This window comes from Homo sapiens, chromosome 3 (assembly GCF_000001405.40).
Source record: "Homo sapiens chromosome 3, GRCh38.p14 Primary Assembly".
NCBI lineage: Eukaryota > Metazoa > Chordata > Mammalia > Primates > Hominidae > Homo > Homo sapiens.
The window spans coordinates 74820965-74965143 of record NC_000003.12 but is presented as its reverse complement, the minus strand read 5'-3'; the positions used below and the strand labels follow the sequence as shown (position 1 = coordinate 74965143).

The 144179-nt window shown below is 36.6% G+C and overlaps 2 long non-coding RNA genes across 6 annotated transcripts; both read right to left on the bottom strand.

The window, feature by feature from the left end:
* Positions 1–57558: 57558 nt before the first annotated feature.
* LOC105377168 (uncharacterized) lies at positions 57559–64674 on the bottom strand. Of its 2 annotated transcripts, none has more exons than XR_940973.2 (3): positions 64634–64674; positions 58422–58518; positions 57559–57713 (listed from the first exon to the last, which is right to left on the bottom strand). It is a non-coding gene; the product is annotated as an uncharacterized LOC105377168 (long non-coding RNA). The 2 variants fall into 2 exon arrangements; XR_940974.2 differs by lacking the exon at positions 64634–64674 and adding an exon at positions 58660–58777.
* A 14733-nt stretch (positions 64675–79407) lies between these two features.
* LOC105377167 (uncharacterized) lies at positions 79408–139935 on the bottom strand. Of its 4 annotated transcripts, XR_001740758.1 has the most exons (7): positions 139377–139935; positions 106122–106214; positions 93573–93762; positions 93219–93322; positions 84759–84839; positions 81754–81856; positions 81478–81655 (listed from the first exon to the last, which is right to left on the bottom strand). It is a non-coding gene; the product is annotated as an uncharacterized LOC105377167 (long non-coding RNA). The 4 variants fall into 4 exon arrangements; XR_940970.3 differs by having other exon boundaries at positions 79408–81655; positions 93219–93762; XR_940972.2 differs by lacking the exon at positions 81478–81655 and adding an exon at positions 80536–81237 and having other exon boundaries at positions 93219–93762.
* Between the last annotated feature and the right edge of the window lie 4244 nt (positions 139936–144179).

Below are 144179 nucleotides of genomic sequence, written 5' to 3'. Positions count from 1 at the left end.
CCACTGGGCAAAATACTGGAACTATGGAAATAATCATAACAATCTATAGTTTTACATATAATGTTCCAGTTTAAGATGATAATACATTAATATATTATTTATCAAATATGTGTACATATAGAGATGTAAATATAGATATATATTAACATGAATACCACAGAGAGGAACACATAAAAGGATAAAGAATTTTAAATAGATAAAATTGTTTCTTCTCAGGGGAATTACTCAACATTTTGCATAGGAGAAGCCATTCCTTATTAATTTGAAAAATCTTGAATAGGGCCAGGCGCGGTGGCTCACACCTGTGATCCTAGCACTTTGGGAGGCTGAGGCAGGTGGACCGCAAGGTCAGGAGTTCGAGAACAGCCTGACCAACATGGTGAAACCCCATCTCTACTAAAAATACAAAAATTAGCCAGGTGTGGTGGCGTGCGCCTGTAATCCCAGCTACTCAGGAGGCTGAAGCAGAAGAATTGCTTGAACCCAGGAGGTGGAGGTTGCAGTGAGCCGAGATCATGCCAGTGCACCACTCCAGACTGGGCTGCAGAACGAGATTCCGTCTCAAAAAAAAAAAAACCACAAAAATAGAAGAGGGAAATATATAATTAACTACAAAGATGCTGCAGCACACAAAAATTACAAAAATTAAAATTGTAGCCAAAATTTGGGGGGCAGGGAGAGATGAGTAAATGGACCACAGGTAAAACAGTTTCATTTTTCGGACAATGAAACTATGCCATATGCATCATAATGGCAGATAAATAACATGATGTATTTCAGAAAATTCTTAGAACTATACAACTTCGAATCTTAACATAACCTATGAACTTTTCATTATAATAATTTGTCAATATCGGTTCATCAGTTGTAACAAATGTTCCACACTAATGCAAAATATTAAAATAGGGAAAATTGCATGTATGTGAGAGGATAGGGAGTACATGGGAACTCTCTGTACTTTGTATTTGATTTTTCTGTAAACCTAAAACTTCTCTAAGAAATAAAACTTATTTGAATTTAAAAAATGCAATAACTGAAGAATGCGTAAAGACAATAAAACCATAAATAAAAGAATAATTGATGCTTTTGGAGAAAGTGTAAGCAGTGATTATATTATATCTATGATATCTATGACAGAAGTTAATCCATAGACAGCTCTGTCATGCTTGGCACACAAAAGTATTCAATGTTGTTAGTATTGTTGGATCTATCTATCTATTTATCTATCATCTGTCTTTTCTCTGTTTATAGATTTTTATTAAAAAAAGAGGAAATAGAGTTATGTGAGGAAGGCAAAGTGTGGAAAAATATTCTAAACAGAAAGAACAGCTAGCTCGATGACACAGACAGAAGGGAAAAAGCCCTTTCAGGGACTGGACTTGAATGTGGGGTGGCTGGCCTGCAGACACATGTCAAACCTACTGGAGAGGAAACCACAACCCGAAGCTAGGATTGAGCTTCAAGAACCTTGAATCCCTTGCCAAGGTATTTGGATATAGGTTGTGGGAATCATGGTGTTTTGAATGTGACCTACTTACTTCTGTGCTTTAGGGAGCTGGATGGGAATGAGAAGAGATTCAAGAGTGAGAGTGTAACAAGAGTGATGGTTTGGGAATTAAACTGAGTAGGTTCAAATTCTAGTTCTGACACTTCCTAGCTCTCTATGTAAACCCAGGGCACATGTCTTAACTGTTTTCAACCTCAGTTTCCTCATGAATAATAATAAATACAATGATAATAAGCTCTAACAGGTTTGTTGGTGGTATTAAACCAGAAAATATGTACTCAAATGCCTCATACGGAACCTTAGACATAGTAAGTGCTCTAGAAACAAGATTCTTTGTTACAGTGCTTATACAAGTGTTGTGTTAGAGACCTAAGTATACATAAGTGATAATGATAATGATGTTTTTGGGAAAATTAGCAGGACAATAGGGAAAGAGAAGGTATGATCATTGACCCATTCTGAGTTCCTGGAAGAATGGTGATATTAACGACATATATAGGAAGCAAAGGGAGGCAAGACATTTGAGCAAAGAGGAGTTTGACCACAGACATAAAGCTTCAAGATATTCATCCAAAACTCAAATGGAATTACAGAGTAGTAAGCAATGTCAGATAAAAAGACTTTGGAAGTTAGGAACAGGGAGTGATGTGTGAAATTGAGACATGTGAAACTGACTCACATAGAAATGGGTGGCGTAGGTGCAGGGAGAACAGGCAGGGTAATACCTATGAGGGAGGTAGAGGGCTGTGGAGGAGCAAAGTAGAAGCCACTCACAACCCGGAGCCAGCCGGAGCAGGAGGATAAGGAGGGGCTTCATGAAGGCCCTGAAGAGTTCTGTCTGGAGCACAGCATGTTTCCCCTGCCCTATGTCTTCATGCTTCATCTCATACAGGGCCTCTGCACACAAGCCTTAAAGGCACCACATGCAACCTCGCACAAGTAAATCATAATTAGGACTCATAGTTTTCTGAAAAATAATATTCTAACTATTCTTTAAATTTTAGGATTTCCTTTTAGTAAGGTTGAAAGAAAAATGAAAGACCATTGCATTATTTCTGAACTACTGCACCAAATCCATTATACAGAAATTTCCACACACATACACACACAGTACAGTTTCTAAATAAACATTTAAAAGTATTTTGCAGTGGAAATTTACCTTGTTTAAAATCCATTATTCTTATGACTAGGCTGGGTGCTGTTGCTCATGCCTGTAATCCCAGCACTTTGGGAGGCCAAGATAGGAGGATCGCTTGGCACTAGGAATTTGAGACCAGCCTGGTCTACATAGCTGACCCCATCTCTTAAAAAAAAAAAAAAAAAAAAAGAAAGAAAGAGAGAAAAGAAAAAAAATGATTACTTTTACGGCTAAAACTTTGTTTTTTGTGATATATTTTTAAAATAACATTAATCCCCAAAGTCAACACATTAGTTAGAAAATACTTTGTTTATTAGCAAGATGTTACTTTGTATTAGAGATAAAATGCCATATTAGAAAGATTTGGAAGACTTATAAGAAGGTTGGAATGAAATACTAGTCAAAATAATAAAATGATATGATTTTATATTTTGATAATTTCACCCTCTCTTTTTAACAAATTGATCTTTTTATGCTAATTGCTATTTTTTACACCATTCTTTCAATTACTAAATCAATGGACAACTACCTAAAATTATTTTTTCTAATCATTTTAAAACAATCACATAATTTTGCATTACTATTACTGCACCACGACTTTATTCAAAGCATAACATTTTACCACAGTTGTAAAAGGAACAGAATGAATTGCAAAGATAAAAATTCTATCCTGCTACCATCCAATTATCAGATGGCACATTGGTCTACTAATTATAAAAGTGACCCTGTTCATGGCCAGAGTGAGGGTTACCAAGGCACAAATATTAGTCTCTAGGAGCTTTAATATTAAGTGATTCACTTTTTTCACCAAAAACAATCTCACTGTTTCCTCATTAGACTCAAATTGTATCATATGGTTTTATTCAGTGACTAATTAATGCTATTTTCCAGAACAAATCTCCGACAGTGCTGAGAATAAGAGCCTAATTTAGAACACAAAAACAATGAATGAGGTGGTCATGACCAGTGACTTTTACTCAAAAGTCAATGCCAGCTAATTACAATGCCTGGAAAGTTGCACAAGGGATCAATGGCAACTTATTCTGTTCGGGTTCCTCTCATTAATAACCCAAATGTCCACCATATCACTGTTATTTTCCCAAGAAAAGGGTACAGAAATCAGCAAACAGATGAAAGCAATAAGGACCATAAAATGCTTACCAAAGTGCTGGGAAGAAAATAAGTCTTCACTAAATGCTAGCTAATGATAATGAGAGTACTATAGTACCAACTTTGCTAAGCACCCTGGTTAAAAATTCAGAGAATACACAACAGCAAATGTTAAAAGGATTCCAACATGTAATACCTCTGATTTATAAATATCTAAGTTTATCACAGAAAAATACTTAGTTCAATTCCTGGAAAATGATACATGTCTAATAATCATTTATTGAGTGACAGCATGAATGATACTCTTCAGAACATAAAATTCGGTAAGCTAGCCAAGGAAGGGGTAGGGAAAATGACACTGCAGGAACTGTCCCTTTCATAGTCCCTTGAGTAATAACCATTCTAAGGTGCTCTAATTCGGGAAAGATATATCCAAATAACTATCACAGAGATCAAGCAAACTCTGCACCTTACCAGACTTACAGCCTGACAAAATTCAGGGCAGCTTTCTAAAAGTAAAAAATAATAATTATTAAATAAAAACCGAGAGAAATGCAAAATCAGGACTTACTTTCGCTCGGTCTTTCCAGATAGAGAAAAGACACTTTCCCTTACTCTCTGTCCCCCAAGCCAAACTTGGGGAAGGAGGAGTGGGGTATTTTTTAAGTAATATCCAGACCTTCTGTATTAAATTCCTCTAACATATTAAATATTATTTAAATTCATAGAGCTATCCACAATTATATAATTTTAGAGTCTGTCTTGAAATAATTAAGGGTAAAACAAGATTCAAAATTACATCTTTAAAAAGATTATGTTTTTTGTCTTTCCTTCACTAGATTTGCAATGACTATTTAAAGTCATTTTAGGCTTCTCTCTATATAACTGTTTTAACTTTCTGTTTTTCAAGCATCGTTAACATTGAGTTTCCACAATATCCTAAGGGTAATTTTGTTCTAATTGCATTTTAAAAATATTACACATGTGCATGCTGAGTGGGACTTGTCGATAATGTCTCTGCCTATTAGGTAATTTTACCTTGAAGTTTGAAATAATTTGTTATTATATGTTGTTTAAATAATACCATGACAACATTATAGCCATTAATATGTCCAGCTATGTTTATTTATTCATGCATAATGTCTATCACGTATCACTTAATGTTACAATAAGCCAGTCACTAACTCAATGTAAAATCGTAGATCCAATTCTGCAGCTGCTGACCACCTTCACTTGAAAATGTCTTTGAAATTTCTACTCATTCAGCATTGTATGAGTAAAACCAACTTGAGATTATTTTCTCAGTTATATACAAAGTGATGTTAAATTTATTCAGAAATTATAGGACTTCAGCCTTAATGTATGTTATTAAGTTACATATACAAAACTTCATAGTTACCAAGGCCAACAATTTTTTAAAAACACTTTAGCAGTAGAACCTTCTCCTCCCTCTATTTATTTTAATTTTAAATCTTCCAGTTTTTTTAAATTAACAAATAAAAATTTTTATGTACTACTTCTGGTGTCAGACATGATGTTTTGACATATGTGTATGCTGTGGAATAGCTAAATCAAGCTAATTAACATATGCATCCACACATTTATGGTCAATTGATTTTTGACAAATATGCCAAGAACACACAATGGGGAAAGAAGAGTCTCCTCAATAAATAGTGTTGGTACAACTTGTTATCCACATGCAGAAGAATTAAATTAGAACCTTTTCTCACACCATTATACAAAAGTCAACTCAAAAGACATTAAAGACTTCATCATAAGACCAGAAACTGTAAAACTACTAGAACAAAACATGGGGAAAGCTTTTCGACATGGGTCTGGGCAATGATTTTTTTTTGGCTATGACCCCAGAAGCACAGCCAACAAATGCAAAAATAGACAAATGAAGATTACTTCAAACTAAAAAGCTCCTATGCAGTACAGGGAAAGAAAATCAACAAAATAGAGAAACAACTCACCGAATGGGAGAAAATATTTGCAAACCATATATCTGATAAAAAGTTAATATCCGAAATACACAAGGAAATCACACAACTCAATAGCAAGAAAACAAATAACACAATTAAGAAGTTAAACAGTTTTAAGATATAAAACAGATAAGACTGGTATTCTCGTTGGTTGTAGCCAATGAACAGAGCCCCCCTGCTATTCCTTCCTCTCTCTCTCCATTTTTTTGTTTTTGTTTTGGTTTTTTTGTTTTTTTTTTAGACACAATCTTCCTATGTTGCTCAGGCTTGTCTCTAATTCCCAGCCTCAAGTGATCCTCCTGCCTTGGCCTCATAAGTAGTTGAGATTAAAGGCATGAGCCACTGCACTCAGCTCTATCCATTTCTTTTGATTTCTACATCGGGCGCCCTAATAATCCTCTATGTGGAACTCAGGACCGCACAGAAAACAGCTAAAAGAACACATCTCTGACATTTCATTTGAACATATACCCACTAGTGGAATTGCTGGATCATACGGTAGTTCAATTTTCAATTTTTTGAGGAACAACCATGCTGTTTTCCATAATGGTTGTACTAACTTATATTCCCACCAACAGTGTATAAGAGTTTCCTTTTCTTTGCATCCTTGCCAGCATTTATTATTTTTTGTTTATTTGATAATAGCCATTCTATTTGTGGTGAGACGATGTCTCATTGTGGTTTTGATCTGCATTTCCTTGATGATTACTGATGTTGCACATTTTTTCATCTACCTGTTGGCCATTTATATGTCTTCTTTTGAGAAATACTAATTCAGATTTTTTTTTGCATTTTTTTATTAGGATGATTTTTTTTTTGCTATTCAGTTGTTTGAGTTTCTTATATATTCTGAATATTAACCCCTCGTGAAATGCATAGTTTGCATATATATATTCTCTCATTCTTTAGGTTGTATTTTTACACCATTGATTGTTGAAGAGATATCTGTGCGAAATGTATATCTTTGTGGAAGAGATATCTTAGTATGTCAAAGAGATAACTGCATTCCTATGTTTATTGCAGTAGTATTCACAATAACCAAGACATGAAATCAGCGTAAGTATCCATTAACAGATGAATGAACAAAGAAAATGTGGTATTTATACACAATAGAATACTATTCAACCATTAAAAAAGAATGAAATTCTGTCATTTGTGGCAACATGGATGAACCGCAGGGCATTATGTTAAGTGAAATAAACCAGACATAGAAGGACTAATACCACATAATCTCACTCATATGTGGAATCTAAGAAAGTTGATCTCACAGAAGTAGAGGAAGGAATAGTGGTTATCAGAGGTTAACCAGTGGGCTGGAAGTGGGGATTGGGAGAGATTCATCAACAGGTACAAAGTTACAGTTAGGAGAAATAACTTCTGGCTTTCTATTGCACAGGGGGTTAAAAATATTGTAGTGTATTTTCAAAATATTAACGCCTGGTGTGGTGGCTCACACCTGTAATCCCAGCACTTTGGTAGGCTAAGTTGGGTGGATCACCTGAGGTCAGGAGTTTGAGACCAGCCTGGCCAACGCGGTGAAACCCTGTCTCTACTAAAAATACAAAAATTAACAGGGAGTGGTGGTGGGTTTCTGTAATCCCAGATACTTGGGAGGCTGAGGTGGGAGAATCACTTGAACCAAGGAGGTGGAGGTTGCAGTGAGCCAAGATGACACCAATGCACTCCAGCCTGGGCAACAGAGTGAGACTCCGTCTCAAAAAAAAAATCCATCCATATCTATATCTATATTTTTATCTATATCTATATCTATCCGTAGCTAGAAGAGAAAATTTTTAAGGTTCTCACCACAAAGAAATCATAAATATATGTGATAGATATGCTAAATACCCTGATTTTTTATTTTTTATTATTTATTTTTTGAGACAGTCTTGCTCTGTCATCCAGTCTAGAGTTCAGTGGCGCCATCCCAGCTAACTGTAGCCTTGACCTCTCAGGCTCAAGTAATCTTCCATGCCTGACTAAATGTTAAATTTTTTTGTAGCAACAGGGTCTCACTGTGATGCCTAAGCTGGTCTCAGACTCCTGGCCTCAAGCGATCCTCCCACTTGGCCTCCCAATGTGCTGGAATTACGGGAATGAGCCTCTGTGCCCAAACAAATTTTTAATTTTTACACAATGTATACATGTATTCAAACGTTTCACTACATCCCATAAATATGCACAATTATTGTGTGTTATTTAAAAAACAAAAGTAAGAAAAAAAAAGAACACACCTTGTTCTAGCTTCTAATATCGTCGTTAACTACAAACTGCCAAGTGTTCTTTAATAGCCTTTATCGGAAATGACAGTAAAATGGACTCCTATATAAGTTGATTTATCAGAGCTTCTTTTCCAGAATACAACTGTAATTAATACAAGAGGGTATGTTTATGAAATAGGATCTAATTGTACTAATAAGAGTTTCCAAGAAATGATGCAGAATATAAGTTATATCCATGTGATACTGATTTCATCAATTCAGCTGATCATTTAAATATTTTCTCATTGTAGATTCACGCCACTTTTGAAAGTTTTTGAAAATCAAATGTATCAGGGTATTATTTTATATTTCTTAGTATCCTTCTGCCTTTTAAAAATAATATGATATTAGTATTGAGGAGGAAGGAAAGGCAGAAAACTGCATTATTTTCTGATCAATTTCTCTGTGGTAAGGAATTCCTCTCTCTCTCTCCTTTCCTCCCTACCTGTCTGCCCTCCTCCCCACATCCCTTGCTTTGGAAGAAGCACTGAGGTTAGGGGGAGTGTACATCTATTAACTACTCCTACCTCAGATTTTTCAAAAACAGTTCTCCCTACATATCGGTGCAATAAAACATACCCATCTAAAGCCTTTCCCACTTGTGCACACAGTATTCTATGTGTCTCTGGAACTTTATAAGTAATTCTATTTAAGATACTGGATATTTTCCATGGAAGCTCTTATTACACAAATTAATTATTTTTTCTAATGAGATTCAACTTTCATAAATTCTTTATTCTTCTATTTCAGATTATGAAAGACAAAAGCTTTCTTAAAATACCCTGGATCCAGGTCAATAATTCAAAAACAAATATTCTCTGAATTTCAGATAAATTCGGTATATTTTGAAGTTTTTTCAGTTTATTTTTTTGCTAAAATATGCTTATTTTCCTTTCAATTTCATTGTACCTTTGTCAAAAATCAAATGACTCTATTTGTATAAATTTATTACTGGGATTTGTGTTCTTTTCCATTGATTTATGTGTCCACCTTTTCAGCAATACCACAGTCATGATTACTGTAGTTTTACATTAAGTTCTAAAATTCATTTTACAACATACTTGGACTAAAGTCCTATCAATTCCAATTAGAGTTAAAATAATCCTTTGTATAACTGATGAAACATGTTAGACTTGGTTTTACTCACATAATTTTCTTTTTTTTTTTTATTATTTTTTTTTTTTTTATTATACTCTAAGTTTTAGGGTACATGTGCACATTGTGCAGGTTAGTTACATATGTATACATGTGCCATGCTGGTGCGCTGCACCCACTAACGTGTCATCTAGCATTAGGTATATCTCCCAATGCTATCCCTCCCCCCTCCCCCGACCCCACCACAGTCCCCAGAGTGTGATATTCCCCTTCCTGTGTCCATGTGATCTCATTGTTCAATTCCCACCTATGAGTGAGAATATGCAGTGTTTGGTTTTTTGTTCTTGCGATAGTTTACTGAGAATGATGGTTTCCAATTTCATCCATGTCCCTACAAAGGACATGAACTCATCATTTTTTATGGCTGCATAGTATTCCATGGTGTATATGTGCCACATTTTCTTAATCCAGTCTATCATTGTTGGACATTTGGGTTGGTTCCAAGTCTTTGCTATTGTGAATAGTGCCGCAATAAACATACGTGTGCATGTGTCTTTATAGCAGCTATGAAACCACTATGAGATATCATCTCACACCAGTTAGAATGGCAATCATTAAAAAGTCAGGAAACAACAGGTGCTGGAGAGGATGTGGAGAAATAGGAACACTTTTACACTGTTGGTGGGACTGTAAACTAGTTCAACCATTGTGGAAGTCAGTGTGGCGATTCCTCAGGGATCTAGAACTAGAAATACCATTTGACCCAGCCATCCCATTACTGGGTATATACCCAAAGGACTATAAATCATGCTACTCATATAATTTTCAAAATCATCTTGGCTATTCCAGTCTGGTAAATATCTGTGACAACAAAAATGTCTGCTGAGATTTTATTAGAATTGTATTGTATTTATAGATTGAACTGGGGAGAAATGACTTTAATGCTATTGAATTATCCAGTCCATGAACATGGTATACCTCCGCATTTATTTAGGCCTTTTTTGATTTATTTTATTAGTGTTTTGTGGTTTAACTGTACAGATATGGCACATATTATGTTAGAGGCATGCTTAACTATTTCATTTTTTGGTGCTCTTTTAGATGTTATTGATTTTTAAAGTTTATATTTTAGTAGTTCATTACTAATATATAGAAATACAATTGATATGAATATGTTGATTTGTTATCCACAAACTTGCTAAACTCATTGGTTGTGGGAGCTTTTTTGTAGATCTTTGGGATGCCTGACAAAGGCAATCACTTTATTTGTGATCAAGGACGATTTTATTTCTTCTTTTCTAAGTTGTATGTATGCCTTTCATTTGTTTATCTTGTAATGGCTACAGTGCAAATAAATGATTTTGCCACAGGCCCAGAAGGCATAGGCCCAGGGACCAGTGCCATCTCCTCCTCCTTGGTTCCAGGCAGACTGCTTCCCAGGGCCAAAACAAATACAGGAGGCCATGTTGCTCTAAAATGGCAGACTAGTCTCTGTCAGCAGGAAATTTGGGCAAGAAGTTTCCCCTAGGGTTGTGAGCATGGAAAATACTGGGTACAATAGCTTTACATATTTGATATAATTTAATCCTCACAGAAACTAAAAGAGGAAAAAAATTGAATAGAAATCATGAGACGAGGTAGCCTTGCCTTTGTCAGATCTTGGGGGAAAAATTCAGTCATTGATTACTATGTATGATTTTAGCTTTGGTCTTCTGACATGGTAAATTTATTCTGATAAGTTGATAATGTTTTCTTCTATTTTTAGTTTCCCCAGTTTTTACTATGAATGAATATCATTTTTTTCCATGTTTTTGGTATCTATTGGCATTATCATTTTTTTCTTAAGTTTGTTAATATGAGTTACACTGATTTTTTACTGTAGAGCTAGGTTACATTCCTGGGATAAAACCCACTTGGATGTGATGCATTATCCTTTTGATGTTTTGCTGGATTTGATTTGTTAATATTTTGTTAACAATCTTTACAGTTATATTCATGAGGGATATGGTCTCTAGTTTTCTTATAATAACGTTTTTTCCTAATTTTGATATTACGTAAATGCTAGTCTTATGAAAATGAACTGGGAAGTTTTTCCTTCCTCTGTTTTTTGAAAGGATTTTGAGGAATCAATAGCATTTATTCATGAAATGGTAGAATTGGCCATAAAAATTACCTGAGCTTTCATTACCTGTTTTGGAGCTTTATAATTAAAAATTCAATTTCAATCACATATAAACCACTATTAATACAATCTGTTCTTCTTAAGTGAGTTTTCACAGGTAGTGTCTTTTGAAAATTTGTTCATTTCATCTAAGTGGTCAAATTTATGGGCACAGAGTTTTTCATAGTATTCCCTTATTTTTCTTTTCATGTTTGTGGGGTCTTATAGTAATATGTCCTCGTTCTTTCATAACATTGATAATTGTTGTCTTCTGTCTGTGTTTTCCACATCAGTCTGACAAGACGCTTATCAATTTTATTCATCATTACAAAAATCAGTTTTTAGTTTTCGTTTTCATTGATTTTCTCTATTGTATTTTTTGTGTTTAATTTTACTGATTTTTGCTTTATTTTCTTCCTTCTGATTACTTTAGCTTTAACTTTCTCTTCCTTTTCTAATTTCTTGTGGTGGAACAGATTATTATTTTTTAATCTTTATTTTCTAAATTAAACTTTAAATGAGAGAAATCCCTCTCAATCCACTGCTTTAGCTACATCCTACACATATTGCTATATCTTTAAAATTTTTCATTGATCTCAAGTATTTTTAAATTTTCCTTTAGAATTTCTCTTTGAAATATGCTTCCTTCTTCATATTTTACCAGATATCTTTCTCTTATCAATTTCTGGTTTAATTCCACTATGGTACAAGACCATACTTGGTATGGTTTCTATTATTTTAATTTTTTTTTTATTTTTTATTTTTTATTTTTTTTGAGACGGAGTCTCTCTCTTTCGCACAGGCCGGACTGCAGTGGCCCTATCTCGGCTCACTGCAAGCTCCTCCCCCCGGGTTCACGCAATTCTCCTACCTCCGCTTCCGAGTAGCTGGGACTACAGGCCCCCGCCACCGCGCCCGGCTAATTTTTTGTATTTTTAGTAGAGACGGGGTTTCACTGTGTTAGCCAGGATGGTCTCGATCTCCTGACCTAGTGATCCGCCCGCCTCGGCCTCCCAAAGTGCTGGGATTAGAGGCGTGAGCCACCGCGCCTGGCCTATTTTAAATATTTTTGTAGTTAATTTTGTGGTTTAGTGTCTATCTTGGTTATATTTTCATATGCACTTCAGAAGACAGTGTATTCTGTTCCCTCTGCCCCACAATGACATCTCCGCGGACTCTTTTCAGTCTTTCCTATGTGAACCTGATGGGATTTCTTACAAGAAGGTTTGGATTCTGCCAATGTCTACAGCCCACGATGGTTCCCATAGTCCCCTGTCCTGCATTCTCATATTCAGCTTTCACCCATCTGTCAACTATTCTTCCTGACCTCTTCTTGTCAGTATCAGGTGGTGTTTACCTCCAGTGAGCAAGTGCACAAATCGATTTCCCTTATTTGTCCTTAAACTTTTGGGTCATTTGGGTGCTCTGCCAACTGACTTTTTAAAAGTCATGCATTTAAAGTTAGTCTGACTCTTTTTGTTTTGTTTTAAATGTGGGGAGTGATGCTCCTTCCAATACTTTGCATCCCATGACACAAAGTCTTGTAATTAAGTTGTCTGAAATAAAAAGTAAGTCCCTTACTGCCTACCCTTATAATGTAATTGGCTATTGAGTCTCTTTACAAAACAAATTCCACATGATTCCCAGTGATAATGAAGACATGAGATACTACCCATCTGTGTATAGCTGAAAATTTTATATTTGTGGATAGTGTTTACAAAATAAAACAAAATTATAATCCCAAGGGATGCAAAAATAATGGAATGTAGAAATTATATACTTCATTAATAACTAAAACCAGTCTATAATTTCTTATGTTTTTGGTAATTGCATAGCCAAAATTCTATTAAATGGATCAAAGAAACAATAAAATAAATGAACACAGCTTGTAATAAAATGTCATTGTTGAACCATAAAGAAATAAAGCTATGGATGCTGAATCTAAATAGAAAACAGAACAAAGAATTGCCTGCTTTCATCTACCATATGACATCTGGGAGCAGCAAGCCTCTTGGGAGAATCTCAAGTCACAGTTTAACAATAGTAACCCACAAAATTTGGCTTCATATTTCACATATTTAACTGTAAGGCATTATAACATGGTTATTAGAAGAGAACAGATTTTTGGAATCAGACAGATTGAACTCCAATTACTACTTTCTACTCCATCAGTTAACCAAAGGTGACTTCAAGGATACTAAGAGTTAGACTTCTCAAGAAAATTGACTTACAGTATTTCCTGATTGTGCATAGTTAGCATGAAAATTAACAGTCTAATTAGCTAAAACTACTAATGTACCCAGAGCAGAGAAACATCCATTGTAATCATGTGCTTGTAATTTATTTTGGTTAAATTTGGAGGTCCAACAGCATCTTTATTTGGCATGACATCCTTACTTAGTGAAAAAAAAACAAAAAAACAAAAAAACAGTGGCTTTATAAACCAGACACAATTGGGTTCTAATCTCAGCCATGCACTTATTAGAAGAGCAAACTTTTATAAATCACTGAACCACTATGACGTACAGTTTCTGTACTCACAAAATGAAAATTTAAAATATCTATCTCTCAGGACTATCACAAATAATGCATATAAATACCTAAATTTTTATTACATCTATCTTTGTCATTATTTTCTTCACTTCTAATATCATAGATCTTGCGGATATCAGGTTCAAGATTTAATTCCAAATCTAGTTGCAAATCCTTGCCTTTCCCAAGATAAGAAGTATTAGCACTCCATAATGAATTTCCATATTTAAACTCCATAATTAAGAGTAAGAGTACTCAAGAAAAAAGCTTTACAATTGTGATAACACAATAGTGCCCTGATAGTTTTTTAAAAGTGATTTCTAAACTCAATTTTACATAACAATTTTAGTTTCACAAAATGAGGTAAACAGGAATAAATTTGATTTCAGGTATATTGATGTTGCTATTATCAAATATGAAATGATTATATAGCCAACTAAATATTAATATTATGTGATATCCCATATTTAGCTCTTCTTTGTATTCTTTATACTACTTGAAACCTTTGATGATATTAATGATTATCTACTTATCTTTTATTGATTTTCTCTGATAATATCCTCATGAAAAGCTTAGGGATTTATTTCAAAAACTATATAGTGCATTTCTATAAGAACTGAAAAACAATTCATTTGAGTCTAAATTTGTACTAAGTTTAATAGTGAATCCCACATGAATCAATTACTCCTACTTTCATAAACAACGTAATGATTGTAAGGAATACTTATTAGAAAGACATTTTACTTGGATTGGTATGTTATTTTCTGCCATGACACTTTCTAATATAAGGCCAACTGACCAAAGCAAACCAAACCAAACAACTGTTGATGAATGACAAGGGCAAAAAAAACTTTAAATGTCTATTTTTTCGAAATCTCTGGCATCACATGGGAAAATTATAAAATACTACATGTTGATTTTATTACAAATACAGGAATCTGTAGAAAAATATCCTTGACTTATTACAGTTCCACATATCACCAAAACAAGTTGGCAACAAATACGCTCAGTAGATACTTCTTTGCCTTTGGTTTTCAGCATAGGCTTGAGCCAGTTCAATTTTATGTTTCCCATTCTGTTTTATAATAATCACAAAATATCTCCATTTCTAATTCCATCTGCCACTGGCCATTGGATGAGCTCCCGTTTCAGGCCTCTTGGTTCCCACAGGCAGGCTTTCTGTGTAGCCTACAGTTTAAATGTCAAAGGACTGTGGAGTAAGTGTTGGGGGAAAACTGACTGTGAATTACATGTGAATTCTGATCTCCAGCATTTATACAATGTTTCACTCTCCAGAGTATCTCTTGTTTTCCACCTTTACTGTATCTCAACTTCTCTATGTTTAGTTAGGTTTGTTTTTTCCATGCAGAATACTGTTACAACATAAACTCAATGAGTTGCAGATCTCTTAACTTTTTAGAAACAATTCTTTTATTTTAACAATGAGTAGAAGCATTTTCCATATTGTCACTCTAATTTTAGGATACCTACAGCATCTCACATAGGTTTCCTAAAGTAATTTACCTCGCGTATACTATAACATAACCATGAGAGATGATAGGTTAAGAAAAAAATATTAGTTTAAGCCAAACACATAGTTCTGATTCCAGTTCTAATCAACTTCACTTCAGCCAAGAAACTGGTCAATTACACATCTCAATACAAAAATTTGCAATCAGAAGCTTCCTTTCCATTGTTATTTAATAATTATTAGAGCAATGGCAAAGTTAGATTTTTTTAAACCAACATTTTTATGTGACAATATATGAAAATTAATATTTCATGAACATTTACTTAAATTTTTACATCAAAAAGGATTTCATCTGACTCTTGGCTGAACTATATATAGAAAACCAAGAAAAATGTCACAAAAAAGAAACAACAAAGAGTTAGGTAAAATTTGGAATTATATGCTATAATCTTAAATTATTAAATACTATCTTACAAAAAATCTCTTTATTAGTGACTTTTAGAGTTTAAGGTGTCACTCCTCCTATTGTTTCCACCAGCTAAACACAGTCTTGACCATTGCACCTAGACAATTGACAGTGTATTCATCTGTCCATCCTTCCACTCATCAATCTAACCATTCCCCTTTACCAATGATCAGCTTGCACAGTTCCTTAGCTAAAGCTGAGGGGGATTCAGATGTGACTAACACAGCACTGATAGATTTACCATCAAAATTTCTAAAGGGCTCTTCTTTACTGCCTAAGGGTATGGGCTTTGAGTTACAAAGATCTAAATCCAAATCCTATTTCTGCTGTGCACAAGCTATGTGTTATCTCTGCTTTGCTTAACCTCCCCTTGCCTAAGTTACCTTTTTGTAAAATGGAGATTATGAAATCTACATTTGAAGGTTGTAGGATGCATAAATGAGATTATCATGCAGCCTGTATGTTGCCCTTAGAAATAGTAACTATCATTACTATTCAGGAGGTGTGAAGAACAATCACAAGCAAGTGCTAAGGAAAACATTAAATATTATTGAAAGAAAGAAGTATTCAATAGAGTACAGTGACCTAAAAAGTAAGCAAGAGGCTTATTTTTTCTTAAAGGTAGTATCAAGTGCTTAAAAAAAAACAGAAAGATTAATATTTTTGTCCATTGGTTCTTCCAAACTATGAATCTGAGAAGGTATGACTAGATTGAGTTCTTTTATTTAATGCCACTCATACCTACAAGCAATGACATAAATAAGCCACACAAGTAGGAGATACCTATATAATATAAAGATATTCACCTGTGCTTTGCCACACACAGTGATATGGTTTGGATCTGTGTCCCCATCTGTATTAGTCAGGGTTCTCTAGAGGGACATAACTAATAAAGATATATATATATATATATATATATACACACACATATATATATATACACATATATATATACACACACATATATATATATATACATATATATATATATATGAAGGAGAGTTTATTAAGTATTAACTCACACAATCACAAGGTCCCACAATAGGCCATCTGCAAACTGAGGGGCAAGGAGACCCAGTCCAAGTCCTAAAACTGAAGAACATGGAGTCCAATGTTTAAGGTCAGGAAGGATCCAACACGGGAGAAAGATGTAATCTGGGAGGCTAGGCCAGTCTAGCCTTTTCACGTTTTTCTATCTGCTTTATATCCTAGCTGTGCTGGCAACTAATTAGATGGTGGCCACCCAGATTAAGGGTAGGTCTGCTTTTCCCCGCCCACTGACTCAAATGTTAATCTCCTTTGGCAACACCCTCACAGACACACCCAGGATCAATACTTTGCATCCTTTGATGCAATCAAGTTGACACTCAATATTAATCACCACAGCATCCAAACCTCCTGTGAAATTATAATCCCCGGTGTTGGAGATGGAGCCTGGCGGGAGGTGATTGGATGATGAGGATGGTTTCTCATGGTTTAACACCATCCACCTTGGTGCTGTCCTCACAATACTGAGTTCTCCTGTGAGATTTGGTTGTTAAAAAATGTGTTGCACTTCCCTGCCCTCTCTTTTGCTCCTACTCCCACCATGTGATCCAGTTCACTCCCCCTTTGTCTTCTGCCATGATTGGGAGCCTTCTGGAGACCTCCTCAGAAGCAGATGCTGCCATGCTTCCTGTACAGCTTGCAGAACCATGATGCAATTGAACCTCTTTCCTTGACAACTTATCCAGTCTCAGGTATTTCTTTATAGCAGTGCAAGAACAGACACACACAAACACACACACATACACAAACACACACACAATTTGGAAAATTGCAATATATTTTAATGTTAATTTAGAAAAGTTTGAGAACCTTCAAGTGAAGAACTGCTTTAAACCTTTAGCTAGTGTTCTTGTACCTGATGGAAATGAAATGTTCAATTACTTCCTTTACTTTCTGGGTAGCAAATAATGGCATTTATTTGTATAGGATCCTCATATTATATATAAAGGAACTACAAAATAACAGAACAAAACTGTAAAGGAAGTAGAGAAATCAGTTAGAATGAAATCTTAGAAGGCAACCAGCATGTCTCCTACCACAATGCATTCTATTAAAGTTGTACATTAAAACAAATGAAGATCAGTGGAGATATAGCCTTAAAGTTTATTATGTAATTTTCTTAAGCCATTGTTTAAAAGTGCAAAATCTCAGACTAAGGAAGACTTTTGGTTCAAGTGGTTTCTATTTGTAATGGAAAGTGTTTGTAGAATCTAGAGTCAAAGAAATCTGGGGATTCAAAGTACAGCTGGCCTGAGACAATGTGGATAAACGACTTTATCACTTTCAGTCCATGAGAGGTAAGATAGTGGGTTTGAGAAAAGCACAGGTTGATTGGGCTTGTATCCGACTCTACTATTTATTAGGTGCCTGGCCTGGGACACATAATTTAACCCTTCTGACTTAGAGTTTCCTAATACAATGTGAATAACTGCTAAATTTGTCAATATGTTAGCAACTGTAACAAATAAACCTCAATATTTCAACATCTTAATGCAATAGTTTATATTTCTTTCTCATGTAACCATCCAGCAGGTGATCCTGTGGACAGGCAGGCTCCTTGGATCTTGTGGTTCCACTAACACCCAGAGTCTCTGCATCCAGCCAGTGGGAGGAAAAAGAAGGAATGATGACAGTAGCCTCAATTCTTAAGAGCTTTGGCCCCGATGTGGTGCATGCCACTTCTCTAATTCTGTTTGTGACACACTGTCACATTGTCACATATCACACCTAGAAGCAAGGAGGCCAGGAAAAGGAGTCCTTGTCTGTGCATTCACTTCCCAGCCACAGTTTTCTACTATGGACTTGGGCACATGAACAGTGGCAGATGGCTAGCCATTTTTCAATTCTTGCATTTTATGGTTAATGAGAAGGTTGCAGAGCACACGTGTAGGGAACCCAGCACAACATTTGCCACACCGTGAGCAATCAACAAATGACACTTGCTAATTAGGGAGACTAACTCCTCCAAGTTTGCTTGAGATTTTCTTTTGCATTAGCATGGAAGATCCTATGTCCCAGTAATTCCTAGAATTCCAGGCAAACTAGGATGGTTTGTCTAGAACTGTCCTTGCCTTAAAACCGAAAGTCCATTATCCTGAGAACCTCCTCAGTTCCATACAAACTAGAGCACTTGGTCATCCTGCTACTAATGTTAATATTATTATCATCATCTTGAATAAAAGGGAACATTTTTACTTGTGTCCTCAGCAAGTGTGTGTGTGTGTGTGTGTGTGTGTGTGTGTGTGTGTATAAAGTAAAAATTGCTTTGCTGATTTGAATGAAATGCAATACAGAAAAAAATATGCTACAAAATTTTCTAACATTTTGAAAATGATTTACTGCAGATGACCCAAGGAGACATTTGAGATGTTTGTGAGAATGATAACTGTCTTGAAATGCACAAATGCAGGCATGTGCAGGTGTTTTAGATATATTTTGAGTGATTCTAGAAGGCTGAAATGAGACCTACGGGCGGAAGATATGACAGGTAGATGACAGCTCAATATAAAGGATTTTTTTTAAAAAAGGGTCTGTTTAGAAGACAGACTAATTCAGCAATCCCCAAGGCAGAATTGGAAAGCAAAACACATGCAGTATCCGCATCCCAAAAGACCTACAATATTATTTAATGTGCTTTACATGCAACATCATTCTGGCCCCTTATCCTTGTTCTCAGGCAAAATAGATACTGAGGAGACATTTTAGCAAAAGATATAGAGTGGACACACATTTTCCCCTTATATTTCCTGATCTCTGTGAGCTTTATATTTTAATCTAAAATCCCTGTTATTATCTATTTTTCTGTTTCTAATGTCACACAATGTTACTCTCTGGGAGCAGAGCCAATCCGAGAACTCCCTGCTGCTTAAACCAATCAATTGGTGTTTTTTTTTCATCTCTGTGCTTGCTCCAAGTTGGAAGAGCAACAGAATTATATGCTTGGGCTGAAAAATTAATACAAGTCAGAGCCCTTAGAATGGTAATCTTCTAAATCTATGGAATCTATAAAACTGACTTCCCAAAAGAGGCTGGTTAGAATATCATTTTACCAACAGACTCCTTTGATCTTTCCTTCCTAAAGACATTTTTCCCCATGTATTCCAAGGGAGAACATGATACAACTAAAGTAGATGTTCTCTTAAGACCCTGATTATGTGTCAAGCTCTGTGCAACTAGAATTCTCTCTTTCCTCTATACGTTTGGTACATGATTAACAAATACTAATGATCATTTTAAGTGGCCAGAGGGAGAGATGACCACAAGATTTGGAAAAGAGGGAATTAATCATATACTGAAAATGGATCTATTAGTAATCCTGTGTAATTGGGATGTAGAGGTCGTGCTTTTGAAATGATACTTTGTCTAAGCTTGGGCTGCTGTAATGAAATACCATAGCCTGGGTGGCTTAAAAAGCTGACTTTTATTTCTCACAGTTCTGAAGATGGGGAAGTTTGTGATCAAGGTACCAGGGAGAGCCCTTCTCTGGCTTGCAGACAGCTGCCCTGTGTCCTCACATGGCGGAGAGGCAGCACCAGCTCTAGTTTATCTTCCTCTTCTTATAAAATCAAGAATCCCATCATGGGGGCCTCACCTGCAGGACTGCATGTAAACCTAATTACCTTCCAAAGGTCCTATCTCCAAATATTATCGCATCGGACTTACAGCTCTAACATATGAATTTGGGGGGACACAAACATTCAGTCTATAATAGAACCCCTTACACAGGCCAACAGGGATGCATCTAACTTGACGCCATTGGTGAATTTTCATCAATTATCCAACATATCCATTTGGTGCATCTACTATGGGAAGGGCAATGTGCTTTCTATGCTAGGCTCACTCAAGCAGAAATCATGGAGAACTCTGTGTCAGAAGATAGTCCAGAGGCTTTTTTATTGAGAAAGACATCCTCCACATGTAGGATCTTATTATCCTCTATAAAAGTGTGTGATTTTTTTTTCCTTCTTGCTATTGCTATCTCATTGTGGTATTTTCCCATCAATGCATGAAATGCCCTCTCGTGTTCCCAAGAAGACAGTACTCAATACATTTTCTGATAAATGAATGAATGTTGGTTGGATAAATGATATAACCTATAAGGAAGAAAGATAAATTATTAGCATTCAAATTGAGCAAATGTGGGTAATTGTTCAAAAAATTATAGAGCCATTAAATTCTACTTGGCTCACAAAATATGAATTCCTCTTATGAGAGCAGAGTTTGTATTTTCTAATTTTCTCTTCGTCCTCTCTACTTTTCAGAGCACGAAGGCAGCACAGTATCATTTCTTCAGTACGTTCAATTTGCATATTGGTGAAAATTGGGAAAGACTGGATTGTACTAAATATTTGTAGGATAGAAATGAGGAATTCTTGCTGGGAAGGTACATGTTTTATTGGGGAAATAGGGTAGAACCCATGGAAACGTATGAAAGTTCTAACCCTTGCCATGGCACCTTAAACTCCCTGAGCCTCAAAATCTTTAACCATAAATGGAGTGATTATTACACCCAAATCATTTATATCCTTTTATATTTTGGTACTTTATTTTTATGTTTCCCCTTACCTTCAGGTAAACTCAGAGTCATATATTATTCATCTAGTCATACTCATATTAACAAAAGCTAAAAGAGCATTTACTTGTGTAGAATGAAAAGTCTAGTGAAGCACTGGCTTCAGGCACAGCTGTGTCCAGGAGCTCAAACAATGTTACGAAGATTACCTCTCTCTCATGACTCAATTTTTGGCTATATTTTTAGAGTGTACAACCAACAGATTTAGGCTCATCTTATCTTTCCAACCATCAGTTTTTTTTCTGACACACCACTTTTTTTTTACTCTAGTAACATCAAAACTTCTTGAATGTGTCACATTGGCTTGGTTTGAGGCACTTAAACAATCCCTATAGCTGATTGGCCAGACATGGTTTATTTGCTCAACTCTAGGGATTAAGAGTCAGGACAGGATAGATTTAGACACATTGGGACTAAGTGTGGCAAGAAATATTTTCGTAAAAATGAATAGAGAAGAAGTAATGAATTCTGGGCAGATATTCACTACACACACACACACACACACACACACACACACAATCTATGTGCTATTATAATCTGGCTGGCATATTTGAACGTAACTATATTTTAGAGGCAATTTTCAAAATTAACATCAGACAATCCCTTTGGATTATTACAGATCCATAGAGTTTCATTTTTAAACTACTATCATTAGTAACATAATGGTAAGGGCACTTGTCATAAAATATTTGGTCTACATAAACATAATATAAGATAACTAGACAAATTTAAAAAATGAAAGCAATGATAGCCAACATCCTGTGTAATTATGTTTCTCTTGCTGACTTTCACATTCTATTGAATTTTTCCTCTTGAAGATCTTTATGCTTCAAATATTAGATTAACACAGGTTTAATGCAATTTATTTTTATCCCAAGATTCTATGCATTTTCTCTTTTCAAATAAGAGCGTTTTAAAATACTGGATTTCTGCTAAATTATAAATTACAAATTCTAATAAATTATCAATTTAAAATTAGGTTTTACTAAATCTAAGTATGAATACTTTTTTAATCTTATGAAAAGTATGCTGAAAATATGATTATCAAAGAAATGCAATGAAGATTAAAAAGTATTAAATAATAAATCACTCCACAAAAGTTAAAATATGGGTTGATTTGTTTTATGACCCTCTACCTGGGGTCCCGCTACTTATTACATTCCCCTTATACTTACATGAACTTGAAGAAAATAATAATATATTTACAACTGACAGTGTTTTAAAATATGTTATTTCAAATAATAGTTTAAAGAAAATTAAACTTTAGTTAGAACCATGTGAAATCGCCTTCACTATAGACAAAATGCCACCAAATGTCAGGCATATGTTAATAGATATATAGTTACAACTATAGTTTGGTAACGTGATTGCCATATATATTTTAATGTTATGGTCAGTGATATGGAGACCTTCAGAGGATAATTATACACATTGAATTCACTATTCATCACAAGATACTTTGCTGCAGCCTAAACATCACTGTGAGAAAGTATATTTTCTGCTACATCTTTGAGGTATTTATTGTCAGTCATTGGTACTATTAGAAAATTGTCCGGGAGCTGTAGCTCATGCCTGTAATCCCAGCACTTTGGGAGGCCGAGGTGGGCGGATTACTTGAGGTCAGGAGTTTTGAGACCATCCTGGCCAACATGGGTGAAACCCTGTCTCTACTAAAAGGACAAAAATTAGCCGGGCATGATGGCTGAAGCCTGTAATCCCAGCTACTCGGGAGGCTGAGGCAGGAGAATCACTTGGACCCAGGAGGCCCAGGTTGCAGTGAGCGGAGATCGTGCCACTGCACTCCAGTCTGGGCGATAGAGCGAGACTCTGTCTCAAAAAAGAAAATGTAATAATTTGAGTTTTCTTTAAAGTATTCAAGAAAGGAAAGATAAGAAGCAGATGTCAAGTTATGCTTACCCTGTCTATTTCACTTCATTTTCATTTTACCCCTAAGTCAGGCCTTTCTTATTGGAAGAACTGAGACATTCATAATTGCAAGTATCCCGTTGTAATTCAACAGAGATATCCTCATTCCTTTTCTTTCTCTTACTCTTTCATTCTTTGTGCCTTATCACAATATCCAGATATCTCAGAACACAGTGCTTTGAATACTTTAACCCTGTTATTGACGTAGTGACATCACAATATAATGCCTGTGCATCCCAGAAAACAGAAATGGCCATCTTTTTCATCATTTGTACACAGTATCTGAAACACATGCATGTTAAATTAAATTACACACCTTAAAGAAAACTTTAACACAAAGGCAAGACAGAAACATTGCAAGCGTTTTAAAACATATTAAATTTAGTCACAAATGGAAAGTTTTGGATGCCTATGTTTCTGCTACCAGAAACATTTTTATAGGAATATGACTATATTTACCCACAAATAAAGGAAAACTTTATAAAATGTCGCTTACTAAAATTAGTTTGCTGTGAATCATCTTTCAGATAAATTCAGTCACAATTTAAATATCCTTGGTTTGAAATATATATAAAAAAGATATTACCTTTGTTTTTGAACTACTGGTATTTTGTTGTTGTTGTTGTTGTTACTTCTAACAGTAGTGAATGTATATGGTTAAAAATGTTCAACACTGCAGAGGGCTTATAATGAAAACAAATAGTCTCTCGTCATAGTTCTCCCCACCTACCATATTCTCCTTCAAATAAAATACAAACATTTTGGCTGTTTGGTTTTAGATTCTTCCTGCGGTTGCCTGCAAAACTCTAAACTGTATGCTTATATTGCTGTGTCTACATGTGCACGCAAGGTGTCATATAAAGTTTTCTGCTATGGTAGTTGAAAGTTTAGTTCACATATTCCAACACTATCTCTATCTCCCTTCTCAATTTATTTACACATCACTTTTTAGTTCCTGCCTGGAACTTTAAACAACATACTTAAAACTCAAATTTTGTGCTCCATCAGCCTACACAGAGTATGCCTTCACTTCAACATTTTGAAATATAACATAAGCATTCTCAGCCCAGTACCTAACCCGCCTCTGCTTACCACCTATGTTTCAGCTTTTATCTGTGTCTTTAGGTTTATGTTGTCTGGATTTAAATTTTATATTCCTTTCTGAGATGTGGTTATGTGTTCTGAATTTGGCCATAATTATTGATTCCAGAAGATGAAAACCATTAAAACTACTCATATCACTCTGTTTAGGAAAACATTTTTTATAGGAATATGACTATATTTACCCACAAATAAAGGAAAACTTCATAAAGTATCACTTCCTAAAATTAGTTTGCTGTGATTCATGTTTCAGATAAATTCAGTCACGATTTAAATTTCCTTAGTTTGAAACACATATGAAAAAAGAGATTACCTATGTTATCCATAACATAACCAGTTAGGACCCTGGGACTGCATTTCCTTCTCTGTTGCCATAATGTCCTATTTTTTGTTGGTGGTTACATTTTTATTATTGTTCTTGTTTAATAAACTCTTTTTTAGAGCAGGTTTACATTCAAAGAAAAATTGAGCAGATGGTACAGAGATTTCTCTTATACTCCCTACCCCCACAGATACATAGCCTTCCTTATTATCAACATCCCACATCAGAGTGGTACATTTGTGACAATTAATGAACATTTACACATCATTATCATCCAGGGACTACAACACACATTAGTGTTCATGCTTGCTGCTGTAGATTTTATGGGTTTGAAAAAATGTATAATGACACATGTATACCATTCTAATATCATACAAAATAGTTTCACTGCTCTAAAAATCCTCTGTGCTTCACCTATTTATCTCTGCCTCCCTCTGGCCCATGGCAACCACTGATCTTTTAGCTGCCTCCATAGTTTTGCCTCTTGCACAATGTCATGCATTTGGAATCCTATAGTATGTAGCCTTTTAATATGGGCTTCTTTTACTTAGTATATGTATTTATTTTCCTCCGTGTTTTTTTCCTGGCTTGGTAGTTCATTTCCACTTAGTGCTGAGTAATATTCCACTATCTGGATATACCACAGTTTAGTTACTCATACACCTATCGAAGGACATCTTGATTGCTATGTCCTAATTTTTAAATGTCTTAATGTCCTAAAGTTTAAATGACTTAAATAGAGTGAAGTTCAAAGTTATTCAACATTTTTTACACTCCACCAAATCCTGATCGTGTTCTCAAAGTTCACCAAGTTCTCCGTCTTACTATTTATTCTCCTTTTTCGCAGGGGCCTTTGTCTTGGAAGCCTTTATGCTTCTACTATAATCTTGATTACTTTTGAGCAGGGTTACAGCTTTCTTCATGAAAATCCCCCTTGTTGCTTTTCTGTGCTTTCTGGATTTCAAAGCTTCCTGGTTCTTGAGTTAACCTTTCATCTTACTGAAACACATCTACCAAAACTTCCACGAAAAAAAGTGTCTGTAATGTACTTTGAGTCCTTGCATACTGGAAATATCTTTTTTTGTCTTCACATTTGAATGACAGTTGGTTAGGTATAGAATTTAAGTTTGATAATAATATCCTCTTGATATTTTGAAGTAGTGGACCTAGTAACTTTTACAAGCACATAGTGCTGTTGATGGGAATCTCATCTTATTTGAAAGTTCACAATAACAGTGTGTTCAAGCAAAAGTCTTTATTCATTCACTATGTTTGTTTGTTTATAGAGGCAGAGTGCACCCAGGCTGGAGTGCAGTGGCATGATCATAGCGGTCACAGCTCCTGCAGCCTTGACTTCCTGGGCACAAGGGAACCTCCTGCCTCAGCCTTGCAAGTAGCTGGGACTATAGCTTCCCCATGGTCAACATCCTGCACCACCACATCCAGCTAATTTTTTTTTTTATTATTTCTAGAGACAAGGACTCACTATGTTGCCCAGGGTGGTCATGAACTTCTGGCAATCTTTCCCTCTTGGCCACGCAGAGTGCTGAGATTACAGGTGTGAGCCACCTTGCCTGCCCTTTCTTCAGTGTTATTAGGCATACCAATTTGTAATATCTTCTTGTTGAACACTTCTATTGTTTTCCTTACTTCTGCCTCCTCTGCTTATTCCATTCTCCCTCTGGAAACCTAAGTAATCAGATATGGTATTTCATTTTCTGGTCCAATCCTCTATTTTTCATTTTTCATTTTACATTTGTCTTTTGTTCTACTTCTTAGGAAATTTCTTCAATCTATATTATTTTTACATTCCAATCTATATTTTTTAATCATATTTTTAAATTCCAAGACTTTTCTTGTTAGCTGTTTCTATTTTATTCTTCTTGGCATTTTTTGGGTGAAATCTATATATTAATCTATCCCAGTAATAACCAGAGATGATTTTAATTCTTTGTTCATTTTATAGTCATTATGTGCCGTTTATTATCTCTGTTTAGCTCTTGGTTAGTTTTTTGTTGATTTCTTTGATTTTTTTTTTTTTTTGGTTGTTGGAATTGTGTGCTTCCTTAAAACCAAGGAAACTTAAATTATCTGTTTGTACATATCTGAGAATGAAGCAAAAAAAGAATGAAGGGGGAAAAAAAGGACAAGCTGGTTATTTAGTTAATAAGTGACCCTGTAGGGATAACAGAAACCATACAGGGAGTTGTATTACCTAGTAATTGAGACTAAGCTCTTGATTCAGAATGCTAGGGTTCAAATAGGAGATCCAGTAATTAACAGTTGTGTGATTTTGGACAATGTGTTTTCCCTCTCTGAGCCTTAGTTTCTTGATTTGCAAAATATAAGTAAAAATGATAATATTTATGCCATTATTGTGAATATTAATTTATATAAGATATGTAAGTGATATTAGTGACAAAAGACATGTAACTAAGACAGTGTCAGACCCGGTGAGAAAATATTCCGAATAAAATCCAAAGGTAGCCAGTCGCCTCTTAAAAGGAAAAAAATTAATTATTGCAATAAAAGTGACATTGACTTTCCAATATAATATTTTTCTAATCAACTGCTTATATATAAAATATTAAGCAAAAAGAAATAAATGTTATGGGTGTAAATTACTAAAATTATAATATTGACTTTTTTCTCAATTGGACCTTGGCATCACACCCATTAATTAAATCCAGAAACCCCTTTTTATTTTGTTTTTCTATTTTGATATTGTTATGAGATTAAAGTGTCAATACACATGCAAACAGTATTCTTTCCAAAATTTTAAGTCAGAAATAAACCAAGATGAAGAATATTCAGTAAGTGAGATCATACAATTAAAACAAAACAAAAACAGAAAACCTTGGGAAAATTGGATGCTTTTTTTGTTTGTTTTTTTTAGACAGAATCTCACTCTGTCACCCAGGCTGGAGCAGCGGCTTGATCTCGGCTCAACGCAACCTCCACCACCCGGGTTCAAGCAATTCTTCTGCCTCAGCCTCCCAAGTAGCTGGGATTACAGGCACCCGCCACCAAGTTTTGTATTTGTTTTTTGCTAATTTCTGTGTTTTTCAGTAGAGACAAGGTTTCACCATGTTGGCCAGGCTGGTCTCGAACTCCTGACCTCAGGTGATCCACCCGCCTCAGCCTCCCAAAGTGCTGGGATTACAGGCGTGAGCCACTGCACCCGGTCTGGATGCTCATTTTCTATACAATCACAAGCATCACTTGGTGATTATGAGAAACATGGTGTGGTGCAAAGAAGCTGGGAGCGCATACTCAGAGAACTTGGGCTTGTTTCCTTTCTCACTCCTGTTTCCAGTATCTATGTCACACTCAAAACCTGAGCTTCGCCTCATTTATAAATTATGTTCAAATGCTCCAACAACTTGACTATTCTAGAATCATTTATCCATAAATTAAAAGCTTGCTCTTGTAGCATCTTTAATTGAATATGCAAATTGAAAATCTATTTAAATATCTTAAAAATCTCATCCTGTGTGATTCTAAGTGAGATTTCTTAATATAACTTTATATTTTTAAAACCCATCCAATACTCTCTTCTTCGTCAAGTTCTCTAATATGAACTTTTAAAATCAGCCTTAGAGAGAAGTGGTAGATGCCTTTCTATATATCCTTCTAGGAAAGATTGGGAAGTTGCTCCTACAGTTTTTCTAATTAGTGTAGAAACAGTTTTATTAACCGAACAAAGCTACAGTAAGTTTAAGAGTATCCTTTTATTATCTTCACAGAAAAAGTGGCTTCCAGAGTTCTGTTCAATTCAGTCTCTTTAGAGTTAAATATGTTTTAAGGAATATTAACTACAATGATAGTCAAGTAAATAATGAATAACTAAACAGATTTGTCTTCCTGTCAGTCTCAGCCAGTTGAATATATTGAGCATGGTAAATTTAAGGAGTTTAAAAATAGTAAACTATGCTAATCAAAAAAACTAGTTTTAAGTGTTTATACATGGATAGAAACTTGTGTTTGACACGCCATTATTGAAAAAGGCAATTGTGCCACGTTACAGACAAAGGATTATTAATGAAGTTTTTGGATTTAGTCAGGGGCCAGTTAGATGAATGGATTGGAGCTGTTTCCTACAATGGAATGTTGACTTCGTGATTTTACATTTCTAGAAAGCCTCCTGTTCTGGTTCTATTGTTTGTTTCTTTCTATCCTCAGTTTCAATATCACTTTCTCCAGAATCTTCCTTGACCAGCTGTCACTTCCTTACCACTTTTATTTTCTTTGAAGCATTATAGTAATCAACTCTTATGTTATTTGTTTCCTCATTTATTTACTGTCTATCTCTTACCACACCACACCTATCCCAAAATTGACCACATAGTTGGAAGTAAAGCTCTCCTCAGCAAATGTAAAAAATCAGAAATTATAACAAACTGTCTCTCAGACCACAGTGCAATCAAACTAGAACTCAGGATTAAGAATCTCACTCAAAACCGCTCAACTACATGGAAACTGAACAACCTGCTCCTGAATGACTACTGGGTACATAACGAAATGAAGGCAGAAATAAAGATGTTCTTTGAAACCAACAAGAACAAAGACACAACATACCAGAGTCTCTGGGACACATTCAAAGCAGTGTGTAGAGGGAAATTTATAGCACTAAATGCCCACAAGAGAAAGCAGGAAAGATCCAAAATTGACACCCTAACATCACAATTAAAAGAACTAGAAAAGCAAGAGCAAACACATTCAAAAGCTAGCAGAAGGCAAGAAATAACTAAAATCAGAGCAGAACTGAAGGAAATAGAGACACAAAAAACCCTTCAAAAAATTAATAAATCCAGGAGCTGGTTTTTTGAAAGGATCAGCAAAATTGATAGACTTCTAGCAAGACTAATAAAGAAGAAAAGGGAGAAGAATCAAATAGACGCAATAAAAAATGATAAAGGAGATATCACCACCGATCCCACAGAAATACAAATTACTATCAGAGAATACTACAAACACCTCTATGCAAATAAACTAGAAAATCTAGAAGAAATGGATAAATTTCTCGACACATACACCCTCCCAAGACTAAACCAGGAAGAAGTTGAATCTCTGAATAGACCAATAACAGACTCTGAAATTGTGGCAATAATCAATAGCTTACCAACAAAAAAGAGTCCAGGACCAGATGGATTCACAGCCGAATTCCACTAGAGCTACAAGGAGGAACTGGTACCATTCCTTCTGAAACTATTCCAATCAACAGAAAAAGAGGGAATCCTCCCTAACTCATTTTATGAGGCCAGCATCATCCTGATACCAAAGCTGGGCAGAGACACAACCAAAAAAGAGAATTTTAGACCAATATCCTTGATGAACATTGATGCAAAAATCCTCAATAAAATACTGGCAAACTGAATCCAGCAGCACATGAAAAAGCTTATCCACCATGATCAAGTGGGCTTCACCCCTGGGATGCAAGGCTGGTTCAATATATGCAAATCAATAAATGTAATCCAGCATATAAACAGAACCAAAGACAAAAACCACATGATTATCTCAATAGATGCAGAAAAGGCCTTTGACAAATTCAACAACGCTTCATGCTAAAAACTCTCAATAAATTAGGTATTGATGGGACGTATCTCAAAATAATAAGAGCTATCTATGACAAACCCACAGCCAATATCATACTGAGTGGGCAAAAACTGGAAGCACTCCCTTTGAAAATTGGCACAAGACAGGGATGCCCTCCCTCACCACTCCTATTCAACATAGTGTTGGAAGTTCTGGCCAGGGCAATTAGGCAGGAGAAGGAAATAGAGGGTATTCAATTAGGAAAAGAGGAAGTCAAATTGTCCCTGTTTGCAGATGACATGATTGTATATTTAGAAAACCCCATCGTCTCAGCCCAAAATCTCCTTAAGCTAATAGGCAACTTCAGCAAAGTCTCAGGATACAAAATCAATGTGCAAAAATCACAAGCATTCTTATACACCAATAACAGACAAACAGAGAGCCAAATCATGAGTGAACTCCCATTCACAATTGCTTCAAAGAGAATAAAATACCTAGGAATCCAACTTATGAGGGACGTGAAGGACCTCTTCAAGGAGAACTACAAACCACTGCTCAATGATATAAAAGAGGATACAAACAAATGGAAGAACACTCCATGCCCATGGGTAGGAAGAATCAATATCGTGAAAATGGCCATACTGCCCAAGGTAATTTATAGATTCAATGTCATCCCCATCAAGCTACCAATGACTTTCTTCACAGAATTGGAAAAAACTACTTTAAAGTTCATATGGAACCAAAAAAGAGCCCACATCGCCAAGTCAATCCTAAGCCAAAAGAACAAAGCTGGAGGCATCACACTACCTGACTTCAAACTATACTACAAGGCTACAGTAACCAAAACAGAGATATAGATCAATGGAACAGAACAGAGCCCTCAGAAATAACGCCACATATCTACAATTATCTGATCTTTGACAAACCTGAGAAAAACAAGCAATGGGGAAAGGATTCCCTTTTTAATAAATGGTGCTGGGAAAACTGGCTAGCCATATGTAGAAAGCTGAAACTGGATCCCTTCCTTACACCTTATACAAAAATTAATTCAAGATGGATTAAAGACTTAAATGTTAGACCTAAAACCATAAAAACGCTAAAAGAAAACCTAGGCATTACCATTCAGGACATAGGCATGGGCAAGGACTTCATGTCTAAAACACCAAAAGCAATGGCAACAAAAGACAAAATTGACAAATGGGATCTAATTAAACTAAAGAGCTTCTGCACAGCAAAAGAAACTACCAGCAGAGTGAACAGGCAACCTACAAAATGGGAGAAAATTTTCGCAACCTACTCATCTGACAAAGGCCTAATATCCAGAATCTACAATGAACTCAAACAGATTTACAAGAAAAAAACAAACAACCCCATCAAAAAGTGGGCAAAGGATATGAACAGACACTTCTCAAAAGAAGACATTTATGCAGCCAAAAAACACATGAAAAAATGCTCACCATCACTGGCCATCAGAGAAATGCAAATCAAAACCACAATGAGATACCATCTCACACCAGTTAGAATGGCAATCATTCAAAAGTCAGGAAACAACAGGTGCTGGAGAGGATGTGGAGAAATAGGAACACTTTGACACTGTTGGTGGGACTGTAAACTAGTTCAACCCTTGTGGAAGTCAGTGTGGCGATTCCTCAGGGATCTAGAACTAGAAATAGAATTTGACCCAGCCATCCCATTACTGGGTATATACCCAGAGGACTATAAATCATGCTGCTATAAAGACACATGCACACATGTTTATTGCGGCACTATTCACAAGAGCAAAGACTTGGAACCACCCCAAATGTCCAACAAGGATAGACTGGATTAAGAAAATGTGGCACATATACACCATGGAATACTATGCAGCCATAAAAATGATGAGTTCATGTCCTTTGTAGGCACATGGATGAAACTGGAAATCATCATTCTCAGTAAACTGTCGAAAGAATAAAAAACCAAACACCGCATATTCTCACTCATATGTGGGAACTGAAAAATGAGAACACATGGACACAGGAAGGGGAACATCACACTCTGGGTACTGTTGTGGGGTGGGGGCATGGGGGAGGGATAGCTTTAGGAGATATACCTAATGCTAAATGATGAGTTAATGGGTGCAGCACACCAGCATGGCACATGTATACATATGTAAATAACCTGCATATTGTGCACATGTATCCTAAAAGTATAATAATAATAAAAAATAAAATAAATCTAATGCAAAAAAAAAGAATGCAAGTTCCATGAGTTAAGGGATTTAAGGGATTTTATCAATATTATTATTGTTATTATTATTATTATTATTTTCATGGAGTTTTGCTCTTGTTGCCCAGGCTGGAGTGCAATGGCGCAACCTCAGCTCACTGCAACCTATGCCTCCCGGCTTCAAGCAATTCTTCTGCTTCAGCCTCCCAAGTAGCTGGGATTACAGGCACCTGCCACCACGCCTGGCTTTTTTTTTTTTTTTTTTAGTAGAGACAGGATTTCACCATGTTGGCCAGGCTGGTCTCGAACTCCTGACCTCAGGTGATCCACCTGCCTTGGCCTCCGAAAGTGTTGGGATTACAGGCTTGAGCTGCTGTGCCTGACCCCAGTATTATTCTTAAGGTTATCCCCAGCATACAGCACAATGTCTAGCATTTTTATGAGCTTAATATATATTGTTACATAAAGAAAGCGCATGTCACAAATTTAACCTATTTAGGAAACTTTTTCCTTATCTTTTCAGATCTAAAGGAGTTTAGAAAATTCTATCAGCTTCTATATACAACTTCTGCTTTAATAGAGATTCTATTAATTCAGGAAAAGCTAACCCAGAATTTCAATAGCTTACTAGATAGAAGTTTATTTCTTGCTCATATAAAGTCCATAAGGATCTCCTGATTCATGGGCCGCTCTAGACCAAGCAGAGTTTTAGGAACTCAGGATTTTTCCATTTTGTGACTCTGCCATCTTCAAAACTTGGCCTCCAAGATCATCCCCGGGAAAGTGAAGAGCAAGAAGAGTAGGGGGTGCACAGTGCTGTCAAGAACTTCCTACTGGCCAGAATTCAGTCACATGTCTGGCAATAACTGTGAGAGAGACTGGGAAATGTAGCCTAGTTGTGTATCTGGGACAAAGAGGAAACTGATTGGGTGAAAGGTAACCAGTCTCTGCCACAGCGATTAAAAGGGCATGTATCTATTATCATTATTTTAAAACTTGGCTTTACTCATGTATGTCTATCACAGTGCCTGAAATACAGTTGGTCTGTAATAAATATTTATTGAGTAAATCATTTTGAGATAGATACATTACATTTACATTTTAAGGATGGCTTATTAACACATAATTGCATATCAAATATACCATGTTTCAGCTTATTTTTGTCTTACAGCATCAAGTAAAAATGTAATACTTTTCTTCAGATTAAAGAAAATGCAAACGTAGATCACAGTCTCTGATACCAATAATTCATCAATTCCACATATACTTGAAATCCAGTGAGTGTTACTTGGTTACGAATATTTGACAAAATTGGACCTTGCATAAGTAATATACTTTTACATGTTTGCTTAGATTTTGTAATTTAGCAGATTTTGACAGATGAGAAAGTAGACAATATCAAAGTCACATGATAAGAAAAATGATTTTTCTAGCTCCCTAAACTCTTATAATCTGTTAGCTTTCCCTGGTCTACTGTGTGAATTTTCAAAATTAGTTTACCCAGCTGTGTGATGCTGAAAAGTCACATAACCTTTCTGAGTTTTAGTTTCCTCACCTGTAAAACGGTGCTCATACCACCTCCTCAAATAAGCCACATTGCATGGAATCACTATGGAAATATTAACTCATACTGAAACTGAGGATAGAAAGAATCACTATGGAAATATGAGTTAATATTTCCATACTGGGAAATGGAGGTAGCTATTATCATTCTTGGTATGTTTGCTGGTGTCTCACCTCTTTTTAAATAGCATTACTCTCTCAATAAAGTCATATGGGAAAAACTTTAATTAGCCCAATCTCATTGTTCATATATGGAAAATGGAGACCATTAGGAAATCAAATGTTTTGAGTTCCAAGAAGCATATCTTATTGGGCTTATTTGCATAAAACCTTAAAAATCTCACCAAGGACAAGTAAACATTCTTAAACATGAAGATGTGAAAATAAAAAATGATTAGACTATTATGGAATCATCGTTATAAAAGATGTTATGCTAAGAGGTTCAAGAGGCAATAATGGACTAGAATCAAATTGAAATCAAGACTAATTCACTATGAAATCAGTTACAGTGACTATTATATATTTATTGAGATATTCGCAACAGGGAGAAACCATGAGATTTTCTAAATAGGACAGATTTTGAGGCAAGATCTTATTAGGTTTGAATCCTTACTATGCCACAAGTATTTATTAGTTATGAGCATATACCTGGTCTATTTGGACTTCAACTTTCTCATCTACCAATGTTGAGTAATAATCCTTACCATATACAGCTTAACATCTCGGAAAGATGATGTGCTTAAAGTAGGTATCACAATGCCCAGTATACGACAGATCTTACAAAACAGCAACATGGACATATGGCATCAGTAAAGTAAATCTTCAAATCTCACTCCACCAACACCACATTTCAGTCTCATCATTCACACTTGTTTCTTTTTGGCACTTGTTACTATTCAGTCTGGACTTCATGTGATCAGTTTTGTCTTGGTAGAAGAATTTAGCACCCTAATTTAACATTGTAACATTTTGTCAATTTCAATCCCAGGCTGTTATTAAATTTATCCAATCTCATCATGGAAACTGTCACCTAAAAACATGACATCAATTCTCAAACCTACTAATATCAAGGTGTTTTCACTAATAGTCAAGAATCCCCTCCCACCCCCAATAAACATACTGTTGTTGTTATTGGTTTAGGTTTATGTAACCATCTTTTGATTCTCAATGATTGTTTTTCCAAATCCAAACACTACTCTCCCAAGTACATCTTCTATACTGTAACAGTGTGACACAAGGTACTTCTTCAATGTCCCTGACCCTCTCAAAGAGAAATGATTTCAATTTATTTCTCTCCTTTTTTTGTTTGTTTTTGTTTGTGTGTGCACATGTGTCCACACATATGTTTCATGTTGATATTCTCGTGTGTGTATGTTACTGGGTATGCATTTGCCTATAAGTTTGTGTGGTAATTTTCCTGTGTGTTTATATGTGTTCTTACGTGTGTGTATGTGTGTATCCTTTTATCTTTCCTTCTTTCTCAACCAGCCCCTAAAGACAGCGTATTTGCTTTTCTCATCTTTCTGAGTATGTAGCATCATCATAGGGCAAATTTTATGGATGTTCAATAAATATTTGAATAAATGGTGATTTTTATATCCCTGAAACACATTCTTCTATGTGTTTTCTTATCACATAAGTCCCAATTCCTAATCACATTGGCAGAAAGCATGATCATACTGAAGTGAATATTTTAATATGCCTTATTTTAGATGGAATCAGTATAACTGGGTTTGGAATTCAATATGTCATTTACATATTTTGAACCTCATTAATCCAGGCCTGAAACAATGAAATGAATTTTTTCTAACTTGTGAATTAGAGCATGAATACAAGATCGAAATGTAGTTTTCAAAATAATGAAATGGGTTCATGATACACATTGTCAGCTTTTCTAAGGCAATAATACTTCATTCTTCATATACAAATGTGCTATACAACAATTTCTAAAAAAAAGTTCTTGCTTTATGACAATACCACTTTCTAATAGCATAATTAAGCATTCAGCATAGTATCGCCAACAAGATCCTTTAGTGCAAATAGAAATATTTGCAAATTGATCCAGTGGTAATTATCTGGATTCCATTTCTTACAAATGGTTGATCATTTTTTAAAAAAATTACTTTTAAAATCTTATTTTTAAAAAGTAACAGCTTTACTGAGATATAAATCACATACCATATAATTTTCTCATTTAAAATATACGCTTATTGGTTTTTAGTATATTTGTAAAGTGGTACAAACATCACTACAATTGAATTTTAAACACTCTCATTATCCCAAAAAGAAATTCTGTACCCATTACCTTGATCCATTCCTTGTCACTTCCACCCTCCAGTCCTAGGAAACTTCTATCTATCTTTATCTTAATAAACTTGCCTATTTTGGACCTTACATATTAATGAATAATAGAATATATGGTTTTTGTAACTGGCCTCTCTCACTTAACATACTGTTCTCAAGGTTCAACCGTGTTGTAGTATGCATCGATACTTCATTTCTTTTTTTTTTTTAATTTTACTTTAAGTTCTGGGATACATGTGCTGAACGTGCAGGTTTGTTACATAGGTATACATGTGCCATGGTGGTTTGCTGCACCTATCAACCTATCATCTAGGTTTTAAGCTCCATATGCATTAGGTATTTGTCCTAATGCTCTCCCTCCCCTTTCCCCCGACCCCCTGACAGGCCCTGGTGTGTGATGTTCCCCTCCCTGTGTCCATGTGTTCTCATTGTTCAGCTTCCACTTATGAGTGAGAACATGCGGTGTTTGGTTTTCCGTTCCTGTATTAGTTTACTGAGGATGATGGTTTCCAGCTTTATCCATGTCCCTGCGAAGGACATAAACTCATTCATTCATTTTTTTTTTGTGACTGCATAGTATTCCATGGTGTATATGTGCCACATTTTCTTTATCCAGTCTATTACTGATGGGCTTTTTATTTCTAAACAACATTCCATTGTATGACATACCATATTTTGGTTATCCATTGATTAGTCAGTGGACATTTGAGTTGTTTTTATGTTGTGGCTACTGTGCTTCTATGAACATTTATGTGCAATTTTTTGTGTTGATATGCTTTTAGTTCTCCTGTGTATATTCCTAGAAATGGAATTTCTGAGTCATATATAAAACCTGGATTCTCTATGTCTTTTCTCAGCAATTATATGAAGAATATTTTGGCTGGGCATGGTGACTCACGCCTGTAATCCCAGCACTTTGGGAGGCAGAGGTGCGTGGATCACCTGAGGTCAGGAGTTCCAGACCAGCCTGACCAACATGATGAAAACCCCATCTCTACAAAAAATACAAAATTAGCTGGGCATGGTGGTGCACGCCTAATCCCAGCTACTTGGGAGGCTGAGGCAGGAGGATCGTGTGAGCTACTGTGCCCAGCTAAAATTTTTTTAACTTGATGAACAATGATTGTACATATTAATGGGGTATGTAGTGATGTTTTCATCATGTAATTTATAGCAATCAGATCAGGGTAATTAACACATCCATCATCTCAAACATTTATCATTTCTTTTTCTTGGAAAGATTCAATATCTTCCTTCTCGATATGTGAAACTACATAATACATTATTGTTTATTACAGTCATCCTACAGTGATATAGACCACTAGAATTTATTCCTTCTACACAGCAGTAATTTCGTATCCTTTAACAAATTTCTCCCCATCAACCCTCTTCCCCCTACCCCTCCCAGCTTCTAGTATACTCTGTTCTATTTCTTAATTGGGTGTTTTGGGGTTGCTTCCTTTCAAGGAACTCAAATGTAATCACATTTCTTTCAGCAGGGTAAGGGTGGATAATTCAGAAGAGTTAGCCAAGTCATTGCTTAGAAGAGAAGTATTATTAATAAAATTTGAATTTCCACTAATGTGTAACATTTGATTTAAAAATTCTACATATCTGTTATAAATTATTCAATTAAACATTCCGAAGTAATGAATGCAATTGGAATATAAATCATATTGAATCCCAATTTCCCCAGGCTTATATTACAGAATGCTGTGATGTCAAAATTAACCAGTTTGCCATGGATAAGGCACAAATGGATCCTAGTTTAAGGATCAAAATTCGTATCTTCTGCCACTGCAGTGAAATTGACAGTGGTATCTCCAACCAACCCACTAACCACGGTGGCTGTGTAGTATCATCTTCATTATTACTTCCTATATTCCCCATCTGGAAAACCCCATAGTAAAGATGGAAGTTAAGAGAGGGATAAGGGTGCATGTGTTTCATTTTTTCCCTAGAATTTAAGGAATTCTGGAAAATATGCAATTCCTCGGCATAGCTATGAAATAACAGAAGAAAGAGAACCAAAATAAACCTTGACAGCCAGAGCGGCTCTCAGATTCCAGAAAGCACCACCTGAAAAGCTAAAGAAAGTTGGAACATTTAAATACAACTAAATTACTTTCTACTTTTCTAAGTTTTCACAGTGCAGTGGCCTCATTTCATCTGATTCTAGAGTTCTTATTTTTAGTGTACTCTGCATCATACTGGCTGCTTATTGGGCACAGGAAAAGATGCTGGCATCCAAGGGCAAATGGGGTTGTTCCAAGAAGGCTCGTTCAAAATGGTCAAGCTAATCTATCTCCTGTGAGCAGAATAGAGCACAGTTTACTTCTTGCTCAATCGTTTTATAATATGGGGTTGTATATTTAGAGTGGACTTATTTGTAATAATTTATCTCCTCGAATTTTATAATTGCGCTGGAGATAAGAGAGACAACACCATAAAATTGATAAAATATATAGTCAAAGAAAGGAGGGTAAGCTTTATTTCTTTCATAGACATATGCCAGTTCCTTTCTAATTAGGAAAGGAGATTGTAAGAGGCTTCATTCCTGCCTCTAATATTTAATTGAGGAAAACTCACAGGGAAGAAGTTAGCTTCTCGTCAGTGTGAACAGCCAACGTATACAGAGAGGAAGAACAGCACTGATATTTGACATCCTCCTCAAAGGACTTCAATACTAGCTCAGAGAATCCAGAGCTGAGCTAGATTGCCCTGAATGGTTCTATGAGTTCAAACTGCAAAATGGAAAGCATGTGGGCTTTACCCAGCCCCATAGCATGGTAAAGTCTTAATAGCTGGTAAGAGGAATATAGGGGAAGGTATACAGGAACATACTTAAATATCAAAGACTAAAAATAAGTTCATGTAGTTTTGCTAAAGATAAGTTTGTATCTCATCTATACTAATATTATTAAGAGAATATAACCAACAATTATTCTAGTGATTTTTAAAGAGCTTATTTGAAAACTGGTTCTTTGTCAAAAGGGTTATAAAAACGTTATTAGCAATAGTTCTAAAGCAAAATAGGTAATATAACACCAGCTTAAAACTTTCATATACTAGAAGGGTATCAAATGTATACTTTGGCCAAATTCCTTAGGGGTAAATATTAAAATCAATATTCAGATAAAGTAAGGCCAATTAACTCCTAGAATAGACTCCAAGAATAGAATGAACTAGAATAAACATGACTTCAAAAAAAAATCTGTTACTATTACTATTTTGTTATTTAAACTCTTCAGCATTTGGCTTTATATTGGAAAGGCCCTTTCATGTCATTATTTGGTGCTAGATTACTCTACAATTACCATAATGCGTAGTTGCAGTGCTAAGTAGTTGCCAGTTTACAAATTAGGACCATGCAGAAATAAGGCATTTTTGGTTGCTCTGCCACTAGGGATCTTGGTAATGCACCAATACTGATTATCTTCCTCAATACTAGCAATCTATTGTGGCAGAACCATCCTCAGGGCATCTTCTACACATCAACGTCATTGGGAAAGATGTAATCCCAGCTACTCTGAAGGCTGAGGCACGAAAATTGCTTGAACCAGAGAGGCGGAGGTTGCAGTGAGCTGAGATTGCGCCACTGCACTCCAGCCTCGGCGACAGAGTAAGACTCTGTCTCAAAAAAATAATAATACTGAATATAAATAAATAAATAAATAAAATATTATGGTGACAATTAAGTATTAAACTCTATAGAACAGGTGTTCTCAAAGCCTATCAGGATTTGAGATTTTTTAAAATATAAAAATTTCAGAGACCCCATTTCTTTATAATTATTCACAAACAGAAAAACCAGGTCAAGCATTAACTTTGCTCACCTGAGACTCACTGAGACACCCACAGTTAGTTTTTCAACCACTGCTAAGAAAGACACGCCTCCATCCAAAACTTAATACCTGAAATATTCATCTAAAAAGATTGATTGATCACTACAATGGGCCAGGCGCTATTCTAAGCACTGGGGATACCACAGGAAATAAAGAAAACACAATCCCTGCCCTTAGAAGCTTGCATTTTAGTATGGAGGGAGATACAACACACCAGTCATAGTGCTGTGGAGACAACAAAGTGGTGAGGATGGATGGGATGTTGACAAGCAAAACTCTTTCCCTAAATCAAATAACTATCAGCATTTCTCTATGGTTCTGGTGGAAGATTCCTTTCTAAGCTGTGATTATGTCTTGACTGTTATTCAAAGTGCCAAGCACATCTATTTTGGTCATTTTCTTGCCATAAAAATTGTGCAGGGCAAATCAAAATCTAATGTCTCTAATGCTTGAGACAATATTTTATTTTGAAAACATCACAACTCAGGACATAAGAACTATATGTTTTAACTAGATAACATGCTAATAATATTTGGGATGTATTAGTGTACAATATCTTTGGGAACATTCATTAAAATCTGGTTATCTACTTTACATAACTGTAATAATGCCTCCTAAGAACATTAAATTTTTTGAAATTACTTTACATATAACCTAAAATTTATGATCATTTAATTAAAGAATTATTTTATGTCACCAAATTAGTTATAATATATGGCAACATATGTGTAAAATCAAGAACAAGAAACATCTGGAATTTTATCCAATTATAGATAACAATAATAGCACATTTCTAAACAAAGATTTTGTATAATATTTCTACCAATCTGTGTCAAGGTCAAAACATCATTCACATAAGTGACTATGGACCACGGACTTCTCCAGAGTCCACTGCTTTCCATATATTAAGCAGCACAATTTAACTCAATTGTAACCATTAAAAACCTTCATTTTTTTTTAAAAAAAACAGTCTTTATTTATTTCAAATCCCTTTCAAGCCACAGATCAAAATACTTTGCTTTAGATGGAACTCCTACTTCAGAAATTTTCTACTTGTTCAATTTTTAGGTTAAAAATATTGCAAGTAATCATAATGATAATGTTTACCTTTTAAAGGTTATCTTTAAGTTCTATATTTTCAAATCACAGCCACTATTTTAAAATTATCTTAGAGTTGTTAGGAATGTATTGTGAAATGGCATATTTTAAGGTGGTACCAGAAAAGAACCTCAAATGAAATCATTATTCTAGGAATTGTATCTAACAGCAGATAGATGTTTTAGAACATGACTCTTCTCTTTCTTAACCCCATCTTTTGCTAAATTCTTTTTTACGTAGATAGTTTATTTTTATTTTATTTTTTTTTTTAGAGACTGGGTCTTGCTATATTGCCCAGGCTGGTCTCAAACTCCTGGTCTCAAGCAATCCTCCCACCTCAGCCTCCCAAAGTGCTGGGATTCAGGTGTGAACCACCCCACCAAGCCTGCTAAATTCTTTTATATTGCCATGCCAAGGCTTAAAGAAAGAATCCTAAAATATAAGAAGAAATCTGAATGGTAAACAGACAGAAATCACTATATCATTTAAAGCAAGCTTGTCCAGCCCATGGCCCTCGAGCCGCATGTGGCCCAGAACAGCTTTGAATGCAGCCCAAAACAAATTCATAAACTTTCTGAGAACATATGAGATTTATTTTGCGATTTTTTTAGCTTATCAGCTATCGTTAGTGTTACTGTATTTTATGTGTGGCCCAATACCATTCTTCTTTCAATCTGGCCCTGGGAAGCCAAAAGATTAGACACCCCAGAAAAGCAACCTCAGATGAAATTCATATCACATACAATGTAAAAGACAGCATAAAAACTCAGGGTTTGACTACAAAAGCTTGTTTATAAGCATCATTATAACTGCTGAATAACTTGCTGGTCTGTTCATACACTATGTGTCTGCGTTGCAAACATATGAATGCAAACCAATATATTACTTCTGCATGTGCTGGGTGCATAAATGAATATTACCTTTTGAGCAAGAATTGGACTGGTCATTAATGAATTATTGTGCAAACTAGAATTGAATTGGTTGATGCTATTATAATGATTATAATGATAATTATCATAAAAGAGCAGTTACAATTCACCGAATGCTAACTCTGGGTCAAGAACCTTGCTAAGCACTTGATGTGCATTGTCTCATGGTTTTAAAGCTCAAATAATAATATGGCAGTAGTTCAATTAGTTCTCACAATTTTATGAAATAAATTCTATTATCTCCATTTTACAGATAAGGATATTGAGGCTTAGAAATATTAAGTAACTTGTAGAAGTCATGGACTTTAGATTATATAGATAATGAAGCTAGTGACTGAATCCAAGTATATCTAAAACTAAAGTTTGCATTCTCACATCTGTGTATACTGCTTCCCACTAATTATTTTCCCCTTTACTGTTGAGTGACTTCTATCTGAAACTTGTGTCATTTTAGACCTTGATTTCCACCTTGTATCTGAAACATAATTATGGGTTACTTTCATTGCTTGCCAATTTGATTGTGTTACATTTGATCCTGCACTACATCCCAGCTTTGATGTGCTATGACCTAACAGTTTAATAAGACACTTGGGCATTCCTCTTCATGAAGTGCTGTTCCCATGATATTTTAGGCATGAAACTAAGGTTTGAAATTGTATGATCATTTGACTTTTCAAAGGGATGCATATCAGCTCCAACTCACACTGATTTTGGACATTTTTATATATTTTAAATAGTTGGATAGAAATTTAATCATCATATCCATATTTTTAAAATGAAAAATACAATAAGAGCCATGAAATGACCCTCATTTTTCATTTTTACTTATCTATATAGATTCTGATATCTGAAGATTAATGATTTTAAATAAGGCTATATAAAGCAATTAATATATATTGAACGTCATATTCCCCTTCAAGCTTAAAGAATCAAAGGATTTCATTTAGGTATTTTCTTTCCATTTAGAATTGCACTGCATTTCTACTTGGAAAGGAAAATCCACTGATTTTTTCCAAGACAGGTTTTTTGCCAAGACAAAGAAGTTGGATTTATTCCCCTGCTATATAATTACACTTCTACCTCAGTAGCTGAGTCCCTTGTTCAGAACTCATGTTTGTAAGGGGCAGAAATCCAAATCAAATTGGCTTAAGCACACAAAGGGAACTTGGCTCCCATTAATGAAAAGTTGTAAGTGATGCCTTGTTCTAGGCACTGTGGATTTAGAGACTCAAATGATGACTTTCTCTCAGTTTCTCTCTTTCCTCTTCCTGGATTTGTCCTTGGTTTTCTCTCCAGTCTTAACCCTAGACTCTGCATAGCAGTTGCCAGCATGACCAAACATATTTTATACACACTACTAATGGATCAAAACATTTTTTAAAACCTTTTCCCTGAAGCTCCCCCAAATTCTCCAGGGGCTCATTTACATGGCTTCAGTCACATGACTATATCTAACCTCAACATGTGGCCAACACTGTGGATTTAGGGACTCAAATGATGACTTTCTCTCAGTTTCTCTCTTTCCTCTTCCTGGATTTGTCCTTAATTTTCTCTCTTGTCTTAATCCTAGACTCTGCATAGCAGTTGCCAGCATGACCAAACATATTTTATACACACTACTAACGGATCAAAACATTTTTTAAAACCTTTTCCCTGAAGCTCCCCCAAATTCTCCAGGGGCTCATTTACATGGCTTCAGTCACATGACTATACCTAACCTCAACATGTGGCCAACATGTCCAAGCCTGAGTCATGTGGCCACCCAGACAGAGCAAGAGATTGGATCAGTCCCTCCCAAAGTTCAAGGAGTGAGAATAAAGAAAATGTGATCCTGCAGAGGACAACACGAAAGCTATTTCCAAAAAAGGTTAAAGTAAATTATGTCTATAATTACCAACAGTGTTATGGCTAACTCAGAGGCAGGGGCATCTATGACTAGGTCTCTGGTATGATAGAAACATTTGCAAAGTTTTCTTTTATGTGCATATGCATATATTCTTGGGGAGGTGATTCATAGAGTTCATCAGATCCGCAACTGAAGCATCAGTCCTAAAATGTGTCTGGATTTATATTTGGCAGAGTCTGTAGAAGCTCCTGTTAGATACAAGGCTGAGGAGGAGGATCACTAAGGATGGGTTCCAGAGATCTCTCTGAAAGCTGTTTCACTTTGTTTCGTTCCCATGAAACACTCTGGGAGATAAAGGGATTCACTCTAAGGGTTATAGCATGAAGCACAAGTTTACTGTTATCTGCTTAGTTACTCCACTTTATCTCATGCGTCCCAGAGAAGAAATGGGTTAGTTTCTATATTTTTTATCTCTCTATTATTAAAAAGCATTCTGCCACCTTAAAATTTTGACACTGTTAGGAACTATGAAAAGTTAGTTCAAATGACAGTCTCTCCAGGAATTTGCATGCTAAACAGACATTTCTTCACCCATAGCTGTTGCTACAAAGAGAAAGAAAACAAAAAATCCAGAACTACATGCTCATAAATAAATATAGACATCAAAATGGTTGCTTTGTATTGCAAGTGCTGATTTGGAGAGCTCGACCAGGTTAAGTGGAAATCTTGCCTTTCTTCTAGTTGTTTGTAGAAGTCTGAATAATCTTAATCATTATCTGTTCATATTAGCACCAAAGTAAGAAAAAAAAGTGACAGATAAGAAAGATAATTTTAGAATAACAACCACGGGGTCACATTGTTATCTTATGACCATATGTTTCACAAAGTTAACAAACATTATTGAAGCTATAGAATTTATAATATGCATAATGTAGTGTATTTCAGTATATAATCCAATCATTAAAACATGTTAAATATGCCATTGTGAGCATAAATCAGGTTCATGCAAAATACAGTTGATACCCATGTCATCTAAATGAAAGGTAACTGAAAGCATAACCACTTATGGGTGTCTTTAAGCAGAAAATAAAATCTTGCATTTATTTTTTATACCTTATTTGGCATCAAACTGATATCTCATTTCCATAAGAGAAAGTAGAATTCTTTTCTATTTTTTTTAGATGATGCTAGTATTTCTAGAGTATCACAATCTTATATTCAAGCTGACTTAAACGTATTCACAGATAAGTCAAGTTTGCAGCCTTAACTTTAGAGTCTATGAGGACAATGATACCCTTTACTTAGGGTAAAACTAAGTGCAAGAAGGAAAACTTGCCCAAGCAATGAGATATCAAAGAGGCAGCCAGAGGAAAGTTCCAAGTCTACAGTAAATTAAATTTACTGCAGTCTCAAATACCCGTAACATCTATTCAAAGATACCTTTAAAAAGTTTTTTGGTTAAAATAATTCAAGATGGTTTTAAGACTCAGATGTTGAAACCCAAAACTATAAAACCTTAGAAGAAAATATAGACAATACCATTCAGGACATAGGCATGGGCAAATATTTCATGATGAAAACACAAAAAGCAACTGCAACAAGAGCAACAATTGACAAATGGGATCTAATTAAAGTAACTAGCTTCTGCACAGCAAAAGAAACTATCATCAGCATTAACAGACAACCTACAGAATGGGAGAGAATTTGTGCAGTTGATCCATCTGGCAAAGGCCTAATATCCAGAGTCCACAAGGATCTTAAAGAAATTTACAAGAAGCAAACAAAACAACCCTATCAAAAAGTGGGCAAAGGACTTCAACAGACATTTCTCAAAAGAAGACATTCATGCAGCCAACAAACACGAAAAAAGCTCAACATCACTGATCATTAGAGAAACGCAAATCAAAACCACAATAAGATACCATCTCACGTCAGTCAGCATGGCGATTATTAAAAAGTCAAGAAACAACAGATGCTGGCGAGGTTGTGGAGAAAAAGGAAAGCTTTTACACTGTTGGTGAGAGTGTAAATTAGTTCAACCGTTGTAGAAGACAGTGTAGCGAATCCTCAAAGATCTAGAAGCAGAAACACCATTTGACACAGGAATCCCTCACTGAGTATATACTCAAAGGAATATAAATCATTCTATTAAAAAGATACATGCATACGTATGTTCACTGCAGCACTATAACAATAACAAAACATGGAATCAACCTAAATGCCCATAATAATAGACTGGATAAAGAAAATGTGGTACATGTACACCATGGACTACTATCCAGTCATAAAAACGAATGAGATCATGTCCTTTGCAGGGACAGGGATGGATCTAGAAGCTGTTATCCTCAGCAAACTAACACACAAACAGAAAACCAAATACTGCATGTTCTCACTTATGAGGGCGAGCTGAACAATGACAACACATGGACACGTGGCAGAAACAACACACACTGGACCCTGTCATGGGGCAGGAGGAGGGAGAGCATCAGGAAGAATAGCTAATGGATGTTGGACTTAATACCTAGGTGATGGATTGATCTGTGCAGCAAATCACCATGACACACATTTACCTAGGCAACAAACCTTCACCTTCTGCATGTGTACCCTGGAACTTAAAATAAAAGTTAATAGGGAGAAAAAGAATGTTTTTTTGTTTATTTTTACTTTTTATATAACACTCTCTACCAATAACAAGCATTATGTATATAATTAAATATAAGATAGGAGAAAGCCCTGGAAATCTTCTCTGAAACAGAATACTTTGTTTTCTGCACTGATGATACTTGTTGGCAGCAAAGCCTCGTGAGTCCTTGAGAGAACTTGCTCTCCCCCTTAGAAGGGCAGAGAAAACTTACCAAGTATCTGAAATAGAGCCAGATGGCAAGGAAGAAGGTCACTGGCAACAGCTGCTGTGCTTCTGGGTTGGGGTCTGAGGATACAGATAAACACATGACCCAAAGATAGGTGACTGAAATGTAACCGTAGTGGATGAGGCTTCCAATAATAATTGTGAGAGGGAAAAAAAAACTGGAATCATATGTCTCTGCCCAATGGCTATTTGAGGGTGCACGGAGGAGTAAGTGCAAATCACTAAGGGGTGTTTGTTTCTTTATTCGTTCTAAAACAGAAGGCTAATTTTTAGGTGAAGAATATCCAGAAAATACAGCATAAAAGAAAAAATATATGATTGATATATTTAATGCTACTGCATTAAAACAACACTACGAGCTATAGTATCTTTTCTTTCACTTTTCTGATATGTGGTTTGTCTTTAGCTCTTACAATAAAATGAATACAATTGTGTGAAAGTTTCCTACTTATTATAAAGATTTCTTCTGTCGTAGAAATACCTTGAAATCTTACTGCATGAGAAGGGAATACCCAACCATGCCTCGGAAGAGACATAGCTCTGCCCCAGTGAACAGGGCTGTGGATAAAGATGGGAAAGAGGCAGAAATATAGATACAGGTTGCTTAAGGAAAGGAAAAGAGATCGAAGGATAAATTTTAGGAATTTCTCTCATTCCTAAAATTGGAGCTTCAACTGTATTGGAGCTCCTTCCTGCAGCATGCTTCTGTAAAGGTATGCTGCTTTCCTTATTTTTAAATTAAAATTTATTCATCAAATATATGCAAAGTGTTTAAATATAAATAAGGAATAATATTTTCAGTTGTTTCCTCTGAAATTTATGTTCACATTCTTAATATACTTCTAATTCATGATTTATCAGTTTCTAACATATTTACTGATAATAATTATCATTCCTCATGTGATTTTATTATAAATTTGTATTACTATGACTAATTGTGTTCTGTGCAGAGACAAATACTATAATGTTCATCCTTTGTATTGATTTTAGTAGCTTCTCAGGTTAATAATTTTCTACTGGATCTTTCAAATGCCTATAAATAGTATTTTTTTTAAAGAGCTGTTGGAAATGCTAAAAATACATAACTTCAAATTATTTTTCTCCCTCCACAGGTCCATTTTTCTTCTGCTTAAATTTGAGGAATTTATTTCCCACTAAAATCTAAATTTTCAGGAAAAAATATACAAATATAATTGGAAATCCATATGCAATTGAGTGAATTTCGGAATATTTGAATCTTACCTGCGAAAATATATTCTATTCTCCCTCAATCCTACACACCCACCAACCCCAGCAATGAACATATAGATACCATCATATTCGTAGTTGAAATTGAGTTGTGGATCACAGTTTTTAAATACTTTTGCTGTGATTCATGTTTAATTATATTAAATCATCGTTTACAACATATTTTCTCTGACAGTTACCATGTTTTCAAACCACTTATCAATTTTTAATCACACATTTATTTGTCTAGGGCTAATGTCTGAGTTCTCAGCTGCTGAGGCTCCCTGCTTTTAATCGTTTGAACACATATGACAGATTCTCACTTATAATTTGCAGATCTTACCTATAGACTTTGATGACTTTTACAAAAACACATGTGCACACACCACACACACACACACAAATGCACACATATACATATAAGCTATATATACCCATGTAATCACAATCAAGATGTAGAAGGTTCCTTTTACCCCTGAAAATTCCTTCTCACTCCTTTGCAGTCAATCTTCATGAGCAAAATGGGGAGTTACATATTTAGAAACATTTATACATTATTTTAATTTATATACACAGATGCTAAACACATCACTGAACACTTTCTGCAGTATTTCAGCAAAAGCTAATTGAAATGATCACTCTTTTCTGAATGCATCTTTTCAAGGAAAAAATATTAATAACATTGGGCATTCGTATGCAATTGAGCAAATTTTGGTAGAATTTAATATAAAATGAAATTGGCTTTAAAAAACTTTTCCATTTTTGTTGAGAGTGAGAGTAGGTGAGAGGACAGTGGGAGCTCAGAAAACATTCATTATTGTTCAATATGCAAAGCAGCAGGGAAGGGAAATTAAAGCAGAGGAGTGGAGAAGAACAGCACCAATATCGTTAAAATCAGCAATACTCCTTCATGGGAGTGGAGGCACCCAAGGGGAATAGAATCTTAGAGTGTCCCATCTTCTTGATCTTACTGCAGTCTGTGAGTAAATATAAAGTGGCAATCCAAATATGCTGCCAGAAACTGGAGGAAAAATAGGCCAGTAACTGATGGAAATAGAGCCACCCTCCTGCATTGATAAAGGGGGCTGCTCTCAACATCACTGTGGCTTTAAGCCTATTTTACATAATAGTTTCTTCACTTACAGTGATAAATATCTTTAGTCCAAAGACAATGAGATTTTCCAAAGAGTGCCAAATAGTTTAATAAGCAAAAAAGAATAGAAATTGAATGAAAGAAGTAGCAATTTCTTGTCACCCAATACTAGGTAGGCGTCGCACACAATCCCACTTCTTCAGCAATGAATGTTTAAAATTGGCAACCACATCACAGGAAAACAACAAAGCAATCTGACAATTTGGCAAGCTCCTTCACCTAAAGATTTAGGAAAACACAGAACAAGTAGAGTAGGATATTTGGCCATTGCAGTTTCTGAGCAGAACTGTTATTATCTCCAAAGCTAGTAATTTCTCAGAAAACAAAAGAAGCAAACAAACAAAAAACCTATAGTGATGAACCTGTAAACACAAGATGGTTTTTGAACTGAAATACAAGGACCACCCTGCTTGACAGAAGGCAAATATGGGCTTCATAATACAACAACCAGTTCAAGCCCTTATTCCAAATCAATCTGAGGCAAAGGAGACTTAAAAATTCATTATTCATTTGTGAACAAACATGAAGTTATCATTTCCAGCTGGGACCAGAAGTTGAACAGTCAAATCAGAGAACCAGAGGAAGACAGATTTTGTGATTTGTACACCTTGTTTTGAAAGTGGGAAATAGGACTCTATTATGGAAGCATATTCAGTAAACATTGCAGTGTAGCCTCATCAGATTCCAGGTATTTAAAACTGATGATTAGAAAACAAAAAATACTATCTGTAACCAAAGTTATACCCAGGATCAATTATGTATGATTCTATACAAGTGTGACACCAAGAAGTAATACAGCTTTTCTGTTCAGTGGAACTAGATGGTTTTCTCTGCATCACTGTATTCCAAGCAGATGGTTTTCTCTGCATCATTGTATTCCCAATGTCTAGTACCAAGCCTGGTACAGAGTAGGTGATCAATTAGTTCTTTCTGAATAAATTGGTATTATGTAAATACATTTTGCCATATTGTTTTCCCTTATGTCCCAGACATGTTTTAAGGATTCAAAGGGAGAAAAAAGAAAAGCATGTTCTCCTTAGAAAAAGTCTGCTATAATAACAGAAGTAGAAAAAGAATGAGAAAATGTGTCCTAAAACATAACAGTCATACACTATGCATGGCTTCTATTTATTCTAGAGAGGGAACATGAATTCTTGTATTGTCTTCACAAATATTCACTGAATAATCTACATTGTGATAGTTTATTAAATTCCACTATATAAAAATGTGCAAGATATGGCCCCTGTTCTTGAGAAACCTACAGTCCAGCAGAAAAAAAATCAAATGTATAATTATAATTCAATTTAATATATTTTAAAATATATATCTAGACAAATATTTTTCTGGACTAGATACTCAGAAGTTAAATGCTGTATTAGAACCACCCAAAATATTGTGACAGCGTAGAGGACTGAGAATCTTAAATAGAAAATAGAAGGAAACCTTACATCTATACATATATACACATACACATATATACATCTATATATATACATCTATATACCTTAAATACATATATATACACCTTACATCTATATATATATACACACATATATACATATATAAACCTTACATCTAAGGAAACCTTACATCTATAGGTAGATAGATAGATAGATAGATAGATAGATAGATAGATAGATAGATACACACACACACATATACATATTATGTGTGTATACATACCTAATATTTACGTTTTTTAGTTTGAAATATAAAGAAAAAGAATAGAAAAAAATTGTTTGAATGTCACAAGTCTAAAATAGGTTCCTTTATGTTGATTATAAATAGTGAAAGAGACTTTACATCATCTTAGAGATACATCTTATTTCTGAAGACACATTTAGGGAAGCAAAGACTATAGTTACTCCAAATTAGCTGCAATAATATCATTAGCTGAGAAAGTAGATGTAATCAAGTTTTGTATACCAAACTAATATTTAAAATGTTCAAAGTTATGAGTGTGTCCAATGCAAAAAGAAAGCATAAATCAAGAATTGAATTAATTTTTTCTCACTCATTTGATTTCCTAGAAAAGGCCTCAATCTATAATGCAGGCATTTAGATTTCTTTCATCGTGCTCCAAAACAAATATTATTTTAAGTTTAATATGCAAATATAGATGTTCAGTAAAATTTGTTTTTTGTTTGTTTTTTTTTTTTCTTTTTGGAGACGGAGTCTCGCTCTGTCACCCAGGCTGGAGTGCAGTGGCACAAACTCGGCTCACTGCAACCTCCACCTCCCGGGTTCAAGCAATTCTCCTGCCTCAGCCTCCCGAGTAGCTGGGATTACAGGCGTACGCCACCATGCCCGGCTATTTTAGTAGAGGTGGGGTTTCACCATATTGGCCAGGCTGGTCTCGAGCTCCTGACCTCATGTGATCTGCCCACATCAGCCTCCCAAAGTGCTGGAATTACAGGCATGAGCCACTGCACTGGGCCCAAAATTTGTTTTTATATACTTAATTCTGTTTTTATTTTGAGTATGCTAGCCAGAGATCTGCCTAAGATTTTAAAAATATAGGGAAGATATTTTCACTTTAAAATAAATTTAAACACATGATAGTTCTTACTGGTCTGTTTTGCTTGTCAGACCACAGTTTTATTCACCACTACTTTATTGTTTCTGAATCAGTTTCTCACCAACATCTTCAATGAAAAAAAATACATATCATGAAATATTAAGAAATTTTATTTGGAAAAAATATATATATTTAACAAGTCTTTAAAACACTAGTTAGAATTTGTGTCACAATTTTTATGTCAAGAATTTCAAAAGTCTTCTATTTCCAGCCAGAAGATACTGAAAGATGCAATAACTATATTCTGAATATACTTCAAAGAATTAGTAGGGGCCGGGCGCGGTGGCTCACGCCTGTAATCCCAGCACTTTGGGAGGCCAAGGCGGGCGGATCACGAGGTCAGGAGATCGAGACCATCCCGGCTAAAACGGTGAAACCCCGTTTCTACTAAAAATACAAAAAAATTAGCCGGGCGTAGTGGCGGGCGCCTGTAGTCCCAGCTACTTGGGAGGCTGAGGCAGGAGAATGGCGTGAACCCGGGAGGCGGAGCTTGCAGTGAGCCGAGATCCCGCCACTGCACTCCAGCCCGGGCAACAGAGCGAGAATCCGTCTCAAAAAAAAAAAAAAAAAAAAAAAAAGAATTAGTAGGAATTTCATTTTATTTATAACGTAGTGAAAGAAATACTATGATATAGGAGAATCTGCTTTAAGCTACTGTCATCAACATAAATTCAAAAATTTGAATCTTTAGAGAATATATCTATAATATATTCCATTTTAAAATGCTTAAATATTTGGCCATATTTTGGAAAGAATGAGTATCCTACTAAAAATTGTGACTGTTTTATCTTTCTTGATCACTTTTTCTAAATTAAAAAATATTTCAAACATATGAAAGTGACATAGAATTTAAGGGAAACTTTGCCATAATTGCTGCAATTCTCTTTTTTATAAAATAAAACATTAAATATTGCATGAAAAGTTAAAGCCCAAGAAATCTAACTCACCAAAAATGACCACTTTTCTGAATCTGGTGTGTATACATCCAGATTGCTTTTTTTGTTATTATTTTGTATATTAGAATTCATTATAACAAGTTTACATTTTGTGATTCAGAACTTTAAATAGATAAAATCAAGTCATGCATGTCCTTTTGCAACTTTTAAGAATTCAGTATTGGGCTTTGAGATTTAAACGTTGTCACATGTTGACTTAGCTCATTTATTTTAACTACAGGTTTGCTCTTTCTCATATAAATGTGCGTAATGTGTTCATTCCTTTAGTGAGGGATACTTGGGTTGTTTGGTGGGGGGGGCTATTATTATTATTACAAGCAATTCTGTAATGAACATCTTTGTAAATAACTTAGTACCAAGAGTGCTATTTGATATATTTATCATTCAGAATGATTTGGACATTGCCCAGTTGGAAGAGATTCTCTACAACTCAGAATTAGCTAGCTATAGAAAAATGGCATTATAACAGGCTCAATATCAGTTCTGCATCATAGCCATAGACAAATATTTTTCTAGAGTAGACACCCAGAAGTAAAGTTGCATAATGAAAATATGTTTAAATTTCTAATTTTGAAATACTGCCAAGTTGTTATTTTAATTTCTATGTCCTTGGTAATTAGTGAGGTTAAGCATTTTTTCAACATGCTTATGGTCTAATTATATTGTTTCTTTAATGTGGTAATTCATAAGTTTCTTCCATTTTGTTCTTTATTGGTATTTCTTTATTGGTAAGATCTCTTCATATATTTTCAACATCAGTCTTCTACAGATAATTTTCTCCTAGATCACTATTTATTTTTAACTATGTAATGAGGCCTTTTGTTCTATAGAGATGGTGTTACATCTTTCTGTACCTTTTATTAAAATTAACTGACTTTTCCTGTTTAATTTGTTGTTTATTAATGCTCTTATCATGTAGCTTTTCCTACTATACATGTTGACTTTTTAACATATATAAACAAATTTTTTCTATTTCTTACAAACTTCTCTATTCATACCATCAAATATTATTTCCTCTCATAATCTTTGATTTATATTTTCCATAAAACTTGTCAATTTAGTCTTATCTAATTTTTTTCCTTGACAAATTCCTCTGTCTGTCTCTCTCTTTTTTTTTAATGCAGAATTGTTCCTGTATTTGTTCTATTTCCTCTGAATTTTAAATTTGTGTCTGGGGTTAGGTAATTCTGTGCTCAGTTGGCCATCTTGGCCAAATTTCCATAAGTTAAAAAAAATTTGAATATAAAAAGGCTAAATGCCAGAAATATTAACTATCTACATCTGTGACCTATCTGAATAGACTGACTTTAAGGATTAGAATAAACAAATGCAATTTTATTAGTCCAGGTCCTCAGTGAGGTAGATGCAAAGACAATTGTTATTAGTTCGTTTTCATGCTGCTGATAAAGACACACCCGAAACTGGGAACAAAAAGAGGTTTAATTGGACTTATAGCTCCACAAGGCTTGGGAGGCCTGAGAGTTATGGTGGGAGGCAAAAGGCACTTCTTACATGGTGGCGACAAGAGAAAAATGAGGAAGAAGCAAAAGTGGAAACCCCTGATAAACCCATCAGATGTCGTGAGACTTATTCACTATCACGAGAATAGCATGGGAAAGACTGGCCCCCATGATTCAATTACCTCCCCCTGGGTCCCTCCCACAACACGTGAGAATTCTAGGAGATAAAATTCAGATTGAGATTTGGGTGGGGACACAGCCAAACCATATCAACAATTAAATTTGCAAGGATTAAGGGAAACACCTAAGACAGAAAATATAGAAAGAGCAGAGAAAGGCTGAGAAAGCCAACAAACATGCAAGTCTGACTGTAAATTTTTAAAAAAGAAGGAAAGAAGTTCAATTGGATGCAGTCTCAAAAAAGATTTAGCAGGACTCTTGGCGAGTCCTTGAGTCAAGCCATCAGAGGATTCCTGCATCTCCCAAGAACAAGTTTGCCTTAGTGTCCTGTAATGTCAGCCATTCACTAGGAGCAGTTCATGTGACCTGAAGCCTCAGCAAAAACATAGGGATGGATTTTCCAGGTACTCAAGCCCCTAGTCAGTTAAAATCCCTGTAGTTGGAGATCCGAGTGGCATTTTCTTATAGCCACCAGGTTTATGTATATGTTTTCATCATTTCATTGAGAGTTATGTTATTCAAACTTCATGGAGTGCTGTTAACTATGTTTTCACTTAATTAGTATGTTACCTTCAGAATGGCAGGCATTGTATTTTTTACATATTTTGAACAGTACCTGCAGGAAACTGGTCACTCATTTTATTTTAAAAATATTTCTTATTATTAATTAATTAATTTATTTATTTTTTGAGACGGAGTCTCACTCTGTCGCCCAGGCTGGAGTGCAGTGGTGCAATCTCGGCTCACGGCAACCTCTGGCCTCCCGGGTTCAAGTGATTCTCCTGCCTCAGCCTCCTGAGTAGCTGGGACTACAGGCACATGCCACCACGCCTGGCTAATTTTTTGTATTTTTAGTAGAGGTAGGGTTTCACCATGCTAGCCAGGATGGTCTCAATCTCCTGACCTTGTGATCCACCCACCTTGGCCTCCCAAAGTGCTGGGATTACAGGCAGGAGCCACCGCACCTGTCCTAATTATTTTTTTTTAAAGACAGAGTCTTGCTTTGTCACCCTTGCTGGAGTTCAGTGGCACAATCATAGCTCACTGTAACCTCAAACTTCTGGGCTCAAGTGATCCTCTAACCTAAGCTTCCAGAGTATCTGGGACTACATATGTGCATCACCACACCTGGCTAATTTTTATTTTGTTTTTTTGTAGAGATGGGGTCTATGTTGCCCAGGCTGGTATTGAACTCCTGGCCTCAAGTGATTTTCCTGCCTCAGCCTCCAAAAGTATTGGGATTACAGACTTGAGCCACTGTGCCTGGCCTATAAATACTGATGATTATGAACTTAACGTAACAATCTCTTTATTTCTACCATTGAATATTGATAGTATAAAAGCACCAATTTTATTTGTTATTTATAAGTATTGGGAGGGCCAAAGGGTATTTTAAATTATCTCCATTACTGTGCTGAACAGATATAGCCTTTTCACCCAATTTAGTTCAATGGTAAGTGTATTAAAGACCAATAAATAAACACATTACGGATGGAAAACTGCATATTGGCCAATAAAACTCATGATCAGTAGCTTTTCTAACATTTCTAAACACTACTTTTATAATTGACATAGACGGTTCTGTGAACTTTTTCTTTAGATTTTTTTGGCAACCAAAATGTTTTTTTCTTTCTCTGCTTCATCATTTGTAGTTCTGTTTCTTTCCTCAGTACTCATATCACTAATTTATTCATGCACACTTAATTCATTTAGTTTTTCATTCTCAGCCAAGGGTACATTTTCTCTTACTTTTTTTGTTCTTTTCTGAAACTGCTATAATTTTAGGTTTTTAGTATTCTTATTTTCTGAAATAAATATGATATTCTAGATACAGTCTGCTCAGCAGTGGAATGAGGCAGACAATTACCTCTCCCCTTGCTTCATAACATGATGCCTTTTCAACCCCAAATAGCACGGCAATTTTTTGCTGGCAGCACAGACTGCAAATCCACATTTAATTTTCCATGCACAATCACTCTTCTCTTCACCCCCTCTCCTTTGGATGTCTAGACAATGGAGAGAAATCTAACATATTTTTATTGTTTTTCATTGAGTATATCCCACTTAACAAATGCCATTCTTCATACAGTTAGCAACATGTGTGTTGATTTTGTATTTGTTTTCTTTCCCTTAACTCTTGTTTATAATTTAAAATATCAATGTACTTAGGAAAATATTGTGGCTGAGTACATAGGAGGCTCTGCTATTATTTGATAAATGCATCTTGAATTAAAAATGTTAACAGGCCAGGCACAGTGGCTCATGCCTGTAATCCCAGCACTTTGGGAGGCCAAGGTGGGTGGATCACCTGAGGACACGAGTTCGAGACCAGCCTGGCCAACATGGTGAAACCCCATCTCTACTAAAAGTACAAAAAATTTAGCCAGGCGGGGCGGTAGACACCTATAATCCCAGCTACTCGGGAGGCTAAAGCAGGAGAATTGCTTGAACCTGGGAGGCAGGAGAATCAATTGAACCAGGGAGGTGGAGGTTGCAGTGAGCCGAGATTGCGCCATTGCACTCCAGCCTGGGCAACAAAAGCGAAACTCCATCTAAAAAAATAAAATTAACAAAAAGTGGATTTATTTTCATCTTGATCTTTCATAAAAATACCGAAATACAGTTTATGTGGCATACGCTATTCTGATTACTTAAGTATATTAATAGTTTTTAAAGTAATGTACACTCATTTAAAAATCAGAAAATATAAAAATACAGACATACAAACAAGAGAAAAACTAAAATGACTAGATGCTAAATATATAGGTGTATATATTGTGGACATATAGTATGCATAGATATAACAGCAGTCAAGTTAAAACACACACACACACATATATATAGGAATTATGCATACAGTTGACCCTTGAGCAATGGGGGGGTTAGGGGAACCAACCCCCTGCATAGTCAAAAATTCACTTATAACTTTTGACTCTACAAAACATTAACTACTAATAGCCTACTGTTGACTAGAAGCCTTACTGATAACATAAACAGTTGACTAACATATTTTGTATGATATATATATTGTATTCCATATTCTTATAATAAAGTAAGCTAGAGAAAAGAAAATATTAAGAAAATCATAAGGAAGATAAAATATATTTACTGTTCATCAAGTGGAAGTGGATCATCATAAACGTCTTCATTCTTGTCATCTTCACATTGGCTAGGCTAGGGAGGAGGAGGGCAGGAGGGGTTGGTCTTCCTGTCTCCAGGTGGCAGAGGCAGAAGAAAATCCATGCCTAAATGGCCCCAAGCAGCTGAAACCTGTGTTGTTCAAGGTCAACTGTAATTGCAATCATACTTTTAAGCATTATATATATTTTATATATATTTAAGCATTATATAAACAAACGTGTATATACACACACTTACATAAACATAATTGCAAAACTGCTAGTAATATTATTTCCTATAGATTTAACTGTATGGATCTCTGAGATGTGAACTCATATAACCTGAGCGTTCATGTCTATCTCCTGAATGGCCCTGTGAAAGGCTCACTAGCATTGCATTACACTGTTGTTTCATTTCAGACTATTAGTGTTAAGAATATTAACTTGATATAATTAAGGGTTTACACTTTTTGCCCAAGATCCTGAATATTTCTGCTTGATGTTCAAAAGGAGTGACACGTACAAAAAACTACAAAAGTACACCATCTTATGGCTGTCCTGGAAGTGTTAAGACAATGATCTTCTCACCAAGCTGAAGGGGAGCTTGACAGAGACCCCTTAAAATATCACTTAAAATGTGAGCCAAAAAGTTGAAAGAAAGCATTATGCTTCCAGAAAGCCTCAACCTAGAACACTGGGCATCTCAGCATTATTATATTCAAGTACTAAGTGGGACTTCAAATATCAACTAGCTAAACCATTCATTTGAACATGGAGGAAAGCAGGGATGGATTAGAGAGAGTTAAAGGCCTTAATCAAAATACATAACTGGTGTGGAGTTGAGAGTGTCAACACAAACCTCAATGAGTATTCTTTCTTCTTTCATTAGAGGTCAAAAACTGGAGCCTTCATTCCACAGGCAGACTGGCTAATTTGGCTGCTAATGTTTTCTTTTTCTGAAAAAAATTGAATTTTTGGTAAGATTTAAATATTAAAGGTAAATACCTGAAGAAAAATGAGATCTAGCAATTATAGATCCAAAATTCTAAAAATTGCTTTAAAATGAGTAGTGGCTACCAATTTTAGAAGAAACATACCCTTCGAGTGCTGTCCCCACCTGACCCACATGACTCAACGAGCAGTAGTGTTACCGGTCCAGTCATTGCAGACATTAGTGTTTGTCACCAAGTGGCTTCCCTGCTGTAGTACATTAAAGTGGAGATTTATCCTAAGAAGAAAAACAAGTTTCCTATTGCATGACTCAGAGCTTTCCTGGGACACTAGACTATCAAGTCATTCCTCAACTCTTTTCATGGTAGTAGGAGTCTTGTTCACTTCTGAAGTGTTTCAAGAGTGAAAACTATTACGGTGTTCTTTGGCTTCATGTTTCTTTAATACAACGTGGTTTTAATGAATGAAATCCAAATTATTCCTACTAAAGGACCTTTGGTGCTCTCCTAAATGATGTCCCCAATCATGGTCCCGAATATTCTAGAGTAGTCATGGAGGAACTTTCCTGCTCTGGCCCTATGGACATTTAACCTTTCCTTTCTGATTCCCAGTTTCCATTCTTTTTTGCTTTCCATTTGATTAAAAGTAAGAATCTAGCATCTTTGTATATGATTCCTTGTGCTTTTAGGTACTTAGTGCTTAAGCTACTAGTTTCTCAAAATTCCTTTACATAGCAGAGATCCAAATGTTCTCTCACCAGATGTGAGCAAGAAATAAAATGAATCATACTATGTTTCACTCCAGTGGAGACGCTGTAGTCCATTTCTTGGATTCTTCCCCCTTGAGAGTCTCTAAGGATTACCTACCAGAAGTCATTGATATTCTCCTCCATATTCTCCCATCTTGGAGGCAGAAATGCTAATCTCTTCCTGCTATGGTTTACTCTATGACATCATCCTGGCCAATGATTTGTAAACAGAATTTTCTGGGTAGGGCCTCTAAGAGACAAATGTCACAACTGCCACAATATCTAAAATGAAAAAGACTAGTCATAGCAAGTGTTGGCAAAGGTGTGGAGCAATGGGAACTCTCAGACACTATTAGTGGGATTTCAATTGGTAAAGTTTCTCTGGAAAGCATCTACTAATGTTTACCACATCCTCTGAGTTATGCAGGCACTGCTAGATATATTCCCCACAGAAATGAATACATGTGTTCACCTAAAAAGAACACAAACTCACTAGAATACTTATAGCAAAGTTCATAGTCTAATATAAGAAATAGCCCAAATGTTCATCAGCAGTGAAATGGGCAAATTAGGAATAACCGTAAAATGAAATACTTTATTACAATGAGAATGAACAAGCTACAATTACACCCAAGGATGACTATTACAACTGTAATCCTTAGTATAAGTCACCGACCAAAGAATACTCAGCGTATAATTCCATTTCTATAAAGCTCAAAACTAGGAAAAACTAATCTTTAGTGTTAGAAGTCAAGATAGTGGTAATCATTGTCTGGAGTGGCATGGGAAGCTTCTTGGAGGCCAGTATTGTTTTAATTCTTAATTGTTAACCTGGATGTTGATTACATGGGTGTGTTCAAACTGCTGACATTCACCTATCTGTGCACTTGTGATTGGACTGTGTAATACTTCAAATAAGTTATTTGAAAGAGAGGCAGAGAACTTGCCGGGCACAGCCCCCTTTGCCCTCTGGTCCTCATACCTTATTTCCAGCTGAAACACAGATATGGGTTATGCATGTGAAGCAGTCTTATTGAGACCCTGAGGGTAAAACCTGTAAATCTAAGATACCATAGTGAAAAGACAGAAAATGTCGCTCTTCATGATGACTTCACTGAATAGCTATGCCAACTCTCAATGCTTATTTCCAAACTTCTTGTTGCCTGAGACCAACTAACTGTTTACACATTCAGGACAACACTATGCTTTAAATATTACTTACATGCTGTTATATTTTTTCTTACCTGCTATCAAATGCAATTCCTAACTAATACATATTTTTGAGCCACTTCCCCTCAGTTTAGCAGTTCCAACATATGTAAGGTCAATCCAAACCACTAAATTTTACCATTTTTGGTAGCCCAAGAAATCTTCATGGTGGAACATGTTTACACTCAAATTTAAAATAGTACAGGATTTTTTTAGTTCATTATTATCAATGCTCTATTCACTGACAAAGATGTCTAATATCTTTGGTAAAAACACAATGTGCTCATGTTTGCTAAAAGAATATATATTTTATTTTGCATTTTCCTCACATATTTTATGTGTCTTTTTTTATTCTTTTCCACTTACCTCAAATGGCATTAATTACAATCAGTTGTTTCCTGCTGTTCCTCACACTAGTTCGTGGAGTCTTTGAGTGCAGGGATCTGGTTATAACCTCAGCATTTAGTATTGAGTTTTGTAAAGAAAAGATACATTCAATATATATATTCTAAATGTTACATGAGTACATTAAGAACAAATTTTAAAGTCACTGTGTATATATGGTGAACAGCAGACATATTGTCATTGTAGATATCATGTGTTAACCGTCCCTGTTTCTCTAGAGTTGACAACACTTTTCTCTAAAAGGACAGATTTTTTTGGCTTTGCAGGCCAAATGGCCTCAGCCACAGCTATCAACTCTGCTACTAAAGCAAAAAAGCAGTCATAGATAGATAATGTATGCACAGATAGATTTTAACTGTGTTCCAATAAAGGGTACTTAGAAAAACAAGCAATGATCCAGATTTGGCCAAGGGCCATAGTTCACCAATGCTGATGTGTGTAAGCTTATTGTAAGTAAAATCCCAAATTTCCACTCCTACCAATGAAGACAAAGGGATCAGAAACTTCTCTCCATTCTCTAAAATATATTGAAAAAGCAGAGGTTAGAGAATGTGGCCAATTCAGTCTATTTGGCTGCTCCCTTCTTTCCAGGACTTTGAATCTGGAGCAAGTAACACAAGGCAGGAAAGAAAGTCAGAAGCCATTCACTGTATCCACAGGGTGGTGTTGACAAGATTTTTCCTGATATTTTTGGCTTCTAACATTTCTGGAGCTCTGTTTTGTTTTTAATGATTGTAAACATTAAAGTGCAGATTTTATATGAAATGTAAATTATTAGATTCTTTTAAAACACTAGAAAAATCATACAGACCTTATACTAGCATTTAGACCTTATACGTGCATTTAGACTAGGCACGAATCTGCCACAGTCCCCATCACTCCCAGTTGTTTTCCCTGCTATGAGGCTAAGCATTAGTCATCGTTTTGTGTCACACATATGCTGTTGTTTTTCTTAACCTGGCCTTCACTCAGTTAGTTTCCCTGCCTAGTACATGTAAACATCTGAACGTTCAACTATGGATATAGGTCATCATAATATACTTTAATTTTTAGGATGAACCCCGTGTCTAAAACACTCTCCTCTAGAGTATTCAATAAGCATCATTATTAAACAATAATCCAGAAGCAAAGGTGAATTATTATTCTATACTCTGAGTATATGGAATCCATCCTCATTTTATATACTCTGAGTAGAAAAATAATGGCTTTCTTTAACTATAAAAAAATAGGCTGTCTTCTTAGTTTGGGGGTAAATGACTATACCCCCCCACCCACTTTGTACTTTCAAAAAAATTATGATGTCCAATCATATTCTCTAGTTTTTATTTGGATCCATGATTTCTAGACAAAAAGATTGGCAATTATACCTTTCTTCCTACAGAAGTATGAAAATATGTAAGTTGAGCTCATTATTAAGTAGACTGCTTCTTTCCTGTTTTTCATGTGTCTTTCATGAGGAGGGAGTTCCCTTCATGTATCATGAGTGGCCCTTCTCCTCCCTTTCAGGCACTCAGTCCTACAGAGGCTCATTTAATTTTCTGTGGATGTGTGCACCCAGACCCATCTGGTCTAGCAGCAGAATTTCCCTCTTAAGGTATGTTGTCTTTTCTGCTCTGAGAGTCCACAGGTTTACAAGTAAAAGCTTAGGGTGGTTAATTTAGGGTGGTCTGCTTCTTGGCAGATAATTCAGCTCAAATGAAAGGGCTGTATTTCTGTGTTGGAAATTTCATTTCTTGCAAATTTAATAACCATTTTCCCATATCAGTTTCATCAATAGTAAATGAGCCATTTGACCCCCATGTGTGTAATTCCTTTGTCTTATTTTTAAATATATTCAGAAGCCAGGCAGAGAAGGAGATGTTGCTGGGCAAGCTCCAGAACACCAACACGTATGAATAACAAACTATTATTCAAATTGTTACTTAGAGGCCAAGTTTTTAAAATGTTAGTCAATTTAATCAATACAACATCTAATACTAACCAAGTGATCAATACAAGTATCTGTCCGGGAAAGGTTATCTCCATGCATATCTAAGGATCTGTGTTTGTAGCTCCCTGATGATAGTGATTTATTGAGGGGAATCAGTTTTCTACTTAAAGGACCATTAGTCGTCTCAGAAAGCTTACAAAAACTGAACCATACTGTTTCATGCGTAAGTACCACTGCATCTACCATTTAAGGAGCTACATGTGATTTTAGGTCATTCAAGCAGGTACTAAAAGCCCTCAGTTTGAGAACGGCACAAATGTATCACTATGCTTCTTTAAATGGGGACAAGGGACAATCTGACAAAATGTCTTCTCAAAGCTGTTTTTAGCTGGCAGACCTCAAAGAGTTCTGGGACCCCCATCAGAAATTCATCCCTGCTTAGCTAACAGGCCTTTGATACTGCTTTTCTTGCTAGGGAAAATATTCTTTGCTCATTCATGGATTATATTTGTAAAAATTGATTTTTCACACTTCACCCTCTGGAACAAGATTTTGGTGATTTAATATGGGGACACTAAGAATTAGTAGTCACTATACAATTCATTCGTGGTCTCTAAAAATTGTAATTATCTGATACATTATATAGAATACATTTCAGCAACTACCAGACTATTATTAATAAGGGGAGTGGGTTGCCACAGATTGCAGTATATCTTTTTTTTTTTTTTTTGAGATGGAATCTCACTCTGTCACCCAGGTTGGAGTGCAGTGGCATGATTTTGACTCACTGCAACCTCCACCTCCTGGATTCAAGCGATTCTTCTGCCTCAGCCTCCCGAGTAGCTGGGACTACAGAAACGCACCACCACGCCTGGGTGATTTTTGTATTTTAAGTAGAGTTGGGGTTTCACCATATTGGCCAGACTGGTCTCAAACTCCTGATCTCGTGATCTGCCCATCTCAGCCTCCCAAAGTGCTGGGATTACAGGCGTGAGCCACCGCGCCCTGCCCTGTACAATTATATGTTTATTCTAGAAGCACAAGCCTATGTTTTAAGTATTACTTAAGAAAAAAAAAGAATGAGAAATAAAGTTACTTAACAGAAAAAGTAGCATGTATTTTTTACTTTATTGTTTAAAAGAAACTATTGAGAAAGTCATTCTGTTGCATACACTCTAAAAATACATACGATAAAATAGACTATAGTGGAACGGAGGAGGAACATGTAGCTCAATGGGCACTTTAAGATAATATCCATTTCTTTCTTTATATTCAAGTTGTATACTCAACATGTGAAAAATAATATAAATAAGTGATTTCTAGGAATTCTAGATGTATTAGCAATTTAAAAATTCAATTTGAAATAATGTCCTTAAATATATTTTTCAGCATTCTTTGAAACACACAATTGATGTTTGAGCAAAAATATAGTGCCCTATGAAGGCTATTGAATCTTGTCCTTTTCAATTTTTAAAATAGTCTAAGAATAGCTAATTCTCAATATCTTATTTTTCCCTATCCATAGGAAATCTCTCAGGTATATCTTATTTCAAAAAGGTGAATGCAGAACTCTAATGATACATTAAAATTGTTTGAGAGCATAAACTGGAAGCATGACACACCGTGAGTAGATTCTTATCTAGACTAATAGACGACTAATAGAAATCATTGCTACAGGTCTCTCAACCAAAATTATTCATTAATTCATTATTTTTCCAGAATTCCTTGCATGCAGATTTTTGTTAGTGGTTTAATGGAGAGGGAACATTGCGCAGGGAAAAAAAAATGGCCGCCTTGGAACTGCCACCCAGTGTAAATATTTACAAACCTGCCAACCTGGTGAGAGGTGACAGCCTGCTGGCAGTCCTCACAGCCTTCGCTCGCTCTCGGCGCCTCCTCTGCCTGGGCTCCCACTTTGGCGGCACTTGAGGAGCCCTTCAGCCCGCCGCTGCACTGTGGGATCCCTTTTCTGGGCTGGCCAAGGCCGAAGCCGGCTCCCTCAGCTTGCGGGGAGTTGTGGAGGGAGAGGCGCCAGCGAGAACCGGGGCTGCGCGCGGTGCTTACGGGCCAGCGCGAGTTCCGGGTGGGCGTGGGCTCGGCGGACCCCGCACTCGGAGCCGCCGGCGGGCCCCACCGGCCCAGGGCAGTGAGGGGCTTAGCACCTGGGCCAGCAGCTGCTGTGCTCAATCTCTCGCAGGGCCTTAGCTGCCTTCCCGCGGGGCAGGGCTCGGCACCTGCAGCCTGCCATGCCTGAGCCTCCCCCCACCTCCGTGGGCTCCTGTGCGGCCCTAGCCTCCCCAACGAGCGCCGCCCCCTGCTCCAGGGCGCCCAGTCCCATCGACCACCCAAGGGCTGAGGAGTGCGGGGCGCACGGCTCCTGACTGGCAGGCAGCTCCACCTGCAGCCCCCATGCAGGATCCACTGAGTGAAGCCAGCTGAGCTCCTGAGTCTGGTGGAGACGTGGAGAACCTTTATGTCTAGCTAAGGGATTGTAAATACACCAATCGGCACTCTGTATCTAGCTCAAGGTTTGTAAACACACCAATCAGCACCCTGTGTCTAGCTCAGGGTTTGTGAATGCACCAATGGACACTCTGTATCTAGCTACTGTGGTGAGGACTTGGAGAACCTTTGTGTCCAGACTCTGTATCTGCCTACTGTTGTGTGGAGGTGGAGAACCTCTTTGTCTAGCTCAGGGATTGTAAAGGCACCAATCAGTGCCCTGTCAAAACCAACCACTGGGATCTACCAATCAGCAGGATGTGGGTGGGGCCAGATAAGAGAATAAAAGCAGGCTGCCCCAACCAGCAGTGGCAACCCGCTCGGGTCCCCTTCTGCGCTGTGGACGCTTTGTTCTTTTGTTCTTTGCAATAAATCTTGCTGCTGCTCACTCTTTGGGTCCACACTGCCTTTATGAGCTGTAACACTCACCGCGAAGGTCTGCAGCTTCACTCCTGAAGCCAACGAGACCACGAACCCACCGGGAGGAACGAACAACTCCAGACGCGCCGCCTTAAGAGTTGTAACACTCACTGGGAAGGTCCGCAGCTTCACACTTAAGCCAGCGAGACCACGAACCCACCAGAAGGAAGAAACTCCGAACACATCCGAACATCAGAAGGAACAAACTCCGGACACGCCACCTTTAAGAACTGTAATACTCACCACGAGGGTCCGCGGCTTCATTTTTGAAGTCAGTGAGACCAAGAACCCACCAATTCTGGACACACTGGCATTGATTTTTATAGAGTGAATGCAAACAGGAAACCCAAAGCCTATCTTCTTCCTTTGTACAAAAATATTTGCAATAGAGACTTTCAGCAAGAAGCTGGCTAGTATATCCAAGTAAAATGAGATGTAAGCACAGTGTTTTACTGCGTTATATGGTAATCCTTCCACAAAAGTAAAAAGATCTACAATAGAAAAAATCGCAGTTTTTGAAAGTTTTCTTTAATTGTATGCCTTATGTCATTTTTATGTTTCCCACATTATAAACCAGTCTATATATATATTACAAAAATGTATACTTCATACTTATGAGTAAATACAGTCAGTTCTACAAATTCCATTTTACAGCAGCAATAAATGCCTGCATGATTTATGGAGTGTATATGAAGTAAGTAAACCCCAAAGAAGTCACTTAAAATCCCCTATTCAAACCTGTATTTTTAAAAGACTGCAGTTGCCTATTAATATTCTTATCTTAATTTTATTTATTTATTTATTTTTTTTTGCTGTAGGAAATTGAATCAGAAAGTAGATGGTCTTACGAGCTTTTTCTCCTTGGCCAAAACCAACATCATATACAACATACATACAAAAGTCAACTCGCGGTACCATCTGTAAGAAAAGAGCTTAGGGAGAAGTAAAAAGTTTTGATTTCCCAATGCCGTTATTGAGCTGCAGCTGTAGAAGTAACCCTGAGCCTTTGTAAAGCTACCCATCTTGCTTTTGTTTCCAGGTATTGGCATAGCCTACTATTCAAGGGAGGTGAACTTAGTATCATGAATGCAAAGTTGTATTTTATGGCTCTCTCTTGCCTTTCAGCAAGATTAAGAATCAACAAACTTCCATATATGCTAAGAGATATAGTAGACTGGCATAGCCACATGGTGCTTCATCACAGATTTTGCATACTTACTCTAAGAATTATCAACCAAACAATATGTGGGAGTTTGTTTTGTAATTTAATTTTAAAAGATATTGAACAGAGGGTTGCTCTACTTCTCCCTTATCCCTAGCCTTCAATCTGTTGCCATGTCTGGTATATTTTACCTCTAAAATAACTTCTCCCTGCTTCCACTGCTGCTATACTCGAAATGTTGAAATCACTCCCTATACTAGTTTGCTAGGGCTGCCATAACAAAGTACCATAGACGGGTCACTTCAACAATGAAAATTTATTTTCTAAGTTCTGGAGGCTAGAACTCCAACATCAAAGTGTCAGCAGATTTGGTTTCTTCTTCCTTCCTTGTCTTGCACCTGGCTGCCTTCTTGCTATGTCCTCACATGATCTTTCCTCTATGCCCGTGTGCCTTGGTGTACATTTTTGTGTGTCCAAATTTCCTCATCTTATAAAGACACTGATCAAATTGTATTAAGACCCACCCTAACAGCTTCATTTTAACTTAGTCACCTCTTTAAAGACCCTCTATCCAAATACAGTCACATCCTGAAGGACTGGAAATTAGGACTTCAATATGGGAACTGGGGAAACACAATTCAGCCCATAACACTCCCTACTTTTCTCTTTACTTCAAACCAGTTTTCCAATCACAGTTTTCTACTTTTGTCAAGTATGTCCTTAACCACATCATATGGTTTCCATCAATCAATCACTATTTCTGAAGAGACGTCCAAATTTATAGCCTGATTTTTGCCCTCTTATTTTCCAGCATATCTTTTCAGCCACAATACTGTTTTTACATTCTGATCTGCCAGACAACTAAAAGTATGGGTCGTCCCTCTGTCCAGGCAGAAACACCCTATCTCCTCTTTTTACCACTGTTCCAAACTCAAATGCAAAACTCTAATTTTTTAATCTTGGATAGTAGATATCTATTGACTTGAGAAACATCCATACCCCCATTTTTTTGTTAACAGTCTCCTGCTGTAATTCCACTCAAAATCCCTAGAGGGTGTTTGTGGAACTTCCCCACCCTCTTGTCTTAATCTATGCAGCTAAGGTGGGTTAACACCAACCATCTGATCTCACATGTACACATATAACCCAGAGCTGGCCAATGACTATATTTGAACTCCCAGGTAGGTATTGTTGAAAGAACACGCATTATCTAATGATTTCTGGGATTTCTTCTGGGACTCCAGGGAATAAGAAGCTTTTTAAGTTAGGGTTGTTAAATAAGTAAAAATAAACCTGAGGCTACTAGCACTTTGCCACCCAGCAGGATAAATAAAAACAAATTAAACTCCAGGAATAGCTTATTTAAACTTCAAAATCTCAGTGATTCAGAGCAATTTTAAGTGCTGCCAAAGGGAATATATTCTTTATAAAATTATGACTAACGGCAGACTTCTTATCAGAACCAGAGAGACAATAGAGTTATTTTATTAAGGAAAAATAACTGTCAGTTTAGGATTTTATATTGAGATAAAGCAGAAGTAGGGAATAAAGTTAAAAATTTGTCGTACATATGATAGCCAAGATAATTTACTACCTTTAAATCTAAAAGAAAGAGCTACTAAAGGATATGTTTTATCCAGAGGAAGTTAAAGGAAAGAATAGAAGACAAAATAGTGAGGAAAAAAAGACTCCAGTAAAATGTGTTCATAAATCTAATGAATGTAGAATTAAAATTATATATATTTATAAAGGTATGGTTGTGATGAGAAGGTCACTCTGAATTAAAGTGTGTTGGAGTGTTATTTTATGCAGAAAGATGACAGAGATAATATAACAATAATCATCATGTTTCTGAAAATGTGTTATTAACTATATATAGAAAAAATCATATATTGCTGATGTGACTGTAAACTGATACATCCACTTGGGAACATCATTTGGCGATATCTGCTAATGCTGAACATAGGCATATCCTATGATCTAGAAATTTCTCAGTATATACCTGACATAAATGCACACATTTTTCAAATCAAAGAAATGCATACTAATATTCATAGCAGAATTTTTAATATCCAGCAACTGGAAATAAGCCTAATCTTCATCCATAGTCAAACAGATACATGAATTGTGGCATATTTATACAATGGAATAATATATATCAATGATAATAAACTCAAAAACTTGCATGAATCTCACAGACATTACGTTAAGCAAACAAAGACAGACACTCAAGAGCACGTGCTAAAAGATTCTATGTATATGAAGTTCAAGGTTAGGTAAGCCTAATATATGGGGTTAGAAGTCAGGAAAATGTATCCTCGTGGGGATAGGTAGAAACTAGAAGGGAGCACAAAATAGCTTCTGGGGTTCTAGGAATGTTACACAGATATGCTTACTTTGTGAAATTTAACAGCTATTTTAATTATTGTAAATGTATGATACGAATCAGTGTGCTTTACATTAAAATAGCAAAAAAGTTATAAAAATAATTATTGAAATATGATAAAATCTGAAACTTCCAAGTCAGGTGAAGAATAAAAGGGTTTAGAAAACTTGATCAGTTCAATAGAAATCAGATAAATAAGCAAAGCAAAGAAAATATTTTGTAAAAGTTGATAATTGATTCACTTATAGAGAAAATATTTAGAGAACACTTCTTAGGTTCCTGGCACTGTTCTAAACTCTGAGATTATGGAATTGAATAAAACAGACAAAACTCCCTGCCATGGTGGAGTTTACATCCCAGTGAAGGGAAGACAAAGTAAGTAAATGAAAGATATAGTAAATTACATAGAGAAATTGCTATAAAGAAAAATATCAGAGGAAGGGGATAGAAAGTGCCAGCAGGAAGGAAAATCTATAATAGAGTGGCTAGGGAAAAGTTCACTGAGAAGATGGCATTATAAAAATACTTGAAGGGGCGAAGTTTGGAATTCTCTCCAAAAAATAGCTGGTAAAATAAACAGCAAATATTCTGAATTGGTACGTGGTGATCTGGGCAAGAAAAAAAGACAGAGAAGTCTATGTGGCTGAGCAGTGAGGAGGGAGAAAGTGAGGGAGAGTGAGAATGAAAACTGGATCATGCAGGGCCTTGTGAAGGGACTGGCTGAGAGAATTCATGCAGGCAGTAAGGTGGAAGATGACTCTAAGGCTTTTTTGTCTAAGGAAATGAGAAGTGGAGTTACCATGAACTGAGTATATAAGTAATAACAACAAATCTAAATGCGTTAAACTCATTTGTTAAAAGAAAGAGTTGATGGATTTACTCATTGAACACATAGCAATACAATATTATATGAATGTGTATATATTTCTTTTCCTTTTTTGTTTTGTTTTGTTTTGTTTGTTTCTTTTTTGTTTGTTTTTGAGTCGGGGTCTCACTGTATCACTCAGGCTGGATGGAGCGCAGTGGCGCAATCATGACTCACTCACTACAGCCTTTACTTCCCAGGCTCAAGTGATCCACTCACTACAGCCTTCCCAAGCAGCTGGGACCACAGGTGCTCGCCGTCATGCCCAGCAGATTTTTAAACATTTTTTGTACAGATGGAGTCTCGCCATGTTTCCTGGGCTGGTCTCAAAGCCCTGGGCTCAAGCAGTGCACCCACCTCAGACTCCCAAAGTGCTGGGATTACAGGTGTAAGCCATCATACCCAGCTTGAATGTGTTTACCTGTCTTCATTAAGATAATGTGTATTTAAGTACTTCGAGGTCTCGCCATGTTGCCTAGGCTGGTCTCAAAGCCCTGGGCTCAAGCAATGCACCCACCTCAGACTCCCAAAGTGCTGGGATTACAGGCGTAAGCCATCATGCCCAGCTTGAATGTGTATACCTGTCTTCAATGAGATAATGTGTGTTTAAGTACTTCTTTCCTTTAAATATCAAGTTTCTTGCGATTTTCTAGGAAGATCTCTTCAGGTAAAGAGATACTTTATGATGCTTTAATATGTGCAAAAATGTGGTATGTCAATTAGGAAAGAAGAAGAATCTAAAGGAAATTTTGGGGGCAAACTTAATTTTCTGCTCACTTTATATGATTTTTATATGCTTACAAGTCACACGGTACATAAATTCCAAGTTAGTAAGTCCTCAGTAAATGTTTAATAACAGTATTATTATTATTATGATGATTACTTGTAGGTATAGATGCTTAGTCTCCTTACATATGCTAAAATGGCAAGTTTTTGCCTTTATTATATATTGTACTGAAACCCAGTACTAGATTTCAAGTAGGCATCTCCAGATGTATACCAAGAGAAGACCCAATCACTTTAGATCGACTGAGTTGACGTGTAGAAAAAGATTTTGAAACAACGGAATTAAAAACCCTGAACTTATTCTTTTTCCTTTTTCAGGACTCAAGAGAAGATATTTTGCTCATTGCATTTTTCAGTTCACTGCCTTGAAACGGCCTTTCTTTTATGCCCCATTCGCCTCTCTCATTACCTTTCCCTTTCCCTAGGTAACCATTTTATTTGTGATTTGTGTCTCACATTTGCATGTTTTCTTATGAAGTCTGTACTATTGTTTTTTTTTCCCTCTGCATGTATATTTACATGAATGGGATTGTGCCATAGATTTCATTCTGTTTTGCATTTTCTCATTCACAACTCTTTATGAGGTCTTTCCATGTTTATGTGGCTATATACCCCATTTCTTTTAACTGTTGCTTAGGATATGTTGTAAATACAGTCAGGGTCCTAAAAGTGTCCTCTGTCCTTCCCATGTCTGTGCACACCTGTGAACTTCCAAATGTTTACACCCACATTTCATTGCCAGAGGACCTCCAGAGACCATAATGCTGCCCATATCATGCCCCAAAAGCTAAGGACTTTATGCCTCCTGAGAGAAGTCCTCAACCTATGATTGGCCATTGTATAACTTCAGCTCCATCTCCTCTCAACTGTATAGTGTGCTAAGCCAGCCTCCAGATGTTCCCCAGAGAAGGGAGCTCCAGTAGCTCGTTGTTGAATTGAGAATACGTTCTTCTTTTTTTTTTTTTTTTTTTTTTTGAGATGGAGTCTCACTCTGTTGCCCAGGCTGGAGTGCAGTGGCGTGATCTCGGCTCACTGCAACCTCCGCTCCTCCAGGTTTAAGCAGTGCTCTGCCTCAGCCTCCAGAGTAGCTCGGATTACAGGTGCGTGCCACCAAGCCCGGTTAATTTTTTGTATTTTTAGTAGAGATGGGGTTTCACCATCTTGGGCAGGCTGGTCTTGAACTCCTGACCTCGTGATCCACCTGCCTCGGTCTCCCAAAGTGCTGGGATTACAGGCGTGAGCCACTGCGCCAGACCGATAATACATTCTTAATTAGCTGCTGTCTTCCCTTTCGTTTGGCACTTCCCACCCTCCTACCTGTTACCTGTACATCCCAAATACAGTATCTTTGTCACATGGTCTGTTTCTAGGTTATCCCAAACTAAAAGAGTATTCCATTCACTTTATTATACTAACCAATTACCCTAGTGAGGGTCTGCAGCTTACTTTCTACTCACTACACTATAATAACCATCCTCCTACAAATCCCCTTATGGACCTATAAGGAAATGTCTCTGGGTTACTTACATAGTGCTAGAATTGTTGGGTCATATGGTTCGTATGGAATTTGACTACAGACTACCAGATTTCTCTCCAAAATTATGTATATGGTTTTCTAGATCCTTCCATCTTGGTCAGCCCTATCTCACCCATTTCATAAGTGTTAGAGGTTTATAGTTTCTTTTGTTTGAATTTCTCTACTTACTAATGAATTCATGATCTCTGCATAAGCTTTGGGCCTCCTGTTCTGTGCATTTCCTGCACAGCTTGTTTGCCTATTTTTCTAATTACATTCCATTTAGGATTTTCTTACATTTTAGAAATCCATTCCTTGTCAAATGTAGACATGGCAAGTATTGTCTCCCTATCTGCCATCTGTCAGCTTTGTGGATGGTAACGTGTTTTGAACAGAAATCTTTAATTTGGATTAATTTAATGAATCTATTATTCTTTCTGTAATATATATATTATATATATATAATATATAATATATATTATATATATACACATAATATATATAATATATATAATATATATATACATAATATATATATAATATATATAATATATATATACATAATATATATATATAATATATATATACATAATATATATATATATAATATATATATTGAATATGTTGTTTGAGTATACCCTTGCCACTCCTAGGTCATAAAGATACTCTCCCACATTGCCCTCTATAATCTTTAGAGTTTTACTCTTAACATTTATATATTTTCTTCTGAATGTTCCCTTTGCTTGTGACTTAAAAAAATTCCCAGTATTTGTCAACTTATATCTTCACAGATTATTAGTCAACTCCATGTTATTAAAGGATAAATGCAAAAACAAAATAAATGGGAATTAATAGAAGCAGTACAATTAGTTCTCAAAACTTGAATGAGAGAAATTTTTGAATTACTCTATTCTCTGAAGGCCACAGTTTTGAGCTTTAGTTATGCTGAAACTACTAACCAGTATTATGGTTTTCCTGGTTTTGATCACCGATGCTGGGTGAATTATTCCCTTGAGGAGTAATTTTTTCTTTGGCAAATTTCGGGATCCTGGATTGCGCATTCTAACTATTTTATCTCTATTGCCTCAAATGCAAATCAGATCTCCTTCCAATATTCCTCTGAGCCAAAGGAAACTATGTCGAAACGTAAAATTGAGCTTTGTTTGCTATTGCTGTCATTGGATCAGTCCATCAGACCGGCTGGACTATGGAACTGCCTCAGAGAGCACAGGATTCCCAACTGTGCCTACACTGCTGCATTTTGCTGGGACTCTTGAGTGTCCTCCATTCCTGAACCCATAGTTCCAATGACAGGAAAAACAGACACAGCTCACTTTGTCGTAAGTCCAAGAGAAATATTAAGAGGGGAAGGCCATGTACAATTCAGCTCAGCAAGTTTCCACCGAGTGCCTCTTCCCAAATTGTACTATCTCTTAGAATTCTTGTATTCTAGGTCTAGTTTATCACTTATAAACACGAGTTTCCAAACATTAAGAATAATCATCAATAGATGCATCAGAAATTCTAGACCCTAAGCTTCAGAAGAGAAATTCTCTGTCTTATCTTCTCTTAATATACTTTCCAATGTGATGATCTCATAGACTTCCAAGATGACTCAGGGTTAAGAGGTCAGTATAAGACTAAAATACTGTGTTAAAATTGCATATGTGTGTGTATGTGCATTCGTTTGTATCCAAATGTAGTAAAATATGTGTCAATGGATATATGCTTGTATGTGTATGTATAAAGTGTGTGATAGTACATATACGTAAGTATATATGTATTATACATATATATATACACAGACACACACACATATATACACACACATATACCACTCTATCCCTAAGACCTAAGACAGACTCTGAAAAACAGTAGAAAGTGAATAAATATTTAATGAGTGAATGAACAAATGAATGAAAGAGACTGAAGCTGAATGCCTTTGAGTGATCTCTACAAGTCATGTAGGTGATAAAAGTACATAAGAAACAATTGTAAAGTTTACTTTGGCAGGCTGTAGAGCTCTGTATTCCTAACTCAAGCCCTGACTCAGCTGGCAAGATATTGTAAATAAATCAACTTAAAATTTTCTCTTTTTTCCCACTTAGGGAACACAGTAGTAAACAAAAACATTTATCAAATACAGAGTCATAAATATCTAGGTGGCTATATTTTGCATTAATGAGTCAATCCAACCTTATCATTATAATGCCTGAATAAGTTCAATAGAAGGGTAGAATTTATAAAAAGGCAAAAAATAGAGAAAAAAGGTATTGTAAATATAGATGAACAGTGTGTCCTTTTATAATTATATTTCTCACCAGGGCCATGTGAAAGACAAAAATATACAGGAAATACAAATCTCCAAAGTGTTCCAAAGGATAGTACATTACTATCACTTCCAATTCATCCTTCCAGCAAGGAATTACAGTGGCACAACTGGCTTCCTTCTATGATGTTAATTACTTAATTTAATACTTTCTGTGAAATCTTCTTATTTCTTCTTCTTTGTAGATCATTTTGATTATACATAAATTGAAATTTAGAATTATTAAGGTGGGCATAGGCATTAATATGGTATTTAAGAAATGTAAAGAATTATTCATTCTTTTCTATCCCTATCATGATATGGTGATCATTAACTCAAAGTTTATCTCAATTAATTAAATTTATTAATACTACTGGCTTAAACTACTTTTGCATGTGGAATTTCAGAAGACTATAAAATTTGAAATATCAGAATACTCTAGAATAAAGTATTAAGGTTAGTAATGAGGTAGAATTTCAAATTTATGAAAAGATAAGAAAAAAATGTGTGTGTGCATGTGTGCGTGTGTGTGTGTATGCACGCATGTGTAGGTGTATAAGAAAATAAAAAAACTGAGTACAAATATAATTTCTGAAAAGAAATATAGAAGACTGATTACTTCTAGGTCTTGAAATTGTACCAAAAAATAAAAATCACATAACCTTTCTTTTAATTTTCTGGGGTTTTTTTCTATTTTTTATAATAAATATTTACCATGGAATTAAGATAATATTTCTAAAATAATATGTGTAATCTTTAGTTCCAATATCTTTTGAAACTCTCAACTATCTCATTACAAAAATCACTTCGCTGATTTTGGTTTTTTGTTCTGTGATCACTTAAAAGTGAAATGACCCAAAGACAAAACATGGTGATAGAACATAATGAAGAAGAAAATAAACTGGAAAATAACCTTTGGTATAATGACAATAGATCCAATGTTCCTATTATTGGAATACCAGAAACAGAGAAGAAAGAGATTGGGGCTGAAAGAGTGTTGGAAGAAATAATGACTGAAAACTTTCCAAATTTGGTGAATGACAAACCTACAGACCTAAGAAACTGTGAACCCAATAAGAATAAATCTAAAAAAAAATCTATGCCATGAAACACTTAATTAAACTTTTAAAAATTAAAGATAAAAAAAGGGTCTCAAAAGCAGCCTGAGAGAAATTACACATTACTTTTAAGGGGGCACTAAATTGAATAGACATTAGATTTCTCATCTGAAACCATGAAGGCCAGAAGTGGCACAATATTTTTGAAGTGTAGAAAGAAAATAATTGTCAACAGTGAATTCTATATCTGTTGAACCTTATCAAATCTAAAATATTAAGAGAATTTTTGGCTGGCATACCTATCTTTAAAGACTAGTTGTTAGAGAAAGTTTTTCAAGCAGGAAGAATTTTTTTTTAAAGGAATCTTGGAATGTCAGGAAGGAAGAAGGAACAACAGAATGGAATTATGAGTACATACAATACACCATTTTTTCTTATGAGTTTTATAAATCATATTTTAGATTAAAAACATTATAATGCCCTCTGATATCTAAGACAATGATATTTAGAAACTAGGAGAGTAAAAGAGCTAAATGGAACTGCAACAGAATAAAACTTTATTAGACACAGTTAAAGCAGTGTGAGAGGAAAATTTATAGCACTAAGTCCTTATATTGGAAATGAGTCAGAATCAAAGTTTCAAATCAACAACCTAAGTTCCAACCTCAGGAAATTAGGAAAAGTAGATTAAATAAACCTAAAGCAAGGAGAAGAAAGGTATAATAAAGATAAGAGCAGCAGAAATCAATGGAAGAAAAAATAAGAAACCAATAAAGAACATCAATGAAGCAAAAAGCTGGTTCTTCAAAAACGTGATAAAATTGAGAAACTTCTAGTGTGAGTTATTAAAATAAAAAAAGACAACCAACATCAGAAATGAAGTAGGGACTATCGCTATGGCACATGCAGACATTAAACAGATAGTAATGGATTGCTACAAATAACTTTGTGCTTATGTATTTGACAACTTAGGAGAAATGGGAGACAATTTCTCAAAACCACAAACTACCAAAACTCAAACAAATTTAAAATAAACAATTTGAATATCCCCATAAGTTTCAGTCAAATTGAATTATTAATTTAAGAGCTTCTCCCAAAAGAAATATCCAAGACCAGATTGTGTCACTGGAGAGTTCTACCAAATATTTAAAGAATCAACATGAATTTTACACAATGTCTTCCAGAAAACAGAAGAAGAGAGCATTTTCCAGCTTATTGTATAAGACCAACATTGTCCTAATATTACCCTTTTGCCAGATCAGACAGTGGCATGCCAAAAATCAAAAACCAAAACCAACCAACCAAACAAAAAAACCCCTACAGACCAATATCCAATACCTCCACTGAAGTTAGGCTCCAAAATTTTCAACAGTACATAAGAAAACTAAATCCAACAATATGTAAAATGAATTACGCAGGTTGACCAAATAGGATTTATTCCAGGTAGGCAGGCTATTCAATATTCAAAAATTACTCAATTAAGTCTACTATATCAACAAACTGAAGAAGAAAACATATTTTCATATAAATTGACTCAAAAATTCAATACCTGTTCATGATAACAACTCTCAGAGAAATAGGACTAAAAGGAAACCTACTCAAGTTTCTAAGTGGCATCCATGAAAAACCTATACCTAACATTATGATTAATTGTGAAAGACTGAATGTTTCTTCCCTAAGATTGAGGGAAAGATGTCTGCTCTTATCATTATTATTCAACATAATGCTGGAAGTTCCAGCAAGAGCAATAGGCAAGATAAATAAATGAAAGCATATAAATTGTAAACAAAAAATCTATCTCTGTTTACAAAAGACATAAAAATCCTGAGTAATCTACCAAAAAGGTAAAATAACAACAAAAACCCTTATGAAACTAAGTGAGTTCAGCAAGGTCACAAGACACAAGATTAATGCACAAACTTAATCTCATTTCTATATACCAACAATGACATGCAGAAAATAAAATTGAAACAATATCAGTTGCATCACTTCCAAAAAATAAAATACTTAGTTATAAGCTCAGAAAACATATATTGGATCTGTATGCCAAAAATTAAAAAATGCTAATGAAAGAAATTGAAGAAGATCTAAAAAAATAAAGAGACATACTATGTTCATGGATTGGCAGACTCAACATAATAATGATGTTAGGCCAGGTGTGGTGGCTCACACCTGTAATCCCAGCACTTTGGGAGGCTGAGGCAGGTAGATCACAAGGTCAAGAGATTGAGACCATCCTGGCCAATACGGTGAAACCCCATCTGTACTAAAAATACAAAAATTAGTTGGGTGTGGTGGCACATGCCTGTAATCCCAGTTACTCAGGAGGCTGAGATAGGAGAATCACTTGAACCTGGGAGGTGGAGGTTCCAGTGAGCCGAGATCGTCCCATTGCACTCCTGCCTGGGCCACAAAAGTGAAACTCCATCTAAAAAAAAAAAAAGATGTTAGTTTACCCCAGATTGATCTATTAATTTAATCCAACTTTGATCAAAATCCCAGCAAGGTTTTTGTACACATAAACAAGCTTATTCTAAAATTTTTATGGATGTCATTGGTCCTAGAATAGCTAAAACCATCTAGACAAAGAATATAGATTAATGCTTACTATATAGCCACAGTAATCAAAACAGTGTAGTATTAGCCAAAGGATAGGCACATAGGGAGCCGGGCTAGGTAGCTCATGCCTGTAAACCCAGCACTTTGGGAGGCTGAAGTGGGCAGATCATGAGGCCAAGAGATCAAGACCATCCTGGCCAACATGGTGAAACCCTGTCTCTACTAAAAATACAAAAATTAGCAAGGCATGGTGGTGCATGCCTGTAGTCTCAGCTACTCAGGGGGCTGAGGCAGAAGAATCGCTTGAACCTGGGAGGCAGAGGTTGCAGTTAGCCGAGATAGTGCCACTGCACTCCATCCTGGCAAAGGAGCGAGACTCCGTTACCCCCTGCGAAATAAAAAAAATTAAAAAATTTAAAAAAAAAGACAGGCACATAGGCAATGGTACAGCATAGAGGATGAGAAATAGACACCCCCAAAAAAAAGGCTTGGCTGATTTTTTACAAAGTGCAAAAATCAACACAGAGAAAGGTTAGCCACTTTAACAAATGGTGGTAGAACATAGAACAGTAAGACAAACAAGCAAAACACAAACACAAAAGAAATCCATACCAAAAAAACCCTTTGAGTTCAGTGACACAATTTATACAAAAATGAACTCAAAATGGGTCATAGACTTAAATGTGAAACAAAATCTGAAAACTTTTAGAAATAAAAACACAGGAGCAAACTTTGGGATCTGGAGCTAGGCAGACAGTTATTGGACTTGACAACAAAATCATGATCCACAGAAGGAAAACTTGACAAATCTGATTTTATCAAAAATAAAAACACTTGCTTTGTGAAAGTCCACGTGAGGAAAATGAAATTACAAGCTACAAGATAGAAATAAATATTTTAAAACCACATAGCTGACAAAGGAATAATATCTAGAATATATAAAGAACTCTGAAAACTCAACAATACATAAATATTTAATTAGAAAATGGACAAAAGGCATTATAGACCAAAGAGGATATAAAATGGCAAAAAAGCAGGCACATGGAAATATGTTAAATATTTATTGGTCATTAGAGAAATACAAATGAACACCATAATGAGATATCACCACACATCTATAAGCATTATTAAAATGAGAATTACAACACCAAATGCTGATGAGGAAATGGTGAAACTGGATCATTCATACATCGCTTTTAGGACTGTGAAATGGTACAGACACTCTGGAAAGCAGTTTAGCAGTTTCTTAAATATTTAAACATGCAACTACCATATGACCCAGAATTTTATTCCTGTACATCTATCCTAGAGAAATGAAAACGTATGTTCCCACAAAAATTTGTGCGTGAATGTTCATAGAAGTTTTATTGTAACAGCCCAAAACTGGTATCAACCCAGATGTGCTTCAGAGTTGAATGGCTAGGGTGGGCGCTGTGGCTCACGCCTGTAATCTCAGCTACTCAGGAGGCTGAGGCTGGAGAATAGCTTGAACACAGGAGGCAGAGGTTGCTGTGAGCAGAGATCGCGCTGCTGCATTCCAGCCTGGGCAACAGACTCCATCTCAAAAACAAAAAGAAACTAACAAAAAAGAGTTGAATGGTTAAACAAAATTGTAATACTACTCAGCAATAAAAAGAAATACACTATCGATATACAGAACTACTTGAATGAATCTTTAGGAAATCATGTTGAGCAAAAACAAAACTCCAAATTGTTGTATACTACATAATTCCACTTATATTAAATTTTTGAAATGACAAAATTTTAGAAATGGAGGACAGACTAGTGGCAGATAGTTAGAAAGGGAGGTGGAGAAATTGGGGAAGAAGGGGAATGGGTGTGGCTCAAAAAGAATAGGAGGGATCCTTGTGGCACTGGAACCCCTCAGTATTTTAACCAGGGTGATGATACACGAACTTATACGAGTAATAAAATTGTGTAGAACTTCACACACACATTAAAGAGTAAACTTAGGAAAACTGAATAAGATCAGTGGATTGACTGATGTCAATATCCTGGTTGTGATATCATACTATAGCTCTAAAAAAGTTACCACTGGGGAAATTAGGCAAAGTGTACAAGCCTTCTCTTTACATTACTAACTTTTACAACTGCATGTAAATCTATAATTATCTTGAGTTTTTTTCCTTCTTTTTTTAATGGAGAGAACATCCTCAAAGATTTTCCTTCATGAAAATGTTAGCTAAAACGAAAATCCACACTTAATGCCATGAAATTGTCCTAAAATAATACTGGGTGTTTGTGTCTTCTTTCTTCTTTCATCCATTTTTATGACATGATGTGACACAATGATTAAGATGAGGGGATTTGAAGTTAGGCACACTTAGGACAAACTCCTCGGACTTCCACCAACTAGCAGTGTGATCTTTGGCTAGTCATTTAATGTCTCTTAGATTCTGATTCTTCCTTAATCTATACAAATCTCAGGCTTTTGGTGCCTCCAGACTATAAAGACCAAGCCCAAACAATTTTAGAAGGTCTTGAAGCTTCTGGGAGAATTAAGCTGAGGGAATTCTGGGATGGCATTGAAAGAAGGGTTCCTTATCTGAATGTATCCCATTTATAGCACTTTATTTTTTGTAAGTGTTTATTTTCACATATATGATCCAGTGATGGTTTTGAAATATGTCCACAAATTCTTTGACATTCTTGCCTCCAAAAGGTGGAGTCTAACTCTCTCCTTTTGAGGATTAGGTGAAAGTGAGGTATGTGACTTACAAGGGTAGGTCATTGAAGACATTCTTGCTTCTGTCTCTTCGATCACTCCCACTGGGGAGACCAGCTGACGTGTCATGAGGATGCTTAAGCAGCCATATGGAGAGACCCACATGGCAAGGTTCTGAAAATTCCTGCCAACAGCCAACACAGAAGTGAACATGTGACTAGCCATGAGAGTGAATTCTCAAGCCCCAGTCAAACCTTCAAATGACTGCAGCCTTGGCTGACCTCTAGATGGCAACCTCATGGAAGACTCCAAGCCAGAACCATCTAGCTAAACTCCTGAATTCCTGAGCTGCAGAAACTAAGTTTATTTATGTTTGTTGTTTGAAGCTGCTAAGATTGGAGGTAATTGATTATGCAGCAACAGATTGAATTCATAATCTAATTTTATTCTTTACACAGTTCAGAAATATTAAATAATTTTTTCATGGTACAGAGTTAGTAAAAGATAGACCCAACCAAATTCTGATGTTCCAATTTCAAATAAAGTGTCATGGGACGTCTTCCAGCTTGTATGATCAATCTTCAATTTAAAATCCTGAATCACTGTTTTAAAGAGAGACAAGTTGCTGTCAGCCTTGGGTGTGGTGGCACCCAAGAATAACAGCAACAGCCCTTCAGAGCCAGACAGAAATAGCCCTTACCCTGGATCCTGTGTTTTAAATGGTTCTTTTTTGTTCCAGTCTCATTCTGCATGCAGAAGCAACCCATGGATGCACACAAAGCCCTTCATGGTGCAGGACAGAGCTTGAGAGAAAAAGAGATATTTTAAATTATCTTAATATCATACAATCCTTGCCACTCTTACCATTGGAAAGCCATGAAATAATTTGAATAGAATGTGTGAACAGCTAAAATGAGGATGATTTTATTATTCATGAAACTTTAATATAAATACTTTATAATATGAATCTAAACATGGCCTGCAGCCACCCATGTTTCATCATGGGACTTCAAGGAGTTTTCAAGGAATTCAAGGAGCATTTAAAATTTGAATGTGGCATTCTAAGTCATTATGAAGGAATATTTATTAAGCTAAGAGCACAGAACATTACACAGGAAATTTTATTAGCTTTACTTTATAACTTTTAAATATTTAGAACTATGGTATGTGGCCTTCTTATTAGTATATGGTATAAGGGGCTCTTGCTTTTAGCCCCTCAAGTGACAAGATTAGGAAGCAGGCAACTACTGTTTTTCCCTCCATACAGGGACCAAGGAACCAACCTGAAATACTATAACTATGATAACCCTTCAGAAAACCCTTCTAGGGTTCTAGTCTATAATTCTAGGTCCAACAGAGGAAAGAAGGATGTGATCTTTTGAGTTCAAGAGCCTGCAGATCCAGTTACAATAAAAATCTTAAGATTACTGTGTATTGGGGACCATGTTAGGTGCTTTTCATGAATGACATTATGTAGTCCTCACAACAACTGTGTTGGTGAGGTGCAATTAGCCTCATTATGCAGATGAGAAAGCCAAGACTCAGAGGTATGTTCCAGATCCTTTAGCGAGAAAGAGACAGATTACAATTCTGTCTCATCCCAAGGCCAGTGCACATGACTACCATTCTTCACAGCAGCAGATCTACTTTGGAGGAATTTAGGTGTCACATTTCCCTGAGTTCTGGAATAGAGGAAAATCTCCTTTGAAAAGACCACAAGTAGAGTAGTCTTGGGAGACATTTGCACAAGGGTTTATCCCAAAAATCTATTCTAACTCTTAAGGGTTTATCAACTTAGCATATTAGTCACTACTGAATTTTTATGTTGTTATAAAAAATGTTATTTCTAAAATAACATCAAACCGAAAAGAAAGGAAAAAGTCAGTGAATAAGGCTTTGGGATATCAGAAGAAAGACATGAACCAAAAGTTGAATTTATAGGTATTAGAGGAAGGAAATCTTAAAGGAAAACATAAGGAAACTCCATGGGGACTATGAGTCTACAACCTAGTCTGACAGTTTTATGTTGCACCATAATTTAATATAATGGAGAAATTCAGGCTCTAAACTATTCATGTTAAAGTTTCATGAATAATAAAATCATCTTCATTTTAGTTGGTCACATATTCTATTCAAATTATTTTATGGCCTTCCAATGGTAAGAGTGGCAAAGATTGTATAATGTTAAGATAATTTAAAAGCAACTGCGTACGTTGCTTAATCTTTAAATAATTCTTATTTAGTGAGAATTGAAAAGCACTGATGAGTAAATGAAGGATGAAAGACATTTATAAAGGTATGAAACATCACTCAGAAATGATCATATTCTAGTTAACAATTCACATAACAATTTCAGCTTTAAAAGGAGTTCGCTGTATTGTTTAGTGCAATATTTTGTCTATTTAGGCAGAAAATGATAGATTTAGCACTACAATATTAGCAGTGTTTAAAAGTCCCAGCATTTCCATCTTAGAAGTACTTGCCCCAATCTTCCAAGAAAAAGGCTTATATTAATTTGCCATTGAACAAATGACACAGTCCTATAAAAGAAAGCCAAAACTTTTCCTTCCTAGCTTTGCTTTTCAAGTAGAATAATATTGTGTCATATCACCTAGTATTATTACTTACATAAAATTTTCTTCCAGGATGAAAATACAAGAGTGAATGATAAGTTTCCTTCTGAGCTGGCATCCTTACCATGGAAGGTAAACCTCTAAAACACTGTAAAATCACAAACTGCCTAATATAATAAATTTCTTTTCCAGATAGCATTATCTTTCACTACTTATTTCTTCCATCTTTCATCCATAGAGTTTTACATTATTCTCACGTTGTATATAGTGAGACAGTCACAGGGCAAAACCTAAACAATCTTTGCCCTTGACAAATCCATTAACAAAAAAAAAAAAAGAAAGAAAGAAAGAAAGAAAGAAAGAAAGAAAGAGAAAGAAAGAAAGAAAGAAAGACCCTGGCTTTAAGCTGGTCGTTATTTGTTTTCTTGGATATAATGCACTTTTGAGTTTCAACCCACAACCAGGCTTACTTGACTTTACATTTTTTGTCCATTTTATACAGTATTGCTTTTAGACAGAAAGTATGTAAAAGAAACTCACAAGCTTAAAATTATATATACAAATCCTTCTGACTGTGCCAAACTATTCTGAGAAAATCTTTTTCTCTCAAAATCCCAAAGTACATTTTAAAAATTCTCATTTGCCCTTCATAACCTCCTCATCTGTCTGTCTAAAATGCCTTCTCTTTAAATAACTTAACAACACCTGCCTCCAACATTAATATACATATTACCAAACATAAATATATACATACTTACGCATATTCATATGCAACACATACACATGTACATTTGCAATTTATAAATGGCAAACTCACCTTCTCATTTACAAGTGCAACTCATTCTAAATTTATTTTCAGTTTATATCAACAAAGTTTTTTTAAATATAAACTCTTTTCAGTATGCCAAACTATCCTGAGAAAGTATTTTTCTCTCAAAATCCCAAAGTAAATTTAAAAATTCTCATTTGTCCTTAATAATTCCCTTGTCTGTCCAAAACCCTTCTATTTAAATAATTTAACATGTACTTCCAACATATACATACTACCAAACATAAATACTTACATATTATGCATATCCATATACTACACACACACATATATACATATGCAATTCATAACTGGCAAACTCACCTTCTCATTTCCAAGTGCACACAGCTCATTCCAAATTTATTTTCAGTTTACATCAACAAACGTTTGGGTTTTTTTTTTAATCTAAAGCCAAACAAAGCACAAGACAATAAATTTAGAATCTCCTGCTTATATTCCAAAAAATTATCCTGTGAAAGATGGCAATGAGGTTTTACTCCCCCAGAGAAAGAAACCAATCTCCAAAATAATGTCCTAGGAAAGAGCTTTTCCCTGAGATTTTCTTCTTTATTTTTTATAAAGGAAAAAATACAAATACAGAAGGCATTTGAGCAAATCAAATGGTAAGAGGCTTCTACATTAGCCACACTTTTTCTGTTCAGAAAAGAAAAACAGTTTTATCATATGCTGTAAATTCTGCAGAGTATTAAAAAGGGATTTAGTCACTCTCATTTTTTTTTCTAAATCTCTTTCCCACAACTAAGATTATTTTTAGTGAACATGAAAAGGGGAAAATAATTCTTGAAATCAAAATAACTGAATTTGTATGTTTAAGATAAATTCAAAGCCCTAACAATTTCCTCTAATATTAATTTACATTAGGAAACATCAGCCAATTAATCTCAAGTGAAATTTCAAACATCAGTTGTGGACAATGTTTTTCATGTTTGTGGATAGGTAATATGATGCAGATCTTCCAACAAATAGCTACCTTTAAGTCTTCCCTAAGATCATGAGAGAAAGAGATGATATTTCATTTCATTATCATAAAATCCTGAAAATATTCAGAAATGCTCTTTTTCTAACTCTCCACTACTACGGCTCTAGGATTAACAAGTTCTGGGCTTTGGAGTAAGACAATCTGAGTTCAAGATCCAGTTCTTGGCTGAGTGACAGAGAGCAAATTATTTAACACTCTAGACTTGCTTCCTTCTCTAGCAGACAGTCATTACAGGGTGTACAGCAGACTAAATGATATATGTAAAACACTTCATACCATTCATTTCTAGCTCACAGTACCTGTCAATAAATATCACTCAGGACTAGTGTTGCTGAGGTACTGACACTTCTTCCTATCAGATACACAAAGATTCCATTAAATGCCACCTAAAGGATGTACTTCTGGATAGGTCAAACAAGGACATTAATTGAAAAGGAAAAGGAAACATGTACACTTCCACCATGTTCGACTTGGGATTATTCTTGGCATTCACAACAACTGTGCAAAGTAGGCAATAATGCAACATTATTTTATACAAGAAAATAAAAGCAAAAATGGTCGCCCAGCTTAGTGAAAGGCAGAGCTTGGCCTCCATCTCCAAATCTCACGGGCTTTCATTTCCGTCAGGCTACAAACATATACATTTAACTTGAGAAGAAGGAAGAAAGAGCTATCAGTCCCTTCTTTTCACCTGATTCATAGGTGTGAAATAATTCTGTTCCAGGGTTTGTCTTCATAAATTTTGTGATGTGAGTGGCGCTTGACAAATCCCTCTGACAAACTCACAGGAAATTAGTGTCTTGAAGGGTCTCTTAGGTTCCTGTTAAATGTAAGTACTCCTTGAAGAAATTTTATTACACAACCTTCAGGGAGAGTTAAGTTTGACTGCTATCTGAGTGTGAGTGGCTGGCAGAACGGAAGGCAGAATTGGAAAATCAGGGATTAGAGATCAAACTGGAAATGGAAGAGAGGTCCCAGATGGAGGCAGTGAAGTATCACATGAGAAGACAATTCCTTCTGTTTCCAAAGGTTTTGCATCTGAGAGTTCAACCAACCATGGATCAAAAATATTTGAAATAAAACAATAAAAAATGACAGTTGACAATAAAAGTACAATTTAAAAAACAATACAGTATGACATCTATTTACATAGCATTCACATTGTATTAGACATTATAAGTAATCTAGCGATGATTTAAAGTAAAAGGGAGAATATGTATAGGTTATATGCAAATACTGTGCCATTTTTATATCAGGAACTTGAGCATCTGAGGATTTTGATATCCACAGGGATTTTGGAACCAATACCCATAAATACCAACGGATGATTGTATTGAGTATTTATTAGGCACAGATAAATAATATGTACTTGATAATCCATCTTTAACATGGCCATAGTAGCTTATTAGCTACTGCTTATTATTACTAACATCATGCTCTGTGGGAAAATTAGTAAAGACATTACACTGGCTTAGAGAGTAAGAATTCTGCCTTCTAGTCACAGTTCTGCCATTTAGTACCAATGTGGCATGGGGAAAATTACTTTACAGCTCTGCCTCAGTTTCCTCATTTGTAATAATTGTCTTTTTTCCTCACATGGTTGTTATGAAAAAAAGTGAGCTGGGCTACCCTCTTTGGGTCCCCTCCCTTTGTATGGGAGCTCTGTTTTCACTCTATTAAATCTTGCAACTGCACTCTGTTCTGGTCCGTGTTTGCTATGGCTCAAGCTGAGCTTTTCCTCACCATCCACCACTGCTGTTTGCTGCCCTTGCAGACCCGCTGCTGACTTCCATCCCTCCGGATCCGGCAGGGTGTCCGCTGTGCTCCTGATCCAGCGAAGGCACCCATTGCCACTACCGATTGGGCTACAGGCTTGCCATTGTTCCTGCATGGCTAAGTGCCCAGGTTGGTCCCAGTCGAGCCAAACACTAGTCACTGGGTTCCACGGTTCTCTTCCATGACCCACGGCTTCTAATAGAGCTGTAACACTCACCACATTGCCCAAGATTCCATTCATTGGAATCCGTGAGGCCAAGAACCCCAGGTCAGAGAATACGAGGCTTGCCGCCATCTTGGAAGCTGACTGCCACCATCTTGGGAGCTCTGGGAGCAAGGACCCCCTGGTAACATTTGGCGACCATGAAGGGACCTCCAAAGTGATGGGAAATGTTCCCCCCAAGGCAAAAATGCCCCTAAGATCTATTCTGGAGAATTGGGTCAAATCTGACCCTCAGATGTTACAAAACAAACAACTTATATTCTTCTGCAGCACTGCCTGGTCATGATATCCTCGTGGGGGATCTCCTTCCAAGGGGGAGAAACCTGGCCTCCTGAGGGAAGTATAAATTATAACACCATCTTACAGCTAGACCTCTTTTGTAGAAAAGAAGGCAAATAGAGTGAAGTGCCATATGTACAAATTTTCCTTTCATTAAGAGACAACTCACAGTTATGTAAAAAGTGTGATTTATGCCCTACAGGAAGCCCTCAGAGTTTACCTCCCTACCCGGGCATCCCCCCGACTCCTTCCCCAATTAATAAGGATGCCCCTTCAACCAAAATGGTCCAAAAGGAGATAGACAAAGGGGTAAACAATGAACCAAAGAGTGCCAATATTCCCTGATTATGCCACCTCCAAGTGGTGGGAGGAGGAGAATTCGGCCCAGCCAGAGTGCATGTACCTTTTTCTCTCTCAGACTTGAAGCAAATTAAAATAGACCTAGGTAAATTCTCATATAACCCTGATGGCTATATTGATGTTTTACAAGGGTTAGGGCAATCCTTTGATCTGACATGGAGAGATATAATGTTACTGCTAAATCAGACACTAACCCCAAATGAGAGAAGTGCCGCCATAACTGCAGCCCGAGAGTTTGGTGATCTCTAGTATCTCAGTCAGGTCAATTATAGGATAAAAACAGAGGAAAGAGAATGATTCCCCACAGGCAGCAGGCAGTTCTCAGTGTAGACTCTCACTGGGACACAGAATCAGAACATGGAGACTGGTGCCAAAGACATTTGCTAACTTGCGTGCTAGAAGTACTAAGGAAAACTAGGAAGAAGCCTATGAATTATTCAATGATGTCCACTATAACACAGGGAAAGGAAGAAAATACTACCGCCTTTCTGGAGAGACTAAGGGAGGCATTGAGAAAGCATACCTCTCTGTCACCTGACTCTATTGAAGGCCAACTAAACTTAAAGGATAAGTTTATCACTCAGTCAGCTGCAGACATTAGAAAAAAACTTCAAAAGTCTGCCTTAGGCCCAGAGCAAAACTTAGAAACCCCATTGAACTTGGCAACCTCGGTTTTTTTAATAGAGATAGGGAGGAGCAGGCAGAACAAGACAAATGGGATAAAAAAACAGAAGGCCACTGCTTTAGTCATGGCCCTCAGACAAGTGGACTTCGGAGGCTCTGGGAAAGGTAAAAGCTGGGCAAATCGAATGCCTAATAGGTCTTGCTTCCAGTGTGGTCTAAAAGGACACTTTAAAAAAGATTGTCCAAGTAGAAATGAGCCGCCCCCTCGTCCATGCCCCTTATGTCAAGGGAATTACTGGAAGGCCCACTGCCCAAGGGGATGAAGTTCCTCTGAGTCAGAAGCCACTAACCAGATGATCCAGCAGCAGGACTGAGGGTGCCTGGGGCAAGTGCCAGCCCATGCCATCACCCTCACAGAGCCCCAAGTATGCTTGACCATTGAGGGCCAGGAGGTTAACTGTCTCCTGGACCCTGGTGCAGCCTTCTCAATCTTACTCTCCTGTCCTGGACAACTGTCCTCCTGATCTGTCACTATCTAAGGGGTCCTAGGACAGCCAGTCACTAGTTGCTTCTCTTGTCTACTAAATTGTGACTGGGGAACTTTACTCTTTTCACATGCTTTTCTAATTATGCCTGAAAGCCCCACTCCCTTGTTAGGGAGAGATATTCTAGCAAAAACAGGGGCCATTATACACCTGAACATAGGAGAAGAAACACCCGTTTGTTGTCCCCTGCTTGAGGAAGGAATTAATCCTGAAGTCTGGACAACAGAAGGACAATATGGAAGAGCAAAGAATGCCTGTCTTCTTCCAATTAAACTAAAGGATTCTGCCTCCTTTCCCTACCAAAGGCAGTACCCGCTTAGACCTGAGGCCCAACAAGGACTCCAAAAGATTGCTAAGGACCTAAATGCCCAAGGCCTAGTAAGACCATGCAGTAGCCCCTGCAATACTCCAATTTTAGGAGTACAGAAACCCAATGGGCAGTGGAGGTTAGGCAAGATCTCAAGATTATCAATGAGGCTGTTGTTCCTCTATACCCAGCTGTACCTAACCCTTATACTCTGATTTCCCAAAAACCTGAGGAAGCAAAGTGGTTTATACTCCTGGACCTTAAGGATGCCTTTTTCTGCATCCCTGTACATCCTAACTCTCAATTCTTGTTTGCCTTTGAAGATCCTTCAAACCCAACATCTCAACTCACCTGGACTGTTTTACCCCAAGGGTTCAGGGATAGCCCCCATCTATTTGGCCAGGCATTAGCCCAAGACTTGAGCCAGTTCTTGTACCTGGACACTCTTGTCCTTTGGTACGTGGATGATTTACTTTTAGCCACCCATTCAGAAACCTTGTGCCATCAAGCCACCCAAGCGCTCTTAAATTTCCTTGCCACCTGTGGCTACAAGGTTTCCAAACCAAAAGCTCAGCTCTGCTCACAGTAGGTTAAATACTTAGGGCTAAAATTATCCAAAGGCATCAGGGCCCTCAGTGAGGAATGTATCCAGCCCATACTGGCTTATCCTCATCCCAAAACCCTAAAGCAACTAAGAGTGTTCCTTGGCATAACAGGCTTCTGCCAAATATGGATTCCCAGGTATGGCGAAATAGCCAAGCCATTATATACACTAATTAAGGAAACTCAGAAAGCCAATACCCATTTAGTAAGATGGACACCAGAAGCAGAAGCAGCTTTCCAGGCCCTAAAGAAATCCCTAACCCAAGCCCCAGTGTTAAGCTTGCCAACGGGGCAAGACTTTTCTTTATATGTCACAGAAAAACAGGAATAGCTCTAGGAGTCCTTACACAGGTCCAAGGGACAAGCTTGCAACCTGTGGCATACCTGAGTAAGGAAACTGATGTAGTGGCAAAGGGTTGGCCTCATTGTTTACAGGTAGGGGCAGCAGTAGCAGTCTTAGTTTCTGAAACAGTTAAAATAATACAGGGAAGAGATCTTACTGTGTGGACATCTCATGATGTGAACGGCATACTCACTGCTAAAGAAGACTTGTGGCTGTCAGACAACCATTTACTTAAATAGCAGGTTCTATTACTTGAAGTGCCAGTGCTGCGACTGCACATTTGTGCAACTCTTAACCCAGCCACATTTCTTCCAGACAATGAAGAAAAGATAGAACATAACTGTCAACAAGTAATTGCTCAAACCTATGCTGCTCGAGGGGACCTTCTAGAGGTTCCCTTGACTGATCCCGACCTCAACTTGTATACTGATGGAAGTTCCTTGGCAGAAAAAGGACTTTGAAAAGCGGGGTATGCAGTGATCAGTGATAATGGAATACTTGAAAGTAATCGCCTCACTCCAGGAACTAGTGCTCACCTGGCAGAACTAATAGCCCTCACTTGGGCACTAGAATTAGGAGAAGGAAAAAGGGTAAATATATATTCAGACTCTAAGTATGCTTACCTAGTCCTCCATGCCCATGCAGCAATATGGAGAGAGAGGGAATTCCTAACTTCTGAGGGAACACCTATCAACCATCAGGAAGCCATTAGGAGATTATTATTGGCTGTACAGAAACCTAAAGAGGTGGCAGTCTTACACTGCCAGGGTCATCAGAAAGAAGAGGAAAGGGAAATAGAAGGCAATCGCCAAGCGGATATTGAAGCAAAAAAAGCCGCAAGGCAGGACTCTCCATTAGAAATGCTTATAGAAGGACCCCTAGTATGGGGTAATCCCCTCTGGGAAACCAAGCCCCAATACTCAGCAGAAGAAATAGAATGGGAACCTCATGAAGACATAGTTTCCTCCCCTCAGGATGGCTAGCCACCAAAGAAGGAAAAATACTTTTGCTTGCAGCTAACCAATGGAAATTACTTAAAACCCTTCACCAAACCTTTCACTTAGGCATTGACAGCACCCATCAGATGACCAAACTATTATTTACTGGACCAGACCTTTTCAAAACTATCAAGCAGATAGTCAGGGCCTGTGAAGTGTGCCAAAGAAATAATCCCCTGCACTGTAGGCCATACATTTCAATCCCTCTATTTTTAATCTCCTTGATAACTTTGTCTCTTCCAGAATCAAAGCTGTAAAACTACAAATCGTTCTTCAAATGGAGCCCCAGATGCAGTCCATGACTAAGATCTACCGCAGACCCCTGGACCAGCCTGCTAGCCCATGCTCTGATGTTAATGACATCGAAGGCACCCCTCCCGAGGAAATCTGAACTGCACAACCCCTACTATGCCCCAATTCAGCAGGAAGCAGTTAGTGCAGACATCAGTCGACTTCCCCAACAGCACTTGGGTTTTCCTGTTGAGAGAGGGTACTGAGAGACAGGACTAGCTGGATTTCCTAGGCCAACTAAGAATCCCTAAGCCTAGCTGGGAAGGTGACCGCATCCACCTTTAAACACGGGGCTTGCAACTTAGAGCACGCCAACAAATCAGGTAGTAAAGACAGCTCGCTAAAATGCTAATTAGGCAAAAACAGGAGGTAAAGAAATAGCCAATCATCTATCACCTGACAGCACAGCGAGAGGGAAAATGATCAGAATATAAACCCAGGCATTTGAACCATCAACGGCTACCCTCTTTGGATCCCCTCCCTTTGTATGGGAGCTCTGTTTTCACACTATTAAATCTTGCAACTGCAAAAAAAAAAAAGAAAAAAAAACTGAGCTAGTATGTTAAAGCTTATGATAAAATAAAAATAATTCTGGATAGATGCAAATTATTATTATGTAATACTTGCCAAAACAAATATTTAGTGAACAAACCTTCATGCAGGGTATTGCTTTACCATAGAGCAACTAAGTTAAACCAAATATTAATCTTAGCAGGAATATCATGTAACAAAATCATTATTATTACCACTTATGCTGAATTCTTATGTAGAAATAAAATGTAGTGCTACTAAAATGGAATTCTGACTATTTTCACCAAAGTCACAAATTATTCAGCTTCTGAGCCTAACACACTTGTTAAGATGTATGTACCCCTAGTTTCCACTTCAGATCATGCTATCATCTGTGGATAAAAATTCACATTCATCTCACTTGATCTCTAAATTGATCTGAACTGGAATCCAGACCTCTGGCTAATGGAAACTTTGAAGGGATCCAGTTGGCAATCTCAGTATTTGCACACCCTTTCATATCCACAAAGGTTTTATCATTGCTGCTTGAGTTCTAACCTAAAAGAATAATTGGAAAGATACCTATTTTTAAATTCCCAAGGAAAAGTATAATTAACTGCTGCCCAATTGTGGCTGCCATAGCAGTCTGCAGGGCAGATATTTTACTGAGAGAGAGAGACTCCAGTGAATCCCTTGGCTCACACCAGTATATCTCATCTATCAAGAAAGTGAATACTTCTTCAAAGTATCTTAATCATGAAATCATAAAGTAATTTCCATCCAAGTCTTCCCTCTAGGCTCTCATCAGTCTATCATTTCTCCTATCCATTATATTGCCAAACTATATGACATACCTTCATTTTCCAAAGCCCTTTCCCTCACAAGTGAAATAAATAAAAGCATTCTAAAATTTGAACTTACTCACATTTATTTCCTTCTCATAATTTCTTTTATTTGTGTTGCCATTGTCTTTGTCCTTTGCAACCACTGCATTTCTTCATATCTGTCACCTTTCTTGGACTCTGCAGCCTTCTTTCCATAAACAATATCAAGGTTAAAAAAAAAAAAGTAAAGCTGAATTTCATGGTGTGTCAATGAGGATTTGAATCTTTTATTTACTACCATAATCACAAAACAGAATTGCTTCCTTCAAATTACACTCATAAATTATCAGCTATTATGCCTTAGTGTGTTGGTGCAAAGGTTGATGCTGAATAAACTTTTAGAGGGGCAGGAGAACTTGTAATTTATATGTCACATGTGGTCTCAACATACTTACTTGTCACTTGCTTGAGTAGCTACAGAGAAATGGAGTAAAGGAGTGCTAATATACCCACAGGGACACCAAAACTTCCCTCTTGCAAATGTGATGCATCCAGAAACATAGCCTGTGAGTTCCAAACCCATCTCGCTTCTTCCACCAGCTACTCAGTTTTTCATTTTCAGCTCCAAAGGACTCAGTTATTTCCCTTTAGGAAACAGAAAAATAAGACCAAATAATGAAGCATACATGTTTTTAGGCACAATAGATTATTTCTGTCCTCCAAAGGTAAGCCAGTAACATAAAACCCACACACACATGCACAGCATTTCATAAGCAATTGCATATTTATTCCTTTCCAGAGAAGCAATGTGAAATTAAATCACGGACAAAAGATCGTTTCAATCTATTTTCCTCACTAATCTCATCATTCAGCGTTTATGAAGACTATTAAGCCAAGGACTCATTATTCATCCTGCAGGTAAGCTGACCCTTAGGTGTGCAATTCTTTCAAAATAAGAATAATGTCTGCATTGTAAGTGAGAAAAAAATTAATACATACAGTCATTGATGCTAGCTCTGGCATTAAGTATTTCAGCAAAAAGTTAACCAAAGTCACGAGTAAAAAGACATGCCACAGAGTGGGAGAATGTATTTGCAACTCATAAATAAGGAAGTCCTCCAAGTAAATAAGAAAATTACAGACTGCCTAATTTTTAAAATGTACAGCATAATTAAATGGACCCTTCATGAAAAAAGAAAGCCAAATGGCCAATAAACAAACTAAAATCTGCTCACCTCACTGGCAACTTGGAAGATAAATATGAAAATTACAGTGTGATCATCAATATATAACCACTGGATCAACAAAAATTACACTGTCTGACAATGCCATATGTTCGTGAGCACATGGAACTGAGAACTCTCATATATTGTTGGTAGGGATGCAAACTACATTTTGAAAATGATTTAACATGATCCATTAAAGTTGAAGATATGTAAACCCTAAGACAGCACTAGATATATACCCTAGAGAAATTCCTATACATTTGTACCACAATACAGTACAAGGAAGTCGGTAGCAGCATTGTGCATGATGCCTCCAAACAAGAATAACCAAAATGTCCATCACAATACAGGAAACATATAAATTGTGCTGTGCTCATAGAATGGAACACTAAATAACAATGAAAAGAGATGAGCTATAGCTACACAAAACTATATGGATGAGTCCAGGAGTCTATATTACAAATATTTAATCATTGGTATGGCATTGGCTTGGAACAAACAGAAAATATGCCAGATATTGACAACTCGTATAGGTCTGCTGGAAGAATATCAACAAGCACTGGATAAATCTCTGAAATATTATGTTGCTAAACAATGGATTTCAAGAACAAACATAATTAAAGTTTATTTGCTTAGGGAAGCATAATGACTAGTAAAATTAAAAAGAAAAGCAAGGAAATAATTTCCATAAAAGGCAGGGCAGGTTTACTTAGAGTTGGGGGAGCGGGTTATTGGCAGGAGATAAGACGTAAGTACCACATTATGTACATGGTACAAGGGCTTCTAAGGAGCTCATCATCTTTTGTGTCTTTACTTAGTAAGTGGTGCTATAGTCATTCACTATTTAGCTATTGTCACACCTGTATGCGTATGTTTTACGTCATTTTTTATGTATATAAAATATTTTACAATAAAAACAAACAAATAAGCAAAGTGAAAGGGAAAAAAACAATGTTATATATACATGGGTGGATATTTTAGTCTAGCATTGGACAGAGACATTTATTGAACTTGTTATTGTCTTAGGTCGTCATTTGTTTTTTCAAGATTTCCAAAACTGCTACTCAATTCTTACAACTGTGATTGCTTCCACACTATTTAAGTATCATGACTACTTCAGAACTCATTGCTGATTCTTTCACGTGCACCTCTTTCTGATCCACTCAGGAGATTCTTAGTAACCAGTGTCCTAGCACAGGCCACAGTAATTCCTTCACTAATTCTTACCACACTCACCATATGCCCACAGGTGATCCAGCTGCAAAATCCATTTGGAAGGTCTACTTTCTTGGGCCAATTCTGGTACCTGCTGTCATAGCTTGGGTTTCTCCAGGGAGATACTAAGGTAGTTGCTTGCATGCAAATACAATATGGAGAGAATGATTCAGGTACCAGGAAAGAGAGACAGGAAGGAAGACCAGTACAATAATTCAATACTAGGGGTGGTTAATACTCAATACAGCAGGTCCCTTGTGGACAAAAAGCAGAGGTATTTAATCCACTAGCTCATGTCACCTGTTAATCAAGTGTAACCCAAAGAGATTAACTACTTCCCTTCTCCAGTTTGCACATGCTTGAGTGCTGGATAGCTTCCTGTGGGTACCTGGTACCACAGAGTCAGAGAAGCCCCAGGGCAGGAACTAAGAGTGTGGGATATGGATCTGAGTTGAGGCTCTCTTAGTTGCACTTTCACAAAGCTGATTGAAATTTGCAAGAAACTTGTTACCACAAAAGTGGCTGGGATAATTGACAGTGGTAAAGAAATGGTGTCTAGTATGCTGGTGTAAATCTGCTTATGAACTTCCTAGCATCTATTCATCCCGTTTTGTAACAGAATCTCCATTCTCTTGAGAATCCACCCATCCTCCACTTTCTCACCCTATGATTATTCTGGGGCTGAATCTATACCAAATTCCAGGGGTGAGCTTGTGAATCTGACTGGGCCATTCATAGCCGATGAGTCTTTATGGTGTACTTTTGTTGAATCTCTCTAGAAAGATGAGATTTTCTGTTATTAAAGCTAAGAAGATATATGCCTGGAGATACTGGGGATTACCAATGGAACTAGACTGCCTATGAGTAGAGGGGAAAAAACTGGAAAGCCAGGTACAGAGAACAAATCGGAAAGATTTTTAACAATATTACTTAAGTATCTGCATACACCTGAGCCTGAAGCCAATACACCTTAATTTTTTTAAAACATGAACCCCTAAATTCCTTCTTGAATTAAGCCTATTTGAGTATGTCGCTGAAAGCTGAAAGACACCTAACTTTTTAAGCATTTGGTGAAAGACGTTGATAATATCTATACCTTTACTCACATAGTGCTGTGTAAGAACCTTCAGTAGACTGTAACCTAGTAAGAAAGACATGGCCCTGATAACTTGAGTCCTAAGCGGGGCTCCTTTAGGGTCACTGAGACAATCAGGAGGAAAAAATCAGTTACAAACACATTTTTGCTAGAAAATTACATATTATGGAGTCCAAAATGAATAAAACAATGAAAGCTGTCTTGATTGCAGTTGATATTGTAATTGTCCAGATTTCATTCTGGTGTGCAACTAGATTGACAGAAGATACGATTTTTTGTAGGAACAAAAAGCAGAGGTGGAAAAATTGGCATTCTAGGTCTAAAAAAGTAACATAAAATCACAGAGCAGAATTGCAGGTATATAGAAATGAAAGTGGGTTTAAGTAAAGCTTCAATTTCAGAAGACAATGTGTAATATCCTATAGAAATTCAAAGCCTGTATGAAAGGAAATGTCTAATAGGTTGATGCCTAGAAGAGACATAACCATACAGTCAAGTCCTCCCAACTTAGTATTTGCTTTGGTAAAGTTGCCACTATAAAAAGTAAGATTGTATCTTGGGTCATTGCCTTGGGATTGAGTTGCTGATTGATTGATAAAGTCAGAAGTCCAATAATGGTACATAACTATGAGGTGGGTGGATCACCTGAGATCTGCCGTTCAAGACCAGCTAACCAACATGGTGAAATTCCATCTCTACTAAAAACACAAAAAGTTAGCTGGGCGTGGTAGTGCATGCGTAATCCCAACTACTTGGGAGGCTGAGGTAGGAGAATCACTTGAACCCGGGAGGCAGAGGCTGCAGTGAGCCGAGATCGTGCCATTGCATTCCAGCCTGGGCCAAAAAAGCAAAACTCCGTAAAAAAATAAAAATAAAAATATTAAAAAACCAGCAATATAGTTGAATGATTTGAATGTAAGATGGCAACAAAATCTGATAATCTACCACATCCATCTGGTGGTTAATTTTCCTGCCAGGGTTCTACTAGTCCAATTTTTGGGGTGAAGATTACCACTGTTTGGCTCTGTGGTCTCAATTTTATGAACTTCTAAGAATGAGCATCCCATCACCACAAAATCCTATAATTCATACTGTCTTTGAATGTGTTAATGCATCCCATCCTATGGCTTTAGTGGGTATTTATATATCTATTCTCTGATTGCTTTCTTTTCTAAAGAAAAATTTATTTCCCACTTCCAAGTTCCCAGCTACCCGGGATGACTAAGAGGGACTCATTTCCCAGTAATCTTCAAGGGCTACAACACAACTGAAGATATCTGGATTTCATTCAATAAGATTAGGTACCTTTTGAAAGACTAATCTAATATCTAAGATAATACATGGGCATGAAAATTGCATATCCTTCAAATTCAGCTTCCTCCTTTTTTTTCCTGTGTCAGTTCTTAGACATCCCCAAGAAAAGCCTACTGTGCCCAAGATTTTAAAAAAGAAAACTTTTCTGGTAAGAATGTGATTTGAAAGTTAACAAGCTGTGGATGATTTTTTGATGTTGTTTTTGTACAGTTATTATAGGCAACCAGTTTACATGTGTAAATTCTTGGTCTCTTTAACAATTCTTATCAGATTACATTGGGGGAATAAGACCATCTCAATAGGCAACTTTGGCTCATCAGGGAAAGAAGATATGTTAAAAAAAAAAGGTATTTTGAGGACTTGGATGACTGAAAACATAACATATGGCCTCATGTCGCTCCACAAGAATTTCCTTGACTAGCATTTATTATATGAACAGGAAAGTCAGTGCCTGCTAGAAAAAAAAATCCCCACACTTTAAGATTGCACTGGGAAGGCAAAGACAAGTGCATAATTACCTGAAAAGTGCCTTCTTATTTCTTTCTAAAGCACCATAATGCAGCAGAGATTCACATTCCTGTCTGTGGAACATGGAGCTGTTAATATACAATTTAGATGTCATAGCCCTATCTGGCTGAAAAGTCACTTTGATTTTGTATTCTCTTGATAGTTTTGATGTTCTGAAAATTATGATGGAATTGGCTGTAGGTAGCACTGTGAATTTAGTACATGGCATTAGTTAACAAGAGGATATTGTAAAAATAGATGTGACATTGACTGACTATGTTGATGAGATAAAAAGATGGATGGGCAGAGAGAGAGGTGTGATATATACATGCATGAATACATATTATATTTGTATGGGAACTTAAAAATTCACAACTTACATTTATACATTTATCCCATTTAAGTTTCATAATACACTCATGAGAAATTTTAACCAGATTTTAGAGATTGTTACATGACATTAACCACTGATATGGACTCAGAGATAGAACAAAGCAAAAAACCCTGTTTCTTCTTTTCTCTTTCCCTAATGTTTTTTCATTCCACTGGAAAAGAGGTTTTTGTTAATAAAGAAATTATGCTTTGACAAGAATTGGCCAGGATTTTAGATTTTTTTCATCCTTCTGTGAATTCTTCTTGCACTTATAGTCATAACTAATCAACTTAGAAATAAAAAATTTTTCATTCTTAGATTATTTTATAAAACTTTATAGATCTTGTACATATATCTTTTACAGCATTACTCATCTTGAATTACAATTTTCTACATGTAGTAGACTTCCAGTTGGCTACACAAACCCAATCCATACTTTCTTCTTCATTCATATTTGTTCAAGAATCATGTAGTCATGCACTTCAGTTGATGTTGGCTCCCTTTTCAACACCAGAAGGTAGATTTTGACTATTGAAAAACAAGTCAGTATCTCCATTGTCCTTGTTAATAATTGGTTTAGAAATGGTCATTGGGCACAATTCTGACTAAAGAAAAATGAAGTAGGCCTGTCATAAGATGTCTGAGCAATTTTTCTTAATTTAAAATAATTAAATTTAAAAACTTGAGAAAGTGATGACCCATGACTCTCCCTCTCTTTTCTGGCTTTTGAAGACTATTGTGTGAGGATGATATGCATGGAGGTGCTGCAGGCGTCTTGATGCTATGGAACACAGAAGCCTATGAAAAAAGATAGCACATTAAGTATGACAGAAAGAAAAGATAAAAAGCAATCTGAAGCATTGCTCTCACTTTTGATCTGTTGAATTTTCTTTTACTATGCATGAAGTGGAATCCAATTTTCTGTTTCTTGTCACCAAATGCATCGTATTGAATACATCATGTATATTTCTTTCTACCAAATTAAACTTTGACATACTTGATGACATAGACTTTATCTGAGTTATCTTCATAACTGCAGTGTCTGGTATGATGCCAGATATAGAGTGGGTTTCCAAATACTGCTTGCAGAATTAATGAATGAATGACTTTCAAAATTGTGGAAGAAAGAATAAACAATCATGCAAACACTGTCACTCTTTAACCAATTTTAGGCAAATAACTAACAATCAGAACTTTTGTTGTAGAAGATTTTCAGGGGGCAGAAATTCTGAGAGTATTCGTTCCATAAGATCAACAATACACTTTTTCTAGTGCACAGTAATTAAGGTATATTGAATTCATCTAGAAGTCACCGGAGGCCTTTGTCCTTAAGACAGGGTACCATTCATTTAAACAGCAATTTCTGTTGTGCTATTCTTTTCAAATGCCTATTAATATGGATCATCAGCTAACATTAGGGCATCACTTTGTTCTCTGGACTCTCACTTCTATAGGGAAGCTCCCAAAATGGGAATGACATCTAGAGCAGAGACTAAGATAAAATAAGTGAGTATACAGATGTTTTTTTTTTCAAAGCCCAAAAATGATGGATAAGTAAATGGAATTATTTGGAAGTTTCATCCTTAAGTTGAAAAGAGAATTTAAAACAAAAAGGAATTCAATTTTCCACATGGTCAGGGGGCACTGTCTCAGCTTGAGGGGACACCCCGCCAGAACTTCTTCTCTTTCTGTGACACTGAACATCATAATGGGGGCTGATTTTTCCCTTTAAACTTTTATTCCTTTGAGTTGTCAAAGCAGTTTTGTCAATCTGCTTGAATATATCCTTCATTATAATTTCATTTAAAATATATATAAAAATAAAATGTGTGTACTTGCCAGAAAAATTTAATTTGTTATAGTTTTTTTAATGAAAGAAATTTGTCTCCCACAGAAGGCATATTTTGCATGTATTTTATCCCTCAAATTATGCTTTTAATATTTCATTTATATTTTTCTTCCCAGCTTATCTTTTTCAGTTATTTTAAACTGGGATGTTAATCAAAAATGTGAATCAATTTCCTGCAATCCATTCACAGACTAAATCCTACAGTGACTTTAATGTGCATATTACTATAAGCAACAGAAACTAGCATTAACTATCTCAAGCCTAGATAGTTGATTGATAGATAGATGATAGATAAAAGATAGATGATAGATAGATAGATAGATAGATAGATAGATAGATAGATAGATACATACATACATACATACATAGCTGATAAATAAAACAGATAAATAGGTAAAAGCATTTATTGGAAGAATATGGGAATCAAGGGAAACCTAAATAGCCTGTCTCAGAAAGAACAAGAACCAAGGCACTCTAGTATTTAGGTAAGCAGAATTAATGCTCCATGACTTCAGGACATAATGCAAAGAATGAATTAATTCCAAATATGTTTTGTACGTGGGTCATGTCATTCAGGATTAAAAATTCAAGAGAGACAGTTTGGCCTTAAACTAGGGAGAGTCTGGCTGTTTCTGGTCCATTACCCTTCCAAGGCAGCCTGAAATATAGAAGGAGTAGTTCTCCAAAGCAAAAACTATGAAGCTATTACCAAAAAGCCTCAAAAAGGAACAAAGCATTGGTTGACCAGGCCTAATGATAATGAGATTTTTAATCTCATCACCAGACGTCCTGGGTTTGAATCTCAGCCTAGTTTATAACCTCATCTTGCCCTCATTTGTTAATACCTGCTTACTAGTCTTCTGACTTTTGACTTTTGCTTCCTACAGGATTACACTTCACTCTCTCTCTAATATTCTATACTCACTACTTGGGATAAATATTTTACTGAACCTGGCCCAACAATAGGAGTCCTCTCTTCCTGCATTGGAACATGGATTTCCTCAGCTAAATGACAAGGCCCAGGGAAAATGGTATTCATATACTCATCCTTTCATCAAATGTGACTTGGTTGCTTGGTTAGGGGTGATAGTAGATGGAGAGGAGGTGTAAAGGTGAGCCAAGCAAGAGAAACAACATTTCAGCTTTCATGGAAATCACACTTGAGAGGTGCAGATAGGCATTCAATGATTCGTGGAAATGATTGATAATTATAACTGTGAATAGTGGGTACAAGGTTCAAGGTACAGGTCCACAGACCTATTAGAGGGAGGATATGACCACATCTGCAAGGTCTCGGAGACTCCCTTGAAGAAGGGACAATTATACTGGGATCCAAGAAAAAATAATAGAAATTAAACAGGTAAAAGTTAGTGGCAAAGGAGAATATGCCAAGCAGAAGTGCAGGGTTTGCTAAAATCCTGAGGTGCAATGGAAACTAACCTGCTCAAGGTAAAGAAGAAAGCCAGGGAGGATGATGGGCAGTTACCATTGTGGGAGGTAGCCTGGGAATTGTGGGTTTCTTTTGGATTGATATAAAGTGATGTTGGAAAATTAGGCAGGTGCCAAACAATTCAAGGTTTTATAAGCCATGTTAAGGATTTGATCTTGGATATATCTAAAGAGTAATGAAAAGCCAGTGGAGTGTTTTTAGTATGATCAAATTTGCATTAAAAAAAAAAGCCTTCCATCCAGAGAGTGGAAAATGTTTTGGAGAAAGGCCAGAATGGGTGTGGGAGTTCCAAATATGAAGCTATGGCAGGAGTCCAGGCCGTGATGATGATCATCTGGTTTAGGATGATCAAAATGGAGATGTGGAAAGAGTACAGACTTGAAAAAAATTAGGAGTGAAAATTGTCAGGATTTGCATGATATGTTGGCTACGGTGAGGGAAGAAGAGAAGGAGGGAGAGGGATATGTCAATGTTTCCTCCTTGTTTCTAGCGTTTATAGCAATGTACATGATGTGATGTGATATTCACTGAGAGGGGATGCACTCAAGATTTGGTGGGATTTGGAAGGGGGTTGATAGTTTGGGATATGATAATTTTGAGATATCTTTGAGACATACACAGGAAGATATCAAGTGGGCAATTGGGTATGTGGTTCTGTAGCTTCGAAGAAAGATCTCAATGGGAGATATAAATGTGAGAGTCATCTGAAGACAGAGATGTAAATTCAACACAATCTAATCCATTTCCATAGTCAATCTCATTTGAAGATGTCTAAAGAATTTTCAGAGCCCTATTCTGTAACCTGAACATGACTTCTATAAAAGAGGCAGGGTAGTGTAATGGAAATATGGCAGTTTTTCCTGTTAGATGATTTGGGTTTAAGTCTCAAGGATATCTCTTAAATAATTTTGTAATTTTTAGCCAATAATTTTCTCACTCAGACATTCAGTTTCCTTCTCTGTAATATAGCAGTAGTAAAATCTCCCCCTGATTGCTGTTGCAAAGAATAATGTGATGATATCAATGATAAGGGTATATAAAAGTGCTTTGTAAATTGCTACAAACACCTGTCTTATTTTATTCCCAGACCCCTACAGCTATGCATATATGTTCAGTCTACTCAGTCCTTAACAAATGTCAATAAACAAGCACTGGTTTTTGAGGAGTCTCAGACTGAAGAGACATGCTAGACTATTACTGGTTAGCTGTTTGAGAGCTGTGTAAAAAAAAAAAATCCAACCTCAATTCACTTTAATCAGATTGGCTTCTGCATCATAACTTCATTCTTTCTAATTAATTATTATGGAAGATACAGAAAGAACTTTGCCAATGTGGAAATTCAGTGGTTATAACAAAATGTTTTATTTAGTTCTTGTCTTGAAAGGCCAAGCATTAAAATGGGCTATCAATGCTTTCTTTTAAAGACAAACTTCTGTTTTACTGTTTTTATCTCTAAATATAATAAGCACCATCTCTCCAACTGCAAGATGAGGAGATACTCTCCCTGGGGAAATGGGACATAGCCCTCATGAGTCTATGAAGCAGCTGCAAATTAAAACCATAGGAAACACCTTCAGGGGGCGTTGTATCAATGCCCTGAAAATGTCTGAAAGCCTGCTTTATGATTTGGGGAATATCATCAGAGATGCTAGGAGGATCAAAGAAGATAGAAGAAAACGTTACTGAACTTTTATTGATTTGTTACAGAACACCTAAGAAATTACTAGTCGTAAGTCACATTTTAATAGTGAAATGGATATCACAGCTCTGAAACCATCTTAATAAGCAGAATTAACAAAGAAAATTTCTATGCAAATACTTCTCATATGTCACGATATTCTTTTACTAAAGCCATATTAAACCTTATAAATTAAATTTAAATTTCTCCATAATGTAGCTAAGGTTATATTTCATTTCCATATAAACAATAACAACAAATCAAAGTATAGGAAGAATTAATGTTTTTATTTTATACTATTATTAACTTTTAATAAGCATACCAAAATGTACAATGATACTTTATTAGAATCCACTATCTAGTGAGGGTGAATTATTATAATTTATGTTAGGCTCAATTTCAGGTGGCATCTAATTAAGAGATATATGTACTGCTAAATTTTTTTTAAAGAAAACCGAAATGTTGATAATTTTCATTTACTTAGATGGTTAAAAATAAAGGTTACCTTAACCAAGAGATCAAAGTTAAAGTAAACAGAAATGAGGCATGTTGACTTCATGTACCTCCTAATATGATGAACCAGAAAGGACACAACAATCACTTCTAGGGTGCTCTGGCCAGTAATACCTCAACCAAATCATAACAATTCTCAAACAAGGCCAAATAGAGAAAAATTCTAAAAAATAATTGTCCAGTACTCTTGAAAGATAAAGTGACACAAAGACAAAGAAAAATTAAGAAATTCTTTTCATTGGAGGTGCCTAAGGAGACATGAAACTTATAGCAATATAAGATCCTTGATGGGATACAGGCCTAGAAAGAGGATATTAGTGGAACAACTGGAAAATTTTGAATAGAATGTGAAAATCAGTTAATAGTATGGCTAAATCATAATTATCTGATTTTGTTAAATTGTACTATGTCTATGTAAGACATTTGGAGAAGTAAAGTATACATGGGAAATCTACATATTACGTTTGCAACTTCTTTGTTTTCCTTTTGTACATCTAAATTTATTTCAAATTTAGAATTTTTTTTAAGTTATGCTTTTTGTAAGAAGTACAGCTTATATTTTATGGATATACAGTATAAAATTGTTAAAGAATATTAACTATTTTAGAAGTTGCTTTGTTTCATTAAATCGCTTTAGTAATTTATGGTCTGGCATAGTATTATATGATTTATTTATTGTAGTCTGATTTTTATTGTGAGTTCATTTCTCTGCTAGATTTTTATATGTTCCTATAAATTTTTTAAAATATCTGAAACATGGCATTGTTCTTTGTGGCAGTCATTCTAATATAATAGTTCAGATTAGATAATGAAGTTATCTTTTCTTAATAATAGGCATAGTTTTATTTTCACAGAAGAAAAAAGATATTTCAGAAACAATCACAAAAAACTCATGACCTATGCGTCTGAAGATATATAGTTATCATAAAAGAGCACAAGAAGCTATATGACTTGCTCTGTGTCACCCAGTTGTTAAAAAAATGACAGAGCTTCAAGGCAAATTTATGACCACAAAATCCAAATTTATCACATTTTCTAATATGTTACTGAGGCTACTTTAAAATATTTTCTTTAACAAAGCCCTCACTCCTGACCTTAAGAAATTTAGTGAAGCTCAATCATATGGCTGAATTAGTCCCACTCTAACAATTCACATTCTATTAATATTTTGTCAGATATCTCCATGTACTCCCTTGACTGACCTTTAGAGTAAAGGGAGGGTAGGCTTCAAAGGTTGGGATTCCACAGATCTTTTTTCATAACTCTGTTATGAAGTGATATATCAGGCTGGTTTTATACAAATCAGAGGAGATGGAAGAGCAAAAAAAAGAGGTAGTAGTGGCAGATGCCACCTCTACCCAGGGCCAGCATAGGGACTTCTGGAACTGTGCCACATGTGGTGTTCCCTCCACTCTCTCTCTTCGCTTTTCCTTCCTTCTTGTCCCCTATACCCAGTGGCCACCACAAACTCTAGCCTGGCATTTCCAAGACTTCTTATTGCAAAACTGTTGCTTTTTGAAGTGACTTACTTAATAAAGCCGTGGGACCATGATAATTCCAATGCATAACATAGAATCTAAGGTAACAACGGTGTTACTGGACATTCTCTGTCCTGTCTCTCTACATAGCCTCTGCCACCAAAGTTCCCTTGCATAATTCAATCGGCTACCCACATAGCTCAAGTCCAAAGTATTTCGTTATTCCTCAATGATTACCCAACCCCTGAGGCCCTCGTTCATCTCAACATACAATTTCAGTCACTAGATAGAAGATCATATTTCACCTTCAAAATAGCAAGAAGGGATCCTTTCTTTTAAGGCTGCTTCTGATTCATGATGTGAGTGGCAGCTGATCAGTTAAATATTGCTTTCTGCATCTGTAAAACAAGAATGTAAACGCCAGTATTTTCCAGTTGGATCAAGTGGCAACAACATCTTAGGATTTTCTGTTTCCAAGACTGAAGCTGCCCCTTGAGGTAAGTAGGATATGCAGAATGACAGCTGGTGATCCAGATGAAAACTGCAGATGATTCTGACCCTTCCTGGTGTATTTTTCAAAAATTCGATTGCTTTGGTTTCCTAGATTTATATGCAAACAGATTTTATGTCAACATTCAAAATTCTGACTTCTCTTAAAAATCAGGAAAAGTTTGGATGCACATTGCATACATCAGTACTCATGGGAGTTCAAGGTGGAGCTGCCACCTTTCTCCTGGGCATCTGATTTCCAGACCACATTCCTCGTTGTCGTCTTCCATCTGGACCATTTCACTGATTTTCATTGCCTGGCTGATTCATATAGCTAGTTAATTTTGTGACCCTGTTTTAGAAATATAGATTAACATCAGCTTATCAAAAACATTAAAAACCTCATTTAACATTAATTGATGAATACTGGGAGTAGTTTTTGTGAGAGAAAACTACACATTAACACAGAAATAGAGACATATGCACATGCAAATTTAAGCTGAATAATACATGATATAAAAATAAAATATGTTAATATATTCTGGAGCCATGTTACACTTGCCACCTTAAGTTGAACGTCATTTTCATTTTAAGTAAATGCATAATGTAAAAGTAATAAAAGACTCACATATTTAAAATTTGTTTGGGTGGAACGTTAATGAACTCCATAAAATGTAAAATAATACAAAAGGACCCTGAATATTTTGGAAGCTTTTTTTTTTCACAGAAAATATGTTTATTTATTCTCAAATTTGAAACAATTCTACTAATTAACATTTTTAATCTGAAAAGATTATTTAGACAGTTGCAGTAAAAAAAATGATAAAAATTATTAGGACTACAGATCTGTTATTGCATTCTGTGGACGTTCTCATAGTAAAATAGGTTAAAAAAAGATTAATTGCGTGCCTCCACTTCAAGAAAAATAGACTTGTGTGCGTTACTATGGCAACTACATACAATTCCAACTATTAACTTTCTTACTACTGGAAAAAAAATCAATAATGACATAAATTACTTAATATAACATATAGCTTTGGAAAATATTTATTTACCCAATATTATTACAAAAACTGCTTTACTATGAAAAATCAAAGGCAAATACTTTTTAAAAATGAATATGCCAAAGCTGAAGCAAGTGCTAGCAAACTAGCCACACTCTCCTCTACTAAGTGGCACCAACACATGTCTAGACTAATTATGTGTAAAATATAATCCACTCTGGCCAATCACGCCTGCCGTAATTGTGCATGTTATGCCCATAAAAACATACCACTAACCTTTGCAATATCCTTTAAAATTAAAACAGCAGTTACCTTTCTTTCAGTTCAACTAATAATATACTTATGGCCTGAATTCTCCAGAATTGTGTTAGCATACTAAAACCTAAATCAATGAGGTTGTTTTCCTGGAAAAGCTGTCAAATTAAATGTTATATATCTTTTGGGGTTTATCTAAACAATTTCTTGATCCACATTATACTGTAACAGATTTGGCTCTTGTGGCTTTTGGTTTTGTCTTGAAAATTTTTCTCTCATGGGCTCAAATGCTTTGTTTACAATTGTTTAAAATTCAGCTTTATTGTGACAGTTGTGGAAGAGAAGCAGGAAAGAAACACCCATTTCTAAGGAGTAAGGACATTCTCCTCTCTTAATCTATTCAGTTGTTATGACCTGATCACATAGGCTAAGGCCTCAGTGTCCCATATAGGGTTGTCGTTGTTTTAAAAGAAAATGGTATGATTGAAAAATACTTCCTACTTTTCATTCTAACCTTATTCACTTTATCAATCAGAAAGGTGTTGGGATATTTTTTGTATATATGTTTAAGAGAAAAAAAAAACTACAGTCTAAACACTGACTAATACTCTCTTCCCCTCTTCCCCCAAAGCAGAGAATTGAAAATGAAATACAGTTATATTATTTGGCTTTTCCCTTTTTTTCCCTCACTCTCTTTTTTCCCCTGTAGCTGAAGGACTGGAGTAAAAATAAAGCTGCATGATATCTAGTAGCCAGAAGGGTTCCTGGCTTTATCTTTCACACTGAAAATGGGTCTAATGTTTTAGAAGTAAAAAGAATGTGTTATACTTTCATCTCAATATTCTTGTCCCACTCATTAAATCATAGGATCAGAAATTTGGCTCGAGGTATCAAAAATTTTACTCTTATTGCAGCCTAAAACAAAGTACAAGACATAAAAGTAAAGCAGCAGAATGTTTTATAATTCTCTGAGTAATCAGGTCTGGAAGAGCCATGGTTATTTGTATTATTTTTTGATATAGATGTTGGTAACGTACAAAAACAATTCTTATTGGATTCCATTGTAGCCAGTTTGTTGGATAATCACATTTACTCGAATGCATCTGGCTTCCCTTCAAATATAAACGCTGCTAGAGTGGGCTATTAGAGATTGAAGAAACTGAACTCTGATGAATCGCGTTCAAAGCGTATCCTAGTTTTTCCATTCATCTCCATTGACTTCACAATCACCTGAATTTCTACCTTGCCCTTGTAATCCCCTAATCCCTTCATTATTCATCATCCTTTGTCTTACTATATCTTCAAAGGAAAAAATCAAAGTAATTCTGAACCAACCTGGACATATTTCAGAAATGGCTTCTGCTACATTAAATATCATTCCACAAACGAATAAGTCAACAATAACTGTATGTAATTTGGAGATTGAATTCTGAGTGGGTATGTACTTGTTTCCACGTCTTCATATTGGACTTTCACTTTATTGAATTTGTCCTCGTTAAATCAAGTCAGGCAGTGTTCAGCTGGACCTTTTTCTCACCATGCAATCCTGATCCACTAAGGGCAGCTTATAACAGACAACAATACTCAAAACAACAACAGCATCTTGCATTTATACCCTTTTTCAAGATATTCAAAACATTTTCTTAAACATAGTGTTTCTCCATTTCCCGACAGGATTTTGAATGCTTATGAGTGTACAGTCACTCTTGCAAACAGTGTAATATTGTGGGGTGTTGTTGTTGTTGTTGTTGTTGTTTGAGACGGAGTCTCGCTCTGTTGCCCAGGCTGGAGTGCAGTGGTGCGATCTTGGCTCACTGCAAGCTCCGCCTCCTGGGTTCACGCCATTCTCCTGCCACAGCCTCCCGAGTAGCTCGGACTTCAGGTGTCTGCCGCCAGGCCCGGCTAATTTTTTTGTATTTTTAGTAGAGACGGAGTTTCACCATGTTAGCCAGGACGGTCTCGATCTCCTGACCAGGTGATCCTCCCGCCTCGGTCTCCCAAAGTGCTGGGATTACAGGCGTGAGCCACCGCGACCGGCCGCAAGCAGCCTAATATTGTTTAGTGCATTCTTGCTGAAGTAGCACACCTCACTGCACGTGTTTTCCCACAGTGAGGAGTAGAGAATCTGATCATGCTTATTCAACAGGGTAACCTTATGTTAAATTTAGTTAGCATAGCATTTTCCACATGGGAATACTCTTTCTCTGAGTAGTTGGCTGATTTGCCTTGGGTAACATAGCTATTGCAAGACAAAGCTCACCCTTCATCTAAGCATTCTAAGTGATCTTCCTTTTAGGTCACTAGAATTCCCAGCATGCATTTAAAGAGTGGTTTTTCAAATGGGGCAAATCTTTCCATTTGTTTTGATCTATCTATTCTAGATAGATACAACCATCCTGATTTTTAAGGTAGCCTTCCAGAGATAATAAACTGCATTAAGATGGCCAAAGCCTATAAACTGACCTTATCTAGTGATATGTAAATATAAAATTCTTTTTAGTGTGATTTGTCTTTTAATTATCATTTTGTGCTCCAAAAGGGAATTAGGGTCCCATGATGTGTTCCATTCATGAACTGTGCATCTCTAAATTGGATATATAATCACTCTCAATGCAAATCACTTTATATTACAGTTTATCTAAAGCTGTGAATATGACAATCATCTTCCTGTTTTGGGTGGACTTGGAGAAAAGCCCGCCCAATATAGCTCTGAATGCTTAACCCTGTTATTCAGAATCATAAAAATTGAGACATCATGCCCAAATTATAATATGTAGAGGGTTTGGGTATTGTTTTGTTTTTGTTTTTTTCTTGGTCTCTGAGAATACTGGTTTTTTATTCCCCTTCTAGATGGAGATGGAAATCTCAACATTTTAAAAATATTAAACTCTTTTGTTCTAATAAACAAAATAAATGACAACAAAATATGTACATGTAATAGCTATTCTCTTAATTTACACTGAATATCTTTTCATTTAATCTCAATTAGTAAATGAGGGCCTTATTCAATGTTATTTAATAGCACTTGGATGATATTGGATACAATCTCTTCACTTTACAGCTAAGAGATAACATCTTCCATAGGAAAAAATTAACATGTTAAATTAACTCATAAAAATACATCCCTTAAAATTCATTTTTTTTTTTTTTTTGAAATGGAGTTTTGCTCTTGTTGCCCAGGCTGGAGTGCAATGGCGCGATCCTGGCTCACCACAACCTCTGCCTCCCAGGGGTTCAAGCAATTCTGCTGCCTCAGCCTCCGGAGTAGCTGGGGTTAAAGGCATGCACCACCACACCCGGCTAATTTTGTATTTTTAGTAGAGACAGAGTTTCTCCATGTTGGTCAGGCTGGTCTCGAACTCCTGACCTCAGGTGATCAGCCTGCCTTGGCCTCCCAAAGTACTGGAATTACAGGTATGAGCCACTGCACGCAGCACCCTTAAAACTGTTTCTAATTAGATACCCCTAACCACCTCTCTTATCCGTCATCTCTCTCTGTCCCTGCTTTCAATCTCTTACTCTCTCATTTTCTGTTACACACACACACACACACACACACACACACATTAGTTTAATATATTCTTTCTAGAAAAATCATCTTTCATAATAATCTTTCAAAACCTTCCAAAAATAATCTATGGTTTTAAAAGTAGTTATTGTTTTATGACTAGATTTTATAGGCAAGAATTTGACCAAATCAAGTATTATGACATAAAATGCCCTATTTCCCTCTGCAGCCCAATGTCAATAAGACGTTTTCTTTGTAAAATAGTTGCAAGAGAAACTCATCTGTAGCTAATTACCAGTTTTATTTCAGGCTTTGCCATGTAAAAGGAGAAAAACGAAGCTGAATTTTAGACCTTCAATAACTTGATATCAGATTTCTGAGAAATAATGGTATTAAAAATCATTCAAACCTAAAATCTTGAAAGTTGAACTTCTGACAACAATCCACTATGAAGTTCAAAAATTAAGGTGACCAACCTATATTTTTTTTGAAAAATTACTATTATAGAGAAATATTTAAATTGAGTTTCTTCTCTTACTCTTCCCACATTTTCTTTCCTTTTTCAAACCAGCAACCCATAAGCTAGTTTGGTTATCTGAAATACTTGTATTTTAAAAAGAAGCACTTGATACTATGCAGATTCTTTTTTCTTCAATTATCTTTTATTACACATTTATCAAGATTAATTTTCTTGCATCGATATTTGAACATTTTTGATAGCATTCAACATTTCAAAACATTACACTGAGAAAAATGCCGTAGTATGTTAGGTATCCAGAAACCTGTTTGAATCATGCAATATTAACAGATGAGAAAATGTAAAGGCAGCTATCTGAATATAACAACTTCCAGTTGTATAATGGCAATTCAATCTTATGTCAAAAATTAATTCGGTATTTCTTTAGAACAAGTCTGATGATCTGTTGCAAACTGAATATTTGCTTTTGGAAACCTCTTTTTTTTTTCTTTTAAGGAATTCAAAAGTCTTATGGAAATAAATCTAGGAATACTCCAATTCACAGGATAAGAAAGAAAAAATACCATGACATGAATATGCTTACTATTTTTGAAGCAGATGAATGGCCACAATTTATCAGTCTCTGAACTTGAACCTCAAGCTTCTAATTTCAGAGAGGACACTTGCATACTTCTGAGAATGCATCTTCATTGGAACTTTTAGTTTCTTCTTTTATTCCTTGGACCTCAGTTTCTCAATCTTAGCACTAATGAAATTCAGAACCAGATAAGTCTTTGTCATAGGGGCTGTCCTTTGCTTTGTAGGATGTTTAGTAGCCTCATTAGCTTCTAGATGCCATCAGCACCTCCCAGTCACACTTGTGACAACTAACAATATCTCCAGACTGCGAATGTTCCATGGCAAAGGAGTCAAATTTGTTTCTGGTTAAAAAAAAAAAAAAAAAAAAACCCTGAGCTAGAGGGTTTAAAATTAACAGCTTTTTAAAAAATTAAAAATAGTCCAGGTGTGGTGGCTCACGCCTGTAATCCCAGCACTTTGGGAGGCCAAGGCAGGCAAATCATGAGGTCAGGAGTTCGAGAACAGCCTGGCCAACATGGAAAAACCTCATCTCTACTAAAAATACAAAAAATTACCTGGGCATGGTGGCAGGAGCCTATAATCCCAGCTACTCGTGAAGCTGAGGCAGGAGAATCGATTGAACCTGAGAGGCAGAGGTTGCAGTGAGTCGAGATCACACTACTGCACTCCAGCCTGGACAACAGTGTGAGACTCCATCTCAAAATAAATAAATAATAAAACAAAACCTAGGACAGGTACAGTGGCTCACACCTATAGTCCCAACACTACTATGGAGGCTGAAGTGGTAGGATCACTTGAGGCCAGGAGTTTAAGACCAATCTGGGGAACATAACGAGACCCCATCTCTACAAAAATAAAAATGAAAATAAAAAAATAAAACCTAGTGTATGTGTCCCTCTCACACTGCTATAAAGAGACTACTTGAGACTGGATAATTTGTAAAGGAAAGAGGTTTAATTGACTCACAATTCCTCATGGCTGGGGAGGCCTCAGGAAACTCACAATCATGGCAGAAGGCAAGGGGAAGCAAGGCATGTTTTAGATGGTGGCAGGAGAGAGAGAGAGCGAAAGAGCAAGGAAGTGCCATACTTAAAACCATCAGCTCTCATGTGAATTCTCTCACTGTATTGAGAACAGCATGGGGAAAATTGCCCCCATGATCCAATCACCAGGTCCCTCCCTGGAGACGTGGGATTACAATTCGTGATGAGATTTGGGTGGGGATGCAGAGCCAAACCATATCATCTAGAAATTATATTTATAAAACATGCTTTAATTTGGCTTCTCCCAGCAGGAGATAATGATTTGAATGCAGATAGTTCATTTTGGAGGTGGACCCAAGAAGCACCAGTAGAGTACAGAGAAAATGAGACAGAGCAGGAAAGAAGCCAGCAGAGGTTAGTTAATGGATGATTGCTGGGGCTTGATCTTGTCAGGAACCTTGTGGGGGCTATGAAGAATGTGCCTCACTTTTGTCTCACCTGAGAGGTGAGGGATATGATGTAATCATTCACCAAATCCCTTCCCTCATTGCTGGCAATTTCTCTGGATGGATTTATTCCTTGGCGTTATATTCCTGGTTGATGAGGGAGTCATACATGTGACCGGAGAAAACCCTCAAGGAAAGTGACCGATGTTTGCCACAGGAAGCTTTTGGTGTCTGCAGCAGTGGTTCTTGAAGTATGGTTCCTAGACCAGCAGCATAAGCATCACTTGATAATTTATTAGAAATGCAATTCTCAAGCAGCACCTTTGACTTATAATGGGGACTTCAATGCTGAAGCCCAGCAATCCGTGTTTTAACAAGACCTCCAGGTGATTCTGATACACATTTGTGTGTGGATCATTGGCCTAGCATGCTGTTCTCCACCAGGGCCAATTTTGTTCTCAGGGAACCTTTGGCAATATCTGGAGACCTTGCTGGTTTCTTTAAATGGAGGGTGGTTGGGGGAAGGCTACCGTGCTACTAGTATCTAGTGGGTAGAGACCAGGGATGATGCTAAATATCCTGCAATATACAGGACAGTGCCCCCACAACAAATATCTATCCTGCCCAGTATGTCAACAGTGCCAAGGCTGAGAAACCCAGGTCTAGTGGAATGGGGCATGATGAAGGGATGTGGACAGGGCATCAACAGCATCACCCATATTATTACTTTCCTTTTTTCTGTTTTTGTTTAACTTTCTTCCAAGCACTGTTGTGTTTTTAACATTGCAAACATTACTAAACATCCAATTAATCAGTCTGGATTCCATGCACACACTACTCTTAACCCTTGCTTCTTTTCATTCTGGATAAAGCATCCATTTTCACTTCTCTTTGACAAGCGTCCTGGGAATGTTCTTTTCTCTTAAGTGAGACTACTGTGCTCTTCCAGAAATCCCCTATCTTTCTTTGCTGTATCCAGTTAAAATTGCTGTCACCAATGTCACCAATGTCTTCTGTCACATTTATTCATTCATGTGGAACCCTTTAGAAACGCAGGTTCCCTTAACCGTGAGCAGGAAGCTGTCTAATCATCAAGCCCCTGTAATGCTCAGAAGAGGTGTAAGGATTAACAGCTCTTCTCTGATTTTTGTTCCTCAGTTTCAGGTGAATAAAATTGTCATTGAAATACTCTGATATCACCCCACTTCATGATAAAACATCTAAAATACAATCTGAGTGATACACCTTGCAATTTCCATCAGAGTATCACATTCATTTAGAATGTACAGACCCACACATCATGGCAGTATTGCTGCTGTAAACAACTAATATTCAGCATTTATTCTGTTGCAAGCAGTGTGTGCTAATTACTTTGCAAATTAAGGTAAACAGAATCTTGGTCCATGACCTTTGCCCCTGGTGTTACCATCATATATTTGCTAAATATAATGATGGATACTAATTAGTCGACTTTAAAATAGTGATGGCATCCTGGATTATCCAGATGAGTCCAATATAATCACATGCGCTCTAACAAGTACAAATAAAACAAGACGTCAGGGACAATCTGTAAAGGGAAGTCGGAAGATTCTAAGTACAAGAGGGATTCAACATGCTATTACTGGCTTTGAAGAGGAACAGGACCGCAAGCCAGGAAATGAAGGTGGCCTTTAGGAGCTGAGAATGTCTTCTGGTTGAGAGCCAGCAAGGAAATGAAGACCACAGTCCAAACCCACAGGGAACCAAATTCAAGCGAAAACCCGAATGAGCCTGGAAACATCCTTCAGTGGAGAGAGTTATGCACTGGGGAGTTGTCAGCCCCCAGAACTTTTGGTTAGGAGCCTAGGTAGACCGACACCCAACACCTTCCATTTCAGCTTCATGATACCCTCAACAGAGTACCCAGTTGAGCCTATCTGAATTTATGGCCTACAGAACTGTGGAATAATGAAATAGTTGTTGAGTTAAGACACTAAGCTCACAGTAATTTGTTATGCAGCCATTGAAAGCTAATGCACAAATAGTATTTCATTTCCCTTTAGGCTCGAGGCAACACGATAAGCAGAGGTTTTCCTATTTCTGTAATTAAGAAAGCAGAGGCTTAGAAATACTAAATATCTTGATTAAGGTTCCAAAGTTAATAAGTCAGAAGGTTGGGGTCCGCAGAATTTAGATCTGTTTGTCACCAAAGACCACGGCCTTACCAACTATTCAATTCTGCCTTCAGAGGCAAGTGGTCAGAAGTCAAGAGCAGCTTGTTCTTATTTATTAGTTTATTTGGTGGTGTTTCATAATGGTTTTGAACAATTGACTCATTCACAGTAAATTTAGATAAATTTAGTTAGAAAAAAATAATTGGTAAATTTATATAGGCCTAAGAATAAATGACTTCTGTTAGGATTTTTGGTAGTAAATGCTACCTAAAAGTGATCTGGATGATATGGTTATAAGATAAACTTTACCACCCAGTTGGAATGAGTATAAACAGAACATTATAGTCCATTTTTTTTAAAAAAAGAATTCATTTCACTTAGGACAAGATAAGAAGAGCATCGATGCTGCAGTATACTTCATGGGGATAAGTTCTTCCTTTCATTCTTCCCTTACCGCTTTCAAATCTAACACTAGATTAACTTTTTTGAAAGCAACATACCCATTCAGTACAAAGTCAACATTAAAGATTCCCCTACAAAGACACTTTAAGAAGAGGAGTATTTGCCCTAGCATTATATAATGTTGGAAGATCTCTTTTTTTCCCCATGTTCTTATTTAAATCAGCAGTGATGCATAGCAAGTTGCATGAGGCCTTTTGTATAAATACAATTGCACTTAATTCAGTGAGAGAAACTGGAAAGTGAACAGATTAAGCAGCACACATTTTTATTTCACGTATAAAGCCTTGAAAAAAGGAAAGGTTACCAAAAGAGGTTAAAAAAATGGAGACAAATAAATAAAATATGTTCACGACAGGATAACAATCTGGGACCAGCTGCTGCTAAACAAACATTTATTATTACCATCCATCTGAGATTTAATAGAAAATAGAATTTCCAGAAAGACGCTGAACCAGAAATGCATATCTGATCATCAAATATGCAAAGCTCCCGGCTCCTAAGGATAATTGTTTTCCAGCAAAAGGCTTGAGCTTGTTTAAGGGACATATAAATAACTCAAAGCTTGTGTGGGGATAAAGGGAACAGAGCTCAAATCTGTACATAAGCAGACCAATGAATAAATTCTATATTATTTTGGCAGCAAAACCTGCCAGTAACTTCAGGTCTCCCTGGTTTGTCCTAAGTCTGAAGCTTTGGAGGTATTTTCCTGGTGAGCTGTATGGTTTTGAGATCTGACCCTTTCTAAGTATCTATACCAAACCTCCTTGATCTGAGTCACCTTTGTCTCCCACCTGGATTACTACAGTAGCCTGCAAGCTGCTTTCCTGCTTCCATCTTTGCCTCTCTATGATCTGACTGCAATATACCAGCCAGGGCAATCTGCTTAAAATCTAAATCAAATTTGGGCCATCCCTCCTCTAAAAACCCTCCATTGGATTCCCATTTCACCCAGAGTCAATGTCTAAGTCTGTAAGCACCACATGATCTGTCCAATCCCACAGCCTTTGCCTCCCTGACTTTAGTCTACTCTTCTCCAGCCTCTGAGGTCTGGCTCCCCAAACAAGTCAGGCAAGCTTACACATTAGGTTTTTTCACTTGCTGTTCCCAGGGCCTACAAACTTATCCTCCATACCTGCATGAGACTTTATTCAAAAGTTCGAATTTCTTAAAGCAACCTGCCATCACCCTTACATTGAAAAATGCCTTCTACCATCCCACCATACCTGATCTCCTTCTCCTGCTCTATTTCTCTGTTTTCCCGTACTATTCATCACCTTCTACCTACCACAGACTTCACTTAGGATGCTTATTGTTGATTGTCTGCTTTCTTTCACTAGAATTTAAGGTCCATAAGCAGAGGGTCTTTGCTGGTGTCTGGAAGAGTGCTGTCCAATAGAAATACAATGAGAGGCACATAAGTGATTTAAAGTTTTCTAGAAGTTTCATTAAAACAGTAAATGGCAAAAGGTAAAACTAATGTAAAAATATATTTATTATATGTAATAAGGTATTATAAATCTCAAAAATATTATCACTTCTATATGTGGCACTGGCCACACTTCAAGTACCAAATAGCTACATGTGGCTAATTGTTCTGGTATTGGTTAAACCAGCTCTGAAACAATCCTGACACATAGTAACTTCTGAATATGTTGGCCCAATTTGCTGACATTTAATTTGCTGACAAATGAATAAATGAGATTCCCGGAGTGTCGTTCTGAGGTAAGCTGTCCGGTGGAAATTAATCACCTGTTCTGTCCTCCTCTTGGCCCAAATTCTCAGTCTAACACACTCGGCAGTCTCTCTGTCTCTCTGTACCTCATCACTTGTCATATTTTGCTTAGTAAGTCACTGAAAGATGTTTCCCTTCTAAATCCCAAGTGTGAATAAATTGTCTACATTTTTAAAAGACCTGCAATTCATTCTTTCTTGGGGACTGCAGCCCTTCTGTGAATATGATAAAAGGAATAGACCCAACTCAAAGATAGATACACACACACACACACACACACACACACACACACACACACACATTTTACACATAATTTCAAGGGCTTCATGGAGCACTGATTACGAATCTTCATGATAGATTGAGATAGCAGGTAAGGTTTTTGGACTGTTACAGTTAAAATGACCCTTGAAGTTCAAATTCTTCTAACTTTCCAGGGCCTATAGCCCAAATAATTACAAACTGGTGGAACTCACGGCAACCTTTTGTAATCAATCTTTTCTATTCCTACTTTCCACCTTGCTACCTGGGATTATGTAAGCCCATATGAATTTCCTTCATTGTTTCCTAATTCTTCCTATTCTCTTAAACTTGACTTTGACTCCATTCTTCACTTTGCACATCCCTGCTTCTGTCTTTCAGATAATGGAACAATCTTTATAAATATGCATTCAAGAGTGTTTGCTCACTTCACAATAAATGGCTTTTCAAAATATATATAAAGTGGGACAGGTGGCTGTTCATCACAATTCGTCACTTCTTGTAACAATGAGCTCTGTATTTTCTGCTTAATCTTTCTAACAATGTATAAATTGGATTTGCATTTAACAAGAATACATATAGTGCCTGAGATCTGCTGATGACTGGCTATCTATTTAATAGATGTGGTACCTTAATGGGTACGTTATAATTGGCTCATAACCAATCAGAATCAGTGAGGTACCATGGAACATTTGCTAGGACATCTGGGAAAAAAATCACATTTTCCTGAAGGATTTAAAGCTGAGACAAAATAAATTTTGGAAGTACTAAAGTCATGCAAACACCACAAAAAAGGTGAAATTGAGAAACTGGGACCTGTAGTGGCATCACTTGAGACTTTTTCCTAAACTGAATGTGAGGCTATTCCTATCCCACTAGTATACCAGTTACATGAGAAAATTAATTCCATTATGACAATCCAGTTTTCATTCAGCTCTTTTGTTTCTAACAACCGAAGGGAAAATGACTAATACAGAACCCAAAATTCACTTCCAATCACGGGCCTTGGCTTCCAAAACCTCATGACTTCTTTCAAAAATGAAGCAATGGTATAAATTCTGTGACCATTTTGGGAAGATGTTACTACTTTTACTTTTTCTTCTTTCTTTTAACACAACGTACATGATTTTCTATGTGTGGAAAACTGTAGATCTATGGTTTTTCATTTGGTACGTTTCTAGATCTCTTTAACAGACAATGCAAATTCATTTGCTATTCTACCAGAGTAGTTATTACCGAAAAAGATACATCCTCTTCCAATTACTGTAGCTTCCATCCTTACCCTCATACAGACTATTCTCACCATAGCAGCCAGAGTAATTTTGTTTTGGAAAAATGACAGCAAAATGATATACCACTTCACACCCAATTGGATGACTATAATAAAAAAAAGAGAGACAATAATAGGTGCTGGCAAAGATGTGAAGAAACTGATAGTAGGGAAGTAAAATGATGCAGCCACTGTAGAAAGTGATTTGGTGATTCTTCAAAGAGTTAAGTATAGAATTAACGTATGACCCAGCAATTTCACTCTTAGGTGTACACACAAAATAATTGAAAACTGGTACTGAAACAACTACTGGTGCACAAATAGTACACATGAATATAATAGTACTATTGTGAACCTCAGTATTACTCACAATAGCTTAAAGGTGAAAACAGCTGATAAGTGGGTCAATGATGGCTGGATAAAAAATGTGGTGGATACATACCATGGAATGTTATTCACCATAACAGGAATGAAGCACTAATATGTAATACATGCCACAGTGTGAATGAACTTTGAAAACATTATGCCTAGTGAAAGAAGTCAGATTCAAAAGATGACATGCAGTGTGATTCTATGTATATTAATTAACAGAACAAATAAATCTACATAGACAAAAAGCAGATCTGTGTTTTCCAGGACCTGTGGGAGGGGAGATAGGAATGACTGCCTAATTGGTACAGAGTATTTTTGAGAAGTGATGAAAATAATTTTGAACTTGATACAAGTGATCATTGTACAACCTTGTGAATGTACTAAAGGCCACTGAATTGTTCACTTTTTAAAATGGTTAATTTTATATTATGTGGATTGCACCTTTTTTTCAAAAAGTGGGAAAAAATGGCAATTTAATTTGCTCATCTTGTCCAATCCTCCAATGTCTTCCCATTTCACTGAGGGTAAAGGACAAGGTCCTTATCATGCCCCACACAATCTGTCTCTATGTTACTTCTCTGGGGCCCTTGTGTTCTACTCTCCCCTTTTCTTTTTTCACACTGGTTTCTTAGTTGTTCCCTGGAAACTCAGGTCTGCTCTCTCCTACTCCCCCAGGGCCTGTGAACTGCTGTTTCCTCTTTCTGGAATGCTGTTCCTCCAGATGTTTGCATAACCCACTCATTCCCTTCCTTTGAGACTCTGCTCAGCTGTCACTTTTAAAGTGAGGCTTTCTCTGACCAAAATATTTAGGGTACATACCATTTTCCACGGCATTGCCTACTCATTGCTGCCTTTATTTTCCTGGACAACATTTCACCATCCAACACCCTATTTTTTTTATGTATTTAATTTATTTCCCTTTCCAGAATGGACACTCCTTGAGGACAGGGGTCTCTGTTCTGTTTCTGGTTGTCTCGCCAGTGCCTACACTGTTGTAGACACGCCAGTCATCCTACAAATGCTTACTGACCTCCTTCTACCTCTATGTTTTATTGATCAGAAGCACTATAGGGAGACTCTGATTCAAAACTGAGTTATGCGGGAAAGAAGGCAAAAGTGTTACTTGTGTGATTCCAACTCAGGCTAGGTGGTTGTGGAGATGGCAGCGGGGACAACCACTTCTTGGTAAGGGCTCACGCTTAGGCTACCTTGGGGGCCCAGTACTGAAATGGGTTTTGAGACTCATTCCTAGAAGCTCAAAATAGTTTGTTTTTGCAGCCTTCCCAATGATTCCATAAGTTATGTAAGCCCCTTAATGAATCCCTTGGCGCTTAAGACTAAATTCCATTGTCTTCAAATGAGACACTCGAATGATATATGATACAGGTAGAATAACATTATGAAGTTATTCTGTATTAAATTAATAAGCTCCCCTATTTCTCAACCAGAAAAACAACTAATATCTCATGAGTGCTTGCTTCTTAAAAAAATTACTTGATGCAGGGCATTTCTGCTCTAAGCACCCCTATGTTTTAAATGTATTACTTTAAAAATAAAGTCTGCTAAATTACCCCGAAAGTGAGTAATTTACTTGCTTGTGTTGGAGTATAGAAGAGTTATCCATGAGCAGTGCTATTTACTTATTCTAAATATTCTTTCTCTATATTTCTATACCAGTCAAGTATCGTTGCCTAACCTACAACCAGGGAATTTAAGTGGTGACGATGGATGATGATTCTTCACATCTGTGGGTCTGCTGGATGATGAGTGGCTGATCTAAGGAGAGATCCTCTGAGTGACTTTACAACATCTTGCACGTCTGGCTGAGCTTGACTCCTTACTCAAGTGTATTCCAAGCAAAGAGGCAACTATTTTTCTGGGAAAGATCTTTGCATTTAATTGCAGAGGAACCAGTGGTCATGTGCAAACCCCCTTAAGTCCTAGATTTGGCCACTGTCACTTTACCACATTCCACTGGCCAAAGTGAGTCTCACGGTGTAGCTAAAGGTCAAGAGGTAGAAAGTATACTCTTCTTGATTTTAGAAGAATTGCAGAGTTTCATGGCAATAAACAAGGATTCAGGACAGGCTAAAAAATTAGGCCCAATAACTCAATCTACTACCCCCATCTCTAGTTTGTTTAATAGGAGATTCGAAGCAATAAAAAAAAAATCAGACCCTAATTTTATCATTAGTTTTAATATTAATTCTAAATAATTGAGAGGATGAGTTTTATAGCTTTTGTTTTTAAATAAATTAATGATTATAATACACATTTAATTTGTATAAGCCCTTTACATGCCTAATATAAGGGAATGGATAGAAACTCCTGAACACCCGCCAGGAGTCCATTTCCCTTTTCCTTAATGAATGAATACCTCTCCCTGGCATGCAGGTCTAGTCAAATTTTAAGTCTTTCACTTTCAGGAAGGCACAGAAGATGACCATAAATTTATAAAATGTGACATTTTAATCAAGCCCCAAGCTGTTGGCTAATTACATTCCACTGCACTTAAAGGAAAAACGGGAGATGTCATGTTGGTGTAGAGATGAGCATAAAATTGTCCTTAGTACTTCACTGATCATTATGAATACCTTGGTATCAAATTACTCAGAAAAGAGAAAGTAGTAAATCCTCTAAAAGTCATATTTCCAATTTTCTTTTCAATTTCATTTTAGATTAAATTTGGACACAGGTTTATTCAAAAGCTGACATTTTCTTTCCCCACATCTTTCCTGTATAAAAATATGTATAATGGATCTACTGGTAGCATTAGAGACCATTAAGCTACGGAAGCATGAAATCAACTAGAAATTATTATTTTAATTCTATGCACTTGTGCATAACAGGATGATTTCTGTGCCAAATAAACCTTCATCAGGGCTCTACCTAGTATTCTACATACTAATGGGGCTTGAAGTTTAGAATACAGATGTGTGGGGATGCAGCCACAGAAATGCACTCAAAGTCAAAAGATTAGTTGTCTGTCCCCAGGGAATTGTCAGCTGGTGAACTAAAAACTGAAACAAAACATATGCCATTTGTCCACTGTTATTTGGCTTTTCTCCTTGGCAGTGTAACTGAGCTAATCTGACCCGGTTTTCTAAGCATATAATATGTGAAATACTCAAGAGGCACTCCTATTCTATCAAGAGATAATTTCTCTCACACAGACACACACACACAAATAACTAGTGATATATTCTATGTCCACAAAAAAGATAACTGATTAAAGGGACTACTTCCATTATTTCAGCTTAAGGAAGTGATAACTGAGTTTTTAAATCACTCCCTTCTACATTTTTTGCAGGAAGTAATCTCACTCTCCAATGAGCTATTTGCTGAAATGGATAACAATTTACAGTGAGAGGATGGTAAAGAGTAGCAAAGTTATTATCTATTTTGTTACTTTTGCGCCTGGGGAAAGAGGAGGGTAAGTGTGGATAACAAGGAAAATGGATAGGGAAGGAAAATCATTGTGGCACTTGCTACAAAACACCTATTAAAAGCAGGACATGTTTATCTTTGGTTTCATTTCACATTTGAAAATCAAAAACATTACAGAACTAGAAGGAGCTTCAGAAGATATCACCTCCATTCTTTAATTCTAAGGCAAAACTTCAAGGAAACAAGCAGTGGAGTGATTGAAACTCGAACTGCAATTGTGCCATTTTTTTCTCCTACAACATGTAAAGTATTTGTTTCAAGAAAAAGTAGCATTCTGTGTCATTTACATATGGAAAGATTCAGAAAATCTGCATTTCTGACATCCCTCATTCTATATCTAAAATCTGGTAATGACGAAGACGGATTAAGAATATAAGATTATGAGATAATTGTTATTTACTGTTTCCTTTTTCTTCTTCCTTTTCCTTTTTTTTTTTTTTTTTTTTTTTTTTGCTGAGGTAGGGACTCCACTTAACTCCTCCTTGTTAGGGCTATAAGGAAGGAAGGAAGGAAGGAAGAAAGGAATCTGTTTTCAAATATTGCAATCAATAATTATGATCATGAAAAATTATTGTCATTTCTTTTACCAAGATGTAACTTTTAGGATAGACAATATATGTTAAAAAAAAAAAAAAGAAAAAAAAACAAACAAGAATATGTGCTTTTTCCGGTTCAAGGTCCTTAAAATTTATATGAATTTTTGCCAAGGTATCTACCTCGCAAATTTTTTTCTGAATGAATTTATTTAGAGAAATAAAAGATTGTGGGCCGGGCTCAGTGGCTCACGTCTATAATCCCAGCACTTTGGGAGGGTGAGGTGGGAGCATCACATGGTCAAGAGATTAAGACCATCCTGGCCAACATGGTGAAATCCCGTATCTACTAAAAATACAAAAATTAGCTGGGCGTGGTAGTGCGCACCTGCAGTCTCAGCTACTTGGGAGACTGAGGCAGGAGAATCGCTTTAACCCAGGAGGCAGTGGTTGCAGTGAGCCGAGATCACTCCACTGCACTCCAGTCTGGCAACAGAGTGAGACTCAGTCTCAAAAAAAAAAAAAAAAAAAAAAAAAAAAAAGAAACGAAAAAAAAAAAAAAAAGATTGTGGTGGTATAATATTAGGTTCTCTAGAAAGAATGTTCCCTGAGCTTCTGCCTCATTTTTCAGCATTTCAAGTACCAATCCTCAGCAGAAGCACTAAGTTGAAATTATAATCCTATAAATTTTGTCAAATAACAACAAAGGGATATATGATCACCCTGTTAATGATAATATGCTCCACTGAGTTATCATCTGAATTGAAGTGAGTCAGGTGGGATGTGTTTCACTGAATCATAATGGTGTTTCTAAAAAATAACTTTTCCGAAGTTATAATACACAAGAACATGAAAGTAAACTTCCTGAGCTACAATTCAGGAATTAAATCACATAGTTACAGAATATCATTAGAAATCTTACAGCAAAAATAGGTTTTATTAATATCCTTGAATTCACTGATTAAACCTATTTCTTTTTTTCTGCAATTTATGTAAATTTTGTAGGTTTGTTCATTTTAAGATGAACTGTATCAAGCTGGGATTTTCAAACTTCTTTCAGTTTCATATTTCTGCCCAATTGTTGTTTTTAATGTGCTTATATTTTTCCAACCACTCAAACTTATTTATAATGCCATTCGTTATGTGTTAGAAGCTATCTAAATCATGCTTAGGATTTTTGTATGCCTGTCTAAAATGGAAAATGCATTCAGAGACACAGGAGAGATTTATTTATTTATTTATCTTACCAAGCTAAGAAAACCCAACAACCAATACTTTCTGATTCATCCTGGAAACTCAATTTGTCAGATATCAGGGTAGTTTTCTATTTCCATCTGCAAATAAATAATAGGAATCGCAGTCACTCCTTGCTGTAATGACTGCATCATCGACTTCATCAGTTATTTAAAAAGCTAGGGAGAAAACCAGCGACAGCTGTAAAAGGGCCTGGAATTGTTTGGAGGAGACCTTACATGCTATAGTTTCAGGATAAAAGTGGAATTATAAATGAACTTGGGAAACTTTGCAAGGTACTAACTGTAAGTCCCATGCTGTGCAGTCTGCCTGTGCAAAGGAAAATCCCCTTTGAAGAGATTAGCGGAGGTGGTTTGTATGTGATCACAGCAGCTGAGATGATGTGTGACTTTTGCCTAGCTTAAAGTGGATTAGCAAGACTTAAAAGATGGAAAATTGTTTTGTGTGAAGCTCACCATGCTTTTGGAAACATAAATGAAATCACAGTCCTATAAACTTAAATATGATTTCTATTAGTTCAATATGCAAAAATCCCCTTCTAAAAGATTAAACAGAAAAGGATTGTGGCTTGCCAATATTCACATCGGGTAATGACTGTTACACATTTGAAAATAATTTCTTAGAATTTATTTTTAATTCATCCACAAAGATGTCACTTTAAGTGTCTGAGCAACAATGTGGTAAAATAGACAGAACACTGGGTAAGAAATAGAAACAATGAAATTTGGTTCCCAAGTCAGCCACTGACTATCTGGGTCACTTTAGATAAAACACTTAACCTTTCTTAGAGTTTGTATTCTCATCTATAAAATGAAAGAATATACACCACACAGCCCTTATAATTTTGCAGAGTATATCCAATTACAGTGTGTATTTAAGGGAGCTTTAAAAGCAATGAAATACTAAGTTTTAGTTATTATTATTAACATCTTTGGTTGTAACTATTGATCCTTTTTACTAATATCACATAATAAACAAATCAATGTCTGATTTCTCTGAAAACCCTCTTTTTCCATAATAAAAAGAGAAGGAATAAAGATGAGTTACATAAGACAGATCATTGGGGTGATTGAATGTCGTTTTATTCCCTCTCTTCCGCCAGCAAAATATATCATACCATCTCACCAAATAATTTAGGTTGCTTTTGTAAGCCACCAGACCTCACTTCATTTTTCACAAATATGTGAAAGTAAAAGCTATACCACATGTTTAATAGTGACCCATGGAGTATATATCTCCTCACAAGAAACAGACAGTATTATAAAAAGGCAAGAGAGTCCACAAAGGGATATTTGTCTTGCTTAACTTTTGTATGGGCCACCAGTGTCCAGCATTTAGTGCTTTCTTCTCTGTCAATCTTTACGAAGAGGAAGACACTTTTCAACAAACTATCAATGTCATTAAGATTATAAATACGAGTCGACCATCTGTTTTTATGTCCTCTTTTTCTCCATTGACTTTTGGCAGGTGCTTAGAGAAAGAAATATTTCGGAGCCCTGACATTTCAGTGAAAAACAAAGAGGCCTATTGACCAATTTCTGGGGCACACTGTCTTTGGTAAAAGGTTAATCTTCTCAGCTTTTAGAATCTGGAAGTCCCAATAAACAGCACCTGGTCTGTTCTGCTATCATTTTACCAGCTGCAAAGCTCTAAAATAGGAGAATCTTCAATTTAAAACAAAATTTTAAAAAATGAAATGCATTGCAAAGGAAGTTTAATGAATAAAACAGAATATAGCAAATAATAGAGAAAATGGCACACCACTCAATCACTGACATTCTTCTAAAATTATAAACTTTTTGACCTGATACAAATTGCTACTTGATACATCTATACCAGTTACAGAGTAGAAAGTATTAAGAATTGATATATTTAAAATGGAGAAATGATTATCTTGAAGTATGGCATAAAATTTAAGTAGGAAAATAATACCCACCACATTTCTCCTTTTCATTCACTGTCTCATTTCATCATTTAATCCCAATAAATTTGTGCCCATATTTTCTGACAGAACAAATATTTGGGAGCTGAAACTTGACTCCCAGAAGTCTGAATCCAAAGCCTAATCAGAATCTCATGGACTATATTGTGGTGAAACACACATATTGAGCATTTTTAGCAGTCAAGAAATAGCTTCTGATTTTCATTAAAATTATAAACATATTTATGACATAGAAAATGCAAAAACATAGGGTCATAATTTTTAAAATCAGAATATTGGGATAAACAAATGGCCCATGGTATTTCTGAAATAGTATAGTACATTTTACTATTGGTCAAGCCTTTGTTGACTGTTTCTGTCCAGTTCTGGACTTAAAGTCAATCTAGAATTATTGGATAGCTATTAGAAATCCAACAACTTCAATGAGGAAAGTCATAATAATCTGAAAGATGAAGCTTTTGTAGTGGGTATTTGAACAAAGTCCAGCATTTCAAATGATACCTATTACTAGGCAAAACATCCACTGGGCTGATGTGAATCAGACCCAAGACCTTGTCAAGCTGATGAGAAAGCCACAATGTCTCCTTTTTAAAAGACTTGCACTTGACAGTATGGAAGCCTGTTGATTCTGACTACATGATTCCAACAATGACTTAGCAGAGTTGAAAAATAAAAAGAAAGAAACGAGGTGTGATGGTTAATACTGAGTGTCAACTTGATTGGATTGAAGGATACAAAGTATTGATCCTGGGTGTGTCTGTGAGGGTGCTGCCAAAGGAGATCAATATCTGAGTCAGTGGGCTGGGAAAGGCAGACACCCCCTTAGTCTTGGGGGGCATAATCTAATCAGCTACCAGTGCAGCTTGAATACAAGCAGGTAGCAAAATGTGAAAAGAGAGACTGGCCTAACTTCCCAGCCTACATTTTCCTCCTATGCTTGATGCTTCCTGTCCTTGAACATCAGACTCCAAGTTCTTCAGTTTTGGAACCTGAACTGGCTCTCCTTGCTCCTCAGCCTGCAGATGGCCTATTGTGGGACCTTGTGATCCTTGAGCGGATACTTAATAAGCTCATATATATATATATATAAAATTCCGTAATTCCATGAGTTCTTTCCCTCTAGAGAGCCCTGACTAATACACCAGGTAACAATGATATCCTCACAGTACTTGGTTCCAGCCATGCCTGACAGACCTATTCCTAGGATTTTGTGTTAGATTAGTCAAACAAATTTACTTTCACTTCTGGGATAGCATTCATTGTGAGAGGATTCTGAAGTTTTTTTAATCCTTGCAGATAAATTTTAAAATTTCCTGCTAGTAAGAAATTTCAAAAATAGAACAGATAAATGTAATAAATTGCCATTGTAAATGTCATAAAATAAATAAATTTGCTCTAGTGAGTAAATCTAAGATGATTTGCTATCATGTTACATTGTAACATGGTAGGAAAAGCTTAGCACACAATATATTGTCATGAGAACAGAAAGAAAAGAATATACAAAAATACTGTTTGAAAGAAAACCAATGGGTGACAGGAAGAAATAGATTAGCAGTGATTACGCTGATATTTTCCACATTGTAAGAATAAACACCTCTTCATCTTTGTAGTTTAAGAGAATAGAACACCGAAAAATACAAGAAGTAAATAATAGCTGCCAGAATATTAAAATGTCCAATCAAAATGATTTGTGCCAATTTAATATTCTACTAAAATATTCTAATATAATCAACCTTTAGGCTAGCTCCAGATGGAGAGAACAGAATTGATAACACTGTAAGATGCTTTCTGCTATGCTTTCAAGTATCTCACTCAGTAGCTATGAGATCTCAGAATAACATCATTGAGGCAGAGGCTGCTGGCCAGCAGATTTTAGAGTAAGATTATTGGATACAGGTTATATCCTAAGCCATTGTGGTCAGGATACATTGCAGACTAAATCTGACTCGGGGGAAAAAAGGAGTTTTTCATAAATAATAATAATAATAAGTTCCTAAATTAGAATTTCCTAAATATACTCACCCCAAATAGTACTCATCTCATATTGCTACATTCATCCACAGCATGCATTTTGGAATTTTACATTTGTCTTCTAGGTCTTATCCTGTCATTTGATATTCTATTGATGTACCATGGCAAACCTCAAAAACCCCAAACTCTTGAGAGCTGTATACCAGAAGAAAATAACAATTATCCTTTGTTCTTCCCACTCAGTTAAAACCATTATTTAACAACCAAAATGCAGACCAAATTTCTGAAATGACATTCAATAAACACCAATAATTGAATTCAATTAGTTGGAGAAAAAGAGAAATAATTAAAAACAAACAAACAAAAAAAGTCTCATCCAAATGGACATCCAAAGCCATCCTACCTTAAGAGAAAGGGTTTTTGCACTCTCAGAAATAACTTCTAATTATCAGCAATACCATATAATAATAAAAATAGCTTTTTATTGGGCTTGGATTACTACCGGGCACCATTTTTAACACTTTTGCATATGGTAACTCATTAAATCCTCACAATAACTCTTTGAGTTAAGTACCAATATTACTCCCAGTTTAGGAAAGAGGAAACCAATTTAAAGACAGGTTATGTAACTTGTCAATGGTCACAAGCTATACCCAGGGTTCGATAGCTATACAACTTGACCATTACCCCAAAGTACTGAGAAATACACATGCAGTGGCTATTTTGGGAACTGCTAATTGAATCCATGTGGTTAATTCTGGTCATTCCCTGTAGTACACAGCTTAACAAAACTGACTACCCTATTTGGGCTTATAACTGTTTCTAAAAAAAACAAAACCTAACCAAAATAACCAAAATAAAACTTAGAAGCTAATGTACCATACCATATATTGAATGCTATAAAGTTAATTAAAATTAATATTTGAAACATCATTTATAAGCAAAGATTTTTGTTTATTTTTTTCTCATTAGCACTAGCCCTATTGAGCTTCTGCATATATCTCATTGTTATTGAGAATTGCAGCCCATATCTATTTATGCAATCATTTTATCTGTTGAAATAAAAAGATACATTCTCCAAAAGAGTTCATATTCAAAGTAGATTGAATATGATGGTTATGCATTATAAAGCCCTATGATGTTTGAGCTGACCATAATTCTCCTAGTTAAATCCTACCATAATATCTATTGATCTATGTCTATCTATTTATCATCTATATAATTTACATTATAGTCATGTATCCCATAACAACATTTCATTCAAGAGCAGACTGAATATACAATGATAGTCCCATAAAAAAAAAATGGAGCTGAACAATTCCTATCCCCTGGTGACATCTTAGCCATCCTAACATCATAGTGCAGCACATTACTCATGTGTTTTTAGTGACACAGACATATGCAAACCTACTGCATTGCCAATGATATGAAAGTATGGCACATACAATTACGTACAGTACGTAATACTTGATAATGATGGTAAATGATGATGTTAGTGTTTACACATTTACTATACTGTACTTTTTATTGTTATTGAGAGTACATTCTTTCTGCTTATTAAAAAAAATAAAAGTTAACTGTAAAACAGTCTCAGCCAGGTCTTTCAAGGGGTATTCCAGAAGAAGGCATTGTCATAGGAGATGACAGCCCCATGCATGCTTTTGCCCCTGAGGACCTTCCAGTGGGACAAGAAGTGGAGGTGGAAGATGATAATATTGATGATTCTGACCCTGTGCAGGCCTAGGCTAATGTATGTGTTTGTGGCTTTGTTTTTGACAAAAAAATTAAAAAAAATTAAAAACAGAAAAAGGCTTATCAAATAAGGTTAAAGAAAATACTTTCATACAGCTTTACAATATTTGTGTTTTAAGCCAAGTGTTATCAAAAGAGTAAAGTTAAAAATATTCAAAAGTTTATAAAGTAAAAAAGTTACAGTAACCTAAGGTTAATTTATTAATGAACAAATAATTTTTAAATAAATTTGGTGTAGCCCAAGTATACTGTCTTTACAAAGTCTGTAGTAGTCTTCAGTAATGTCTTAGCTCTTCATGTTCACTCACCATTTACTCACTGCCTCACCCAGAGTATCTTCCAGTCCTGAAAACTCCATTCATAGTAAATGCCCTATGCAGGTGTACTATTTTTCATATTTTATACTGTATATTTACTGTACATTTTCTATATTCAGATACACAAATGCCTACCATTGTGTTACAATTGCCTACAGTATTCAGTACAGTAACATCCTATCTAGGGTTGTATCCTAGAAGTAATAGGCTATACCATATAGCCTAGGTGTGCAGTGGGCCATATCATATAGGTTTGTGTAAGGACACCCTACGATCACAAAAAGACAAAATCACCTAAAGATGCATTTCTCAGAACATATCCCCATTGTTAAGCAACATATTACTGTACATATACATATATTTTTAATGTATGCAAAGGAAAATTGAGTTCCAAACAAAAGATTCACCTCTTGAATGATGTATAAGAGAAAGCTGATAAATGATTTGTAAACGTCACTTTCAGTGTATTATGATTGAAACTGGTCCTTCCCTTTTGTAGGCATTGCATCATTCCCTACTGGCATATTTAACTAGCAGGTATAATAATTTTGTCCCAGGAATTTGTGCCTTTGTGTGAAAAATGTTTTCCCTCTTTCATTCAACCAGCATTCAAGTGCCTCCTGAGCATCTGGTCCTCACCTAGAGGCCGGTGATACAACTATGAACATGACATGAGCAAAGAGACAATCAAAACACAAATAGGAGATTAATCCCCACAAATAAAGATTGTGGTAAATATTACGAAGGTATTCTAGGTTGAAGAATGTCCGCCTAAAAATTCATGTCCATCCAGAACCTGGGATATGACCCTATTTAAAATTAGTTCCTTTGCATCTAATCAAGTTGCACTTAATTCAAACATCCTGAATTAGGTTGGGTCCCAAATCCAATGTGACTCTTGGCCTTATAAGAAAGGGGACATTCCAGCACAGAGACACTTAACACACAGTAAAGAACGTCGAGTAAAAACAGGTACGGATCTGAGTGACGTGTCTACCAGCCAATGAAAGTCAAGGATTGCTGACAACCACTGACCACCAGGAGCTAGGAAGAGATAAAGAAGCCTCCTCCCCCGGAGCTCTTAGAACATAACCTCGCCAACATCTTGATTTCAGACTGCTGGGCTCCAGAACTGTGAAAAAATGAATTTCTGTTGCATAAGCCACCTATGTGTGGTACTATTATGGCAGCTCTGGGACACTAATACAGATGAAGTACAACAGAAGAGAATTTAGCAGGGCAGTTAGCACAGGGTGGGCAGTCAGAGAAAGCACATCTGGGAGGTGACTTAAGGGTAGACCTCGAGTGTGAATCAGCATTGTGAGGAATACAGAGGGGAAAAGGGTTCTAGGCACGGGAAATAGCAAAAACAAAAGTACAGAGTCAAAAAAAAGCTCACACTTAAAAGAGAGAACTGAGGTCTGGAGGAGAGAGAGAAAGAGAAAGACCAAGAGATAGAGATGCATAGGAAGAAGTAGGAGAGGCAGATAAGGGACTAAGGATATCAACTCTACCCTAGCCTTGAGAGACATCCACCCCAGTGAGGAGCAAAACCACATTATTAATAGCTACAATTCATGGAATGTACACAGTTCAAAGAGAGGAAGCAATGATTTGCTTCTGTGCAATCAGTGAAAGATTTGCTGAAAAAGTGCCATTTGTACTGGGTTTTAAACATAAAAATAAAATTTGGATATTGTCTTAGGTCAGAGTCCCTAGAAGCAAAGCCTGAGATGGAGACTCTCAAACAAGAAATTCGTTGAGGGAGAAAGGGAAAGACTAAGTCGGGATGTGGTTTCAAGTGATGTCTAGCCTGTTTGATCCCAAAGGAAAGAGAGAATGCAAATTGCACAGTGAACTCTCTTGCCTTTGAGGCAAAGTAGCTGGGCTTTTGTATCCTCTGTACCGGTTAATCACTGGTCTGGGTGAATTGTTCAGGGGAGTTGATGATGGAGGAACCTCACTCCCCCAGGAAGCAGTTTCTATTGCTCAAGGATAACTCTATGAATGAGAATGCAAACAGGAGACTTTGGCAGGCACACCACGATGAGTGATCCCAGAGGGCTGGATAGGGCAAAAGGGCATCAGTTACAAATACAAAGATATGAGCTGGTCATAGAGATTAGAACTATTTCAGAACAAAAGAATCATAAGGGCCAAGCCTCTTCTATTCAAATCCACTCCAGCTGACTAATCTTATAAAACGAATAAGGAAGGACAGGCTAGACCCTGACTGGGGTCTCTGTAAGTAGTCTCCACTAACTTTCCTCATCTCTGCCTCATGGCTGTTACATTCAGCTTCTACTAAACGATAACAGGAGGAAGAAAAGAGCTTGTATAGCTTCCCTCCTTACTGTAAGGTCTCAAAATGAGGTAAGTTGATGACAAGAGTTTGTGTTATAATATTGAGAATAGATATTGGTTCAAACAGCATGGTGATTATTTCCAGGCAAAATACCTACAACAAGAAAAAGGCAATTTAATGTGCAGTCTTGTGCTAGGAACAGCAGAAGCATTTCATCTCATGTGCCAGCTTTGTTCAAATGTCCAAGTCACTGTGTTAAGAAAGAGTCTAAGGTTCAAGAGGACCCACAGACCCTCTAAAGGAAGTCCACAGACTCATGCAGGACCCAGGGGACCCCCCAAAACTGTGAGTACCCCAACTGCAGAAGTGGGAAAGGGAGACCGTCCTCTCCCGAACGCACACCCCCACTGGAGAAGCTGAAGTTCTGTTTCTGGGAGACGTTTCTGACTTTACCTGTAGCTGAGTCAATTTGGAGAGCCCAGCAAAATCCAGGGGTAGAGGTGTAGCAGGTCGAGCCACAGACAAAACCTCTCAGACACCGAGTTGTACAAGGAAGGGCTTTATTCAGCTGAGAGCATCGGCAAGCTACTGCCTTAAAATCTGAGCTCCCCGAATGCACGATTTATGTCCCTTTTAAGGGCTCACAACACTAAAGATTTCACATGAAAGGGTCTTGATAGATTTGAGCAGGCAGGCGGTACATGACAGGGGCTGCATGTACCGGTGGTCAGAGAGAAACAGAACAGGAAAGGGAGTTTCACAATGTTTTCTATACAATGTCTAGAATCTATGAATAACATCAGTTTCAGGCCTGGCACTGGGCTGCCTGTCTTTGGTTTTACTTCCTTGTTGTTTTTTCTTAAAACAGGTAATGAGTATAAAATAACATAAAACAATATAAGAGGGTCTCTCTCTTCCCTCATTCCCCCCTTTTGAGACTCTCACTTTTTATTAGTGGGAGTTTTCACTCTTATTTTTCTTACTTATGTCTTTTTGTTCAATAGATTAATAGTGATTCATATAGTACACTTGTGCTGAAGCATTTTGGTGAACTAAGGTAGCGATGAAGCTTTTTATCATTTGAAGAAGTACAGGTAGTAAACAAGGGAGCAGTAAGCAGGTTTTTATTATTATTATAACTCCTATTATAAGAGTTTTAAATCTTCCTAGTGCTGGGAACCACCTTCTAAACACGGCTTCAGGGTTGAATCCGTGCTACACTTGCACGGGTACATGTGCCAGTTTTGTTATATCTTTAACTGTGTCTTCAACTACTTGTCCTTGATCATCTATGTGTTAGACAACAATTAGTAAGGTTAAATTTTCCACAAACTCCTCCTTCAGCTGCTAACAAGTAGTCAAGAGCTAGTCTATTTTGATAGATAGCATTTCTCATCAGAGTTTCTTGCTGGGCAAGAACAGTCAAGGCTTGACCGGTTTTATCAGTAATAATTTTTAAAACAGCTTGTAACTGTATGATTCAGTTGAGCATGTAGACGGGGGTTCGATATCCCCATGAGCCATCTTGTGCCCAAGTGGCGAGTCCATAGTATTGTACGATTCTTTCAGGAGGCCATTTATTATTTTTCCAATCACCTATGGCTATGCTTTGTTTTTCCCGCGAAGCATAGACTTGGAAGCCTAGAAGTTCACCTGTTTTTATGAGCAGTAAGAAGAAAGATGGCTTAATGGTGGCAATTACACAGCTACCTGTCCACTGATCAGGCAGCTTAGCATAAGCTCTGTGTCCACATATCCAGTATAACCCGGTGGGGGCCATTCATTCCCGGTGGAATTCTGGGTTGGCCTAAACAGTCTGCAACTTTGGAAATTTACTGAATGGATTTCTTTCTGTGTAATTGGAACTTCACCATGTTACTGTTTTTGTGGTACCATTATACAGCTTTTGCCCAAGCCAATTAAGCCGCCCTATAGGATGAGTGAATCTTCCTTCTTTATCTATGCAATACTGCCCAATAGTTGAGACTTTTAGAACCTAAAAATTGTCAGGGTGGTTCTTTTGGGCTGGGAATTCATCAGGAACTGGGTCTGTAGGAACTAATTCTCAGGCTTCTTATGGCCATTGATCTCTTATTACAGTTTTTCCACAAACATAACATGGAGTGGCATTTAGAGACTGGGCTATATGCTCGGCTAATTGCAAAAACAAATTTCTGGTTTTTCCTGGAGTCTCTGGTACTGGCACATTTAGTTCATCATAGAAAGTCTGAAGTACTGGTTCTGGAGAGCATTTTTGAACTTCTCCTTTTATTAGGATGCTTACACTAGCATCTAGTCCTTTTCCATTAATGCCTAATGTTACATATATATTTTTTAATTTTACTTTGGGTCTGAGGGGTTTGTGATTATTAATTCTAAAGGGTTGCAGCTCCCACTCATGCAGGAGGGGCTGACTTTTCTTTATTTGGAGTCAAACAGGATTTTTTAAATCTTCTTTCCAAGTAGCCTAAATGACACAAGACCAGTATTGACACATCTCACATAAATATGATTTTTGAAAGATGTACTTATTTTCTGCTGTGTAACTTTTTTCTTAATCTAGAGAACCACATCTTATCCTATGCTGTTTGCTATTAATAGTGGCACAAGCATCAAATTTTAAGGTTACATTTTTGGGGACCCCTCTTTCTTCTGTTCTAGCTATTACCTTTCTTGTGTCACTTAGAAAAGGACCAGTCCTTAATTTTATTTTAAAAACTGTGATCATGGGAGGCTTAAAATGGGTCATAACACGCATCAGGTTGGTTATTTCCTGGGCTACATACCTTGGATAGAATAGCATTATACAAACAAGTTTCTTTTAGAGTCCTGGTACACTTATAATAGCCATAAAATAATAGGAATGTAGCAATCTTTTGTCCTACCTCAGTGACTTGATGTATATACTGGAAACAGTTCTCAGTCTGAGGAAGGTCAGTTGAAGTCCTTACTGTTCAAGTCTAAATTTTAAGGAAAATGAGTCCTGCAATGAGTTTCCTCATGCTTCGGCTACACATGGACCAGTCAGCTTCCGGGTGTGACTGGAGCAGGGCTTGTCGTCTTCTTCAGAGTCACTTTGCAGGGGTTGGCGAAGCTGCTCCTATCCACGTACAGCTCTCAGTCTACTGATGTTTAAGGATGGTCTCGGAGGTTGGGCCTACTAGAATAAACTGAGTCCAGCACCTCTAAACAGTTATGTTTAACTGGGCTCTCTGATACCAGGAGTAAGGTGGCAGGGTTAGGGTGTTGCAAACTTCAATGGTTATGCAGGGATTTTCACAGAGCAAGCTTTGGTATCTAGTTAGTCTAGCATTTATTAGCTAATGATGTCCTTTGGTATTTATTAAAATCACCACAGCATGGGGAGACTTTATGTTTAGGTTTTGCCTAAGAGTTAGCTTATGGCTTCTTGTGCTAACAGGGCAGTTGCTGCCAGGGCCCTTGGACATGGGGGCCAGCCTTTGGAAACCCTGTCTAGTTGTTTTGAGAGATAGGCCACTGGCCTTGGCCAGGGCCCTACAGTCTGGGTTAAAACTCCAACCGCTATTTTTTCTCTTTCTGACATATAGAGTGTAAAGAGTTTTGTCAGGTCAGGTAGCTTCAGGGCTGGGACCGACATGAGTTTTTCTTTTAAACTCATGAAAAGCTCATTGCTGTTGGTTGTAATAGATGTAGTTTATCTAATACATTTTTATTGACTGTCGTCTACTAAAATATTGACTTAAATCTTGTAACTATTTGATTTCAAGCTTTAAATTGATCTGGTATTCCTTGCAGGGTTCCAATTGCATCTAAATAGATGTGAGAGTTGAAAGACCTATAAGGGCCTTCTCTCACTTTATGATGTCTTTATTTATATATATATATTTACCTCTGGTTGATGAAATGCCAGGGTGAAAGGGATAGCCAAATGGGCTAAAGCACAATTGCCACTCTAGTTATTCAGCAGAGTGCCCAGTAAAGGTCCACCACAATACTACCACACATCTGCTCGGGGATGAACAAGAGCTGACTGATTGATAAGCTCTTGAAAATTTTTAAGCTCCCCGCATCCTTTCAGGTCTCCAAGGAATGCTGTCTCCTCCCTGCCATCAGAGACATGAAGTGAACTTAGTGTTGGGAGACGGAAACTGGATGGCCCTCAGGGGCTGACCCACAGGGACTTCAGGATATAGCAGAGAGAGCTTGGCATGACTTATTACTCCAGGCTGTAGAATCCTAGAAAAGAGCTACCATGCAGCCCACACCTGGTCGACTGGAGGACCACCTTAGTGGAAGGGGGACAATCAGGGCCTCTGGCCTGCCATGTGCACAAGCATAACAATTGCTTTTGTTTAACGTGCAGATGGAATATTTGATCCATTTCAACCAGGCATTTGCATCTTGGTATGCTCTCTTCATTGCCAAAGTTTGTTTTAAGTCTTTAACTTCTATGATCCTCTAGTAAAATGAATGTTTCCTTTAGCACCAATTTTTATTAGTTTTTAGACCAAAGAAAGCTAAACACCATTTTATGTTTAATAATGCTTCTTGTATGATTTTTATACCAGATAAGCTAAATTTTACCTTTATATTAGTGTTATTAATGTTAAACTTAATTTTAAGAAAACCTTGTAGACATATTTATCCAATTTTTCATGTTTGACCATAAGGTAAGATTTTATAGACTCTTTTTAACCTTTTATAATTTTTGTTAAAGAGCAGGTTGATGCTTTAAGAAAAAAAACCTGTTGCATTTTTACTTTAATGTCCAGTTCACAGAAAAACTGGGTGATACCTTTTTAACTTTAGCTAATATGTTTATACACAGAATTTTCTTTACAATTAACATTTTAAAACTTGCTTAAACTTTCAAAACAATAATTTTTTTAACCTTTTAATGTAGGTAAAAATCCACATTCTTATGCCTCCTTATAATCTTTTTACCAAAGGTATATTTTACTTTTTTTTATACACCTTGCACATAAACTTTCTTCAATAGTACTCAGGAGGCCTTATCACTTTTAAATTATACAACATTTTTTGCATAAAATTTTTTTATAACATTTTTTCTTTCACGACTTTCACGGACAATTTTTTTAACATGTCTCAATTTTTGACTTATTATAAACATTTTTTTCTTTAAACAACCAGTTAATTTATTTCGGGACAAGAATTTACCATATAACTTTTTTTATATGTAAATTCTGCCTCCCCCAACCTTTTTTTTTTTTAAAGCAAACATTCTTTATGTCTTTGGACTAGACTGTCTAAGGCCACAAGATTAGAAGTTATCATAATACATGTTACACTGTTAACTTTTAGCAAACTTCACATTTGTTGAAAACCTTGTAAGTTTGGGATTTCAATTATCCTTTGCTAATAATAAGATCTTGTTTCGTCTAAATTAACTTACAATTGGTATAGATGGCTTTTTTTTTTTTTTCTTCTCTCTGCTGGTCTTTCCTTGTCTCTGCCAGCCACTTATGCTGCTGTTCTCTTAACTACCGTGGGGGGAAAGGGGTCTAAAACCAGCTGTAACTGTCTATGTATGGAACCTGGTCTGGGTGCCTTGGCTTACAGGTTACCTTTTGCCATACCTTAGAAACCAAAGACCTATCTAGGCTTCCTTCTGATGGCTAACCTACCTCTAATGCTGGCCAGTCTATTTCACACAAACTTCTAAGTGTTCCTGGAGTCATAGTGACTCCATAGTCTCCATTAAATCCTTTCTTGAAATTCTTTAACATAGTTCCCATTGGGGTGTGCTTACTTTGCATCTGACCTATGTTTTTTCAAGACAAAACACCACGCTCACACCACACACACACCACAAAACAAAGAACAGGTAAAAGGGCACACACACACTTTTGCAGTTTACACCAAACCAAAATCAAAACCAAAATCAGAGTATCCAGAAATTCAAGCCAGGTCAAAAACCGAAATCAAAGTATCCAGCAACTCAAGTCAAGTCAAAACCAGAACAAAGGTGCCAATACAGGCACACCGTGGGTGATCAGGCCACGCTTCCACTCAGATGGAGTGGGGCATGTTCCAAAGACTAGTCTTACCAAGTTTCAGATGTCTGGACTCCAAGGGCCAGTTCCTTCCCAGTGTTCAGCCACTGTGTTAATCCTCCGTGGGGGCCTGCTATGCGCTGCTCTGACGAGGCATTCCACAGGGGCAATTTCCTACCCAAGCGCTCTTCGGACCACATCACTCAGGCTGGCCAGAGTCCCCCTCAGGGATGCTCCACAGGGCAGGCTTAAGCCACCTAAGGGGCTGCCTCGGCCGTCCGTCAGTCACCTCGCTTCCTGGTCAGGGAACCAAGAAATGTAGCAGGACGAGTCGCAGACAAAACCTCTCAGACACCTAGTTGTAGAAGGAAGGGCTTTATTCAGCTGGGAGCATTGGCAAGGTACTGCCTTAAAATCCAAGCTCCCCGAATGCACAATTTCTGTCCCTTTTAAGGGCTCATAACACTAAAGATTTCACATGAAAGGGTCGTGATTGATTTGAGCAAGCAGGCGGTACATGACAGGGGCTGCATGTACCGGTGGTCAGAGAGAAACAGAACAGGACAGGGAGTTTCACAATGTTCTTCTATACAATGTCTGGAATCTATGAATAACATCAGTTTCTAAGTTATGAGTTGATTTTTAACTACTGGGTTTAGGCCAGGCAGGCCCAGGCCTGGTTTCAGGCCTGGCGCCGGGCTGCCTGTCTTTGGTTTTACTTCCTCGTTGTTTTTTGTTAAAACAGGTACTGAGTATAAAACAATATAAAAGAATATATGAGGGTCTCTCTCTTCCCTCAGAGGAAGCAGCAGAAAGGCTCTGGGGGCTCGCTGGGTCCCCTAACAGCCCATTCCTGCCTGGCACCACAGGAATCCAACGGGAGAGGAGCAGGGGTAAAACTACACAGGGACAAGGAAATCTCTAGCTGAACTTTGAAACAATTTGAATGGGGTGAGAAACCTCCTGGCCAGAACTTGGGGCAGGGTGCAAATCCTGTGTGCAAACTCCACAGGTGGAGGAAGAACCAGGGCCTTTTTATTCTCAGCGGGGAGGCAGATAGCCAGGGGCAGTGTTTCAAGCCCGTATTGCCCTCCGCCTGGAAATGGTATGGGGGCTCTTACAGGGTACACAGTGGGATTGAGACCGGCAGGTCAGTTTGTGTGGGAGCTGGGTGAGGTCTGTGACTGCTGGCTTTCTCCCACTTTCCAGGCAACCTGTATGACTCATCAGAGGCAGGCAAAATCCTCCTAGGTACACAACTCCAGTGACCTGGGAATCTCACCCCCATTCCCCACAGCAGCCACAGGAAGACCTGCCCAAGGAGAGTCTGAGCTCAGACACAGCCAGCCCTGCCCCCCGCTGATAATCCTTCCCTACCCACCCTGGTTCCTGAAGACAAAGGCCATATAATCTTGGGAGTTCTAGGGTCCCACCCACCACCAATTCCTCCCCATAATACCATAGCTGATGCTCTCTGGAAAGCTCTACCTCCTGGCAGGAGGCCGAGCAGCACAAAAATAGAGCATTAAACCACCAAAGCTAAGAGCACTCACAGAGTGCAATGCACCCCTCCCACCCCCACCAGAACAAGCACTGGTATCCACAGCTGAGAGACCCATAGATGGTTCACATCACAGGACTCTGTGCAGACAACCCCCAGTAACAGCCAGAAGCCAGACAGACTCACTAGGTGGGTGGCTAGACCCAGAGGAGAGACAACAGTCCCTGCAGTTTAGCTCACATGAAGCCACATCCATAGGAAAAGGGTGAGTAATACATCAAGGGAACACCTCGTGGGACAAAAGAATCTGAACAACAACCTTCAGCCCCAGGCCTTCCCTTTGACAGGGGCTACTCCAGTGAGAAGGAACTGGAAAACCAACGCTCATGATATGGCAAAACAAGGCTCTTCAACACCACCAAAAAATCACACTAGTTCACCATGAATGGATCCTAACCAAGAAGAAACACCAAAAAGAATTCAGAAGGTTAGTTACTAAGATAATCAGGGAGTGAGAAGAGAAAGGCGAAACCCAATGCAAGAAAATCCAAAATATGATACAAGTAGTGAAGGGAGAAGTATTCAAGGAAATAGATAGCTTAAAGAAAAAAAATCAAAAAATCAGGAAACTTTGAACACACTTTTAGAAATAAGAAATTAGAAGTAGGAGATTCAGAGCTCGAAGACAAGGTCTTCAGATTAACCCAATCCAAGAAAAACAAATAAAAAAGAATAAGAAAATATAAACAAAGCCTCCAAGAAGTCTGGGATTATGTTAAATGACCAAACCTAAGAATAATCAGTGTTCCTGAGGAAGAAGAGAGTTCTAAAAGCTTGGAAAATATAATTGGGGGAATAAGCGAGGAAAACTTCACCACCTTTGCTAGAGATCTAGACATCCAAATACAAGAAGCACAGAGAACTCCTGGGAAATTAGATCATTTGCAGTCAAGAGGTCAAGACCAGCCTGGCCAACATGGTAAAACCTCGTCTTTACTAAAAATACAAAAATTAGCCAGGCATGGTGGTACACACCTGTAACTCCAGCTACTTGGGAGGCTGAGGCAGGAGAATTGCTTGAACTGGGGAGGTAGAGGTTGCAGTGAGCCAAGATCCCACCACTGCACTCCAGCCTAAGCAACAGAGCAAGACTCCATCTCAAAAAAAGAAAAAAAGAAAAGAAAATCTTCACCTAGGCACATTGTCATCAGGTTATCCAAAGTTAAGATGAAGGAAAGAATCTTAAGAGCTGTGAGACAGAAGCACTGGGTCACCTATAAAGGAAAATCTATCAGATTAACAGCAGATTTCTCAGCAGAAACCCTACAAGCTAGAAGGGATTGGGGCCCTATCTTTAGCCTCCTCAAACAAAACAATTATCAGCCAAGAATTTTGTATCCAGTGAAACTAGGCATCATACATGAAGAAAAGATAGAGTCTTTTTCAGACAAACAAATGCTGAGAGAATTTGCCATTAGCAAGCCACAACTACAAGAATTGTAAAAGGAGCTCTAAATCTTGAAACAAATCCTTGAAACACATCAAAACAGAACCTCTTTAAAGCATAAATCACAAGGGACCTATAAAACAAAAATCAAGTTAAAAAGAAAACAGAAAAAAAAAAAAGTACGCAGGCAACAAAGATCACAATGAATGCAATTGTACCTCACATTTCAATACTAACATTGAATGCAAATGATCTAAATGCTCCACTTAAAAGATAGAGAAACACAGAATGGATAAGAACTCACCAACCAACTATCTGCTGCCTTCAGGAGACTCACCTAGCAAATAAAGACTCACATAAAATTAAAGTAACAGGGTGCAAAAAGGCATTTCATGCAAATGGAGACCAAAAATGAGAAGGGTTAGCTATTCTTATATCAGACAAAGCAAACTTTAAAGCAACAGCAGTTAAATGAAACAAAGAGGGACATTATGTAATGATAAAAGGCCTTGTCCAACAATAAAATATCACAGTTCTAAACAAATATGCACCTATAACTGGAGCTCCCAAATTAATAAAACAATTACGAATAGACCTAAGAAATGAGATAGATAGAAACACAATAATAGTGGGGGACTTCAATACTCCACCGACAGCACTAGACAGATCATCAAGACAGAAAGCCTACAAAGAAACAATGGATTTAAACTGTACCTTGGAACAAATGGACTTAACAGATATATACAGAATGTTTCATCCAACAACCACAGAATACACATTCTATTCAACAGCGCATGGAACATTCTCCAGGATAGAGCACATGATAGGCCATAAAGGGAGCCTCAATAAATTTAAGAAAATTTAAATTATATCAAGCACTCTCTCAGACCACAGTCGAATAAAACTGGAAGTCAACTCCAAAAGGAACCTTAAGAACCATGCAAATACATGGAAATTAAATAACCTGCTCCTGAATGAGCATTCGGTCAAAAATAAAATCAAGATGGAAATTTTAAATGTTTCTAATTGAATGATAATAATGGCACAACCTATCAAAACCTGTGATACAGCAAAGGCAGTGCTAAGAGGAAAGTTCATAACCCTAAATGCCTACATCAAGAAGACTGAAAGAGCACGGACTGATACTCTAAGGTCACACCTCAAGGGACTAGAGAAAGAAGAACAAACCAAACCCAAACCCAGCAGAAGAAAGGAAATAACCAAGATCAGAGCAGAATTAAATGAATTTGAAAAAAAATACAAAAGATAAATGAAACAAAAAGCTGATTCTTCAAAAAGATAAATAAAATTAATAGACCTTTGGCAAGATTAACCAAGAAAAGAAGAGAAAATCCAAATAACCTCATTAAGAAACGAAACAGGATATGTTACAAATGACACCACAGAAATACTAAAGATCATTCAATGCTACTATGAACAACTTTATGCACATAAACTAGAAAACCTAGAAGAGACGGATAAATTCAACCAAATTCAACCATCCTAGCTAAAATCAGGAAGAATGAGATACCCAGAACAAACCAATAACAAGCAGCAAGATCGAAAGGGTAATTTAAAAATTACCAACAAAAAAAGTCCAGGACCAGACAGATTCACAGGAGAATTCTACCAGATATTCAAAGAAGAATTGGTACCAATCCTTTTATAACTATTCCACAAGATAAAGAAAGAACAAACCCTCCCTAATTCATTCTATGAAACCAGCATCACCCTAACACCAAAATCAGGAAAGGACATAACCAAAAAACAAAACTACAGATTGATATCCTTGAAGAACATAGGTGCTAAAATCCTTAATAAAATACTTGCTAACCAAATCCAACAACCTATGAAAAAGATAATCCACCATGATCAAGCGGGTTTCATACCAGGGATGAAGGGATTGTTT